This window comes from Pelmatolapia mariae, linkage group LG17 (assembly GCF_036321145.2).
Source record: "Pelmatolapia mariae isolate MD_Pm_ZW linkage group LG17, Pm_UMD_F_2, whole genome shotgun sequence".
Lineage (NCBI taxonomy): Eukaryota > Metazoa > Chordata > Actinopteri > Cichliformes > Cichlidae > Pelmatolapia > Pelmatolapia mariae.
This window is the reverse complement of record NC_086242.1, coordinates 37,508,020-37,652,198: the sequence shown is the minus strand read 5'-3', so window position 1 is coordinate 37,652,198 and position 144,179 is coordinate 37,508,020. Positions and strand designations below refer to the sequence as shown.

General features: G+C 41.8%; 6 protein-coding genes across 7 annotated transcripts; 4 read left to right on the top strand and 2 right to left on the bottom strand.

Annotated features, from left to right (window-relative positions):
* Positions 1–6,388: 6,388 nt before the first annotated feature.
* LOC134647173 (importin-8-like) lies at positions 6,389–13,849 on the top strand. Its single transcript, XM_063501397.1, has 4 exons — positions 6,389–6,902; positions 9,057–9,278; positions 10,037–10,166; positions 13,199–13,849. Coding segments are annotated over exons 1-4 (543 nt in total). The 5' UTR covers positions 6,389–6,712; the 3' UTR covers positions 13,200–13,849.
* Positions 13,850–18,032: 4,183 nt separating this feature from the next.
* On the top strand, positions 18,033–23,123 carry glipr1a (GLI pathogenesis-related 1a). Of its 2 annotated transcripts, XM_063501322.1 has the most exons (7): positions 18,086–18,257; positions 18,379–18,398; positions 18,895–19,149; positions 19,259–19,371; positions 21,462–21,547; positions 22,662–22,688; positions 22,854–23,123. In XM_063501322.1, exons 1-7 carry the CDS (start codon positions 18,191–18,193, stop codon positions 23,003–23,005), a joined length of 720 nt encoding a protein of 239 aa, XP_063357392.1. In that variant the 5' UTR covers positions 18,086–18,190; the 3' UTR covers positions 23,006–23,123. The 2 variants fall into 2 exon arrangements, with proteins under 2 accessions (XP_063357391.1, XP_063357392.1); XM_063501321.1 differs by lacking the exon at positions 18,379–18,398 and having other exon boundaries at positions 18,033–18,257.
* A 1,378-nt stretch (positions 23,124–24,501) lies between these two features.
* krr1 (KRR1 small subunit processome component homolog) lies at positions 24,502–30,375 on the bottom strand. The gene is made up of 10 exons (XM_063500900.1): positions 30,268–30,375; positions 29,556–29,731; positions 27,986–28,120; positions 27,709–27,834; positions 27,338–27,421; positions 26,955–27,011; positions 25,489–25,659; positions 25,283–25,360; positions 25,069–25,165; positions 24,502–24,932 (listed from the first exon to the last, which is right to left on the bottom strand). The coding sequence occupies exons 1-10, from the start codon at positions 30,341–30,343 to the stop codon at positions 24,778–24,780; spliced, it is 1,155 nt and encodes a 384-aa protein (XP_063356970.1). The 5' UTR covers positions 30,344–30,375; the 3' UTR covers positions 24,502–24,777.
* A 4,208-nt stretch (positions 30,376–34,583) lies between these two features.
* LOC134615778 (uncharacterized) lies at positions 34,584–36,924 on the top strand. The gene is made up of 5 exons (XM_063460438.1): positions 34,584–34,683; positions 34,784–34,902; positions 34,986–35,046; positions 35,157–35,251; positions 35,687–36,924. Exons 2-5 carry the CDS (start codon positions 34,793–34,795, stop codon positions 36,774–36,776), a joined length of 1,356 nt encoding a protein of 451 aa, XP_063316508.1. The 5' UTR covers positions 34,584–34,683; positions 34,784–34,792; the 3' UTR covers positions 36,777–36,924.
* Positions 36,925–43,233: 6,309 nt separating this feature from the next.
* Positions 43,234–50,774, bottom strand: LOC134646723 (uncharacterized). Its single transcript, XM_063500577.1, has 13 exons — positions 50,519–50,774; positions 50,020–50,310; positions 49,562–49,813; positions 48,832–49,146; positions 48,630–48,751; positions 47,805–48,018; positions 47,555–47,707; positions 47,194–47,384; positions 46,442–46,593; positions 45,091–45,348; positions 44,570–44,723; positions 43,642–43,771; positions 43,234–43,358 (listed from the first exon to the last, which is right to left on the bottom strand). The coding sequence occupies exons 1-13, from the start codon at positions 50,772–50,774 to the stop codon at positions 43,234–43,236; spliced, it is 2,613 nt and encodes an 870-aa protein (XP_063356647.1).
* Positions 50,775–54,207: 3,433 nt separating this feature from the next.
* LOC134646650 (cAMP-regulated D2 protein) lies at positions 54,208–84,983 on the top strand. The gene is made up of 8 exons (XM_063500510.1): positions 54,208–54,799; positions 56,360–56,561; positions 56,973–57,106; positions 58,730–58,857; positions 59,070–59,188; positions 59,680–59,820; positions 60,102–60,274; positions 80,011–84,983. Exons 1-8 carry the CDS (start codon positions 54,332–54,334, stop codon positions 80,461–80,463), a joined length of 1,818 nt encoding a protein of 605 aa, XP_063356580.1. The 5' UTR covers positions 54,208–54,331; the 3' UTR covers positions 80,464–84,983.
* Positions 84,984–144,179: the final 59,196 nt, after the last annotated feature.

The window sequence follows — 144,179 nt, the reverse complement described above, 5'->3', positions numbered from 1 at the left end:
GAGGATGGCTGGTCGGGTGGACCTCTGCGCATAATCACGTGTGGGCAAACATTTCCATGTTTGGATTTCTTGGAATTTGGTTTCGTTAGAGGAGATTTTCTCTGGATATGTGCAGATGTATGTGCATACATGTGAGCATGCCTGGAGTCCTGAGGATGGCTGGTCGGGTGGACCTCTGCGCATGATCACATGTGTGGGCAAACATTTCCACGTTTGGATTTCTTGAAATCTGTTTTCTTTGGTGCAGTTTTTCTCTGGATGTGTGCACATGTCTGTGCATTCATGTGAGCATGCGTGGAGTCCTGAGGATGGCTGGTCGGGTGGACCTCTGCGCATAATCACATGTGTGGGCAACCATTTCCACGTTTGGATTTTTTGGAATTTGGTTTCGTTAGAGGAGATTTTCTCTGGATATGTGCAGATGTATGTGTATTCATGTGAGCATGCGTGGAGTCCTGAGGATGGCTGGTTGGGTGGACCTCTGCGCATAAACACATGTTTGTGCAAACATTTCCACGTTTGGATTTTTTGGAATTTGGTTTGATTAGAGGAGATTTTCTCTGGGTGTGTGCAGATGTATGTGCATACATGTGAGCATGCCTGGAGTCCTGAGGATGGCTGGTCGGGTGGACCTCTGCGCATAATCACATGTGTGGGCAACCATTTCCACGTTTGGATTTTTTGGAATTTGGTTTCGTTAGAGGAGATTTTCTCTGGATATGTGCAGATGTATGTGTATTCATGTGAGCATGCGTGGAGTCCTGAGGATGGCTGGTTGGGTGGACCTCTGCGCATAAACACATGTTTGTGCAAACATTTCCACGTTTGGATTTTTTGGAATTTGGTTTGATTAGAGGAGATTTTCTCTGGGTGTGTGCAGATGTATGTGCATTCATTTGAGCATGCGTGGAGTCCTGAGGATGGCTGGTTGGGTGGACCTCTGCGCATAATCACATGTGTGGGCAACCATTTCCATGTTTGGATTTCTTGGAATTTGGTTTCGTTAGAGGAGATTTTCTCTGGATATGTGCAGATGTATGTGCATTCATGTGAGCATGCGTGGAGTCCTGAGGATTGGTGGTCGGGTGGACCTCTGCGCATAATCACATGTGTGTGCAAACATTTCCACGTTTGGATTTTTTGGAATTTGGTTTCATTAGAGGAGATTTTCTCTGGGTGTGTGCAGATGTATGTGCATTCATTTGAGCATGCGTGGAGTCCTGAGGATGGCTGGTCGGGTGGACCTCTGCGCATAGTCACATGTGTGGTGAACCTTTCCATGTTTGGATTTCTTGGAATTTGGTTTCGTTAGAGGAGATTTTCTCTGGATATGTGCAGATGTATGTGCATTCATGTGAGCATGCGTGGAGTCCTGAGGATGGCTGGTCGGGTGGACCTCTGTGCATAATCACAAGTGTGTGCAAACATTTTCATGCTTGGATTTCTTGAAATCTGGTTTCTTTGGTGGAGTTTTTCTCTGGATGTGTGCAGACGTATGTGCATTAATGTGAGCATGCGTGGAGTCCTGAGGATGGCTGGTTGGGTGGACCTCTGCGCATAATCACATGTGTGGGGAACCATTTCCATGTTTGGATTTCTTGGAATTTGGTTTCGTTAGAGGAGATTTTCTCTGGATATGTGCAGATGTATGTGCATTCATGTGAGCATGCGTGGAGACATGAGGATGGCTGGTTGGGTGGACCTTTGCGCATAATCACGTGTGTGCACACATTTCCACTTTTGGATTTTTTGGAATTTGGTTTCATTAGAGGAGATTTTCTCTGGCTGTGTGCAGATGTCTGTGCATTCCTGTGAGCATGCGTGGAGTCCTGAGGATGGCTGGTCGGGTGGACCTCTGCGCATAATCACATGTGTGGGAAAGCATTTCCATGTTTGGATTTCTTGGAATTTGGTTTCATTAGAGGAGATTTTCTCTGGGTGTGTGCAGATGTATGTGCATTCATTTGAGCATGCGTGGAGTCCTGAGGATGGCTGGTTGGGTGGACCTCTGCGCATGATCACAAGTGTGTGCAAACATTTCCATGTTTGGATTTCTTGGAATTTGGTTTCATTAGAGGAGATTTTCTCTGGATATGTGCAGATGTATGTGCATTCATGTGAGCATGCGTGGAGTCCTGAGGATGGCTGGTTGGGTGGACCTCTGCGCATGATCACAAGTGTGTGCAAAGATTTCCATGTTTGGATTTCTTGGAATTTGGTTTCTTTGGTGGAGATTTTCTCTGGATGTGTGGAGATGTATGTGCATTCATGTGAGCATGCGTGGAGTCCTGAGGATGGCTGGTTGGGTGGACCTCTGCGCATAATCACATGTGTGTGCAAACATTTCCACGTTTGGATTTTTTGGAATTTGGTTTCATTAGAGGAGATTTTCTCTGGATATGTGCAGATGTATGTGCATTCATTTGAGCATGCGTGGAGTCCTGAGGATGGCTGGTCGGGTGGACCTCTGCGCATGATCACAAGTGTGTGCAAACATTTTCATGTTTGGATATCTTGAAATCTGGTTTCGTTAGAGGAGTTTTTCTCTGGATGTGTGCAGATGTATGTGCATTAATGTGAGCATGCGTGGAGTCCTGAGGATGGCTGGTTGGGTGGACCTCTGCGCATAATCACATGTGTGTGCAAACATTTCCACGTTTGGAATCTTTGGAATTTGGTTTCATTAGAGGAGATTTTCTCTGGATATGTGCAGATGTATGTGCATTCATTTGAGCATGCGTGGAGTCCTGAGGATGGCTGGTCGGGTGGACCTCTGCGCATGATCACATGTGTGTGCAACCATTTCCATGTTTGGATTTCTTGATATCTGGTTTCTTTGGTGCAGTTTTTCTCTGGATGTGTGCAGATGTCTGTGCATTCATGTGTGCATGCATGGAGTCCTGAGGATGGCTGGCCGGGTGGACCTCTGCGCATAATCACATGTGTGGGCAACCATTTCCATGTTTGGATTTCTTGGAATTTGGTTTCGTTAGAGGAGATTTTCTCTGGATATGTGCAGATTACATGTGAGCATGCGTGGAGTCCTGAGGATGGCTGGTCGGGTGGACCTCTGCGCATAATCACATGTGTGGGCAACCATTTCCATGTTTGGATTTCTTGGAATTTGGTTTCGTTAGAGGAGGTTTTCTCTGGATATGTGCAGATGTATGTGCATTCATGTGAGCATGCGTGGAGTCCTGAGGATTGGTGGTCGGGTGGACCTCTGCGCATAATCACAAGTGTGTGAAAACATTTTCATATTTGGATATCTTGAAATCTGGTTCCTTTGGTGGAGTTTTTCTCTGGATGTGTGCAGACGTATGTGCATTAATGTGAGTATGCGTGGAGTCCTGAGGATGGCTGGTTGGGTGGACCTCTGCGCATAATCACATGTGTGGGCAAACATTTCCACGTTTGGATTTTTTGGAATTTGGTTTCATTAGAGGAGATTTTCTCTGGGTGTGTGCAGATGTATGTGCATTCATTTGAGCATACGTGGAGTCCTGAGGATGGCTGGTCTGGTGGACCTCTGCGCATAATCACATGTGTGGGCAACCATTTCCATGTTTGGATTTCTTGGAATTTGGTTTCGTTAGAGGAGATTTTCTCTGGATATGTGCAGATGTATGTGCATTCATGTGAGCATGCGTGGAGTCCTGAGGATTGGTGGTCGGGTGGACCTCTGCACAGAATCACATGTGTGTGCAAACATTTCCATGTTTGGATTTCTTGGAATTTGGTTTCGTTAGAGGAGTTGTTCTCTGGATGTGTGCAGATGTATGTGCATTCATTTGAGCATACGTGGAGTCCTGAGGATGGCTGGTCGGGTGGACCTCTGCGCATAATCACATGTGTGGGCAACCATTTCCATGTTTGGATTTCTTGGTATTTGGTTTCGTTAGAGGAGATTTTCTCTGGATATGTGCAGATGTCTGTGCATTCATGTGAGCATGCGTGGAGTCCCGAGGATGGCTGGTCGGGTGGACCTCTGTGCATAATCACATGTGTGGGCAAATATTTCCATGTTTGGATTTCTTGGAATTTGGTTTCGTTAGAGGAGATTTTCTCTGGGTGTGTGCAGATGTCTGTGCATTCATGTGAGCATGCGTGGAGTCCTGAGGATTGGTGGTCGGGTGGACCTCTGCGCATAATCAACTGTGTGAGAAAGCATTTCCATGTTTGGAGTTCTTGAAATCTGGTTTCTTTGGTGGAGTTTTTCTCTGGATGTGTGGAGATGTCTGTGCATTCATGTGAGCATGCGTGGAGTCCTGAGGATGGCTGGTTGGGTGGACCTCTGCGCATAATCACGTGTGTGCAAACATTTCCATGTTTGGATTTTTTGGACTTTGGTTTCATTAGAGGAGATTTTCTCTGGGTGTGTGCAGATGTATGTGCATTCATTTGAGCATGCGTGGAGTCCTGAGGATGGCTGGTTGGGTGGACCTCTGCGCATAATCACATGTGTGGTGAAGCTTTTCCATGTTTGGATTTCTTGGAATTTGGTTTCGTTAGAGGAGATTTTCTCTGGATATGTGCAGATGTATGTGCATTCATGTGAGCATGCGTGGAGTCCTGAGGATGGCTGGTTGGGTGGACCTCTGCGCATAATCACATGTGTGGGTAACCATTTCCATGCTTGGATTTTTTGGAATTTGGTTTCATTAGAGGAGATTTTCTCTGGATATGTGCAGATGTATGTGCATTCATTTGAGCATGCGTGGAGTCCTGAGGATGGCTGGTCGGGTGGACCTCTGCGCATAATCACATGTGTGTGCAAACATTTCCACGTTTGGATTTTTTGGAATTTGGTTTCATTAGAGGAGATTTTCTCTGGGTGTGTGCAGATGTATGTGCATTCATGTGAGCATGTGTGGAGTCCTGAGGATGGCTGGTCATGTGGACCTCTGCACATAATCACATGTGTGGGCAACCATTTCCATGTTTGGATTTCTTGGAATTTGGTTTCGTTAGAGGAGATTTTCTCTGGATATGTGCAGATGTATGTGCATACATGTGAGCATGCGTGGAGTCCTGAGGATGGCTGGTCGGGTGGACCTCTGCGCATAATCACATGTGTGTGCAAATGTTTCCACGTTTGGATTTCTTGAAATCCGTTTTCTTTGGTGCAGTTTTTCTCTGGATGTGTGCAGATGTCTGTGCATTCATGTGAGCATGCGTGGAGTCCTGAGGATGGCTGGTCGGGTGGACCTCTGCGCATTATCACATGTGTGGGCAACCATTTCCACTTTTGGATTTCTTGGAATTTGGTTTCATTAGAGGAGTTTTTCTCTGGATGTGTGCAGATGTATGTGCATTCATGTGAGCATGCGTGGAGTCCTGAGGATGGCTGGTCGGGTGGACCTCTGCGCATAATCACAACTGTGTGTAACCATTTCCATGTTTGGATTTCTTGGAATTTGGTTTCATTAGAGGAGTTTTTCTCTGGATGTGTGCAGATGTATGTGCATTCATGTGAGCATGCGTGGAGTCCTGAGGATGGCTGGTTGGGTGGACCTCTGCGCATAATCACAACTGTGTGCAACCATTTCCATGTTTGGATTTCTTGGAATTTGGTTTCATTAGAGGAGATTTTCTCTGGATATGTGCAGATGTATGTGCATTCATTTGAGCATGCGTGGAGTCCTGAGGATGGGTGGTCGGGTGGACCTCTGCGCATGATCACAAGTGTGTGCAAACATTTTCATGTTCTGATTTCTTGGAATTTGGTTTCATTAGAGGAGATTTTCTCTGGGTGTGTGCAGATGTCTGTGCATTCATGTGAGCATGCGTGGAGTCCTGAGGATGGCTGGTCGGGTGGACCTCTGCACATAATCACATGTGTGTGCAACCATTTCCATGTTTGGATTTTTTGGAATCTGGTTTCTTTGGTGCAGTTTTTCTCTGGATGTGTGCAGATGTATGTGCATTCATGTGAGCATGCGTGGAGTCCTGAGGATGGCTGGTCGGGTGGACCTCTGCGCATAATCACATGTGTGTGCAAACATTTCCATGTTTGGATTTCTTGAAATCTGGTTTCCTTGGTGCAGTTTTTCTCTGGATGTGTGCAGATGTATGTGCATTCATGTGAGCATGCATGGAGTCTTGAGGATGGCTGGTCGGGTGGACCTAACTACAGAGTAAGGGCAGAGAAATTCTGGATAAATGTTCTCCTACGATTTAAAAAATTTCATGTTGTGAAGTTTTTGAGTGAAACTGTGATTGCTATGAAGGGGGGGCAGTTTAATTCAGTTTTATTGCTTCAAAGCGCTTTATATTGTTAGATAAAGATCCTGCAGTAATAACAAGAAAATCCAGAAGGCTTGACCAGTTGGACAAAGAAGTAGTTTTTTTTACACAAAAATGAAGAAATTTCACAGCTAATCAGTGAGAAATGTTCATCACTGAACCATAGAGACACTATGTCCACGTGAACATTTCCTTAGATTTAGAAATGTTTGTATCTGTTTTTCTGAACTTTGAGCAAATCCAGACTATTTTTCCCCGACTTCCAGTCTAGCATCACTGTAACTCCAGCTCTGTAATGGGCACCCACATACCAACAGGTGTTCATTCATGAATTCTTTTAATTAACAGATGACAGTTTAATTTGTGTGAACACTTATTCATTTATTTATTTATTTTTAAAACAAAAGCCTTCTTTCTCAGAAACTGTCCTTCTTCTGATTCACTCTACAGACTCCATGATCGTAAGATGTGCATCATCGGACTGAGTGTGCTAATCGATCTTCCTAGCCGGCCAGCAGTGCTGGATGCAGTTGCTGCCCAGATTGTCCCCTCCATTCTCCTCCTTTTCCTGGGCCTCAAACACATTAATGCCTCCCGCCTAATCAACAAACCAGAGCTGCTTGCCCGTGCAGGGGCTCAAGATGAAGACCAGAATGGTGAGAATAGAGAGCAGAAAGCGGGATGTTGGCACCAACAACAGAAGAAACTTAAACTGAATAAATGCAGACAGAAAGAAAGCAAAGAGTCAGTCGAATTAGCCACTGAACTCACCAGCGCTGAGTTTAAATTAGCTGCACTATGTTTCTCACTCTCTGCTCTACTTTGATTAAAAATAAAGGAACTGGGTCCTTAAACCTTCTCTACCTCTGGTGGGTCACACTCACAAATGTATTTGCTGTTATTGTTGTGATTGAGGCATCATTCTTTTACTCTGAAATGTAAATATTTTGATTTGAGTGTATTAGTTTTCTCTTAACAGGGCTGTCAAAAACAATTGATACTAAAAATTAATATTGAATTCAGATACTCATTTGCAACGATATCGATATCAACTATGCCGTCTTTGCCCCTCCAGCTGACACACAGCTTCACACAGCACCACAGCAGTCAGACAAACAGCTCCTCCCCTCACTAACAGCTGAAGTAGTTTTTCAAGAGGTCAGTAAAGCTCACAGTTCAACAACAACGAAGGAAACGGTTATCATAAATGTTAACTTGACTGGTGCACATTTTAACATTTAATGTATTTAAAATGTGTTTCTTATTTTGTTGTAGCCAGCTGTGTGGTCAGTTTTAAAATGCAGGCAGTGACTGGTTGAATAGTTCAGTGAGCATTCTGAATAACCTGGGGTATTAGTTATGCTCTTCTGCAATATTTCAATCATTTAAATGTTAGGTATTATGCTGTTCTGTCCTTTGTTTTTATTAGTAAGTTCTAAAATATTGAAATCATTTGTCAAATGAAAACCAGCACAGCTGTTAACTGAATCAGTTTTTCATGAGGAAATCTGGTCAGTGACCGCTGCCGTCTTATCTTTCCTTTGTTTTTTATCACCATCTTTATTAGCTGGACAGAGAAAGGTGGACATAAAATGTCACAAATATTCTGCACTACATTATTCTACCCAGTAGTCATGTTACAACATTCAACAGTTTTTAAAATTCTAAACATTGGTGATGCTAACCACACTTTCTTGGTTTTTTTTTTTTGTTTTTTATTTTTGAGTGCTTTTTTGTTTTTTAGCTACAGAGCCCCACAAGGGACATTAGAGGCAAAAAAAAAAAGGAGAAGATTAACTTTTGCGAGATCTCGTAAAATAGGCTGCATCCTTCGGAGGGCGCCAGCTCGAAGCTGACCGGGAGGTCGAGGCACAGTGTGCCGGGAGTGTGGTGTTCGCCCTGGCTCTAGTGGGCCTCGACCTCCCGGTCAGCTTCGAGCTGCTGGGTAACAGACGTCTCCGAAAACGTCAGAGCATTTTTGCAAATATGTGATGTCTTGATAAACCGAGCAGATATTTGAAGTTTACACAGCTACATTCACGGCTGAAAATATCTTAGAAGTTTATTTTGTGACCCAGAAAGAGTAATATTAAAACTAAGTAGCTGCTGCCACTTTTGGAAACTGGAATTGGCTGGGCCACGCTATGAATTCTGGGATAGGTTGGGGCATGAAGGATAGCAACTTGGCCTTCAAATGTGACCTGCAAAGGATGTGGCCTATTTTACGAGATCTCGCAAGAGTAACTCGAGATGCTCTTCGTGTGTGTGTGTGTGTTTTTTTTTTGTTTGTTTTTTTCCCCCTCCAGTGTCCCTTGCGGGGCTCCATATTTAACCACTTTAAAGCTAAAGATCCAACGTTACAAAAAAAAAAAAAAGAATCCTCATTGTGCAGAAATACACAAAAGACTAAGCTGACTATAATTGTCAGCTTCTTTAGAGATTCCAGCAACAACTAGTACAATGTCTCATTAGACTGCTCTGTGTTATCAGGTTTCCTACCTGCCTAGATTGTAATTTTATAATAGCTAAAGACTAAAGGTTACATTACACCCTTACAAAAAGATGTTGTGGTATTCTTTCACATAGGAAAACTCTTGGGAAGATCCTGTTCACAAAGTTGCTTTGGTGTCAGAACCATAAGCAGTTGGTCTGTTGACCACGACCCACCTATAGTGACTCCGTTCCCCTCTTCTGGGCCAGCACTAGTTTGTGAGCCACTCCCCAAATCAAACTGTACGCTGAAAATAATTTATTTTTAAATCCTGGTACCTCATTCTAAATGGCTGTGTTTTTTTTTTTGTTTACGGCAGAGGAGATTCCTAGTGATGAAGATGAGGTGAATGAGAACTGTAACACCATGCAGCAGCAGTCCAGCATGCCAGCAGGCCAAGGAGGCGATGATGACGACGACGATGAAGATGACTATTGGGATGACGATGGTTTTGAGGGAACGCCTCTGGAGGAGTACAGCACGCCTCTGGACTACGACAATGGAGAGGACGAGTATCAGTTCTTCACTTCTGCCCTGCTCAGTAGGTCATCATTCGCATGTTAGTCAGACATTAAGATAACCTTTACTGTTTGTTTCCGGGACATTGGGAGCAGATTTTTGGGTCCTTTAGGAAGCAGCGTGGTGCTTCATGGACCAGGCTCATTCAGGTGCAACCTCACGTTAAGATCTAGGAAGTTTCGAAAAAGGGTCAACAGCGTGGCCCCTTCTTCAAACCATCTGTGTGTAGTTTTTGTGGTGCTGTTAAAGAATATTGTTGACTTGGAGGTGATGCTTCTTAGTTGTCTCACTTTCACTCCCCTACTCATCCACGCCCTACTTGGAGTGACTGTGGTGCACTACAGTTTGAGACCCACTGCCTCTCCTTTTATACCATTTTATTCTTTACTTAAATATTTATTTGTTCACTCACTGTGACAAATACAAGACATTATTGTAACCTTCAGAAACCATTTTAAACCAGCCTATTGCAACTGCATGTTTACATTCTTGCTCTGATTGGATTCGTTGAAGTTGAAACTTTTTAATATCACATACAAAAACATTCCAGTGGGATCAGTTCATTGGTCTGCTGTTTGTATGCAGTTATTTTTCCACGTAGTTTGGTAACGAAACAGGATAAACACAGATGATACTAATAGGGACCGTCCTTGACAAAAATGTGATACTCAGTAACTTTTTTGTAACACAGTATAACCTATATATAGCAGTATATAACGCCTGCATGAAACCACCGTGACACTAGAGCTTTGCTGTGTGTGTTTCTGTCTGTGTCTGTAGGGGTCCAGAGTACTGATCCAGCGTGGTACCATTGTTTGACAGCTGCGCTCAGCGATGACCAGAAAAAACAGCTTCAGGAGATCTACAGCATCTCACAGCAGAGGAGGAGCACTGCAACTAAGGGCCAATGGTGAGAGACAACATGAGGAGGAGAGAAGTTAGAAAGACAGGAAGAAACATGCTGAAAAAATTGTAATTGACTCGGTGCATGCGTTACCGCATCCAGGGGTCCGGGAGTCCGGGCTGTTCAGCTGTTCTGGCCGTTTGCTTAAGCCCACGGTCCTGGACTGGTAAGAGACCCTACTGGGTGTTTGCAGAGGGGCGGACCACTAGGGGGCTCCATTCACACCCAGTGAGAAGGGAAGGGGAGAGGGGTAATGTGTTGGCTGTAGGCGTTTGCCGCCTTGTGAGTTCAGTTGTGTGAAGCCGAGATTAAAGTTGGAGAAAAACGTAGTAGCTCTCGTTTCGTTCTTGCGTACCTCCACACGAATTTTTCTGTTTCAGTTTAGAAGCATAAATCTTTGCACAGGTGGTGTTTATATGTTGATTAATCATTTTTCTGGATTAAAATGTGAACTAAAGCATATTTTTAAAGGGGTTATATGCTAAAGAAATAAATAAATTAGGCAAGAATCTACATACTAAGGCTGGAACACAGAAACTTTGACACCGTAATATATGCTGCAATATTTACACCTCTTATGAAATCTCACAAGTTAGCTTAGCTTTATTTTGATACAAAGATTTAGATTTAAGAAATATGCACAATATCTATGAATCGCTCAATAATAAATATCACAGATTGACAGAGGTGATTATAAATAAATATCCAGAATGTTGACAGGAATATTACAGAGTAGAAAAGAGCGTGTGCAGCTATTACAGTGTTTACAGTGTATTAGATGGAGGAGTTGTACAGGGAGATGTCCACAGGCAGGAATGACTTCTTGTGTCATTCAGTGATGCGTTTTGGTAATCTCAGTCTCCCACTGAGCGTGCTCCTGTGGCTAGCCAGCACCTCATGGAGTGGGTGGGAAGTATTATCCAACATTGTCTTAATCTTGGACAACATTCCCCAGTCCAGCTCCATCCCCGCAACACTACTGGCCTTACGGATCAGTTTACTGAGTCTGTTGGCGTCTGCGGCCCTCAACCTGCTGCCCCAGCATGCAACAGCATAGAGGATAGCAGTGACCACAACAGACTCATAGAAAATCCTGAGCATTGTCCGACAGTTGTTGAACTGTCCAGAGACGATTCTGGTCCTTCCTGTAAAGTGCAGTAGTGTTTTTAACCCAGTCCAGTTTATTGTTTGTAGTCCTCCATGATGTCCACGTTGACCCCCTGGATTGAAACAGGGGTCAAGTGTTTCCTGGTCTTCCACAGTCAATTCCTTGGTCTTTGTCACGTGGTGTGAGCAGAATCATCTGCAGCTCAACGTGACAAAGGAGTCGACCACAGCCCGGTACTCTCTCATCACCCCTGCTGATGCTTCCAACCACCACAGAGTCATCAGGGAACTTCTGAAGATGGCAGGACTCTGTGCGGTGGCTGAAGTCTGTGGTGTAGAGGGTGAAGAGGAAGGGGGAGAGGACAGTCCCTTGTGGTGCCCCTGTGTTGCTGATCACCTTGTCAGACACACAATGTGGAAGACGCGTCTTCCTGTCAGGTAATCAGCAATCCAGGACACCAGAGAAGCATCCACCTCCGTACCTGCGCTGTCAGCTCCTCGATTTTATTTGATAACAACCGATCATTTCCCATTATTGTAGACGGCAGACACAGTTTGTACCTCCTCCTCACATCAAGCCTCCTTCTCCTTTTCTGTCCTCCACCTCTGCATCTTTGATGTGTTTTCCTCCAGATTTCAGCTGGTACGTCTGTGGGTCTGACCGATGAGCCGGCCGGCATCAGGGCGATCAGCTGATCTCTAGAGTAAACAGCCTGTGTGTAGCATGTAGGAGTTGAGCCACGTTCCTCGATAAAAGTAAAACAGTTCTGCGGCCACCAGCAGAACAAAAACTCTCTTAATCCACATGATTGAAGGAAAGTTATTAAAACAGACGAAAGTATAAGTAAGAAAATAAAGAATAGGAAAGAAAAAGGCTAAACTAAAGAGAAAAAGCAGGAGCAACTGTAACAGGCAGCATGCTGGTTGGCGCATGCGCACTGAACACTTTCCCGTCTCATCCTGCATTTCTCATCGAACACAAAACTTATCATTTTGATTGATTTTTGATTAAGAATAAAGCTGATTTACTGCTATCGAATAGGGAAAACCTCTGTTTTAGCACTGTGATCATTTCTAACACATAAAGCTGGATGTTAAGACCTTTTACCCCCTCAGATGTGAGGACAGGGGAAAGCTGGGGGAGTTTCCCAGAGGTGGGGCAGAGACAGAGGTGCCAGCACAAAAATTTTCTGCACCCAAATTTTTCAACCACATCACTTACCACCACAGTTTTACATGTTCACTTTTTTCCCCTTTTTTTTTTCCTCTTTACTTTTTTTTTTTTTTTTTTTTTTTTTAATTGCTGTCCATACAGACAATATTGATTTGTTAATGATGAACTAACAATCTTGTCAACACAAAGTTCTTTATTTGGAGCTCAGTTCAAAAAGAAAGATAAGTTACTGAAAAAGTGTTTGTGCTTAAAGTGCTTCACTGAGCTGAAATTTAAACCCCTCAGATGGTCAACTCCTGTAATTTGACCTTTTTTTTTTTTTTTTTTTTTCTTTCTTTCTTCAATGTGTCTGCGGTGACACCTGTAAACTGGGCACACACGACATCATTACTGTACGTGGGGTTGTATTAGCACCAGTCACAAATGCAGTATTGCCGGCTGTGGTCTTTCGACACTCGCCACAGCTGGGGATTGAAACTAGGTCGCTCTAGAGCCCTGAGCTTTTCCACACACAGCATCAGGACACGGCACTCACAATGCCGTGTCCTGATGCTGTGTGTGGACACGGCACTGACAATGAGCTATTTTAGCAATCTCTTATCAAAAGCCTCCAACGAATTTAACAAGCAAAAACAGTAGAAAATAAGTCATTCAGTTTACAAATCTTGTGGGTTTTGTAGTAGCAGAGGGAGAAGGATGCAGTTTTAAACACGTTGTGTCGCTCAATCCTGAGCCGAGTTTCATCTTGTGTTTTCAGAGCACTGAAGAAACAGATGGGCTGCAGAATCAGGGGAGGGATCAAAGAAGAGAAACGCTGGTCTGAGCTGAAGTGTACTTCAGTTCAATCTGAACGATGTCAGTCTACATCAAACCATATCTGAACAGATCCCACCAGAACCAGTTCCCAGAGTTTCAGTAGACCTGGATGGAGTAGCAGGGGCTGGTTTCAAATCACAATAACTGCTGATTTGCTGCACTGCTTCAGACCCCCACTGGAATAATACTGTCACTGGGACAGGTCCACCGGCCTGTGAGTGTGTGTGTGTGGTTGTGTGACTGTGTCTCTGTGTATACTTGAGGAAAAGGTCTGCATTATAAATATAAATGTTCTTGACCAGCACAATTCATAAAATATTTTGTACAGTGCAGTGCTTTAATTTGTAACTAAGTCAGTTGTGTTTTGTGTTTGTCTCCGCGAAACTGTAAAAAACAAAATAAAACTGCGTCAGAGTGTTTTTGTATGTACTCTTAAGAGCGTCTTTTTTCTCTGGGCAAGAAGAGTCCCTTTTCTGTCTGCCTGCGTCTGTGTATGGAAACGAGATCAGAGGTCTTGTAGATCGACTGTAATGTTACATATGTAATGTAAAGTGGGAGAGGAATTTCACGAGCAGTTTTTAGTCATGTTGGATTTGTTTTTTGAGGTTTTTGAAACTGATTTAAGAAAACCATGGATGTTCACGCAATAGCATCGGAGTTTTTTCTTTACTATCGTTACTCTTTACCGTCACGAAACCAACATTTCTGGTGTGTTGTTAAATAACCTGCTGAAATAGTGCAGTTAGTCCAGCTATAAAGAATTTAGTCTTTGGAATTGCTCAATTTTTATTTATTTATTTATCTTTTTTGTGTGGATTACTCAAAAAAAACAAAACAAAAAAAAAAACGTAGTTAAACAACTAAACTAAACACAAAAACACTTGACTTTTGACATCAGTAACAACCACAACTGAATTCATGTTTTGTGTAGCTGCATAAGAGTCGTCAGTGATAAGCAGGGTTTAGGGAACATCAACAAAACAAAACGATACTTTTGGGATGTTTTGATTCATTTTTCATTCTGTTTTTGCTTCAGTGTTTTTGTTCTACAAATTCTCATAAGTTGTAGAAGTCCTGCTGTCCTTTGGGGGGACTCTTTCAGGACTACACATTGTGCTTCTGTTGTGAGCTTTACAGAATACTTGCTCACAATGAGAGTCGTCCTGAATTTACTCAATTTGTGTTTTTGCAAATGGATCAACACAATAGTCTTTTGCATTGATTGTAAAATTGTTTTATTTATAAAGTGCCTATTGACCACAGCAGTTTGCTCTAGGTGCTTTATATTAGAAAATAAAGACTGTACAATATTACCCCTCTACCAATGCCAAGCAAGCATTTGACAATGCTGGGAAGAAACTCCTCTCTTTAAAGAGACTTCATCCAAGTGATGAAACGTTTCTTCCACTACAAAAGCTACGTCCAGATGAACAGAGTCGACTTTTGGGGAATAGTAGGACTTCTTTGCGCATTTTTGAGGGAATAAGGTTTTAAGAGATACACAGAGGAAGGTGGTTTGGAGGAAATACTGAAGTTAACAATTGAATGCACCACTCCGGTGCATCCCAGCTGGTACTGTAAGGGATTGCTCACTGTTTTCAATAAAGATCTGAAAAGTTTCAATGTTTGCATTAGTTTAGTCAGATCGAGTTTGTTTATACTTTGTGAAGATGGACCACATTTTTAGTTATAAATTCAGAAATTCCAAATTGTTCACATCTCTTTCTTCCAACGTGTGTATGCGCTGAAGAAGTTCTTCTGAGGAGAGCTCTGAGACAATGCTATATGTGCAACATTTTTAGGAGATGGCGCCATTGTATCACTGTACTGAAGAAGTTTCAATGACACAGAGCCACAGTGAAGCCTAAGTGAAAATTATGTTTTATCTTCAGTTTAGCAGTTGTACAGAAGTCCAAAGAACTGAAACTTAATTGTGATAATGTCCTAAACAAGTAAAAGTAAAAAAAGCAGGCTCTGAAATGTACTCAAAGTAAGAAAGTAAGTTTGCTCTTTGCTCCTTGAAGGACGGTTTTACTACCAGCTGTTTTTATGCAAGGGTAACTCAGCCTTGTGCTATATTAATATTATAATAAAATAATATTAGTACATAAGAATGCAAATGTTATGCAAATTGAAATTCTAATTCTAATGAATGTACTCAGCTTGAATCTATTATGTAGGACACAAGCAGTAAAACAGAATTTGAAAAAAATAACCATTTTCTGTTGCCTCCATCGTAGACGGTGACTTTAAATTAAATTAAGATCCGGCACACGGGGGAACCCTAAGACCCAAGTAGCTCAACATAGGGAAAAGAATCATGACTCATAATCATTTCTATTGTGAGCTCCAGTAAGTTTTCTGTATACAGCTGGTATAAAGGTGCAATTCAGTTAATTTAGCATCATCAGCTTAAATGCAAATTAATCTTGATGTAATCTGACACTTACCATGAGCACCAAACCAACACAGGGCTTCACTCTGAAATCACCACAGTACTACAAACTAACCTTTTTATCCAGAACAAAAGTACCAGTATTGTCATGCAACATTTCAACATCACAAAGTTAAGTTTCAAGAGGTGAGATTAAAAGAAAATTTCCCCCCGACTTAAGATGTAACAGGTCTTAAAAGCCACCCTTTTATGATTAAAGTGAGTGCTATGGAGGGTTTCTGTGTGTGAGTTTGCTAATACTTAAGCTGCTTAAATTTAATCAAAATATAATCAAACATTGGTCTAATAAAAATATAATTAAAAAAGTCGAATGAGAATTTAATCATTGGAATGAAATGTGTTTAATACCCGTGTTCTGACATTTTACTGATATTGTGTGTGTATGTACTTCTTTGCTGGGACTGTTTGTGTCGATGGAGAATGTAAGTAAGTAAAATTGTATTTATACAGCACCTTTCTAGATAAAAAGATCACAAAGTGCTTCACACAGGGATGACAAAGTATAAAACAAAGAAGTTAACAAAATGCAATTCTAAAAAGATGTGTTTTTAGCTGTCCACAGATCTTAAGTTCAGTGGGAGAGAGTTCCACAGTCTGGGAGCCACAGTGGCAAAAGCTGTGTCTCCCTTAGTTCTCAGCCTTGTAGGCTGAATAACCAGTAGGCCCTGATCACATGACCTCAGAGACCTGCTGGGGACATAGGGCTGTAACAGTTCAATGATGTAGGCTGGCGCTTGTCCATGAAGAGCTCTAAAGGTCAGAACCAGAATCTTAAAATGGACTCTGAATTTGATGGGGAGCCAAAGCAGCTGTGTTAGCAACGGTGTCACATGAGAGTACTTGGATGTTTTGGTGTGAAGCCTTGCTGCAGCGTTTTGGACAATCTGCAGACGCTCCAGGGAGCCCTTGTTAGACATGTAAACAGGGAATTACAGTAGCCCAATCGTGATGAAATGAATGCATGGACAACAATCTCCAGTTCAGTACGAGATACAATAGGACTTAATTTAGAAACGTTTCTTAAATGATAAAAGCAGGACTGAACCAGAAATTTAACGTGAACATCCAGAGTGAGATCCGGGTCAAAGGTTACCTCTAGGTTCCTGATAGACGATTTCACAAATGTTGAAAGAGGACCAAGAGCATTCATTATGTTAGGTACATGTCTGTCAGGAGCACATACAAGGACTTCAGTCTTTCCTTCATGAAGTTGGAGGAAGTTGTCGGCCATCCAACCTTTAATGGATTCTAAGCACTTATTCAGAATCTGCAGCTTAGAAACATCTTGGTGTTTAAAAGAAATGTATAACTGGATATCATCTGCGTAGTAGTGGTAACAAATGTCCTCAAAATGGCTCAAAATATGCTGGAGAGGAAGTGGATATATTAAAAACAATAAAGGCCCCGGTACAGAACCTTGTGGCACACCATAGGTGAGAGAAGTGGAAGATGATCTGTACTGAGAAACTGCCACAGAAAAATATCGTTCAGACAGATACGAGGAGAACCACTCTAAGGTAGATCCAGATACACGACCCAGTATTTCAGCCTTTCAAGTTGAATGTGATGGTTAAAGGTGTCAAAGGCCGACGTGAGGTCCAACATCAGGAGAACAGAACATTTTCCTGCATCGTTAGACTGAAGACTCTAAGAAGGGCTGTTTCAGTAGAATGAGCTCTACAAAAGCCAGACTGAAATTTGTCAAGGATATTGGGTTTGACGGTATTTTTGAGATTGGCCTGTAAGCATTTGGCAGCATTTTTAAAATAAGCAGGGACTTTAACAGACACCAGTGAAGTGTTAATTATGGTGAGCACACAGGGACCGATAGACTGGAAGACATTTTTGAATAACGATGCGGGTAAAATGTCAAGTGAACAGGACGATGCTTTCATTGAATTAACTACTTTTACCAGCTCTGGTAGTGAGATGGGTAAGAAACGTCCTAAGATAACAGACCGAGGTAGAGAAGGAACTGACTATGCAGATGCTGATGGGGAAATTTTTTTTCTTACATCACTATTTTTTTCTAGAAAGAAAGAAAGAAAATGTAAACATGGCACACAGGCCAGATCTTGTCTGAACATGTCAGAATAACTAAGCAAATATTCAGAGAAAGTAACAAATTCAGACTTCAAAAAGGCGAGAAGAAGCATAAATGAGCCACATCTCTGTTTTATCTCAGTTTAGCAGATTCTTTATGTATGTATACATGAACCATTCTGAACATGTTTTGGTTTCTTAGGTGTTGTAAGCACATCCTGTTCCTCTTCAAAGTGTAATTTCCTGCAGCAGCTTGACAGATGTCAAATTGTGATTCACAACAAACCACAACATCACCGCTTTAGCTTGTTTCACTTTACTGATCTGGAGCATGGGGAGTGCAGTGGAGAGGTTGCTGTGGGCCTGCATTATCCTGGATTCTGGTGTGCGCTCGATTTCACTGCCAGAAATCAGTGATTTGAAGTTCATTGAGGAATGTGTGAAGGAGCACAACTTGGCGCGGTCATCTGTCGATCCCCCTGCTGCCGACATGCTGTACATGGTAGGTGAAGAAATGGCGTTTGTTTCCTCTCTCTAGTTCTGGAAAGCAGTAATAAAATCACATTGAGTAAGGAGTGATAGAAAAAAATGACTTGTTCATGTCTTCTGTGATCTGTCTGCAGACTTTGTTGGGAATGAGGAGGTGAGGGAAAGAAAGTTATTAAAGCATGAAGTTTTGTACAGTTGTACAAAGCTTCATGCAACACATTCACAAAGCAGACTTGATGTTATTAAGCAGAAGTCAGAGGAAGTAATATAAAAGACAGACAAAACCACCAATAGTCACAGATAGAAAAAATCTTAGGTAAGTAAAAAAATAAAGAACAGTTCGGTGACAACAAAACTGTGCAATAAATTGCACTCAAACTGCCTTTCTGGCATGGCTAGAGTGCACTGCAAATGTTGTGGCAAAAACCTCGCCACAAGTTTTGGAAGTCGATTCAGCCATTTGACTTTTTCAGGAATATTTTATTTCTGCTTGTGTATCACAAATGTAATGTACTGACTTAGAAAAACAGGTACCACAATGAGGAAGTCAGAAATGTGTATGCACGAAAATGAAACTAGCATGTTAGAAAAAACTGAATTAACAAAAGATGAGGTCTAATGTTTCAAATCTTCTGCCTCTGCTTATCCAGACGTGGGATGAGGCCTTAGCCATTACTGCAAAAGCGTGGGCAAAACGCTGTATATTTGATCACAACATTTACCTCAAAAATGCTTCCCGCGTGCACCCTACCTTTCCCTCTGTGGGAGAAAACATATGGACAGCCTATCCACCATCACAATTTAATACAGCAAAAGCCATAAAGAGTTGGGTGGATGAAGTAAAAGACTACAACTACCAAGAGAACAGCTGCAGGTTTGCTAAGGTTTGTGGCCACTACACACAGGTATGTGACCTTTTTACTGCACGCATATTGTGAAAAAAAAGAGAAAAAAATGAACCATGATTTTTATATTTTTCTGGATGTAACACTTTAACCTCTTTGGTCTTTGCAGGTTGTGTGGGCCAGCACCTACAAAGTTGGATGTGCAGTACAGCTGTGCCCAGATGGCATCAAGCACTTCATTAATAAAAAAGGTGTCCTCTTTGTATGCAACTATGCCACAGCGTAAGTTGAAAACATGTATAAATAACACAGTGAAATTAGGAAATGAATACTTAGCTAGCAGGTTATTCTGGGCTGCCCTGAGTGTCATGTGAAAAAAGGAAGTTGTTTATACGTATGTGTTATGCCGCAGTCGACTCATCCAAAATGCTGCTGTGAGAGTACCCACAGGGACTAGAGTGGGCAACTCCAGGCCTCAAGGGCCGGTGTCCTGCAGGTTTTAGATCTCACCCTGGGTCAACATACCTGAATCAAATGATTAGTTCATTACCAGGCCTCTGGAGAACTGCAAGACATGTTGAGGTCATTTAGCTGTTTACATCAGCTGTGTTGGATCAAGGACACATCTAAAACCTGCAGGACACCGGGCCTCGAGGCCTGGAGTAGAAAGACTTCAGCATATCTCTCCCATACTGGCTTCTTGTCATTGGCTCCCTGGCCCCATCTTATCTCAAAAACCTTATAGTACATTATGACCCCAATACAGCACTTCGCTCTCGCACAGCAGGCTTACTTGTTGTTAGGGTATTTAAAAGTAGAATGGAAGGCAGAGACTTCAGTTTTCAGCTCCCTCTTCGGTGGAACCAGCTCCCAGTTTAGATTTGGGAGTTGGATCAGATGACCCTACTTTAGTTACACAGCAATAGGTCCTAGAAAGTGTTTCTTCTTCATTCAACTTTTTCACTCACTGGATGTATTCTTATCTCCTACTCCTAACCTTTCTTCCTTGTACACCCTGGAATTGAAACAACCTTATACTAGTCTCTCCCTAACAATGTGATGCTGGATGTCTGCTGTTCTGAAACTCCTGTTTGCAGAAGACAGACTGCAAAATCTTACCTGGGACAATGTGTTCTAACCACGTTGTTTTATGGAAGTCATACAAACAAAAATAGTCTGTAAAAAATATCATTCAGTATGATTCAAAGGCGAAATTTTAAAGACTAAGGAAAATTTAGGGCCAGTCTGCAGCAGCACAAAGTCTTCTTTTGACATTAAAAAGCTGCTGGATTTACTAAAGAGGCACAGTGTTAGTTGTGGAGAGGAGTATTTTTGCCACTGGTCTTATGTTATATGTAAGAGTTTCACTTTCAACTAAATATTGTTTTAATAGCTGGGCCCACATCCTCATTTAGGTTTGACAGCGTTTCTAGTAGTTAATGGCCGATGCTTTGAGCCTGAATTGAGGCTCCAGTTTGGGGAAAGCCTCAGAGGGGACTGGTGGCTCCTGGGCCAGGCAGATCCTCATGTACTAATGAGAAGTGAATGAACTGAAAAAGGGAGCAAGGGTGCAGTTACAATGATTTGAGACACTTTTTTAAAAATCACGTCTGTTGTTTTTATGAATGGTCCCAATTAATTATGGGACAGTGTTTTCTCCTCCCCTTTCACAAAGGTCCAGTGTATCCTATGCTAAAGGAAGCATGTTTGTAGCAAGGATGTTTGTAGCTCCAGAATTGGAACAGCTCTTAGTATGGATGCCACACAGATACTCACAGGTCGTCTTGATGCATTCTCAATCATCCAGGAAAGTAAATCTCCAAAAAATGATTCTGTTCATCTGGACGTAGCGTTTTTGTGTGAGAAACGTTTCTTGGATGGAAACGTTGGATGAGTGACGAAACGTTTCTCCCACAAAAACGCTACGTCCAGATGAAAAGAATCAACTTTTGGAGATACTCACAGGTCACTTCTCTCACTTAGGACCCTCCCTAAGCAGCATGGACTGTTGGAACGAACCCACTGTGTGTTTAGTTATTATTAATCTTTGGCTCTTTTCCATAGTTTCACTTTTATCCCGTCCTTCTCCCCTAACCTTTTTTGTGGTATAAAGAGGTTACTATAAGCAGAAAGTACTGAGAAACAAATTAATATCACTGATTTATACGTTTTTCTGGGATTTTTTGACAATAACAATGAAAGAAAGAAACGTCATCTTTAAAATGACTCTATGTTGAAGCAAGCAGATGTGTGTGTGTGTGTGTGTGATAATGTGGAAGGTGGAGGTAAAATGATGAGGGGAAGCAAAGATAATTCCAGAAATCTTCCACCTAGAGTGTGGTGACTGAGTCTCTGTTTCTTTTCTTTTACAGGGGTAATATAATCGGACGGCGCCCATATGCATCTCAGGGAGGAGCCTGCTCTAGATGCAGTGGCACTTGTGAGAATAAGCTCTGTCGTAAGTATCAAGTGTCTCTGGTTCAGCGTGAAAAGTTGCTGCTTATCTTCAAACAAACCACAAGTTATTTCAAATTTCAGCCCAGCTCATTTTAAAGATGTGAAAATGCTGATTAGAAATCAGCATGGATATTAACTCTTTAACACAGTGGGCCTCATTAATTAACATTTGCACAGTAATGTTCTTGCTGTTATTTTTCACAAACCTACAGGATTCATGAATTGTGTGTCCTGTGTTAGCGAATGTGAATCATTGTAAATAAACAAGTTCATGCTTGCCGTCTGCGGGTTGTAATCTGGAACCTGGAATGTTCAACGTGCATGCTGCCCAGGCCCTCTCTGTTATAGGAAAACACATTTACTGTGGTGTGAAGGAGCTCCAAGAGAAAAACTCACATCCCTTAATCAAAAAAGCAGAATTCTGACTAAAGGAGGCCAAAAAAGTCAGAGTGTTTTCTTGGAAGTTACACTGGTTTTAAACATTTTTTAAAAGTATTTAATAATAATATAAAACCCCACTTGGACTGCATGTATCCCCTGAAACTAAAAAGAGAAAAGGTATGACATAAAAGCTGGTGTAGAACAAATTTATAAAAGACCAAACAAAAAGAAGGAAGCAGGTGGAGGACAGGGAGCACCTAATCTCCCACCATGACTAACCCCCTTATCTTTTTACCATGAACCATGAGGTCCGTTTTACATCCTCTCTTTAAATGACCGTAACTTGGTTACTATTACAAAATTCAAATGGTTTCAGAAAAAAGAGACGACGAGCTTCATGGTGATGTTCACTTTAGCACAAGGCATTCACACGGTCTGAACAGAGACAGGGAAATCCGCTCCGCCCAGGTTTTGCTTCACATTTCTGTAACTCCTCAACCATTTTGGGCTCGAGAGAAAATTACATTTTTTTCCTATTATTTTATAACCAAAGTCACTAAATAAGTCCAAGCGGCCTGTATGCTACTTGGATGATTAAGGATTAATGAATGCGGTAAAATACAATTATTACTCATAGTCATTGAGCTGTGCATTTACATTTTCCACCCCATGCAAAACAAAAGCACATCTTAAAAAATGTCAACTTGTTCTCATGTGTCTTCATGTTGTTGCAGGTAGTCCTGAACGTGATGCACAGAAAAGTAAGTCTGATGGTGATTAAGCCAAAAATAATAGCAATGAAGGCTAAGGAGTAGTTCACATGGCTTTGAAAGTCCATAGCTGAAGTTTGTCAGTGTGTGTAGTAATGAAGCAACACATTCCATTGGACTCAAAATTTGTCATAAAAACCATTTTTGCATTTCCAGGCTACAACTGGAGCCCAGACTGGGACACCTCGGCTACCAGCAGCTCTAGCTCTGTCAGTATTCTGATCACTCGGCCGGTTGCCCTCAGCTTCACTTTCATTACAGCGTATGTAGTCCACTACTTCTACCCTGATGTATTCTGCTATGAATAAAGCAGCTTGGCCTGAGCAACACTGATTTCCTTTAGACATTAAGCAAATTATTCTCTGTCCATGTGAGGCTTAGGCCCAAAAATGTAACATGTATGAAAATTAATAAAATTACTTTTATCTCTGCTTAATTATTATCAACTATCAACTCCACTATCAGTCTCACATTATAGCACCAACAGCAAAGTCAGTGCTCAAAAGTAATCTTTCATTTGACAGCACATTTAAGGTGGTCAGGCCAGAGATGAATGGCCAGATTTCTACGAGCCGATAAGATGACAACAGCGACTCAGATAGCCACGCGTTCAAACCGGGGTACGCATAAGAGCATTTTTAAATGCACAACACAAACCTTTGTAGCAGTTGGGCTCCAGTTAGAGCAGAATGGGGGATTTGCACCATTCATGTACAGACAAGCAACTGTGTGATGCTGTCATGTCAATATGGACCAAGATCTGTGGTCACTAGGTGGTCCAGCACGTGGTTAATGTACACAATACTCCCAAAAGTATTCGCTCATCTGCTTTCACACACATATGAACTTGAGACTTGAGTGACATCCAGCTGCAGAGTGGGGGACACAGTTAGGCTCAGTGGGTGAACAGGTGACCATATGGCTTATAGCCAGAGAGCAGTAGGCCTGGGTTCAAATCCTGCGTGCTGCCCCGCCCTGCTTTCTTATCTAGCTACATTGTCAAAAAATAATCTTAAAAAAACAACTCTTCTAGGAAGGCTTTCCACAAGGTTAAGGAGTTTTTTTAAATGAGAATTTGTAGCCATTCTTCCAGAAGCCCATTTGTGAGGTCAGACACTGATGTTGGATGGGAAGGCCTGGCTCGCTGTCGCTAATTCATCCCAAAGGTTTTCTGTTGGACTGAGGTCAAGGCACTGTGCAAGCCAGTCAAGTTTACTCACACCTCACTTGCTTGTCCATGTCTTTCTGGACCTTGCTTTGTGCACTGATGCACAGTCATGTTGGAACAGTCCCTAAATTGCTCCCACAAAGTTGAGGGCATGAAAATGTCTGTAGTGATCAACTCTAAAGAAAGATGGCGACCTCTGCATACTCTGCGCCTTGACGTTCGCTCACCCCGAGCTGTGATTTTATGTTCCCAATCACTTCCACTTTGATGTAATACCAATCAACAGTTTACTGTGAAATATTTAGGAGAGGAAATTCCATAACATTCCTGAGAGCAACCCATTCTTTCACAAACACTGGTAGAAGCAATCTGCATGCCCAGATACTTGATTTAATACACCTGTAGCCATGGAAGTGATTGGAATGCCTTATTCCCATGATTTGAAAGAACAGGTGACTGAATACTTTTGGCAATATAGTGCAAGTCAAAGAAAGCACTTCAGAAGGCAAAAAGGGTCCAACCCAGGCCTTGAAAGGTGTGCCTAATAATGGGTGTACGGGGTGTATTTCTTTAAGTTTTTGGAGACTGGACATCTATGGTAACACAGCAAAAATGGAAATTAAGGGAAATGTAAGAAAACAAGAGTTTCTAGTTTATTTAAAAAAGAAAAAACAACTCCTTTAATTTTACAACAATTTTTTTCCTCTTCTTTTTTCTGGAAATAATTAACAGCAAGCGAGTCAAACAGAAGGAAAAAACCCAAAACATTCCCGTCACTGTGTAACACTGTAAAAAGGAAAGTCAAGACAGACGTGATGAAGCATCATCTTGATTCACTGAAATTCTTCTTGCTGTGAGCTCAGAGTCTTTTCTCTGTCCAACAAGTACCACAGCACAGGGAACGGTGCACAGTTAGACTTTGCTTTTCGCTTTGTTGCTCTTCTTCTTTTCAGTGGTGCTGCTGGTGGGAGGTGCAGGGTTTAATGGTGGAGCACCCAGTTTCTTTGTTTTGGCTTTTTTTACTTTGTCCTTTATAGCTTCGATGTCCAGCTTGCCTTCTGTAGGAGCTGTGGATACATTGTTAGATGAGACAAGAATTGACAAATTAAGGGCAAAGCTATACCAAGTGCTCAAGAATCCAGCTTTTTCCTTTAATTTGTCACTACTAGGTTCTGAGATCAGTGTTTGTTTTAATATTTCTACCTTTAGCAGTCTTCTTCATCAGAGGCTTCTCTTTAGGAGGAATGAAGGCTTTGTTCCGCTCTTCTTGCTTCTTGGTCAGTGCGGTGGCCTGTTTCACCTAAAAAGAGGAAGTAAGTTTACAAAGGCGACGTTACACAATGCTTGGTTGCTGCCACTGAAACTCGAAAGCAGCCTGAAGAAAACCGAAAGAGACAAAGCCACCATAAATTCTCACCTTGATTTCTTCCATCTTCTTCCTTTTCTTCACACTCTCCCGCAGGAAGAATTCTCCTGTGGCCAGCTCCTGGTCAACCTGCATAGGAAGTCCACATATTTGAAACGTACTTTAAATTGCCTCAACATGCAATTTAGTCTCAGCGGCTGTGTGTGTTTGTTATACATTAAAAAACACTGAAATTCTTCAAACATGCTTCCCCTGACCTTGCTCTCTGGCTGTGGAGGAGGGAACGGGGTGTACTCCTTCTTCACGCTCTTCTTCTTGGGTTCCTTGCGCTTGGCAAGATTCTTGTGTCGGAACTTGGGCAGAAAGCGCTCCCAGTTTTGCATCCGCAGTTCGGGGTCTTTGGACAGCTCCCGTTTGATCATCAGAGTCTGATGGTTGCAGCCGTGGGTGGTGGTGATGGAGGGGCAGAACAACAGTTATAAAGATGCAATACTTTGGCCATGTTGTATATTTACACCTTATGTAGTGACTGCAGTAAAATGCTGTTTTATTAAAGACTGTACTGTGCAAAAGTCACTTATTTCGTTTTTTGCTAGAAAACTGGGAAATAAGTGCAGGTATTTACTGAAATGTGCAAACATAAATGGAAATACAGTACATAAAGTGAAACCAAAGAACATTTCCAACAAGCATGAAAGTCAATGTCTCAGAGGAAATTCCAAGTCCTTTTCTTTTGTTCTGTTCACAAGATGATCCCACACAGTTTGAATAACACTGATCTCTGAGGACGCTGACCAAAAGTGTTGCATTGTGTTTTTCTATCAGATATGCTTTTACTGCATTGGCAGTGAGTTTGACATCACTGTCATGTCTTCCAGATGGTATTGCATGATAGCTCAGAATCTGATGGTATTTTTCTGCAATCATAATTCCACCAATTTTGACGAGACCTCCACCACTGAAACCATGACAGAACCTCCAGTGTGTTTTACAGACGCTGGAAACTCACTGTTGTATCTCTGTCCTAACCTCGAATACGAACAGGAACTTTCACATTTAGAGTTGTCAATCCATCAGACCTGTTGACACTGATTTTTAGTTCAGGGCTTGTGTAATTTAAGCCTTTTTTCCCAGTTAATTTCCCTTAAGAATAGCTTCTTCAAAGCCTGGAATACTTCAGTTAGAAGGTTTTCAAGGAGGCATTATGTTGATGCCTGAACCAGCTCAACAGGCTCCCTTTGATGTTCTGTTAAGGAGGAATATTTTTCTGTTGTAAAATATTGGAAAAACATTCCTATGAAAATGATCAGGTACCTCGACTGTAACTGAGTGAGGGAAGAAAAGACCCAATGAAAAAAAAATGGAGAGCTACTATTCAAGACCACTTTTACAAGAAAGTCTGGCTCCATGGAAGTAAAATATATTAAAATGATGGCTGGCTAAAGACTTTTGCACAGTGCTGTAAGCTGTAACCACTGGTTAGGCAATTTAAAAAACATTCTGTGACTCATACAAAAGAGGAAGTCCTATTTTACATAGTCAGCTCTGTGAAGCATGCTCTTTCATGCCCTCAGCTCTGGGCTGAGCCAACCTTGGCGTGCAAACCCAGAGAGATGGACTTCAGTCAGGAAATCAAGAACAAGGATGGAAAACATCATCACTGGGCATAAATGCAGCGAACAGTTTCACTCTGACTATTGTTTCTGCAGCAGTTTGAACATACCTTGATGTTGTAAATGGGATGAATGTTCTTCATGGTGTCCAACACCACTTTACGAACCTGAAAAGCAGAGGCAGAAGAACAAGTTTTGAAAAGGAAAATCATAAATGCTTCAACATTCTTTGCCTCATTAGAGTAACAGTTCACCTCTCCATCAGGTTTAGCTAAACCCAAACTGAAGGGCGTTTGTATTACACCAACGACTTCTCTCTTTTACTCTCACGCATGAACCCACACAGTGGGCTCAGATGTTTAGCTGTCAGGAGGTTCTGTATACCCTGATGTCACATAGGATAAACAAACACACTAAAGTAGTCAGCGTAGGCACCTTTTCATAAATACAACTGATCTTATTATGTTTAGTCACCCATTATTGACAGTCTTACCTCCTTTAATCCGCTGTAGGGTCCCAGTGCAGACACCGTGTTCCCCTGCACCATCACATAGCAGTTGGTCAGTAATTCCAGTGCCTGCAGAGAAGAAACAGGCAACATGAAGCACACAGACAGAACTTCAAAAGAAATCATCTGTTAACAAGAGTTGCAAAGACACATGGGCTGATAAATGCTGCCACCTACTGACATTAATTCAAAAGTACACAACACTGAGACTTGTTTACATTGCAGATTGGTGAAAATCAGTGACACAGATGCACAATTCATGATTTAGAAACAAATTGGATTCTCTTACTTTTTCCTAACATGATTAACCTCAGACAGAAAGACCTCAGAAAGCTGGACTCTGGTGTGAGACTCACCTTTAGGGTGGAGCCTTTGGGGCCAATGAGCCGCTGCCTTCGCTTCACAAACCGCTCTTTACTCCTCACCATAGTGCCAATTTTGATGATGTCACAGGCAATGTCATCCTGTAATATTCTTACAGCCTGGAGGCAACAACACATCACTGAGGTAAAAGGTATCAAAAAGTCTGCATAACTCTCAGTGCTTAGTGACAGCAATCACACACATACTCGAAAACATTAAAGGATGAAATCTACATGTTGTGCATGCCGCAAACTGGCACAGTAGTGTTACCTGTTCAAATGGCACACTCCTCGCCAGCAGCTTAATAAGATCTCTGGCTCTCACAATGGCATAAGGGTCAAAGGTCTTCTTAGTGGTGCAGACTGTCATGCTGCCTTCTATTAGGTCCAAAGAAGGTTTAATGTGCTGAGAACAACAACAACAACAAATGATTCAGTAAGTGAACAGCTCAGGTCTGCAATTCAGCCTCGTAAAGCTGCCAATGTAAGAGCCACCTTGACACTTAACTGGAAAAAAATGTTATAGAGGAGAGAAATAAAACCAAAACAATGTGTGATAATAACTGGGGATGTGGCAATGTTCAACATGAATTAAAAAAAAAAATAGTTCAGCTGTAGGACTTTCTGACACTGTGGACCAAGGCTTTTGCTGAAAGATACAAAGAGCTTACAAAGCATCAAAGAAATCTCACTGTTTAAAGGTGTCGTGGGCACCTTTAAACAGTGACACATCTCCACAATTTCCAAGGCATTAAACATTCCCTGGAACACAATGAAGACAGCCACCAAAGAGGGAAGAAACCATGGGAAAACAGTGACATTACCAAAACACTAATGGGAAAAAAGCATGAAAAAACCGATCCAGGAGGCTTCCAAGATCACTGCAGAAATACTAAAAGGAGCTCCATATACTTCACCAGTATTGATTGTTTACTATGTGTCATGACTATCTCTGTATTCTTCATATGCCTGGGCTATGTGGTAAGGTGTGTTACACCGCTGAGAATGGGGAAGGAAGCACAACAGACAAATTAAAAGGGAATCGCTGCCCCAGTCTGTCCAAACCAGAGTCTAAGCAGTAATCTATGAACAGCCCCAAAATAACAGTCTGCTTTTGCACAAAACCCTCATGCACCTGGCAGAAGGCAGGTGGGGAGGAATTTCACATTTCAGTACACTCATCCAAAACATATCTCCAAATAAAAAATAATAATAATCACCTCCAATAGAAAGATATTGTTTGGGAAATGCCCAGAGCCCAGATATGATTTTAACTGAATAACTATGGGGACGACTAGAGAGATGACAATATAATGAAGGTATATCAACAACGGCAGGCTTTCTTTGAAATTAGATGGTTAAAATGTAGAACCAAAAATTTGTACTGCACTTAAAATATGGCGTAAATAACAGATTCACAGAAAACATGGTGCCTGCTCCTGAGAGGTTGCATATGTTATTGTAGCGATTTGGCCGGGTAAAAGAAGAGGTACTTTTGTAACACAAAACTAGTGCTGAATTTCTCATTTTTATTCCTCCGCTTACAAGATTTCAATGTTTTTTCATTTGAACTTACAGGTGATAGGTCACAATAAAATTTTAAAATCCTGAAATAATTTATCCTGGAACCTTTTTTACATTGTAAATCTGTTAACAGGGGAGTACAGACTTTATATCCACTATATGTATACATTAATACAAGATAGCATACAACCTGATGAGACTAAAGAAAGTGGTAAAAAAAGGTTGACTTCCTTCATAGAGCTACATTATAATTGAGATACAGCTGACAGACAAGTATTATCATCTGTGTACAGTGCAAGCAGCTTATTCTGACTCACCACCTCTCCTAAAGCCTTCTCCACCAGAGGCCAGCACTCTTTCAAGTAGGCCTCCCTGTACTTGGGGAAGAGGGTGGCAAAGCTACTCTCCTCCAGCAAACCGCGGGGGTTATCCTCTTTGGTGAACGGTGGCTCCTTCCATCCATCGGGAACTGTCAGGAGTTCGGATTCATCCACTGCAGGACGCACGTGAAGTCACGTTACTACAGCTCATTACAACGAAGGCATAGACTACCAACACGAGGTATACTTAAGCAAAGGGAATAGAGTATGAGTTAGAGACAGAATATTGAAAAGATATACTGAAGGAACGCGGAGAACGGTCCACTGACCAAAATAATACAAGTTTGAAATTCTCATCATTGATGTGTTCCCCTGGCCGAGGCGACTCAGTCTGCAGACTTTGAAACGTGTTTGAATCCAGGCAGGTAATAGCTAGCTGCCCGGCGTCAGGAAACAGTTGTCAGTTTAAGTATGTGAAAAGTAATTGTTCGGGTTATTTTTCTTAATGCGACCCTATAACACAGCGAGTAAGGGTAACTACACTCACCAAACCAATCTGTTTACAATGCGAGAGCCGCCATGCTAGCAGAACGGTAACTCCAGCATGCCTCGCAGCCGTCGTCTAAAGCGGGGAAACAATACTGTTCTTCACGCGGGACGGCTCGCTGGTGTCACTTAACCTCATCTGACGCGAAAGAATCAAACTCACCTTGGCTTTTAATCTTTTTCGATTTTTTCCCCGTTTGCTCCTCACTCACGCCGTCACTGGCTGTGGAGGACGCCATTGCTAAGAAGAGACGGAAGTGACGTACAATACTCTTCCTGGTGCAACCTGAAGCGTCTACTAAAATAAAAATAAAAGCTTTCTAACATCTCACCTGTTTGTTTTTATTCTGGCAAACATGAATACAATTTTTATTGATAGAGCTTGTGCTTCGGTCATGTAGTGATTGTGCTTAACTGTATGAAGCTTTCTGTGTGAATGCTGTAGGCATTCTGTGTGTGTGTGTGTTCCTGTCTAGCTATCTTTGTGAGGACCGAAATCTGCATTCTGCTGTACTTGTGAGAACCAACAGTCACTTGTGAGGACACACTCGCTGGTCCTCACAAGTTTGAAGGCCTTCTAGAGGCTCAAAATGTGGTTTTAGTGTCAGGGTTACAATTAGATTATGGTTAGGTTTAGGTTTAGGGGCTAGGGAAAGCATTATGTCAATGAAGGTCCTCACTAAGATAGCTGAACGGGGTTGTGTGTGTGTGTGTGTGTGTGTGTGTGTGTGTGTGTGTGTGTGTGTGTGTGTGTGTGTGAGTGTGAGTGTGAGAGAGAGAGAGAGAGAGAGACCCTTTTTTGGGCAGCATCCCATTGGAACATTCAAATTGAATATTATATACTGTGCGTGTCTCTCTATGCATTTGTGTTTCCATATGTGCATATATTTCTAATTGTGTGTATCTGCTGTCTGTTCTTTCTTGCTTTTTTAAAAAATTTCTGCCAATTTTTCACAGTTGAACAACAAGTAGTTTTGAGGGAACTTCACCTGTTCAGCTTTTTTTCAGCTGGTCATTTTGCTTTTCCAATATTTCTGCTTAAGTTATTACGATTCCGCTAAATCATAGTATTTATACTATTACTTAGTATTTGTGGTAAATCATAATATTTGTTCTAAAACATAGTAATTCTGCTAAATCATAGTATTTGTGCTAAATTTAGTATTTCTACTAAATATAGTATTTCTACCAAATCATAGTATTTCTGCCAAATAATAGTATTTCTGCCAAATAATAGTATTTCTGCCAAGTTATTATGTTTCTCTTAAGTCACAAAATTTTTGCTAAAATGTTATGTTAATGCTGCATGTCAGAAATACATTGCAGAAAGCCTGTGTCTCTGTCTGTGTGAGCAAGGGGTGCAGCTGTATTGACAGCAAAAACTACACAGTCTGATGAAGCAGACAGAAGCAGCATCTCTGATTGGTGGATTCAAATTTGAGTAGATCCAGGCTGTTTAATATGAAAATATGAAGCTGAAAAAAGCTGAAGAAGATGAAGTCAGTATTTGAAAAAGTTTTTGAACTTTTAATAACTTTGCAGAAGCACAGTTTGTGTGTGTGTGTGTGTCCATATTTGTAATTGTGTGTATCTGCTGGCTGTTCTTTCTTGCTTTTTTACAATTTCTGCCTATTTTTCACAGTTTAACAAGATCCACTATTCAGTCGTTTCAGCTGGTCATTTTGCTTGTCCAATATTTCTGCTTATTACTTTTCTGCTAAATTATAGTGTTTCTACAATGTTTTAGTATTTGTGCCAAATTTAGTATTTCTGACAAGTTATTATGTTTCTGTTAAGTCACAATATTTTTGTTAAGATGTTATTTTAATGCTCCATGTCAGAAATACATCGCAGAAAGCCTCTGTCTGTGTTTCTGTGTGCAAGGGGTGCAGCTGTATTGACAGGAAAAAGTGCACAGCCTGAGGAACCAGGCAGAAGCAGCCTCTCTGATTGGTGGATTGAAATTTAGCAGTTCCAGGCTGTTTAACTGGCATAGATACACACAGGCCACACTCTTAATAGCCCTTGTTCACTCTATGCTCTGTGTGTGTGTGTGTGTGTCCTAAATTAAAGGTAAAAACATACACACACACACTCTGACACACGGATGCAAATATAAACGGACAGATAAATTCCTTGCATGCATCTTCAGCATTACTGGGTTTCTGCAGCTCCTGTTTTTCGTGTTTAATACATCCGGCACACAAGCGATTAAACACTATGAATCTGTTCCACAATATTTGCAGTCACTTTATAATGGGTAAGTTGTAAAAAGGCAGTCACGGATCACCACTATAACATTTTGACAATAAATTGTATTTGAATAAAACTGTTTCCTGTAGCCTAAATACGTCTGTGCACCTGAATAGAACTAAAGATTTTTCTCATAGGGTTAATAACATGTCTACCAACTATTTCATGTCCAAATGACTGCTGAGAGTTATTCCAAAAGCTTCCTTTAGTGGCTCTTCATCAGAATATTTATTTACTTGTTGACATGAAAATCAATCACTGTGTATTTTTAACACCTAAAATTCAATCTGATGCCATTATCCTGCCAAACAACATAAAAGTCTCCAAAAAGTTTAAGTATGGAACATGTTATAAATGGAAAATCTTATATTGCACTCTAAGCACAACAAATGTGAAATGGCAGGAAAGATCAGTGCTCTGTTGCTGTATGCAGAGTACATGTGTACATTTTTCAGAGTACCAAAAAACACATTGCCTTTGCAGACTGATGATCAAACACAGAGATAGAAAAATTACAAATACCTGAACGTTGCTGTCTTATGTCATTCAGTCACCTAAAGGTAGTAAGTTTGACCTTGGGAGGATCATCATGACTAGGTCTGCATGCCTACTGTAAATGCACCGATTTCCAGTCATGTGAATGGCTGATTAGATATTTGTCTTAATGAGCAGTTGAACAGTTGTACCTAAGTTACCTGATTTTAGTCATTAGGCCTTTTAAAAAGTATTACTGCCATTTGTGTCTTAATATTTCTAGTAACACTAATTTAACTGCAGTGAGCACGTGAGACATCCCTTTTTATGGAAAAGGAAGGAAAAGTCATATTTATTATTATTCACATATTACACAGACTGTTTGTGCTGACTGAACAGGCTCAGGCTGAAGCAGTGCAGTTCCTGGCCTATTTTCAAGTATCACTAAAGTTATCATGTGTATAAATCTCACCATTAAATGTCAGTAGATTGCAGACTGCAGTAAATTCAGTCACTTTTCTTATCCCTCCTGACTCAAGTGCATAAACCGATCTACGTTAGCTCTGGTAATTCTGACGATTGTTCAGTAAATTTTTGTTTAATCTCTTTATTTGCTTTTTGGAGAAGTGAAGTTACAAAAAGCTCTTCAAACAAATTTGCTTTGGTGGAGAGAAAATAACCGTTGTAGACTGTTTGGGGTTACCTTTTATGAATGTGGGACTAGCATTGAATTTTCAAAAGTGAAGTCAGTTCTTCTGACCAGGTTCAGACCAGGATGAACATAAGTATAATACTGAACCCACTAGGGAACCGCTCCCAGCTGTGGGTTCACCTCCTCCTGCTGAACTCATAGAGCAGCAAACAACCAGTCCAGGGACAGACTCTAATGTAGCATCACTTTCATCGGTCACTCCTGAACTCCTGTGAAGCATGACGAATGTGGCCTCTCTAAATATGAGTAACTAAGAAAACATGTCAGTAGGCATCCTAGTAGTTAATGACTTAATTATTTGGGGTATTATTGCTATAAAAATAATATTAATAGTATTATTATTATTGTGCTTCGGGCTTTAGGCTCTACTGATAACGCAGAGGTCTCTTCCTCTGGGCTGTTTAAAGGGCCAGTTTATCCAAAGCTGTGTATATACCAGCTGCTGTCAGGCTTCAGATGTTTGCATTAGTCCCCTCCACAGTCCACTGTTTTGTAAGCCATTGCTTTACTGCATAAGTTCCCATCTACTGTAAAGAAATGGAGATAAGCAGGCACATAATATGAAAAGGCATGCTGTAGGTTGACTTTGTCTTTTCTGATTCATCGGTTTGTGTGGCTCTTTTCACAGGAGTGACCTAACCCACACTTTATTCACTTATATGATAAATAAGTTTAGTGTAATGTAGTGCAAAATACACTTCTTTTAATTTAATAACATGAAGCTGCATCAAGTTTCCATGGTGACTGCTCAAGAAATTCTGCATTCATAAATAAACATCAGACTGTCAAAAGAGCTCATCTGTGCGAGACCACCGAGCTGAGAGCATTTTCAGGTCGAGATCCCCCCGTACACCATTGTTGGAGAGCAGTTAAAAGCTTTTCTTCCCGACTGTGATTTGAAAACGTCTAAATGGAATCAAGTCAAGGAATCTATAAACCTATCAGGGTATGTGACAGTTTTTGCTTTTACTGCATTTCAATAATTTGAAGAATTTGTTGTAGTTTTAAAAGCTGACAAACTGAGAATCATTTTAAGTAACAATGACTAAATTGCTATTTCTTTGACAGGTGTTGTTCAACACACCGATTTATGAATCTGCTGTAAAGATCTGCTGGCATCTTCCGGGCTACAGGACTCAGGTTAGACCCAGATTCATGCAAACCAAAACTGACAGAAAATATCAGTTAATTTCTGAGGACCTGAGAGTGGTGGTGATTAAATGTCTCCTTTTACTTTTAGATTGAGATTATGACAGAGTTTCTCAGACTTCAGCAGGAAGATCTAATTCCACCTAACCTCACTGCTGAAGATCTGAGAGATCTTTTGGTGGAGAAGAGCAGGGAGACACTCAGAGAGCAGTGAGTTACTGTCACACCTCAAAGTCTGTTTGTGATGACGTGTAAATGCTGAGAGAAAACCTCTGCTTTGCTTTCTTTTGAAGGCTGTGGGAGTTTGAATTAGAGGATTTTGAAGAAGAGGAAGCCAAACCTCTTCTAAGGCTGGTAAGACTAGAAAACCCACAAGACTTGTAGTAATTTGGAAATTTCTTTTTTTCATTTTGTTCACATAACCTTTAAACATAAGTGCACTGTAAATGTGTTTTCTGTCTCAGGTATGGGCGGTGAACGTCATCAATAAAATGAGGGATGTTGAATTTCAAGCCAGAATGCTTCTTCAGTTCCCAGAGGCTGTACCTCCTAAATTTCAGTCAGTCACATGTAATATACAGTTATTAACCCTGTAAGACCCAACCCATCAAAAAATAGCCAGAAAATTCTGATTTTTTGGAACTGAGATGTTTATTAACCCTTTAAACAAAATCTACAAATTAGTTTTTTTCTGTGTCATGTTGTGTATGATTTACTTTTATTATGTATTTATTTTTTGCATCACATTTGATACACTGGGTGTTTTTGGCAACTTTTTGTTAACGACAATGTTAATTTTTTTTTTTTTAAAAAGAGTTTTGTCCATAACAATTTGAAATTATGGCAAGTATTGATCATGTTGATGAGATAGAGGTCTCAGAAACCCATGTATGATATAAAGGGCATTATAGGGTTAACAGTCCAGCTCCAGTGTTTCAATACTCAAGTGATGCTTTGAATATGTTTAAAAGAGAACTCTTATGTTTTTCTACAGAGCACCTAAACTCCTCAGCGTGGTGAAGGATTACGTTGAAATCCTGAAAAAGAAGCAGCAGGAACAGCATAACAGCAAACTGCTCACAGCGCAGGAGGTAGTGATCGAGGTAGTTCCCCGCGTTCTCCAGGGCTTCTGGGAGCTTCCTCCTCGTCCCCTTCTAAACATGGCCTCCCAGAGTCTAAGCATCCTCTCCACGAGTGTCACCAAGGCCACTTTAGATCGTGTCTCCAAGAGTCTCACGGCGATGGAAACACAGGCCATCTTCACCCGCTCCATCCGAGACAATATGGTCGACAGCATCCTGACGGAGATTAGGCAGAAATTTCCTCAAGAAATTCTGTCTATCAAAATTGCAAACTTTGCACCAGTGTTGCTGAAGACCATAGCTGATGTAGCAATGATCCGGATATGTGAAATCTTTGAGCCCCCTTCAAGTCTTCCTGATGTGAAGAACACAAATGAAGAACGCTCCTCTGACGGTCTTTCAATGGCAAATGTTCCACCAGCCGAAGGATCTTTTTCAGAAAGTGTTCCAGAGCCTGACGTTCTCTGTGAGGAACTTCTTGCTGAAAGGGCATCCAGTCTGAGTTCTCAAGACCTTACGATCGAAGGAGCTCTTTCCGGAAGTGTGCAAGAGCCTGACATTCCCTGTGAGGAACTTCTTGCTGAAAGGGCATCCAGTCTGAGTTCTCAAGACCTTACGATCGAAGGAGCTCTTTCCGGAAGTGTGCAAGAGCCTGACATTCCCTGTGAGGAACTTCTTTCTGAAAGTTCATCTAGTCTGAAGGCTGAAGACCTTACAATTGAAGGAGGTCTTTCAGAAAGTGTGGCAGTGGCTGACGTTCCCTGTGAGGAACCCTATGCTGAGTCCAAATCCAGTGTTAAAGGCAAAGATCATAAGATCAAAGGATCTCGTTTGGAAATTGGGCCAGTTCCTGATGTTCCCTGTGAGGAACCTTTTCCTGAACCCGAATCAAGTATGAAGTGCAAAGACTTTCAGATCAACAAGAAGAAGAAGAAAAAGGGCTTCTTCAAAAGACTTAAAAGGCTGTTCTGCTGTTGTTGCAGACCAAAAGACACTGACTGACATTGAAACTGCGACCCAGTATTGGTGTTCCAGTAACTGTACATATGTTCCTTGATGATTGTTGTTCATGTTTTGGGGGTTTCTTTAGTTTTCAGTGGGCTGGGTGTTTTTTTCCCCTTCGTTTTCTTTACTTAATTCTTGTTCATAGTTCCTGATTTGTTTTCCTAGTTCTTGTTTCTTAGTTTTTAGTTTCTTGAGTCCAGTTGAGTTGCTATATGAGTTTTGAGTTTTCTTTTTTTGTGACGTTTATCCCTAATGAAAATGTTTTTCCAGCAATAAAAGCTGCCGATTTAAGTTTCATTCCACGTAAGAGTCCTGTGTTTGGGTCCTACTACCTGCCTGTCACAACACACCATGACAGAAATCCAATTTTATAAACTCATTCATATTCAACCCATTCTGTTAACATATGAACAACAGTAACTGAAACTGGTATATAAAATGCATTTCCTGTCAAAAATGCAGTGTGAATGCTAATAGCTGAATAGTGTCCCGAATTCGAAATGTTGAGCAATGGAACAAACCAGCAGAGGCCCAGAAGAGTGCAGTCAAACAATGAGTTTATTGAACACACACGCGCGGGAAGATGTACACTGCATCACATCAGCGTAAGTCTTCTTCCAAAAATACACTTCAGAATGCTTTTATAATATCAGGGTTCCGCCCCTTCATGCGTCAAATGAACATCAAATGCATCAATTACAGTAAATGGTCAATTTTTAAATATCTATAAACAGACAAAGAAGTTCCTCTTTCTATCACACTTTCCATACATGGCAATTAGTTTCAGGCCCAGATGGTCCCTGTGGGCTTGTCCTCTTCTTGACTCACCTTCTGTCATCTGTTGCTAAGCAAACTCAAATGCAGTCAGAAGCTAAATGGATTCCAGGCCTTTGGCCTGGCCTGTGTTTAAATCATGTGTTTGTAAGCGTGTACGCGGTTTATCCTTCTGTGCTCCAAGTCACTTACACAATAGATTGTCTGGACATCGCGCCAAACAAAGCTTACGACCTTCTATTGACCGAGCGTCAACTCTTTTAATGAGCACAATATGCAATGTGTGCATACAATGATTATGGTTGCACCTGTAATAAAAAGGTTAATATGATGCCAGTAGCTTTAATAAACATCTTAATGCAATATCGATGCTGTAGGTTATATTATTAATGCAATGTTAATGATGAAAGTTATATTGTAGCAGTAAAATAATTTCTGTATCTCCACAATAGTTCAATTCAATTCAATTCAATTTTATTTATATAGCGCCAAATCACAACAAAAGTCGCCTCAAGGCGCTTTATATTGTACAGTAGATAGCACAATAATAAATACAGAGAAAAACCCAACAATCATATGACCCCCTATGAGCAAGCACTTTGGCGACAGTGGGAAGGAAAAACTCCCTTTTAACAGGAAGAAACCTCCGGCAGAACCAGGCTCAGGGAGGGGCGGGGCCATCTGCTGCGACCGGTTGGGGTGAGAGAAGGAAAACAGGATGAAAGACATGCTGTGGAAGAGAAACAGAGATTAATAACAGATATGATTCGATGCAGAGAGGTCTATTAACACATACTGAGTGAGAAAGGTGACTGGAAAGGAAAAACTCAATGCATCATGGGAATCCCCCGGCAGCCTACGTCTATTGCAGCATAACTAAGGGAGGATCCAGGGTCACTTGGTCCAGCCCTAACTATATGCTTTAGCAAAAAGGAAAGTTTTAAGCCTAATCTTGAAAGTAGAGATAGTGTCTGTCTCCCGAATCCAAACTGGAAGCTGGTTCCACAGAAGAGGGACCTGAAAACTGAAGGCTCTCCCTCCCATTCTACTTTTAAATACTCTAGGGACAACAAGTAGGCCTGCAGAGCGAGAGCGAAGTGCTCTAATAGGGTGATATGGTACTACAAGGTCATTAAGATAAGATGGGGCCTGATTATTTAAGACCTTGTATGTGAGGAGCAGGATTTTGAATTCAATTCTGGATTTAACAGGAAGCCAATGAAGGGAAGCCAAAACAGGAGAAATCTGCTCTCTCTTTCTAGTCCCTGTCAGGACTCTTGCTGCAGCATTTTGGATTAGCTGAAGACTTTTCAGCGAGTTTTTAGGACATCCTGATAATAAAGAATTACAGTAGTCCAGCCTGGAAGTAATAAATGCATGAACTAGTTTTTCAGCGTCACTCTGAGACAGGATATTTCTAATTTTAGAGATGTTGCACAAATGGAAGAAAGCAGTCTTACATATTTGTTTAATATGTGCCTTGAAGGACATGTCCTGGTCAAAAATGACTCCAAGGTTCCTCACAGTGTTACTGGAGGCCAAGGTAATGCCATCCAGAGTAAGAATCTGGTTAGATACCATATTTCTAAGATTTTCAGGGCAGAGTACAATAACCTCAGTTTTATCTGAATTAAGAAGCAGAAAGTTAGCGGCCATCCAGGTCTTTATGTCTTTAAGACATTCCTGCAGTTTAACTAATTGGTGTGTGTTACCTGGCTTCATGGATAGATAGAGCTGCGTGTCATCTGCATAGCAGTGAAAATTTATGCTATGTCTTCTAATGATGCTGCCTAGGGGAAGCATGTATAATGTAAATAGAATTGGTCCTAGCACTGAACCCTGAGGAACACCATAATAGACCTTAGTGTGTGAAGAGGACTCTTCATTTACTTGAACAAATTGGAGTCTATTAGATAGATATGATACAAACCACTGCAGCGCAGTACCTGTAATACCTACAGCATGTTCTAATCGCTCTAATAGGATATTATGATCAACAGTATCAAACGCTGCACTGAGGTCTAGCAGGACAAGCACAGAGATGAGTCCACTGTCAGAGGCCATAAGAAGATCATTTGTAACCTTCACTAAAGCTGTTTCTGTGCTGTGATGAGCTCTGAAACCTGACTGAAACTCTTCAAATAAGCCATTCCTCTGCAGATGATCTGTTAGCTGTTTGACTCTTTCAAGGATGTTTGATATGAAAGGAAGGTTGGAGATTGGCCTATAATTAGCTAAGACAGCTGGGTCTAGAGATGCTTTTTAAGTAAAGGTTTAACTACAGCCAGCTTGAAGGCCTGTGGTACATAGACGATTATTAGAGATAAGTTGATCATATTTAAGATTGAAGAATTAATTAATGGCAGGACTTCTTTGAGCAGTTTTGTAGGAATGGGGTCTAAAAGACACGTTGATGGTTTGGAGGAATTAATTATTGAAGTTAACTCAGAAAGATCAATTGGAGAAAAAGAGTCTAACTTAACATCAATGGTACTCAAAGTAGCTGTAGATAATATTACATCTGTGGGATGATTATTGTTAATTTTTTCTCTAATGATAAAAATTTTATTTGTGAAGAAGTTCATGAAGTCATTACTAGTTAACGTTAAAGGGATGGTTGGCTCAGTAGAGCTCTGACTTTTTGTCAGCCTGGCTACAGTGCTGAAGAGAAACCTGGGGTTGTTCTTATTTTCTTCAATCAGTGACGAATAGTAAGATGTTCTGGCTTTGCGGAGGGCTTTCTTATAAAGCAGCAAACTATTTCTCCAGGCTAAATGATGATCCTCTAAATTTGTGACACGCCATTTCCTCTCCAGCTTACGAGTTATCTGCTTTAGGCTACGTGTTTGAGAATTATACCACGGAGTCAGGGACTTCGGATTTGAGGCCTTAGTTTTCACTGGAGCTACAGTATCCAGAGTCGTACGTAGTGAGGAGGTAAAATTATTAACAAGATAATCGACCTCTGTTGGAGTAGCGTTCAGATAGCTGCCCTGCTCTATGTTGGTACAGGGCATTGAAGATGATAACAGTGGGTGGATTATATTCTTAAACTTAGTTACAGCACTTTCAGAAAGACATCTACTTTGATAAAGTCTACTCTCCGTTGCTGTGTAATCAATCATTGTAAATGTAAATGTTATCAGGAAATGATCAGACAGCAGAGGGTTTTCAGGAAACACTGTTAAATGTTCAGTTTCTATGCCATATGTTAAAATAAGATCTAGAGTGTGATTAAAGTGGTGGGTGGGTTCTTTTACATTTTGAGAGAAGCCAATTGAGTCTAATAACAGATTAAATGCAATGTTGAGGCTGTCATTTTTAGCATCTACATGGATGTTAAAATCACCCACAATAATTATTTTATCAGAGCTGAGCACTAAATCAGATAAAAAGTCTGAGAAATCAGAGAGAAACTCTGTGTAAGGCCCAGGTGGACGATAGATGATAACAAGTAAGACTGGTTTCTGAGTTTTACAGCTGGGTTGGACAAGGCTAAGCATCAGGCTTTCAAATGAATTAAAAGTCTGTCTTGGTCTTTCGTTAATTAATAGACTGGTGTGAAAAATTGCTGCCACACCGCCCCCTCGGCCTGTGCTTCGAGGTTTCTGGTAGTTAGAATGACTCGGGGGTGTTGATTCATTTAAACTAACATAATCATCCTGCTGCAACCAGGTTTCTGTAAGGCAGAGTAAATCGATTTGTTGGTCAATTATTAAGTCATGAACTAACAGAGACTTGGAGGAGAGAGACCTAATATTTAATAATCCACATTTCACTGTTTTACTCTTTGGTTCAGATGTGGATTCTGTATTGTTCTTTCTTTGTGATTTTTTATGTTTAAGTTTTTTATTGCTGGTTTTTGGTTTGTTTTTTGTCTTTTTGGGAGCTGACACAGTCTCTATGGAGATGGGTTTTTGGGGGGGGGGTAGCAGGAGGAGAGAAGCTGCAGAGAGGCGTGTAAGACTGCAACTCTGCTTCCTGGTCCCAACTCTGGATAGTCATATTTTGGGGGGTTTAATAAATTGGTCCATATTTCTAGAAATGAGAGCTGCTCCATCCAAAGTGGGATGGATGCCGTCTCTCCTAACAAGACCAGGTTTCCTCCAGAAGGTTTGCCAATTATCTATGAAGCCCACATCGTTTCTGGGACACCACTCAGACAGCCAGCAATTTAAGGAGAACATGCGGCTAAACATGTCACTCCTGGTCTGATTGGGGAGGGGACCAGAGAAAACTACAGAGTCCGACATTGTTTTGGCAAAGTTACACACCGATTCAATATTGATTTTAGTGACCTCCGATTGGCGTAACCGGGTGTCATTACTGCCGATGTGAATTATGATCTTACTGTATTTACGTTTACCCTTAGCCAGCAGTTTTAAATTTCCTTCAATGTCGCCTGCTCTGGCCCCTGGAAGACAATTGACTATGGTTGCCGGTGTCTCTAGCTTCACATGTCTGAGAACAGAATCACCAATTACCAGAGTTTGACCCCCGGCCGGTGTGTCGCCGAGTGGGGAAAAACGGTTAAACACATGAACAGGTTGGTGGTGTACCTGGGGCTTCTGTTTAAGACTATGCTTCCTCCTCACCGTCACCCAGCCGCCCTCTTTCCCCAGCTGCTTGGGGTCTGCCGGGGAACAGCTAGCGGGGCCTACGCTATCTTCGGCTGCACCAGCTGCAGGGGCCTGGCTAGCTACGGGTGAATGAAGGGTGCGAAGCCGAGTCTCCAATTCAGTAATCCTGGCCTCCACAGCTGCAAATATGCTACATTTGTTACAGGTATCATTACTGCTAAAGGAGGCCGAGGAGTAACTAAACATCTGACACAATGAGCAGGAAAGTGCAGGAGGGACAGGTGAAGTAGCCATGGTGCTAACGAGTCGGCTACGAGCTAAGCTAAGCTAGCGAAACAGTACAGAGACAGTGAGTGAATACTTTGGCTATAAATTAGGTAGTGAGCACACAGAAAGGGTGCTTCAGATGAAGCACGTTAAGATTATACTATGAAAAAGGGATGTATCAGAAGATTTAAATTAAATTGCTAAGCAGAAAAGCTACTCAGAAACACCACTGTGTTTGAGCAGGAACAGGAAGTGATACTCTACCACAAAGCGAGCGAACACCAAGTGACAGCGCCCCCGACGTGACCAAGAAGAAACCTTGTTACAAAATGTGTTGGTTTGAATTGAATTTTTATAATTGCTAAAATCTTTGGTGAAAAACATGTTTCATGGGCTGAAATACACCAAAACATTCATCTGACAAATTTTTCCTAGTTAGACATTATGAAACATGACATGTAAAAGTGAATTTTGCCAAAGTTCTTAAGATACTTTTGTTTTTTAAGAAAAAGAAAAAAAAAAAAAAAAAAAAAAACAACAAACAAAACTACTACATCATGTATAATTTTCTCATGTCATGTGTAATTTCCATTGCAAATATTAATCACAGTTAAAGTAAGAGGGGAAGGCAGTAAAAACTCTGGAACGGAGACGTCATCAAGTACACCGTCGTTCTAATTGTAAAATGATCGCGCTGCGTTCCTGGGAAGTCCACACTCGTGTGCGAACTTAGTAGCGAGAACGTGAGTACAAACTTGGGTACTTGAGAATTGAGAAATGGTCTGAGAGTTTACAGCAGAAAACAACAAGTTACACATACTGTTTCAGACACTTTATTGGGGCCGTAGCTGTTCATAGTAAGTCATGATTGCTTTAGTAGCACTCACTGAGAGCACCGTTACTCCCAGAAAGCCTATTGATCCAGCCACAATGGCTATTACAGTCATGTACTCTGCCCCTGGAAAGAGATGGATATAGGTTCATTTCGTCACCCCTGTATTCACAATACACACAGCTAAACACATGTGCAGTAAGTCAAGACATAGTAGAAGATCAGTGACAGTCTATATCAGGACTGCTTTTTTATATGAACCAAGAAGAATTTAAGTTAAAACAAAACAAAACACTAACAACAGAAATGCATTGATGCACTGTAATCTAAGAATAGTTATGAAAGCAGATGCAGATTCTTTTGAGAGTTCAGTCTTAAATTTGAACTAACTGAATGATCCCAAGCTTACAGTAAGACTGTGTAGCTGACTTCACTCTTGTGTTGACAATCAAAGGTCCAGCAGACACGACAGCAGCTTGTTTCCCCTCACTCTCCATTTGACTCACAGACCTCTTTGTGCGCTGCTTGTCAGTGCATTTCTGCAAAAGAATGAGAGTCAACTTCAGATTCATGCAGAAAGACAAAAAAAATAAATAAATAAATAATAATAATAATAAAAAAAATTCTGAAATCTGGATAGAATAAGGTAAATGGATTTAACACAAATCTGACTGAACCACAGAGCAGCATGTTAAATGAGCAATAATGGTCACCTAAGGGAACTTCATGTACCTGTAGGTTTTTGTAACCAAAAAGCTTTGAGCTCTTGTCTTCAGAGTGTACCGACACTTTGATATCAGCTGTTGGAATCTTTAAACCCAAGTGCAAAGCTGACCACCTCAAAATGGGATTTGGCTGAATCTCATTGTGGCCTTATTTGGCAAAATTACCCAAACTAAATGTTCCACAATAAATGTTTTGGAAACTTACAAAAAAAAATTATTTTTTTCCTCTATTCATAGAAACCTAACTAAAATAAGAGTCCTACTCTAAATAAAAACTGAAGTGGCAAAGTGCATAAAAAAAACAACCTGTCAAAACTTACAGCCATGACTATATGAATGTTGTTTCAGTATAATGACAGCCAAGCAGGAAACAAAATGCACTGCGACTGACATGCAGTGACATACAAGTGCAGTAGTTGTTGCATGCCAAGACACAATCAGAGTGGCGGCAGAAACAAGACAATGTTCCCACCTGAGAATTCCAGGTGGGAAATGGAAAGGCCTGTTCGTCCCTGTTGTCTGAGTAACCTGTAGCCAGATACTTACATCAAATGGATTAACTACATTATTTTACCAAGTGCATCTCAAGCTTGAAACAATTGGCCATTTTACCAGTCGACAGTCTTCATCATGTCCACATATGCTGGCCAGGCAGTGGAAGTAAAGAGGTAACTTCTTAGGCATGTTGAACATCTGAATGGAAAACCTGCTTCTATGTGCCAGACCGTTCACAGACAGCCAGTGGAAAGTGGGGTCAACAGGACAGCTGAAAGGAATATGCAACAAGGAAGAAACATAAGCGTGTGGTTCCATTTAGCAATCCTAACCTTTCAAAATGTATCTTCTGAAAGTCATCAAGTTTGTGGGCACAGAGGAACCAGACTTAACAGAGCAACTTGGAGAAAGCTTGAGACTTCATTATATATATATCTAACCATACACTTTTAAAAAGTTTTATTCAAATAATAAAAAAAAAAAAAAAAAAAAAAAAAAAAAAAAAAAAAAAAAAGAGGAGGAATAGGTATTTGGTATGTCCAAAGTCTAGCCCATTCATTGCCAGCTGCATGCTCAGCAATGGATCCTAGTTGTCAAACATCAAACGTGAATTCTCTAGAGAGAGATTTCATGAATACCCATCTTGCAAAAGAACGCCCTGGGTAGGGTCGTGAGGGTCGATGCTCTCAGTCGTCCAGCACGACTTCACCTGCAGGAGCAGGTCTACAGCAAAAGAGCCGTTTGTCTCCAGAGCCACCTGGAAGAACAGTGTGTCCTCGAGTTCCAGGGTTATGGCATCCCTGTAACTGTTTGTGTAAGACTCATCCCTGTACAAGGTCATTTTCAGGCCCAGGTGCACTGACGAGTTAAACTCCACCAAGGTCATGGAAGTGAGCCTACAAGCAGAGAGCAGAATCAGAGAGACTTTATTTATCCCCAAGGGGCAATTAAGAAGTCATTATCTTTCATGTTGCCCTGATTTACAGTACATTATGATAAAAAGAAAGCACACCTGCCTCACTTCACTGAAGTTTGCATGGATTTGTTCATGCACAGCCCCGTGAAAGCACTACCACAGCATTTCAAACAGGTTTAGCCTTTTAATTTAAACGTATTCCAGTATTCCTCATCCTGCATTAAAGATTACTACTACCCCCCCTCCACCTTCATTGCAATGAGTTTCTCATCTAAGGCCGACAAAACACATATTTTGGATGCCTCAGGGGAACAAATATTCAGAAACATCATGATTTTAACTGGAATAACAGACATTTTTTGGTAAAACTTTTGGCTTCATATTTGTCTTTACAATAATTTGGTAAGGAATGTATGGTCAACTCAGTGACTGCAAGGTGCTCGGGTCCTGTGGTCCATTATGGCAAAACACCCACACTTTGGTTTCATCGGACTAAAGTCTTGCAGTTGGTTCTAAGAGTTTTGTAAACATAAGCCATGCTTCCATATTTATTTATTGCTTCCATATTTAAAAAAAGGCTGAACAAGTCATATCTGTTCAGCCTTTTCCTCCTAATTGTACTGTTCTGAACTTTGAGGCCTGTAGAGTCTGAAATGCAGCTCTTGGGTGTTTTGCAGTTTGAGCACTGCAGTCTGACCTTGGGGCAAATTTGTTACAAATTCTACTCCTGAGAAGATATGCAAACATCTTGAATGCTTTCCATTTGTGAATAATCTGTTGCTTTATATTGATGACTTCAAATTGCTCCCACTGATCAAAAGGGAGCAATGCTCAAGGATCTTGGAGATTATATTGATCTTTGAGAAACAAACTTTGCTGCTGTTGTCTTACTTTTTTAATTCCTATGGAAACATTAACAGTGTTTTCACACATTGCTTCTGCATGTTGGCTTAATTTTTATATATAATGTAGTGTAATATGTTTTGTAGTTTCTGTGAGGTTGCATTTACTTAAACCCCAAACTGGTAAATGTATGAATATTCCTACAAACACTGGGATTTGATGAATCTCACCATTCCATATCCACACTGACTTGAACATTGCGGACATAATGTCGTGGGTAAACACACTTCCACACCACTTTTAGGTCCCGCCTGCTGATCATCTGCCCTTTGGTCAAAGTGACACTCAGAGTATTCTGGAAGTTGATGTGAGTTTTGTTAACCTAGACAAAACCGACAAACAGAAATAAAACCACAAGGATGAGGGGAAGGGGTAAAAAAGAAAGAAAAAAAAAAAAAACTGCACATACAAGTACTAGCAGGTAGATTTTCCATTATTGTAAAACTCAGCTGTGTGCAGTCAAATTAGCTAAACAGATACATTCAAGTTGGGAAAAAAAAACCCTAATTTGAGTATACATCATATCACTTGGTGAGCAACAATTTTCAGACTATTGTTGAAATAAGATTATAGGACTCAGGATGCTTTATGCAGACTATGATTCATTATTTATCCAGCAAATATCCAGTCATGTAGTAGGCAGTGGCACCCACCACAGGTTTTTGCCTTCCAAAACGAAGATCACTAGGACTGTACAAAAATACAAAATCTTTCCATCCCTCACCTATGGCATGACATGCATATCACATAATACTGTGTAATCAGTCCTGTCAAGGGTAAATATTCAGAGGTCACCGATGTATGCTAGGGTGACAACTTAGGATACTGAGTGAAAACTAACAGAGTGTGTTTTTTAATATTGGTAAGAAATCTGTCTGGCAAACAAACCTTTCAGAGCTTCTTGCTGAGCTTAGTTACTCACCTGCTTCTCAGTTCCACATTCAGAGACTTTTCGTGAGGTGCGGAAGTAGTACAGTGTCTCACTCTCATTCACAATGCAGCGACCATCATTCAGCTTCACTGCAACTGCTCCTCCCATGCGAGAATGTAGGTAGGGCTTTGCTATTCCACCAGCCATCAATTTATCCAGACACCGGCTGAAGAGACCTTTTTCTGTTTGAAATCGAGGGTCAAAAAAAAAAAAAAAAAAACAAAAAAAACCCAGCAGCTGTACTACTACACAGGCATTTTTATTTTATTTTTTTTTATTTTTTTTTTTTTTAAAAGGATCAGCTTTTAAAATAAAATACATAGGTTTAGAGATTGATGAGAGGTCTCTGTACCTTGGCAGACTGGATATGAAGCTGGAGCACGCTCAGTCACAGAGCTGACGTCATAATAACCATGCTGGCATACACAAGAATATGAGCCCAGAGTGTTGATGCACAGAGAATTGTGAGAACATAAAGGCTGTTTGGAAGCACACAGGTCTGGACCTAATAAACAAGCAGGCATGCAAAGAAAATAAAATTCCACTAAAAAGATGAAGGTTTTAACTGACAAGGGCTGAGCCAGCTTTTTATCAACACTTACCATCCCAGTAAATGACTCCACTTTTAACAGTGATGTTGGTGGCATTTAAAGAGCCAGTGTAATACAGAAGATCTTCAATAGGTACGGGCACATTTTCTTTAGTTTGGGAGGCATCAAAAGCCGTGAAGAAAATCTCAGTTTTGCCTGGCTCATCTGCAGGTTCAAAAGAGTCCAACTTTATCCGAACTGGCTTATCTTTCAATAGCTCCTGCAGCTGGAGGACAATAAAAATTTTCAACTTGGCAAGTCATCATAAATTAAAAAACAAAACAAAAAAAACCCCTTAAATTCAGTAATCTTCATAAGAAACTAAAAACCTTAATTATAAGTTTTAAAGTTTAAATGGAATAGTAAATTGGAAAGATGTGTTTCGTGTGTGACATGGAGAGAGTGAGGTTACTCATGTATGGCAACTTGCAGTCTGCCAGCTTTTAAATATGAACATCTCAAACCTGAAAGCTAAAAACTGATATCAAAACATACCAGCAAAAATTTCTGGCACAACTTCACCTACTTCCAAATATGAGAACGATGGGAGTCTAGTGAGCTAAACAAGGTATTGCTGACCTTTTTTCACTACTCTGAGATCACTGCACTGTGTGGAAACAGAGCTACTATTAGCAGGTAAATTAGCACACTCAGATCCATCATCTTAAGATTTTTCCCTCTCACTAAGCACCCTGGCTAACATTAGATGTAGAAGAGTGGGAGATATTTTTAGCCAGGTTTTCACTTTTTTATACAGAATTGTATAAAATTAAGATGAGCCGATTACAGATTTTTTAGTCCATAGCTGCTGATTTAAATGTTTTATGTTTTGCTCACCTTGTTGTTGAAGATCTCCTCTATTTTATCTTTAGCTTCTGATGCGCCGTTGTCTAGATCCTCAGGCAGTTTCCAAGGTACAACCACTGTGAGCCCCATGTTGTCATAATCTAACTCTAGTTCTAAAGACACCAGGAAATGGGAACAGTGGGTAAAGGTTTACATCAAAGACTTTATTGAAATAAAGGTATGTCAAACCAACCCATGTCATGAGCAGGTCCACCAGCCCTCATACGGAGCTCTGAAGATGAATTGGCTGCCATGAAAAACAAATGCGAATGTTCAGACTCCAGCTGGTTGTTACATTCTTCCCACACATTGAGAACATAAGTTTTCCCTTCTTCCAGCCCTAGGAGGCGTAGCTTTGTGACTGACACACGGCTGCTGTCGATGGTGGTGCCGTTCTTCAGGGACAGCTCATATATGAAGCCCACAGCTTGCTGCTGTGGGCTACCAGGGGTCCACACAGCAGTAGAGTCATTAGAGTGGTACGTCAGCTCAGACACACCGTGAGGTCCTGGATTCACATGCAGAATCAATACAGAGGACACAAAGACAAGTAAATAACATACTTGCATATGAAGCCCAACAAGTTACAAATAGCAGCAGTAGTAAGATAAGTTGACAGTGAAAATAGAGAGAAGCTAATAAAGCAAACATGTCTTTAGCTGACTTACTGAACCATCCTGAGACAGCTGTTGTGAAATGACACCAAATTTAAATAAAAAAATAGATTAAAATCCTAATATAAAGCATTCAGTAATGTATGGCAACTACCAATTTACAATATAATTATATTTATAATTCAATATTTCATTTCATATATATGTTAGCCATTAATCCCATTAACACTAAAAGTAGTTACATTATTAAATGCTAAACACCACCAGTTATGCAACTTGGATGGCCAACGCACACAGGTCATGTTTTACCTGTTTGTGCTGTGACCGTCTTAGCACTCATGAGCACACCATCTCCACAAAGTGCCTCCACCCTGGCCTGGTACTGTTGGCATGGCAGCAGCCTCCTCACAGTGTAGCTGTTCATGAGAGTAGTGCCCTGCAGCACACCTTCATGAAACACTCTGAACATGGAGATGGAAGAGGTGTTCCTCACCTCCCAGCTCAGGGTGTAGTTGGTGGGGCCAAACAATGTCTGACGCAAGTCCTCAATGTTGGAATGGACTAAGGGAGAAGCAGAGGGGCTTTCACTGAAGGATAACCAATAGCTTCTCTGCATGAAGTTTTAAATTTAAAAATGCTATTCTATAGGGAGATAAGTGAGTGCCAGTATGGTCAAAAATGTGAGTGGTTCACAAATTAAAGCAGGTAAACTCTGTCAAACTGCTAAATAGGTTCAAATCCAAACAGTGTGTTTGTGCGTCACATACAAGAGTTTCCGTCATTCAGGACCATCTTGCCGTAGCGGGACTCGATTCCTGCCTGGCAAACAGTCTGTAGGCCAAACTTCACTCTGCTGCAGGGCTGCAGGTCAGACAAGCTGACCTCAAAGTTATCTTTGTGCCAAAACGAGACCTCCTCTCTGATGTGGTTTGTACCATTGAGGTAGAAGGCAGTGAGAAGGAAGACCGAGTACTTGCGGTTCACAGGACAGTCCCAGGATAAAGATATGCTGCTGCTATTCCATGATGTAACCTCAAAGTTCTCTGGAACATCTGGATCTGACGAGAAACAGAACAAGAGCTACAGCAGCAGTTTTAGCATGTGTTGAAAACAACTGATAGCAGTGTCATTTAAAACAAAACAAAACCCCCCCAAAAAGCTTTGAGGTTAAAAATCATAGTTGGCGCCATCTAGAGGTTGTTATGTGAATTTAAGGCCTTTAACCTTTGCAAATTTGTTAACTAAACATCACTCATTAGCCCATACCAGTAATAGTAGAGAGGCATGCTAAGGAGAGAGTGTCTGCAATCTCTACACAGGCCATGTAGAGGGTGCAGGAGTCCAGAGCAGAGAAGCGGTAGTGGTTGTGAGTGGTAACATCCAAAGTATGCGTGTTATAGGAGCCTAATTCAACATGGTACAAAGTCACACTGTGACTATAGATGACATCTGGTTGATTCCTCTCCCAGGACACCAGCAACATGGAGGGACTGTGGGACACCAGTTTGAAAGCGAGGCGCATTGTGTGACCTGAGGAGAAAAAAATAGTTTCAAAGATGCAGAAAACTGCAGCAGTAATGCACACGTTTATCTTAATCATCATAATAGTTTGAATGGTAAACATTTTTACAGCACAACTAGGTGGCTGTAGCTCAGGAGGTAGAGCAGGTCATCTACTATTTGGAAGGTTGGTGGTTTGATCACTGGCTGCTCCAGTCTGTATGCCTAAGTATCCTTGGGTACTGAACCCCAGGTTACCCTCCAATGCATTCGCTGGAGTGTAAATGTTAGATAGAACAGGTGAAAAACACATGTTGTATGAAGAGCTTTGAGTGCTCGAGTAGAGGTGAAAAGCATTTACTTCAATCATATCCACGCTAGGGTAGCCTAGCTACAGGTCACGTGGTCTCCAAACAACTTAAATATCAACTCTAAAAGTTAGATACCGGTTGGATTAAGTTAGCGGCAAACATCAATGCAAGGCAGAAGAGACTAGAACCTTTCCTGAATATTCAACATCAGTAATGGTCACTTACCTTCTTGCTAATAGTTAAATGACAAAATTGGCATCTTTTACCAGTTTATTATAAATACAGTGTATAAAAATTAGGAAACAACTAGCCATATATAAATAACACCCTGTGGTTTTATGCAATTCTGTTGCTAAGGAATATTTCATAGCTGGTTCAGGTGACTTCCCAGTTTTGCTGTCTAAAGTGCAACTATAGGAACGACACTCACCCAAAGCAAGGAAGAAATTTTCCTCCTGTTGGAAGTATACTGTTGCATTTTCACATGCAAACACTTCAGTGGGACTCAACAACTTGAGGAAATCCTGAGGAACGATCAGATCCCAACAGCAATCAAACTCTGCAGTGAGGTGGACTGTGCATGAAATCTAACATAACTACTCATCTGTGTAAAAGTTGTTGTCAAAAGTACCTTAGTGGCATTTGTTGGATGTCGTAGTGGCTGCTTTCGGCCTCTGATTTTAGTAAACTTCATACCTTGGGGTGAGGTAAACACATTTAAAGGAACATTAAACAAGAGGTTGGGGTGTCAAATTAAACTGGGATTAAGAAGGTATGTTGCTTACGTGGGCTTTGTGGAACTGTTAGAGTCCATGCCTGGACAGAGCCACCATATTGGAGGGTTAGCTGGTTTTCTACACCCGGGGACAAAGTCACAGAAGTCACTTTGCCCACCTTTCTGATGGATTTTAATGATGTGCCGTTGAGCCATATGTCTCCATTTTTCCTTAAAGAATGGGAAACAGTACACCTCATTTTCTATTACATGATCATTCCATATGACTGATTAATAGCTGCCCGTTTATCGTCACCCTTATTCAGACATGGGCAGCATAACATGATCTGGTCACATTTAAAGTTTTAACAAGCTGTTCTCTTTATTATCTAATACAGTAAGTCATCTTGGCTAAGCTCATTAGACCTCTTTGATCAAAACTAAACATAGTATATTTACTCAGTTACTTCAACTGAGTAGTTTTAATGTAATAGTGGGAAGTTTTGTCGTTGGTGTATGAATTCTTGAGGTTATAGTGACCTTAAAAACATTTGTTACATTAAACTTTAATAAACAGACATTAAGAATTATTTGATCATAATGTATGCAGTTCTGCAAATACAGGTACTTTTAATTAAGGTACCTAACGCATATTTTTCATGTTAAAACCTCTGTACTACTAACTTATTTAAGAAACTAAATACTTATTTCACCCCTTTTACATTTGTCCTGAGGTCTCTGAGCAGCACAGGGGAAGATTATGCAAATCTATGAATCACGTTTACCTGTCCAGATCATTCCCTTTGCTCATCCAACACAACGAGAAGGAAATATCGTTGCAGCGTCCTGGAAGAAAGTCGATGAGAATACCTCCAGATGTCACGTTTTATTTTCACCATTTTACCTCAGCAACCAAACTCACCGAGCGATATGACATGAGGCACCAGGATGAAGAAGACGAACGAGTACTGTAAGGAGTTCCTGAAAATATTAGAAGCATATAAATCCGCTGAATTTGAGTGAGATAAGTTTGTATGAACCGGTAGTGATAAGTTATTTCCTTACATGTTCTTTGGAAATCCAGCAAAGGAAAGTAGGTCGCGTTTATTAAAAGAAGGCCGGGGCTTGAATCAGCAGGCTGCTAATAAGTGACAGGTGTGCACTTTCAGCTCACCTGCTCAGATCCTCGGTGACGGATTACCTGCGTAAAAAAGCAGCAAAGTCTTTTTTATTTGTTGGAAACAGAACCCCCCCGCCTAGTATTGCACCAATAGCGATACGTTGTATTATTCTTTATCTGCTAATGCAGAGGGGAAGACCACGAAGGATTGCACAGCTTGATTGCAAATGTGCAAATGTTTTCATCTCCTGTTCAGCAACATGCCATCGGTACGTGCACGCTGCTCGATGCTAGGCTATGGTTAGGGATTTTTTTTTTTTTTTTTTTATAAATGTCTCAACAGGTGAAGCCAAGTGGGTCATACTTACCGATTCATTAATGTGTAGTGCATCACTTCATATGTTACAGCTGGAGATTATTTTAATTGCTTATATTCTGCTTTCCAGCTTTATTGTAATAATACGCATTCGTTTATTTATAATAACATATTACTACAATCAATTATCGTTCGAATGTTAAGTAATTAACACTTTGAAATAAAAAAAGGGTTAATCTGAAAAAAACATACCATCTATATGTTTGATGGTGAAATTACACGAGAAACTGCTTCCATCATATTTTAAGTGATTCTACAGTCTGAACTCTGGGTGCAACTCAAAAAGAAATATCACACTGTAATCATTATTACTGAAAACAAGAAAATTATCTAATCCGATAGTTTTTAAAAAAAAGCAGGTTTTACAAATTTTCTGGATTTAAATTCGACTTTTAATTCTTTTCGAGAACAGCCGACATGCTAAAGATTGAGATCTTCCTAAAGGGGGAAAGGTGTGTTAATAAAATAAAATAAAATGCTAAAAATAAAAACATCAAAGCATATGGTTACTTTTCTATGACATAACCCTAATTACAGAATAACTGTGGCATGTTGTTGTACATAAGGCCTGTAGATGGCACTGTGTACCTCATGTTTGCTGTCCTCTGCCTGTAAAGAAAAGCGTATTAATAAATGTATTGGTTTTAATTATACATCAGTGACTGATAAGTCTGGATGGTAAAGGAGAAACAGATTTTTATATAAGCACAGAAACCGGCGTTCATGGAGCCCACTGCTTGGCTCATCCCTGTTTACCATTTGTGCGTGACTGCGATTACATTAAGCAAAGGACAGACGACTCGTCCTCTATTAGTGGTCCTGCACCGCAGTGTCTACATCCAGCTGTTCAGAGTCTACTGGACAGCACTCAACAGTAAGACAGAGCAGCTTTTGTCTGTTTAATCTTAATAAGGAACCAGGCAAATTGGAGTCACAAGCATGCAGAGTGTGCAGAGTGTTTCAGGCTGCAAGCGTATGAGGGCCGCAGCCATAAGTCAAGTCAAATCATGATCTAGGCAGCTGGTCTGGGGAAGTATTAAGAGTATTCTATCACAATATGGAGAACTGGCACTGTTTGCTGCTGCTGTGCACACTGAGTTTAGAGCTTTCCTCTGGAGGAGTTACAAAAAATGATGATGACATCGACCTTGTCAGCTTTTTGAGAAATATCTACCCCGAGCCGTTCATCATCAACCGAGACTTTGAGATAAACTCCGTCGAGGAGCTGGGACGCCTGGGGGACCCTGCAGTCATACAGCAAACCAAGGACAAACCTGTCACTCAGGATACAGATGGGGCTGCTGGACCAGTGGTGATAACCAAAGATGGCGAGATCAAGGGGATTACTGTGGATAAGGCCTATGTATTCTATGGTGTTCCGTACGCAAGTCCTCCTGTTGGGGCTTACCGCTGGAAGCACCCCAGACCTGTGAATCCTTGGCGCGGGGTTTATGATGCCTCCTTTCCCAGGGCCGCATGTATGCAATTCTGCAGTAAAGCTATCACTGAGGAGTGCCCTAAGAGTGTAGGTGTATTACAACCTTGTATTTCTTTATATCCTGCTATGATGTTTTATATCACTTTAATGTTACAGCTTGAGGTTATTTTAATTGCTTCTGTTCTGCTGCTTTGTGATAATACATAGCTGTTGTGATTAATGTGCTGACATGCTAATTATCATAAAATGACACTAACAGTATAACACTGAAATTTTAATTTGCATAGGCTTAGTGCACACAAACTTTCACATGTCAAAGATATTTCATATTCAGTTCAATTAGACTGATTAGATGGAGTAGGTGGATCAAAAGAGCTGCCATTATTTTTGAGAGTGTGATGAAGCCATGGATGCTAAATTCTGCACTTAGAGATGAAACCAATTTCATTAGAGTAAAAGTGAACAATCCAGCCCAGTAAAAGTCGTTAGAGTCCACGTTGTAAGGCTCATGTCACATGGAGTGGCCTCCCTTTATGAGGCCATTGTTAATAAATTATATTTAGCAAAAAGATCCTCAAAGTGACAAATATATATAAATAAAAAGCTATATAAAATAAATATACCATTTTGATAGCATTATAATCTGTTTAATGACTCAAAAGGATGCAGCATACTATTTACAGGATACAATTTCAAAAATAGTACAGTTATTTACAATGAGGGAGAACAGTTATGCTAGCTACTTTGCTGTATGCTAGATTTTTAAGGACAGCATACAGCTTGTGTGAGTAGAAAAGTAGTCAAAATCCAACTGTAATTTAGTTAGTGATATTAAGAGTTTTTAACAACATGCTCCAGTTATCCATCTATTTTTTAAACCAGCAAACCTACCAAGACTATTAACAATATCTGTGTATATAAATAAGAACTGTGTCTTTACACTAATACAATAAGCTTTCTGAATCAACTTTCTGTTTAAATATGATTTAAAAACATAACAAAAAAAAAATAATGCTAGCCACTTAAAATAACTGCTGAATGTATGTCGGTAATATGACAACAGATAACTGAGGCAATGAACTGAGGCAAGTACGAATGTGTGTGTGGGTAAATAAAGTATGGTATATAAAATGCTTTGAGTGCTCCAGTAAAGTACAAAAGCATCATATAAGAACCAGAACATTTAACAAAAAGCGGGGAATCCAAGCACTCATATATGGAGCACTGGGACTATCTGACCTCTGAGAAATTAAACTTTATTAAAAACAACTAACAAACAATATCAATAAAATTCATTCAGAAAATGTGAGTAAGCAAACCCAGTACACTAACCAAGAGACGGTGCTCAAAGGGGACAAATGTCCTTATTTAGTCCTAAATAAGGTGTAAGGAGTATAAGAAACCTGCTGTGTGAGCCTACTAATTAGTTTGTACCATAAACACTAAATAAATAATTTATATTCTATCTGCAGTTTTTACCTTTCACCTGGCTGGCAATTGCCTCCTAACTTGTATCTGTGTATCCGTGTATCCGTGTCACACACGGCCAGAACTATTAAATTCAAAAGAAAAAAACCAAAACCAGATAAAAGTGACAACAAAAAGTGAAAAATTGAATGACCTGCATCCTCTAATGTCTCCAAAAAGGTCAGTGAGGATTGTCTCTACCTCAACATCTTTGTACCGCTGGATGTGGACTTGAGCTCTCCTCTGCAGAGCCACCTGCCTGTCATGGTTTGGATCCATGGTGGAGATTTCATTGCTGGTTCTGCCTCCAAGCCTCTGTATGATGGACGTTTCATTAGTAACTTCACCCACAGTGTTGTTGTAAGCCTGGAGTACCGACTGGGTAAGAAGGATTACGTTTAAATGGACCTATTAATGTGTAATAGCCTGTGTATTTGAATCTCAATGCCTGTGTCCCACTTCAGATTTCACTGTGCACGCAGGGATAAAATTCAGATGAACTTTAGCAATGGACTTCTCAAAGGCAACAACAAGAAACTCGTGGAATCACTTAGTGAAAATAAGAATTTACTTATTATAGAGAGCATGTGTGCATCTGTGTGTGTGAGACAGTACGAGCCTGAATAATGTTTGTGTGCCACAGGCCGAGCTTGTTGGTAATTACTCTGCTTTCCTGCAAGACTGAAAACAGGAGCTCTGATATGTGAACAGTAATTTGGAGCTCGGAGGAAATGAATGTCTTGCCTGAGTCAATTACGTCTTGTTGATCATGTGAAATCCTGCATCATTAAAGGTGCATTTGGGTTCCTTGTGTCGGGAAAAGATCTTCACACATCAGCTGCAGGGAATTATGGGATCCTGGACCAACAGGCAGCTCTTCTTTGGGTCCAACAGAACATTGCCGTGTTTGGAGGGGATCCCGCCAAGGCAAGCAACCACACAGACACACACCCACACCTAAGATAATTATTTCGAAATAAGGCATTTATTAATAAGGTACAATATTGTGTGGGAATAAACATTGTAAGAAAACATAGGACAAAAGAAGATAAAGGGCAAAATACTGAGAAAATGACCACAGTGGAAGAGGTGGGGATAATAGTGAAGCAGTTGCTTCCAACAATTAAAGATACTTATTGTAAACTTTATGCTCAGAAGCTCCGACATATTTTCTCAAATTCATAAAGTATAAACATTTAAAGAAGGTTATCTCAGAGGGAAAAAAAGGAAACACATTTCCAAATTTGATAACTCACTTGGTTTGGTTTAGACCAAAAGTATTATGCTATTTCCAACACCATATTTAATTCTTGGACTTTGCTAGAGTAACTTTTACAGTTTAAAGTCATTTTTGTTTATCTTCTGTCAAATGCAGCATCTTAATTAACCTTCTACTTAAAGCATGCTATTTGAACCCCCTCCACTTTTCTTTTAATCCAACTTTGTTGTGATTTGTTGCCCTTCACAAACAAAAGATTGGAACAGCATTCAGGTGCCCTTAGATGGCCATTTTAAGGAGATCTGCTTTCAGTGACATCATCTGACATCACGATTCTTACCTTTTTTTGTCATTCTCTTGTATATCTGCTGGTGTGGTTGGGATAATTGTTCCTCTTGTAAGACCAAGGCCAAGCTTTAGCTGTCAGACTCACTTTTGTCTCTAGAATACTTTGGTAAACAGAAAAGTTAACTCAATAACTGCAGAGTTTTGTTTTGTTTGGCAAAAACAAACAAACAAACAAACAAACAAACAAACATGTCAATGTCCATTATAGCCAAATATCTGCACTTTGGTCTCATCTGTCCAAAGGACATTGTTTCAGAATTCTTGTGTTTCTTTTTCAGATGCAACCTTATAATACTTAGCCATTCAACCATGTTCTTTTTAGTGAAAAGAGACTTTCTCCTGGCAACTCTTAATATTCCTTAATCATTATCATATTTAACATGCTAACTGAGGCCTGTAGGGCAATGTTTGCAGCCCACTATTGTTGATGCTGTTTATCCTCATATATACCTGAATTATCCAGACCAGCAAAGCGCCAAAACTTCTGCTCTTATAGCAGAAGTTTTTTGCTGATGAAGAGTTTGTGCATTTGACTATCAGCACCTGTCTGCTTTATAATTTCACTTTCTATGGGAGCAATATGGGCATGCTCAGTTTTTCACAAACTTCTTCTACATTTTGGCTTAATTTAATTTTTGTTAAATAAATAATGACGTGGTATAATATGTCCTCTTTTGTTGCCCATCTGAGCTTATTTTACCTAATTGTATTACCTGGTAAGGAACAGGTTATTTCTGTCACACCCTGATAAGTTCAGCCTTTCTCAGGTCAAGTCAACTCCAAATTACAAAGTTTCCTTGAAGAAGGAAACTTGCTTTTCTTTCCAAGCTCCTTAGACTACGATCACCTGGATGTACATGTCGTACATTTACTAAGCCTAACTTTCATTGTTTGTATTTCGTTTGATATGAAATTTATATTTTTTGCAATATTAACAGAAATTAAGTTAAAGAATTTTAAGTAGCAACATTTTTTTAAATCAGGTCACAGTATTTGGGGAGAGTGCAGGCGCTCAGTCGGTAAGCCTTCACCTGATGATCCAAAGCAGCAAGCCTCTGTTTAACCAGGCCATCCTGCAGAGCCTGCCCTTCTCCATCCCTCTGAAGACCAGGTGAGGAACTAACAGCTCAGGGCAATACTGGGCATGGATGTGAGATAGATGCATGCTTTGATGGGGTTTCAAAAATTAGTATGGACTTTAAAGGACACCGAGCGATCAAAACGTTAAAGCTGAGCATTAGATTAAGTGAAAGATCGTGATCACATTTCAGGATGACTTCAAGCTGAAATGTAATTTTGTTTTTTTCTGCACATCTTTCCCAGACATGATGCCCTGAAACTGGGAAAAGACTTTGCTAAACAGACAAACTGCTCTGTGAGCGACTTTGTCTGCCTGCTGTCTCTCACTCCGCAGGCCATCCTGGCCGCCCAGATGAAAACAAGTAGGACGCCACAAACCCCAGATTTAGAGCAACACTCATTGCTGCCCACATATTACATAAGGAAGCAGGATATAGTATATTTGTCTGCAAATGACTGTGAAAAACATGTTCATAGTGAGATACTTGTAAACAAAATCATTATGACTGAACAATGAGCCTCTAAAGGGGCAATTAGAGTAATTTTACTGTCTAACAGCAAGGAATGAATCTGATATATCTGCAGGCCCGACATTGTTATTGATCTGTATCACTGTGATTACATCATTGACAGCAGTTTTCAGGATGGGTGAACTCACGGTTATAGCTTATAATTGAGGCAGGAAAATGCACTCTGGAGAAGAAGTTTAGTATAAGACTGAAAAGCTCCCTTCCTTAGACAAACAAATCACATTAATAGGATTTTGAGCTTTTATAACACTGCATACGATGCATTGCTTAATATACTTTTTTCCCCTCTGTGTTTTAACTTGCCAATCTGTTTTTGATCCCAGGTTCCAAGATTTTGAACCCATTCAGGTTTCTGGAGGTTTTTGAGACGTGGGGTCCGTATATCGATGGGGAGTTAATCAAAGAGCAGGCTGTCACTGCCTTTCAAAAGGGGCACTGGCAGAAAGAAAAGCCAATACTGCTGGGTAAGAGCAATAAAAGAAACCACATTGTATTATTACTGTTATTATTCACAATTTATATTTTATTCTCTCAGCTTTCTGCTTAACTCCCACTGGTTCTTCTTATACAACTATTTGATATGAAAATTCCGACATCATGACAAAGCTGAAGGCAATGTTTAAGAGTGATTTTTAAGTACCGAAACAATCAGAAAAGCCATTGGGCAGAAGAATCACAGCAAGTCCACAGGCAACACAGACATGTACTTGTTTTTTTTAGAGTAATGTTGTTTTCTGTCCTGCAGGTACAACGTCCGAGGAGGGGGTTCTGTTTGCGTATGGGGTCTTCAACAAGCCAGTCTCCACAGTGGAGTGCACCGTGTACATCACAGCCATCTTTAAACAACACACCCTACAGATCCTACACAAGTACCTGCCCGCGTACAGGGATGCTGACCACAGAAATATGCTGGCTCAGGTAAGAGGAGTTTAATACCGTCTTTTTAGTGTTGGTATTGCTCTTAAATTGGAAAAGAGTCTTTCACATCGCTGGGGAGGAATTTCGGCCTGCTTTTTTTTTTTTTTGCAGAATTGATTTAAAACTTGAATGACCCGTTTAAAGCCCTGCTAAAGCATTTTGGCATTCAGCACTTTCTGACAGAGAGTCTTGCCTTGTTTTGTAGCAGCCCCGATCATCACACTACCACCACCATGTTTGACTATTTGATATTTTTTTAATGAAATGCCAGAGATAACTGGACACAAAACTTCCCAAAAGTTCAATTTTTGTCCCAGCAACCCAGAAAATATTTTTACAAAGTCTTAGGGATCATCAGTTTTTAGCAAATGTGAGTTGAGCCTTTATTGTTCTTTTTAGTAAGCAGTGATTTTCGTCTTAGAACTCTCCCACAGATGCCATTTCTGTCAAGTCGCTTTCTGATTGTAAATGATGAACACATTGACCTTAACTGAGACAACAGAAAACTGCAGTTGTTTAGATGTTGTTCTCAGTTCTTTTGTGGTCTCCTGGATGAGTTGTGTTTGTGCTTGGAGTCATTTTGGAGAGAACTTCACCACTGTTCAAAGTTTTCCTCCCAACGACCTTGTAAACTTTTCCAGAATGTTTTTCTCATCTATTCTCAAGTTTCCTCAAAATATGGCATGATGTGGTGTTTCTTTGAGATTTTTTACTTTCTCACGTATGACCTTGGATAGCTTCTTTCCCTCATTAAGCGAAATCATCATTTAAAAAGTACATTTTGTATTTACTTGCGCTATCTTTGTCTAATATTTACATATGCAAAAAAAGAAAAGAAAAAAAAAGAAAAAGACATAATCTAAATGATCAAAATTTACACCTTTTACCACTTTAAATATATAAAGTGCACCATACTGGCACATATTTAAAAGTGCCAGTATGGTGCATATTATTAGGATGCAATGTTTGACTTTAAGCCTCAGTTTTATATAGGTAGGGCTGGTGTGCAGTTTAACACTGAAAACAGGTCAAATGTAGTCCACATGTAAAAGAAGTTCAATTTCTGGTTTGAACATGCTGGTTGGCGCGTAGGTCCTCTCTGTGCTAGCTTGTTAGTTTTTTCAACAGCTGTCATGGTTTTGATCTCTATCTCACACACTCATACTTAACAGGTGGAGAAAATCCATGTCACTTATATCGTCTTGATGCATTCTCAATCATCCAGGTAAGTTCATCTGGACGTAACGTTTTCAGTTGGAGAAATGTTTCGTCACTCATCCAGGTGACTTCTTCAGTCTCAGCTGACTGCAGGTTTCAATCTTATAAACAGTACATTTGCATAATGACTGAAACCAGCCCACTGAAGGAACAATGGGCTGGGAGGTCAGTTCCTTCATAATTATGCAAAATGTCATGACCATTGATCAACAACCACTGATCAATGGCCATGAGTACCATTCACAGAGAGCTGGGGAATAGAGATTGAAAATGTGACGTCATTGAGGGGTAAAACCGCAAAGGATTGTGGGAACCCAAGGCAAGAGGTACTAGCGCACGCAGGCTTTCAATTGAAATAAGTTACACAGCGATAAAAAGAAACAAAAAATGGCAAGAAGCTGTTGCATTGTTAATTGCAATAGCCGGTCGCATGACAGTCTCGGGAAGCCGACGGGTAAAGAGATCGGTTGTTATCGGATTACGTCGTTAAGGAGAAATTGTTCAAGCCATGTTTCCGAAGTAAAAAGAGGCGACGGATGGCCTGGATTGCAGCCATTCAAAGACCAAATATAACGTCCAGAACACTCCAGCTCACAGGTTAGTCTGCTCCAAGCATTCCCACAAAGGTCAGTGTTTTGTAGGAGTTAATACGTCATTTTTCATATTTAATTAGTGACGTAGGTTACAAGCAAGTCTGGTGCTAAACAGAAATTGTCGCGCTATGCTCCTTTGTTTATTGTGCATAAATAGTGAATTGTCCTGACACAATATTGCGTTTATTACCACGGTACATTGACAAAAACATATACTTTTATTCACAGGGTAAAACAGTTGTTTTGTATCACTAATTGTCCAGTGCGATTACAGCATACAATATTATTGTCACTGCTACATTTCTGTGATGCGTACCTGAAGTCATTTCCACTACTAATTAATTACTGTTGAGCTCAAAGGTTATATTAATAAACGGTGAATGAGTGCGTATTTATGAGGACGATTTGTGAGACTGGTAAACTTATGATACGTATGATGGTCTTTCGTTCTACACGGTGCATTTCAAGGTCCTGTACCCATCTGTCAGTAAACTGTACCTGGGCTTGTTGCAGTGACCTGAAGTTACTAAACTTCATGAGTGTATGCACTCACTCCAAGAACCATATAATTATAAATATGATCGTGGTGAAAGTGGGCAGCACACTAACGTCTTTTGTCTACTCTGTGTGCTCGTAAGGGTCTAACCCTTTCACTCCTTTGATTTTTTTCCTCGTATCTTTTCTTTGCCTTTTCGTCGAGTCTGTCTTTGTACGGTCCGCCGTTGTTCTCCTTCGTTTTGTACAATCCTTTTTTGTGTGGCAAAGAAAAACCAAGAAGGTATTGGAACCGGAGAATGAACGTTTTGCGGTGCTTCAAATGCTTGCATTTGATGCGGTACTTGGATTGTTTTGCCTTGGGTTACCGGCATGCAATGCGCGAAAGTCACGTGGTCTGTCAATCTCTATATCTGCAATCACAGCATTGTAAGATGGTGACAGATGTACCCTTAGGCCCCCTCCTCGATTCAGAGATGGTCTTTCCGTTTTCACATAAATGGCCCCATGAAAAGTGGCAGGTTAGCCTCCTTAGACTGTGAAATTTCCATCAGTAATGGGGGACATCTAAAAGCTGATGTGTACCGTAAACCTACGCACACTGATCAGTATTTAAGGTTTGACTCTCATCATCCACTGGAGCACAAACTGGGTGTCATCAGGACTTTACAACACATAGCAAACACCATCCCCACAGACACAGCAGCCAGGGAAGCAGAAGAACATCAAGAAGGCCCTGAGTTAATGTGGTTATCCCAGCTGGACTTTTGTTAAAGGTGGGAAGGCGCCAAAAGAAAGCTCCAGCCGATCCAGGAGAGAAGGACAACCGCTGACTAAGAGAAAACCTGTAGTGATCCCATATGTGTCAGGAGTATTGGAGCAGTTGAGACACATATTTTCTAAACACCGGGTCTCTGTGGCTTTTAAACCCCAAAACACACTGCACCAAAAATTGGTCCACCCCAAGGATCGGGTCCCCCGACACAAACAGAGGAACATAGTGTACGCTGTTAAGTGCAGGAGGATTGCCAGGATTTATACATCGAGGAAACCAAACAACCTCTGGCTAAGAGGACGGCACAACACAGAAGAGCTACCTCGTCAGGCCAGGACAGAATCAACCTTTGGAGACATGTCACTTACAGCTGTTTGTAGTAGTCTTTCCCCATTTTTTTCATACCAGCAGCATGAAGTAGCAGATTTAGATCAATAATTATTCATGACTTTTCCTCCAGTGTCACATCTGCTTAAATTTCCAGCGGACACTAATTTTATGATAAATTGCTTCAGATATTTGTAATGGTTAACATGACGGTTGGTAAGCAAACCAACATTGTCTGATGTTGGCATGTGCTAGCATAAACTTCTATGTGTGCTGTGTTTATCATTAATTTTCATGAGGGAAAAATGAGAAAACCCCCGAGCAGTATTCTGGCTGCGATTTTGATGAATAGTGTAAGGTGTCAGCCTCTGGGAGCTACAGGGGGTCAGGAGGTGACACCTATTTAGTATTCAGTCACAGCTGACTGTGCAGTGAGGCTGTCCTGCATTTCTTCGTGAAGGGCGCTTCTTCACAGGACCGGGGGTCAGTGCAAATATCTGAGCATGGCTGAAAATTCTAAGTGTTGCTGGGAAATGTATTTTAAAGAAGCTGTTTTGAATTTTTTCCTGCCATGCTACTGTGATTAATTATTGCTGTTCCTTTATAAAGAGGAAATGTTTTCCCTCACTCATTAAAAGTGTAACTCCTAGCCTCCATTGCCAACCTTGAAATGATGACAATAATTATGTGTGCCTGCCAGAGACAAAGTTTTGAAGAGACCAAAGGCTAATTATCTAGAGTCCCTTGCTTGCATTTCCTTTGCTACAGGGTGCACTGATTAACACTTGAAGAAGAGTTCACAGAAATAGAGAAATATTCAGTTCACAGAAGGGGAAGTTTCTGAAGCATGCTGCTTTTGATCCGACAAATTGCATATAATTAATATTCCTCCGTTTGCTGTGGCTTCGTTTCTATCGTTGTTCTATCTGGTGGCTGTCAGGAAAGTGTCAGGGAGCTTTACATTCAGCCAATGATTTGCAAGAACCTGCAGAGCAGAACATCTCTACAAACCTAATGCGCTGTCTGTGTTCAAGAAGTCAAACAGCTTATGTAAAAAAAAAAAAAGGATGCATTTACATAATGAGCTGCATCTGAAGAGGTTTTGTTCTGTTCCATTTCTCCTCTTGCTCACAGACTGAACAGTAAATCCTCACACACACTCTGCCACATGCATCAATAACTACTCATTTGGTGGCTGTGTGAGGCAGGACATCACGTATGGATCGATAACCCTCCTGGCCAGTGCTTGGTGTGTAATGAGGACCCAGCTGTGTTGTACTGTCTGCCGCCTGTCTGTGTGTAATGAGTGATGGGAAACTGAAAACAATTGAACTCTTGCTGCTGAAGTTGGTTTGAAAAAAATGTTGCATTTCCTTATGACCAGACTGAAAAGACAGGAAAATTTCACCATGCATCAAACTTTGGCATTATAAGTAACCTTCCAGATTTCAGTGGAAATCAAACAACATGCTTTAACACTGCCTACAGAGGGAGCTACAGCTCCACTGTCTCTCATTCAGTATTTTTTTTTCTCACCTCCATCATTTGTATGGGTGAATCATTTGGACCACCTGGAGTCAGGGAGGTTGTCTGCTTGAGATTCAGCTTGACTGCTCCACTAAGAAGCAACTCGTCTCTCCTGAACATCTACAATGACAGGGGGGACGAGCTGAGGAATCACAGATGAAGTAGAGGACAGGCTTCCAGAGGAGGAAGCAATGACTGGAGGAAGACACCCCGTTTGTATTAATGAGAGTAGAGTGAATAACAAAAACATCTCTTAGAATGACGTACTCTAATTGGCCTTCAAAATGATTATAGCATTGTAAACTCCTTAAAGGTAAAATCTCTTGCAGCTTGTGTTATACTGCATCAGCTCAAACTAAGTATATAAAAACAACTGTCACCTGAATGTAATCCTAAATAATGTCATAATTACTGATGTTAAAAACTGTAATACTTTTGCTACATGTAATATGAGCAGTGTTAGTCATTGTGACTGACCCACAGAGAATTAGCTGTTGACTTTGCAGTTCCCCACTGAGTGTTTTAGCATCACTTACATCATTGTTTTGGTTTCTGCGTCCAACAGCTATTTCTATGGTTTAGTCTCACTGATGTCATCAACCTCATTTTCAAGTAGCTGCTTTCAGAGAGGGAGCTTTAATAAATCCAGAGTAAATAGCCTGAGGTATACTCAGCACTATCTGTCGGCATTGAACAGCAAATAAAGTCAGGAACTAGCTGGCAAACATGCTGGAGATTTTTCCAGTTAAAAAGCCAGCTATTTCCAGAAAGACTAAACAAAGCAAAAAATCAAATATCCAAAGTCTGAATGTATCTGTCCAAAAATCCAGATAAACTGCAATAAATACAAGTGCCAGATTGAGATTAAACATGCAGCTAGCCAGCTTTTTATCTTGCAATATGTAGTAGTACCATTACTGGTAGTATAGCATGTTTTCCAAAATTGTGGCTTTGAAGCAAAACGATACTGAGCCATGGGGGTAAGTTTGACTTACTGAAAAGTAAAATATAAATGTTCTACCTTATAAATAACCATCATCATATTTGCAATAATTCAGAATTAACTATTAGAGGTATAATTGCCACAAAATTAAAGAAGCATACTGATGACATGGCATCAATCTTGTTTTGCCATTTTGAGCTGCATTTTTCACACGTGTGACACTAATGTTTAGCGTTTGCTGTGTTTTTACTAACTGGAAAGTTTCTTTTTCTGTCCAAATGTACGTTTGGAAGACTTGGTTTCACACTTCAATCTCAGTATGGTGGTACAGAGGTTAGCACTGTTGCCAGCTAGAAGGTTTTGGATTTCTGATCTTCTAGCAGTGTTTGCTGAGTTTTCATGTTCTTCATGTTTCACTGTGGCCGTCTCAGGTGATGTTATAAACGGGCTGTAGGTGTAGATGTGAGTGTTTGTGGTTCTGTGCTGCCTTTTCCCACCCAAGGAAAAGCATGTAAAACATTTTTACCTTTAAGAAAGATGCATTTATTGCTTGAATTTAAATCATAAACACCAATAAAACCAGCAAACCTCATATATTCCTTAGCTGTACACATGTGAAAAATGAAGTACAACCTTACTGCTTCTATAGGAATCAAGAGGCTGATAATCAAAGGCACTTCATTAGTTGATCATTAGCAGCTGTGCCCACTTCTGCACTGAAGCAAAAAAATTGCTGGTCTGAAGCAGTCAGGTGTGTTTTAACTCAATATCAGAAATGATCGTTCCAGCAAATTCACCCCAAAGTCAGATTGTGAAATGCTCTGTGAAACATGCACCTCAGACTTTACAGGTCTGAGTTAGCATTTCAAATATTAAAGTTCATGACAGTGCAGGACTCTTCTTTTGATATTTTCAGTCATTTAAATTTTTGTTGATAGTTTATGCCATCGTTTATACTCTGGAGCCTCAAAATCTGTATGTGAACTGGTGGATGATGACACAGAAAGGGGTGGGGGGGACTTTCAGCAGGTTTCTGTCACATTTTTCAATTCAGAATGCAAGGTATCTTCCCCCAGGGAACTCCAGGGGGGTCAGGAGGTGACACTGCTGGATATATTTAATATTCAGTCGCAGTTCACTCTGCAGCTGGGAGTTGGTAAAATTACAACAGGAGCTTACTCTTCCACGTACACACACTGTGTCTTTATAAATGCCACTTTTCCTGAGGCCCGCAGGGGTCAGCGCAAAGACCAACCAGCCACAGTGGAAGCAGATGTGAAGAGCTCAGCTTTAGTCCTACAATTTTTATATTTATGGAGTATATACATTTTCTCTGCATTAGACAAACACAGTATTTCTGAATGCATTTTGAACAATATGACTAACATAATCAACTTCCTTCCCATTGAAAACCCCACTAACCAAGTCTATGAGCTCTGTGACAAGTCTCTCTATGGCAGAATTATAAACACCTCTGCTGTCCTAAGGAAAAATGAGACTTGATTTTGTAAGCGAGGGAATTTCAGCTGAATCACTGACAAGCTCATCGACTCTGTGTGAAGTGCTGCCATCACTATGAGCAGTTTCAGTAAAGCGGCAGCTTCTGTCAGACTACTAGAAATGACGTGGTACAGATTTTTATGTCTGTGAAGGTTCTCGGTCATCCAGGTCATTGTAGTCCAAGGAGCTTGGAAAGAAAAGCGTCTGGAGGTTGGCAAGCAGCCTCCCAAAGAGAGAGTGAAGACCAGAGAGATTGCAGGATCTAGCTTTTATACTCCGGTCACTCCCACCGCTCATGTGCTGTTAGATCATTAACGATCTAAACCAGTGCTGCGGGGAGGGAAACACAAAGGGGCCAAAACAGTGCTACCAGGCCATCACACGCCCACCCATAAAAATAGCCATGAAGTTAGTTAACATTTTGCCAACACTTGAAGTTGTATTACTAGGACACAGCCCTTGATAATGCATCAGCCAAAACATTGTCTGCCCCCTTTATGTGTCAAACTTCCAGATTATATGGCTGAAGAAAAAGGCACCATCTCAAACGCTGATTGGGATTCTGGGGATTCTGAAGAAAATGAAGGAAGGTGAGGCGATTGTGATCTGTGTAAACTAAAACAGGATTCCCCCCTGCTCCTACATACACTTCAAAATGTTGTAGAGCCCATATTAAAGCCGATGCACCCTTCTCCACTATCGAGTAGTTCATTTGGTATAATTTGAACTTCTGGGAGAAAAAACTGACAGGAAGGTCCACTCCATCCTCCCCCTCCTGCAACAGAACAGCTTCGGCTCCCACCATACTAGTATCTACCTGTAGTTTGAGTGGCTTATCCATGCAGGGAGCCGCTAGAGCAGGTACAGAGGAAATCAAAATTTTCACTTCCTGAAAGGCTTCCTGACAAGGTGGCGTCCAAAAAAACGTAACCTTGTAGCCGAGAAGGTTAGAAAGAGGGGCAGCTACAGTGGAAAATTCTTACAGAATTATCTGTAGTAGCCAACAATCCCAACAAAGCATCCGAGTTACTGAGTGACTCAGATGTCCCTGTAAAATGGAAATTGAGGGGAAATTGAGCATTCCCCCTCAATTGGTGTAACATCCTCTGCACCACATGCACAGACACGATAAGGCTTTAACAGGTATGCATGAAAAAGTGATTTCCTTCTGTGGTTGGGAGTAGCAACCAGATAATTTTGATCTGACACCTGCCGCAGTGTCTTCCAATCATCCTGTAAAACTGCTAGTGGACCCTGAACAGTGGGACCACAAACCAATTAATTTGGGCTGAACCCAGTCCCAGCCTGAGTAACTTCTCGTACCACTAGCATGAGCCAGTCCCTCATTGTTTTGGTTTCTACGTCCAACAGTTATTGGTAGGCAGTCCCTCCTTCCAGTCACAATCCACTTCCGTACAATAAGCACGCAACAGGACTTCAAGGTTTGGTGAAACCTTTCAATAGCTCCCTGACTTTGTGGATGGTAAGGATTGGACTGGGCATGTTTTACCTGAAGGAGCTTCAATATTTCTGTGAACATACTTGATGTGAAATTTGTCCCTCGGTCATTCTGAACAATCTTTGTGATACCAAAAACCGAGATAACCTGTGACAGGGCTTTAACCACTGCTCTCTGGTAATGTTGGGTATTGGGTAACCAGCTGCGTAGCGAGTAGTTAAACACATCACTGTTAATAAGTACATATTTCCTGCCTTTGACCTGGGTAACGGCCCCACACAACCAATCAGCAAATGCTCAAAAGGCTGGTCAATTGCTGGAACGGGACATAAAGGTGCAGGCTCAATTGCTTGGTTGGGCTTTCCAATCACTTGACAAATGTGACCTGTTTTAATGTACAAGGAAATGAACTTTTTCAGTTTTGGCCCAAAAAAATGGCACAGGACTCTGTCATAGGTTTTCTGAACACCTAAATGTCCAGCAGTGGAATCATGAGCCGTCTTCAAGACATCCTCTCTAAGTTTATGTGAGATGACAGAAAGCATGTCCCATTAAAGCTGCGCATACACTGTGCGATTTTTGGCCCATTTTGAGCCGATTTTTCAGTCGTGCGACCGTTTTGGTGATCGGCCCGAGTTGATATACTGCTTAACGATGGTGGCCACCATCGTGTGTCGTGCATCGTGTAGTATACGTGGGCTAACGAGAAGCGATTAACACCTCACGACCAGCTCCCGATCATCAATCGCTTGGTCGTGAGGATTTCAAACCTTTTTGAAATCCTCGTGACCGTCGTGAGGGTGTCACCGCAGCTTCTCACACTGCGCACGCGCAAACACATAAATGTCGGTGAAAAAGACGGAGCAGCACGGCAGTGCAGCGTGTGATCTGGACACAAGCGATGGAGGCACAACTTGTAGAACTTTGGCTCATCCGAGCCTTTTCGATGTGGCCTCACAAAATTATCAGGACCACAACAACCGTGAAAATAGTTGGATTTACATTGCTGCTCAATCACAGCTGCCTGATCAATGTTTTTCATTAGCAATTTAGCAAAGTTGATGGTGGTGGTGTGCGTGTCTGTGTGAGTGAAAGAGAGAGAGGGAGAGCGAGCGACAGAAGTTCTGTTATAACCTTCATGTTATGGACGCACAGTGTGAGCACTCAGGTCGCATCAGAGCATCAGGCCGTATAGTGTGAGACCCTGCATCGTGACCTACCAACTTATAACCCCTGCGAGTCAATCGTAAAGTTTGAGCAGGAGCTGAATAACGGGACTGAAAAAATCGCACAGTGTATGCCCAGCTTAACTTATCATGATGAGTCCATTTTCGAACCAAAAGCCATCATCCAAAAAATACCTGGCTGTCTCCATCTCATCTGTAGGGTGGACCAACTGTAATGGTTCTTGTAAACATGCGTCATCTCTCACTACACATGACTGACAAAGCATATTCTGACAGAGGAAATGACACATTTAAAACATTGGTTCTGTTTTTTTTTGTGTGTTTTTATTCCTAGAAGCTGTTGAAAAAGAATCTTCGGGAGAGTCTTTACTCCTGGCCTGAGTGATCACACAGTACTTTGTGTCTGGCTTACCTCATCTCTGTGTCTTAGTGGCACATTTTGAGATGGTGGACCCCTTTTCCACACTTTAGTCCCAACGAAATCATTTCCCCAAATCACCTGGATTCCCTCAGTGGGTAGCCTGGGGCACACTCCAAGAGCAACTTCACCCTGTACTAGCTCTAATGACAAAAACAGATGATGTAACGGTATAGTCATTACATTTCAACTCATACCCTGGACTTTAGAACAGCAACCAGTATCAATTTCTGAGGGCAACACTGGGATAAAAAAATGATAAATCCAAAGCACCTCTGTCTCTAAGAATGTTTACAGCTATCTTCTGGTCATGACCCACCAATGATACTTATGGTCTATACCCTGGGTCAGTGAACTGGAAATCCAGTGAATTTTTTTGAATGATCCCAGGAGTAATCGCAGACCTAGTGTGAAACTGCACAGCAGTTATTACCTTATGCCTTTCAATGGGGGCAGCCAAAACTGCAAAGGCAATAGGTTTTACTGAACGAGTTCCTTGTGCAGATTTAGCCTCAGCCTGCAACAAAGGGCACTCATTTTCCCACTGACCTTTACCTAAACAGTAATTGCATGTCCTACTTTAGTTTCAGTTTGCGCTGGTAGAGTCTTGTTTAGGGCCAACAGAATGCAATTACTTTCTCCCAACTAACAAGACAATCTCCCTGCTTCCAACCACAACCTCCTTTGATTGTCAAAGTAAACTCATCTGCCAACACTGCAGCATCAGAAGCATTTTTCATCTTCTCCTCATTCAAGTATGTAGCTACTCGTTTAGGAAGAGTGGACCATAACTGCCCAGCAAAACAAGCTCCCCCAACTGTTCAAATGTACTTACTCCAGAGGCAACCTGCCAACGGTTAAACAAAATTCTTAGCCCACGAACAAATTCCACATAAGTTTGGCTTTGCTGTTTCTGGGAAGTTCTAAACTTTTGTCTATAAGCCTCGGGAACTAGTTGGTAAGTTTGTAAAACAGCCTGTTTAACTGTTTCATAGTTTTCACTGTCAGCCTTTGATAAAGCTGAAAAGGCTTCCTGAGCTTTACCAGTCAAAACATAATGCATTAACAATGTTTGTTCGGCATCAGACCACTGTCGTATCTTAGCCAACCTCTCAAAATGCAATAAATAAATAAATATTGTCATAAGTTAGTAGAGACATCAAAAAGTTTTCTGAAGTCTGGTGAGCTAGTCTGACAAGAATCAGTAAGCTGACCCTTAACCAGGTTTAGTCTATAATGCTCTAAAGTTAGTGAGAGGCACACAGCAAGCTAGAGTTCAGCCTTGGTCTTGATCTTGTTTTTGTCCTACAGCACAGTGTGAACAGTACTTTTTGGAGTGCACCATGATGAAAGAGCAAACCTGACATGCCTAAGCTGAAAAAGCTTTGCCTAGTGAAGCCCAAAGCTTGGACTGTCCTGCAGTAGACAGTTGATGTGCTTTATACAGAGTGATGCAACTTGGGTAGTGTTGTTTCTGTGTGGTTTCTACTGATGACTGGAAAAATCTCATACTTGGGCCCTGACGTAGATGCCGCACCTCTCCTCTCTGGTGCACCTTGAGATGTTTTATCACACAACCTGTATGAAAAAGAGCCATAACCTATTTTTTACTCCCAAGCTTGGCATTTAAGCAGATTGCTGTTTGCTATCTGTCTTTTGTCATCATCTCTTACTAAAAAAAATTTCCCAAAAGGAACCTTATCAGGATGTAAAAAAATCCAAACATTATCTCCAGGGAGATGCAAATGGTGCCATGACACAGAACAATATATTGAACACAATTAACTTTACTGAAAAGAGGCAAGGGCAAGTTATTCCAGGGGTAGAAGATGAGGATCGGTCTGGGTGGAACACTCTAGGGCTGTGTCCGAATTCAGGGGAAGGATGCTCATAAGGACACTACCTACCTACGTCACAAGGTAGTGTCCTTAGACAGACGGGTAGTCAGGAAGTGAGCGGCTGTGGACAGCCCCCTTTTTTTCAAAATAGAAACTTTATTGAACAAACAATGAGTATTCAAACATAACAGATGGGCTGTGGACAGGCTCCTAGCCTTCAACTCCGCCCTTACTTGCATGTTTTTCCGGTCGCTAGCGCCACAGCGCGAAAACTTTAAAATGGACCCAGAAATGTCGCTCCGTTGTTTGGGCAATTTTAATTCTCGAGGAGCTAGAAAAATCTTATCGTCGTCGCCCGCACGTTTTGTACATTGGGCTCATCAGAGACAATCATATCCAGGTAAAATAATTTCCTTTAATCTACACGCATTTAGGAATTACTGAGATATTTACACGGATAATTGAAATATTGCCGGCGTTGTGCCAAAAAAGTGTTCGCCTGGCAAAACTGATTTCCAATGTTTCTGTGTGTAATATCTTTATGTATGTTGGTAAATAGACTTCGGTGAACATGGTTTACAAAGAGGTTTTATATATACAATAATTACCTGTTGTTCAAGTATCTTTATAACTCTGGTTATAGGTACAATTGATATATTTGTTGCGCTGTCTGCTGTCCTCTTGGCCAGATTACTCTTAAAAAATAAATTTCTAATGTCAACAAGATTGTTTGTGAACTAGATAAATAGAGGATATATAAAAGTCACTGCCAAAAACTGATTGCAGCTTCTACCTTGTTACAGGAATGTTGCTTGTGGCCCAAAGTGACTTGATATCATTGATGAGGGAAACATTTGACATATGTTTCACATATTATAGACCAACAAGTTATTCATAGCAGGTTAAATACGAGCAATCAGTTTAGGGCAAAAACCGGAAATCAGTTTTTGGCAGACGATCATTTTTTGGCACAACATCGGTCATTCTTACACATGTACTGTATCATATAAAATATATAAACTAAATATCTTTGAAACATATAGAATCTAATCTTTTGTTGTCTGCTACAGAGTTACAAGTATTATACTAATAATATAGCATCCACCATCTCCTGCTTGCATATTTCTGAAAACATCTTAGTGGTGTGGCAGCCGTTGATTGAGCCAGCCCTGCAAACCCTGTGGATGGACGATGCAGTGGACAGTGGGAGGAAGCATCCTAAAGCTCTTTGCAGACCACCCTGTGTGATTCTCCACTCCCCGACCAGAAAAGACAAACCTCAGTTGCAGCACCCCATCCACGTCTGATCTTGCTCGGGCAGATTCAGCAACACTGCCAGAGACTTCCTGTAATCTATTACAGTTGTTCAAGAAACGGTCCAGGAACAGGTCACTCAGGTTAATCCTGTGTGAACAACTGAAAATACTGTTTTTTCATCTTTACATACTGTGTATTTGAAATATTCTTGTTTAATTGTTATTGTTATTTACTTTATTGCTATCAAATAAATATCCAAGTAAAATTGTTCAAAGTTAGCGTTATGTTCATACATGTTACAAATGCCTGTAAATCAAATTGAGTTCAGTGACAATCACTGTTTGTTCAAATCAATTTATTAATAACATAAAACCTTTAAACTAATGCAACACATATAACAATGTAACAAATATATTCAAATAAATAAATTTCTCAATACATAACTCATTTTGGAACTAATCTTTCTAGAAGTGAAAACAGTCTGTCCATCCTCTCCCTGCTCTCCTCTCCTCAGCCTCTCTTTGCTGCCTCATGTCCTCTCTGATGAGGTCTGGCAGCTCATCATCTCTTTTCCTCTTTCTCCCTGTCGTAGGTGGCTGAGCCGCTTCGTCATCACTGTCGTTTTGGTCACCCACTGTTGTGCTTGGCCCTGGAGTGTCCTCAGGGAGAGAGGACATTTGGACAAGAGGCTTAATGGAAGGCCTCTGTCCTATCACCTCATCCATGAGGGCAAACCAGGGCCAAGTAGCAGCAGTGGGCTTCCCACTGACCCCCTCTCCTGAGCCTGGATACTTGCAATCCTAAAGGCAGAGGAAATCAAAAATGACAGCAGGCAAATAAAAACACCACAACAACTCTTAGTAATTGCACATTTATTAACTTGTGTTCTTAAGAATTATCTTCTTGATAACACACATACGTACTTTGTATTCTTTAAAGTTATCTCATGTCTTCTGGCCTGCAGGGGGTGACTTTCCCCTGCAGGCCCATCTTCTCCAGAATTGTCCTGATCACACACAACAAATAAGAGAAGAAAGGAAACCATGGCAACTATGTTAATCCCTAAACCCAAAATTTTTCACAGCAGAACACCAGAGGAACACCGTGTGGACATCACAGGTTCTGTACAGCAGCGGTCCGTGAGTCGTTTGGTACCGGGCCACGAGAGTTGAGGCTCCCCTGTGAAATTTATGGTTTTCAGGGGTTTTATCATTAACTCTGTTTCCCTGGGTCTTTCCCTTGTTGTAGTTTCGTGTCTTATTTTGAAAGAAATATTTACACATTACCATAGCGACCAGAGAGCATTAAGCGGCAGAGAGGAGGATGTTACTCTCAATATTGGCGCATTTTCAGGAGGACGCTGCTAATAAAGTTACACAATTACACATCACATTCACGTTTATTATTATATTTACAAAATACCACAGTTTTTGTCTTGGTCGGATCATTTTATGTGGTCGTATGTATCCGCGATACCTTAAAGGTTGGGGACCGCTGCTGTAGCATGAGGGTTAATAGGACCGCACTCATATGAATATGATGTGTAAACTGATTTATTCTTGTACCTCCACGCCGTAGCAGCTCAATTCTTCACCCCAGTGAAGAGGTGATCGTTTTCTCCTAGTTTTAATAAATTAAGTCGTTTGGTCTTTGTTCCCCACAACATATCACCAATTCGAAAAAATCTAAATTAGCTGTATGTAAGCAGCAATACATGACAAATCGCGGGACCCCCCATACAAACTGGTTTACGGTTATTTTAAAGAAAAGAAACATGTCTATGCAGATGCCCAAAGCTTAACAAAACGACCACTATAACAATTTAACTTTTGTACAACCAGATTTTCATATACTTACATTTGAAAGTGTTTTCCTCTCCCGCTTCGACCACCATCCTTATCAGAAACAAATCTCCTCTATGACCCGCAATGAATCCTGGGATATAGTAGGACATGAAGGATACATCGGACCATCCTTAGAATTCAGGGCAAAGTAGGACACATTTGTCGCCACATTTTGAGTGCTCTTTGAATTCGGACAGTCCTCGTCGCGTCGCTGTGACGTCATTGCCTCCAAATATGGCATTTTAAGCATCCTTCCCCTGAATTCGGACACAGCCTAGGTCTCAGAAGTGGTATTTACCAGATGTCATCATGTGGTCACATGTAGGAAATAAAACCACAAAGGTGGAACTAATAGTAAAACAGAAGGTGGGATATTAGGAAGCAGCAGCAGACAGGAAAACAATCTAGTATCAGCAAATGGTCCAGCATTACATAACTGCTTACAATGGAAGTGGCCCAGCTCAACCATTCTGGAATCTCCAGATAACATTAGGCTTAAGGGTTCACAAGAGAAGAACTCATTTAGGAAAGTGGTGGAAAGAGCTTTCTAATGGCTCTGGCCTAGAAGAGGTGACAAGGCCTAGAAACTGTATGGAGATAAGTAGTGTTCATTGCTGAACAGCCAACTCATGACCTCAATGGCCACATTTACTGAAAATGGTTGTGATATGCCTTCTCTTATGTAAATAAAAATGTCAGTAATTGAAATTGAAATGTCCTTTGGTAACATGGTAATTTTGCATTGTTCCCTCTTTTGCTGCCACTGCTCCTTCCTTGGGCGACTTTTGATAGATACTAACCACCGTATCCCACAAAAGCCGGAGCTTTGGAGATGTTCTGCCCCGTCTTCTATCATAGCTTGGCTCCTGTCAAACCAGGTTAAATCTTTACACCAGCCCATTTTTCCTGCTTCTAACACATCAACTTTGAGGATAAAATGTTCACTTGCTCCCTGATATATCCCACGCACTAACAGGTGCCACAGTGAAAAGATAATCAGTGTTATTCACTTCACCTGTCAGTGCTCAGAATGTTATGCCTGATCGGTGTACATCCATAGATGAATACGTTCAAATGCACAACAGTTACTGAATGGAATTTTCAAAGTATTTCTTCTTTCTGAACATGACAGTAATCTGACACTGGAGAAAAGAAGCGTGCCCAAAAACAAAAACAGATTTTAGCAAAGAGAGAACAAGTTGGACGGGGGAGAGAGAAGAATAGAATAGAATAGAATAGAATAATCCTTTAATTGTCCCACAAGGGGAAATTTGGGTGTAACAGCAGCGATAAAGACACATATACAAACAAACAGTACACAAGACACAGAACAGAAACATACACAATTTTTACATATTTACATCAAGGACAATGGTTACCAAAAACAGAGTACTGTACCGTTATTAAATTAAATAAAATTAAATACAGATAAGAGGCAAACCCAGGTTGTAGAGTGAATCGGTTGATAAAATAGTGCCAAGTTGTGAGGAGAAATTAATTTCAAAAGATATAGTAAACATGACATCAATTCTGCCTGTGCTCGTATTGCCTTGAATGCGTGAGACATGATCATAAACCTGTGTGGCAAAAAATAAATAAATAAAAAGAATTGAGTGAGAGAGACAGAGACAGAGAGAGTCCCGTCAAAGTCAGCATGTTGTTTTCAGCTTTCAGATGTTCAGCTGTGTGGGTGCAGGTTGTGTGCTGCTGAAAAAGACACATTGGTTTCTAGGTAACAGGCAGGAGAAAACAGTCTACCTTCATTTTCTTTGCTTCCTTTTAGCCGAGAGGGAACAACATTTTTGCTGCTCTGCCCTTAGCCCATCTCTTTATAGATGCAAGGCTAATTAGTTATTCTTTTTCTTTTCTACACACGGCAAACTCCACAAGAATCGCGGTAATGTACCGACTTGGATGTTTCTTTAATTTTAAATCAGATTGGTTGTTTTCATTTTGTTTCCAGGTTTAATACTATTTAATACTTGTATCTGACTAGTTAATTAATATAGAGCTACTTAACCAGCATATGGAACATACAGCCATGAAATTTGTCCATACTTAACCTTAACCCACAGGTTATTATGGCTTCAAGCAAAGGGTAGGCAGTAGGCATCCATCCATCCACACACCCACCCACCCACTTCTATTTCCCCAGTTCAAGGTCATGGGGTGAATTGAACCTATCTCAGCTGTAATATGGAGAGAGACAGACATAGTAATATATGCCTGAATATGGTAATTACTAGGGTAATCTTTGTGTGTGTTAACATTTGTTTGATTATCTAAAATGAGTTGATGATCTGTAAGTGTGGCAAATTTGCAAAAAAAAAAAAAAAGATAAAAAAAGAAATTCAGAAGGGAGCAAATATTTTACACTGCACTGATGGGTAAAGTGCAGAAATAAAGTACTATTTGAAAAGCTTGAGTGGTCATAAGTAAATGACAGTTTTCGCAAAGGTGGGCTTACCTACCTTGACATGACCCTTGCCAATGTCAAACTTTAGGTGAGCATCATAGATGTGAATGGTGGATCTGACTGAAAATTTAAAGGACTTTGTGGTAGCAACTTGTCACTCAGAAAGCAGCACCCAATAGACACAGTGCTTTTCTCTAAGCCGTAAATGGTAAGGTGAACATCAAGCTTTACTGAGATTTGAAATTCACAATTGAGACTACAGCAGAGGACCAGAGACATGAGTGCGAGTTTAAGGCAATTCATTATTAACTTCACTTTGAAGAGTGAGATGATGATATACCCACCATTTATTGTTCCAGAAAAAACTGTTTGATGAAGATTTGATCCATTACTGTATGAGGAATATTGAGTGAACTGCATGTCAAGCAAAAGGCTTGTTTTACAATTTTGAATAGCGTCTTTCATACACATATAAACCTCTTAAGCATCATCAGTTTTCTTCTAGCTTTCAGATGGCCACAAAATTACAGACATGTTTTTACTGATGTGTTTTGGTAATTTGAGTCATATGGTGGCGGTACTGTTAAATTCTGTTGAGAATGAAAAGTTCAAACTTTTTCCAAGAATACAAAAGTGTACATATATATATATATATATATATATATATATATATATATATGTATGTACACACACACACACACACATATACATATATATATACATATATATATACATATATATATGTATATATATACATATATATATGTATATATATACATATATATATATGTATATATGATGAGGTATACTATACAATGCATTGAGTACTCAAGTAGGTTAGCAAAGCACTATATAAGAGCCAGTCTATTTACCAAGCAACGATCGAGATGGGATTCATAAGAATTTAGTGATTCCAACTCCGTTATCGATATTGCTTGTTGATTAGTTTACTTATTGATTCTCTTATCGACTTTCATTAGGTTCTCACTGGCTGCACTTTGAGAGTGGCCATCATCGTTAAGCAGCATATCAAAGACGTGACATTCATGTATTCATTCTTTTTGTGCATGCTGTGTGGTCAAATGTTTCTGCATGTTCAAGGTATTTCAGCTCTTTGTTATGATCAGTGTTGGCGTTATAGCTCAAAAAAGTAATGTAGTACACATATTACTGCATCACTTAATTAATACTAGGTATGTTACGTTACAAAACAACCTGAAACGCATTGTCTCATAATTGTCAGTTAACAATATAAAGCTATAGACTACAGTTCCACACACACTCCCCTGGTACATTTCCTACAATCAGCAGACTATTGCACAAGTTCAGATAGAACCGATAGGCGAGCAGAACAACAATTTCAAGGAACTAAAGTACTAGGAGCTGGTTCTTTACAAGAACCGGTTCTCTATTCCCATGCCTCATAAAGCTGATAAAAAGTCCAGGTCTGTGAAAGTCATTACAAATCATCCTGAGAGTGTAGATTTGCCAAATTTCATTATAGTTCAGGCACTAAGACAGTTTTGTGCCAACCCACCCATGGGATGTCTGATTGGACTTTGGTGGTACTATTAGTAAGGTTATGTTTTCTGGAGTTATATAATTTATGGAGTTATATAATGTGTTATAAAAGGCTTATTCATGGCAGGCCATGAGAAGTTATTGTCCTGAGAACATGGGTATATTCTCCAAGTTTTACTCCAGTCTTAATCTGCGAAAACCACAAAGATCAGGTGGTGTTACTACAGGAAAAACAGTGCTGATCATCAGAGTTAGTGGGTTTTATCTTCATCCAACATGCTTGTTTGTAAAACATTTAATAACAAGACAATTGAGAGATATAAAGTTATTTAAGTCTGAGCCACTATAGTGCTGAGAAATTGAAATCAGTTTAAAATAATGTGACCTCACCATCTCCCTCTTATTTTCCTTTCCTCAGATTGTTACCGATTTTGTCTTCTTATGTCCATCGAGGAGGTCAGCACGTGCTGGCACAGCAGCGGGGAGCAAGGTCTGGATGTATGTTTTTGACCATGTGATCTCGGACCGCAGTGTCTGGTCAGGTCTCACTTTCTGCTATGAGCATTCCTGCCATGGTGCAGAGCTGCCCTTTCTTTTTCATTCAGCCTCTGTGGCCAACTTCACCCTGTCACCGTCGGAGAAGCTGCTGTCCAATCGAATGCTGTGCTACTGGGGTGCCTTCGCTCACACTGGCGACCCTTCCTCCAGGAGCCAACAGACAACTTTCTGCCGGGAGCAGCGTCTGCCTATTTGGCCGCGCTATTCTGACACCAGTGGCTTTCTAGTCATGAACCTCACTGTGCGTTCCCATGCACAAGCCGGAACCAGAAACCATATATGTGATTTCTGGGACCAGCTGGGCATCTACTAGAGAGGGAACAGGCTGGGCATGCTGTTCTTTTGTTGAAGCTAGAGTCAAAAGAATGGTTCTTTTTCCCTGCATTGTTTTGTTTCTAAAAGTAGGATATGTAGATGTCTGCTCTAGCTTTGCTCTAGAGACTGTCAAGTTAGTTGATGAAGTTTTGCTAGTTACTACAGTACTCCTGCCCTTTTGTCTTTTGTTTGTTGCAAGTAAACCATGTATTTGTTTGTATAATTGAATGCAAGTCTGCATGACTTGAATTGTTATCTAGGAGCAAAGCAGCCAGACTGTAATTTTTAGCTATATCAGTCACCAGACTGGATTATTACAACAATTCACAAATTAATGACCATAATGTTTGGTACAAAAATTCATTGCTTAGGGGGAATCCTGCTAATTCTGTTCTGTTGTTTATTAGGGATTTGCATATTTGGACTGGAGTGAAATATCTTGTCAACTATGTGGTGTGGTCCAAAATATTTTTCTGCCCTGAAAACACCTCCATGAGTTATTTCTGCTCACAACTTATTAGGACCTGCAGCCATATGTTATTCTAAGATAAGTGCCTCCCCTTTACAAAATTTTATGAGTCATAAGACGCTGGCATCAAACACTTTGCCAGAAGAAAGCTGGTTCTATCTGGCAAAAGGGGAAAACGAATGCATTAGGTAAAAGTGGTAAACATCAGTAGGACGATTGGTTGATGGAAGGCTAGTTTGGTTTTTGGGATCACGTCTGCTATGCAGGCTAATGTCAAAGAAATGCAGAATATCTCAAACAACAGGAAATTAGATTTATGTTGACTCGTAGCAAATTAATGGTGAGCTGGTGAACCATATCTTGCTGCCTATCTGTAACCAAATCCTACCTGGAAATACTATTTACCTTATATAACCTTTAAGGCAAAGTGATTGAAGATTAGTTGAACTAATAATGCTGGTAGAGAAAACCACTGACCGGCATATGACAGTATGGTAAATACTCTACTTTAAATGTGGGTCATTGGAACTAACTGCCAGTTACAAAGCAATGGTAAAGAGGGAACTGTTGCATATGAGCCCTAGAAGGCAGCATGGTACTACTCAAATTTGGGCTGCCAGTGATTTTTTGCTTTTCGCACCCCCCTGCAAACCCCAGTAGTCTTGCAGTGGCACCATTTCTCACAAGTCATTGTTATGCTCTCCTGGCTATTGTTTCTATCTTAGATTATTAAGTAATTAAGAATTAAACCCATGTCAGTCTCCACTTTATATTGTACCTTATGAGCCAGGTAATAACACTAAAGGCCATCAGCAACACATCTGCGTGTTGTGAAACGTAAATGGCTTGATGCTCTCAGCTAAGTCACTGACATTTTATTTGACATGTTATGTCAAAACAATTCAGTTATGATTCTCATCATATAAGTCTTGCCAGTAAGTGATATGGGTGATTGTCCACAATGAATGCTAATCTAAATTTACATAAATAAGGGTACAGCTTGTCATATCATCCAAGAACAAAGGAGGCAGTAATTTGTGTGAAATAATTGTAGTTTATGAGTTTACGTTCCAACAGAAGTGGTTTGAAATCTTTCAAATCCTTCACTTAATCTGGGAGCTTAACTGGCAAATGTCCAGTCATAAGCCTGCTTCCTTAGCCTTCGGGCGTTCACCACTCCTGTCTCTTTCTAGAGCAACTGAAGTGGCCTCTCTCCCTACTGGCACAAAGGCCACAGTGAATTGTCCTGTTTCCTTTGGGGCCAGTTTAATATATGCCACAGACACACACACACACGACCATTTTTATTGGCTGTTTACACACGACTGGTAGAGCGCTGACACACTAGGGTGTGTTGAGGCCACCTCATTATCTCAGCAGACATTTACTTTGCTGTCATCCAGTATCAAAGCACGGCCTGCGCTGCGACTTAGCTGTCTGAGATGGCCGCACAGCTAATCAATTGCTGTTCATCCCAGCACTGCGCCAAAGGCTGTGCTCACAGGCTGTCCCCCTCCCCCTAAAAAACCCTGCTGCTCATTATTGTGACAGCTGATAAGAGGGAGATGGAGTGAGAGCGAGAGGGGAAAAACAGACACAATCCTTTCTGTTGCCTGTATAATTTAGAAAAGGTTATGGAATCAGTGTCTGGCTGTCACTCTCCAGCTCCAGATCAAGGTTGTTGGCTTTGCACAGACACATTCCAATAAGATCTGATTATGGCCACTGCATTTGCAATTAAAAATTAGATGACAGCCTTCGCTGCCCAGTGTGCTGCTTGAGACAGTTAGAATACAGCAGCACACTGTTCACTGGCATCCTTCTCAAAACGAATTGGGCTCGTTCAACTTTTAACCTCCTAGGACCTGGCGTCCAAATATGTGGACATCACATTTTGGGTTGTCTAGACCAAAATACTAATTTCTCCTCTACAAGGGCCTGATATCCACTTACGAGGATGTTATACTGCCACTGTTCTTTCAAAATTTAAAATGAATGTCCTCTTATGTTGATCTCATTTTTCTCAGAAACAAAAATCAGTTATAAAAAAAAAAATCTGATAATTCTTTGTTTTTACATTCATCAGGTCCCAATCAGCCCAAATAGCAGAGAGAAATTAAAAATGCACGCCATGACAAAGTTTGGGTCTTAGGAGGTTAAAACAGTTTGACATAATAAGTGTATTGGGGAAATATGTGCTCTTGCTTTCAGTCAGTGAACTGATATAAAATGTATGCCACTCTCACATCTGTGTATACCTATAAAGTTAAATGTGAAACTGAAATAAGGAAAATACATAGCACTAAGCAAATCCAGAAACAGCACTTCTGAGGGATTCACTTTCTGAAAAACAAAACAAAACAAAACTCTCTAGACTTCTGGGCTACGTTCACACTGCAGGTGAAAGCGCATCAAATCCGACTTTTCTGACCCTGTGCGACCCATATCCGATCATGGTATGACAGTGTTAACAGCACAAATCCGACCTGGGTCACTTTCGTATGTGGTACTGAATCCGAGACATATCTGATGTTTTAGAAAGCGACTGCTGTTTGAATGGTCATGTCGCATTAAATCCGTCTTTTACGTCACTGACACAAGACAGACGCCAATTATCAGCGCTGGAGAAGACATCGTGAAGTCACTGGTGGTCACTGCCCAAGAAGGTCATACCTTTCCAAAAACGGTAAGGATAATTCTGAGAATACCAAATTGAAAGGTGTAGCTGATATCCCTGTGTTGCTGTTGTTCCTGCATCATAATGATAATGTGATGCAGGAACCAGTTACACTGTTGTGATGTGATAGCATTGCAATGTGAAGAGAAAAACTGTTTCTATAAAAGTCTGTACAGGAACAAGCATGTCAGCTGTTTACTTTATTGTTTGATATCATTTACTCATGTTGGTTTGCTCATGATCATTTTTAAAATCATTGGCTCACTTCTTGGCTAATGCTAACTGCTCAGACAGCATCACTGGTCAGTTGATGATCCTGGACCAAAATTATTATGAGGATGTAGGAACAACACTAACACAGGGATGTGAGATTGTGAACTTGGATACCCTTCAGTCTTTGGATTCACCTGGAAATCCTGCTTATTAAAGTAATGAACGGAGCTGATGACAAAGACCATCCCTGGAAAAATACATCTCCCCATGGGCACAAGTCTGACTCTTTATCAGCAGTGCAAACTAAATTATTTCTACAGGAACTGAAAAAGCTGTAACAACAGGCCATAGAACTTCTCCAAATCAACAAAGCGCACTGGGTGATTTCTCATGGACCCCAAAGTATCATTATTAACAGGCCAAAGAGCTGGTCCAGTGTTGCAAACCTTATTTTGGGATAAAGTTACCTGCAGAGTTTTAACGGGTTTAATATTATTTGCCCTGTGGTTCTATATAATAATGTCCAGATGACTCCAGAAATGAACATTGTGACTCTCTGCTGATTCATTTGGATAAGGGCTTGGTCTTGTAGCCTGGAATAATTTATTTCTAGAAGGACTTTGACTGAGCTCAGACCCAGTTAGCATAGCTTAGTAAGAAAACGAAAACCAACCTGACTCTGTTAGAAGTTAATAAAACCTACCTCTACACTGTGAAGCTTATAGTTTGAACTATATGATCAAATAAGTTTCAAAATCCTTATTAATAATCTGGAGAAGTGCTACCAGGGGAAGTTTGTTACATTTTGACAGAATTGGGCTACAACTTTCTTCCATTGTTCTACTTCTAAGTGAAGCTAACCCAGCAAGAAGGTAAACAAGTGTTCTTCTCGAAATGTTAAACTTTTCTCTTAAATTCTGAAAAGGGCCACAAAAACTGTTTAAAATGAAAGCATGACTTTCTAACACTTGTGATATTCTGTTTGAACTTAGCTAAAAGAAAAAAATGTGACAAGTTTGTTTGTAGATCTTGGCTTTGGAAAAAAAAACCCCCACAAATGACATTGCATACAGATAAAACTGTTCATTTCTGTTTGTGGCTGCCTCTTCTCTTTCCTGGCTTTGCTCTTGGCTACATGAATAAAAGCAACACAAGCACATATGCTCCGATCTGTCTCAACACAGTGAAGGCTCAAGGGCAGATACGAGAGGTGAGATGAAATTAGGACTGCTGCTGTTTATTTCCAAGATTAAAAACAGAGCACAAAGGCCTTTGGCTGAAATATCACATTGTATATGATAGTTACAGTTTTGCTTTGAATGTGGAAGTGATATTCTCTCTTATATTACATTTTAGTGCTGTGGGCAGATATCACCGTTGACAAACTCCTGCTTGAAGATATGCCATTTATCTGTCTTGTGCTCTAAACAAAGCAGCCTGTGAAGGATAATCTTTTATTCTGCTGCAGACTCAGCAAACATTTCACAGAAGGCAACAAGACCAAGTTTCCTCAAACAAGTGCAAACTTTTCAGCCTGTTTAAACTGAGCAAATGCCATGAAGTTATGGCCTTCTCATGGACTTGGGACATATTTTAGTTTACCACGAGCGTGTAGGCAAGCATAAACAGCTATCAATACTTTAGTGTAAAGTATTACACGTGGTATATTCCTACTGAATTTTGAAAGTATTCAGAACCTTGAGTTTCAATTTCAGTTTCACATTTCAGTCAATTAGCAGCCTTTGGATACCTTTGTATATCTTTGAATGTACCTTTTAATATTTAAACTTGGTGTCTCTGCAGATTTTGGGTATATACTACTATCAAAAAAAATATTACAGTAAGTATTTTCAGCTCAGCTCAGTTTATTCATTTATTTATTTTTTCGTTCTAAAGATTTTCGTAGCACTTTCTATTACAGCTCATTAATAAAGTGGTAATAGTAGCAAGGCAGAAATGAAAAAACACTTTGTATCTGACCTTTCCATGTGCATGAAAGTACTGCGAGGACCTAAAACAAAAGAAATATAAGATATTAAAAATGTCCTTTTAGATATAGTGGTCACTGAACTAATATTGTTTAAATTATTACACCTGTCTGAGATTTGCTGGATTTTAAGGAAAGACTGATTTTGTTCTTTCTTGGAATGACAGAAATCTCAGAAATCACCAAAAGAAATTCCACAATAATATAATTTCTTAAAAACACATTTTTTTCAATTTGTCATAATACGTTATTGACTCACATGACCAAACATGGTATGTCATTTGTATATGATGTCAGTTGGATATATTGTTGGATATATACAGTATATTGTGTTAGCAGCTGAACAATCCCTCCCTACAGTAATTAGTAACATACTGACAACCACCAATAATTCCACTGCTTTTACATTTCTAGTGCTAGACTTGACATTTTATGAGCTACGTTTCTGTACTATCAGGGATTAACACAGGATGGATGGCTGTCAACCAGGATGCATGAGACTAGATTAAGGTGCAGACATACATTACTTTTCACAGCTTTGTTTAGCTGTTTACAGTCAGTCATCACTTCACCATAAAAAATAAACACAAACACTTTAAATGAAGGACTGTTAGTCATTTATGCAAATAATAAATAAATAAATCTGGTGAAGTATTGGTTTCAGCCAACCTCTTGGTTCAGTGCAGTGATGCTTAACATTGCTTGATGACAGAGAATGAGTAAGCATATGGATTACAGCACAGATGCATCATGGGACTGAGAGATACAGATATTGAAAATCACTAGCACAGTCAGAACCAAGCAGAAACATTAGAAGTAATTTGGATTCGAACCATGAATTTCAAGTTTCGAGGAGGTAGACTGTGGAATAATTTTCTTCACTTTAACTTTTATGTAACAATTACTTTACTTTATTTTCCCATTATCTTCTTACTCAACAGGGAAACACATATTCTTCTATAATTCCTTATTAACAAAGTCATCCCCTCCATGTGCTTTGAAAAACACTTGCACATGTTTAGTAGGACCTTTAGGCATAAGGCCCAGTTAAGTGCCAATTAAAAGCGAAAACAATAATTTAATCAGCTTTTTTATTACAGTATTATACAGAAACCATGTGCATACAAATGACCTCATTCAGAAGATGGAGCTTTCTGCTGACCTGCGAGCCTGTGTCTCATTCTCTGGAGATTTACTGTGTTATGGCAATGCCGCTGCCAGAGTTGTTTTTTTTTTTTAACTTCCCCAACCTCAACTGAATCAGTCCCAAGAGCTTACAGTGTACATATAGAAGGTAGACTACAGTGCAGTTTGCTCATAAATCCAAAAAGGGCTGTAATTCTGAGCTGAGACTTATGTATTAAGAAAGTGTAGGCGGGTGAGAAGAGATAGCAGAGCATTCAAACTCCAGTTTGCTACAGCTTACTGTAACAATAACACTCGAGAGGGCACCTTTTACTGTATTGAACCAAACATTTACAGCATCAACACAACACTGATCAGAGTTTCTGAAAGCTCCTTTGTGTTTAAAGCTTTAAAGCAGCTTTGACCCAGTATGAGTGGAACAACTGTGTTTGAACTATCCATAGTGAGAAATTCAAAATGAAAATCCTCTGTTGCTTTGGTTCTGCGTGCAAACTCACGATCTGGTTAATCCTGTGTATTGTAAAAACTGAAAGACAGCTGTGAGTACTAGTAGCTCAGTGCTGCCTGTGGTATTGGACTCAGCCGTAACAGTATCCGCCTGGTTTTGTGGTTCATTGTTCAGCGTTGAATTGCACACTGGTCTCAGAGCTTCAAAAAAATGTTTTCTCGCCTCACAGTGAGCCATGAGACTGTGAGGCTATTCAGAATACATTCGTCAGTCATAATTACCAGCTTTCTGAGCAAATACCGGGATGTTTCTGCAGCTTAGTCACTCATGGGCAAAGCACTAGTTTTTGAACTTCACAGTTAATCATTTTTCCCATACCAGCTTTTGATTTTCAGTTTTCTTTAATACATGATGCAGTTACTACAGTAACCATCAAGTACAGACGTTTTGCTCGCCTCTTTCAGTAACTTTGGTTAAATCTCCATTAACTGACCTTTTTTAAGTCACTTGTGGGAAATGCAATAAGCTGTAAGCATCACTAGCACACTTTCTAGATGTTGCACACTTACTGGAAAGTAGATGTGCAACAGTGTGGGTGGTTCTTCTGTAAATCTGATTTTGCAGACTTATTTTCATTCTTCTAGATAGTACTGGAGCCCCAAGAGCAAAGAGAGAGAACTGTTGACCAAAGAAATGTCTTCTTAAATATTTTTCATCTCTTTCAAAAAGTAAAACAAACACACACTGTCACATGTTTTCCCCACAATTTTTGGTTCTTTGAACCAATAAAGCAAAAACAATAATGGAACTTGAATTTTTCTTGCAAATTATTATTTTTTTCTGCTAATAAATCAAATACACAGGAGCAACAACAGTTTAGATGACACGCAGAAAATGTCTCACCAGAATTTTCTCCACACTTGCCTCTCAAAACGCTTCTGCACTTTTCCTCTCTCCCCAGTTTAAAGTTACTGACTCACTCTCAAGCTGTCAGATGCACTTAGTATGCTCACAAATAGTTGCTCACTGTGACTATCCAGATATGAGTTCCCACATTGGGGATATTGAGTATTAATTAATTAAGTAAAATGAAGAAGCATAATAAATGAAAATCTGAATAGAATGCAATGTAAAAAACGCTCAATACAATCTCTATAAAGTAAAATAGTTCAACAATATAGCTCTATAAACGGAATAATACCAGCTTACTAGATGTAGTCCTAAAAAGGAACACAGGAAATGTGAACTGGCATTAAAGTTACTCAGAGTGTGAAGTGTAGTGGACACTGCAGTGCAATAAAGTGGCTCAATATACACAGAGTGTTATGTTTAAAGTAAGAGCTGAAATAAAATTATTCAGTTGAATTCAATTCAGTTTTATTTATATAGCACGAAATCACAATAACAGCTGCCTGCCTTATGTTGTAAGGTAAAGACCCCACAATAATACAGAGAAAACTCTCCAATTATCATATGATCCCTTATGAGCATGCACTTTGGCGACAGTGGGAAGGAAAAACTCCCTTTTAGTAGGAAGGAATCTCTCGCAGAACCAGGCTCAGGGAGGGGCGGCATCTACAATGACTGGTAGGGGGGTGAGTGGAGGAAGACAAGACAAAGAGCCAGAGATGAATAACAAGTAATGATTAAATTGAGATTGGTGTATAAATACATAGTGAGTCTCTTTTCCACAGTACAAGTGTTGTTGTTTGAAGTATGAAAGATATCATGTACCTGACCTTGTGGCAGCTGAGCTGGATCAGTCTGTCTGCCTGTCCAGCAAGTGGTGCAGAGGGTGGTCAGGCTTATCAGGTGACCTCTTCTCCACCACAGCTTCAAAAGAGTCCATTTTGTAGAAAATCACAGAGCCAGTCTTCCCAATCAGTTTATCCAGTCTGTCGCTGTCACCTTGTGCTCTCCCAGCACACCACAGGAAAATGCACTGTTACAAAAATCTCCAACATTTTGCTGTACACATTGAAGAATCTGATTTTCCTTAGGATATAGAGCCTTGTACACAGCCTCAATACTGGTCTTTGATTTCAGTCTTTATGAGTGTGGAATGTCCTGGTACATTTTAAAAGGTTAAAGCTGCTGGCTTATAACAATTAGCTGTCGTTATTTTTTTTAGGGGAGTTTAATGAAAAATACAAAATGGGCGGCTGGAGCTCAGGAGTTCGCCTACTTATTGGAAGGTTGGTTGTTTGATCCCTGGTTTCTACAGTGTTTTTATATTTCTTAAAAGCATAGAATAAAGTGCTGTATGAATGTAGCTTGTAATAAAAAGGGCTTTAAGCGCTTATATAGTGTTTTTTTTATATCTAAGTCAGTCCATTTAGCAAAGTAGCACCTATGATAGACATTTTGCAGTAGTTATTCCAAGGGAACACTTCTTGGCCTCATTTCCCCCAGTAAAACAAGTGCATGCATGTTAGTAATATTACTTACTGGTATTATTAATATTGCTTTTAACATGATTGTTGCTGCTACTGTTATAGCTACTGTTACTACCATTATTATAATTTAATTTCTACGGTGACCCGAGAGGTCAAACGAATTGCAACTTCAAAAAACACCAGTAATTAAAAAAACACTTCATAAGCAGGCAAAACACAGCATTAATAGAATTATAACATCAGTCAAAGTATCAAAAAACTGAACAGAATTGTGGAAGTCACAATTCAGTTCGTTCAATTCAGTTTTATTTATCACAAAAGTTACCTCAGTACAGTTTATATTGTAGATAAGGATCCTACAACAGTTGCACAATCAGATGAACCCCTATGAGTGAGCACTTGGCAACAGTGGAAAGGAAAAACTCTCTTTTAACAGGAAGAAACCTGCGCCCCCCCCCCACCCCCAGTTTCCTCTTTGATTGTGTTTCCATTTTATTTCATGTGCTCTTGCTGCACTTTTTCTGTTTGTGATTTTTATTATGTTGCAGTGCATTTGACCTCTCACAGTCACTGTAAATTTCCCAGGAATGAGACAAATATTCCTATTTTTTCTGTTATCCTGTAATCCTCTATCAGGATTACTAAAGCAGAAAATAAACGAACAAACAACCAAACCAACTATGAAATCCCATTGAACATGCTGAAAAAAGACAACATTTGAGATTATTCTATCTCAAAGCATGAAATTAGCTTTCAAATTAATTTTTGGAGGCTTCCTTCTGCTTTGTAGCAGGTACTAATTTTGTTGCAGCATGTCAAAACAAGAATGGCATTTTAACACAATTATGCATTCATTTCAATGATGATGACACCACAGACCTTCCAAATAACACAGAGCTTTATGACTCATTTATTCCTGTTACTATTTAAAAGTCCAGAACAAAATGGCAAAACAGAGTAAATGTACTACCAAAAAACAATCCAGTGAAGAATGTTCAGTTACGTGTTCATAGTTTAGATCTGTCCTGGATATTGATGCAACTGTCATTAGCAGTTTATAACAGAACAGAAGACAGGTGATGGACAAGGGAGTCGGCAAAGCCAAAAGGTTTGGCAGTGTTGAGTAAATTTATCGTCCCGTCCAGGAGCCTGGAGCTGCGCTGCTGACGGGCGAGACAGTTCAAGGTGCACCTGGCTGCTCCTTAAGTTAACTGCACTGCTCATCAGTGACAGTCCCAGAGGCCGGTGGGTTTTATGGACCCTGAAATAAAGTTAGTTTATGAGGCCATTTCCTCTTTATGTGGAATAATCGTGTCAGTAAGCACTCAGAGCAGCACAGAATTTTAATACCGAGTCCAAACAGCTGTGGCCCTCTCCTTGAGGTTGAATGAAAATGACCTGCAAATGCTCCAATCTGTCAACAAGTATTAGCTCCTCATCTTGCCTCATCCTGCTGGCCACTCAGATCTTTCTTCTCTTGAGCACTCAGTCAAATGAATTGCAGTCAGAGCAAAACTGCTCCATTTGTATTCACCATTTCTCTCCAAGTGTTTTAATATAGGGTTAAGTGTCTGTCAAATTATTGGAGGTTGGGCCCAAACAACTGCATTTGCAACCTCCTTCTGGTTACATACTACTGCCTCTGCACACTGTTGTAAATTAATGCAAGTGTTTTAGGAGTAAACAATGTTGCTGACACCATGATTTGGACTTTTTATTAATTATTGTTAGGTTCTTTTTGCAGTGATTCATGCTTTTTATCTAGTCCTCTTGAGACATGAACCAGTGCAGCAAATTTTGACTGGAGCACCATTTTTGTGTATTAGCCCAAATGCAACAGCTGTATTTCATCTGTAAACTTGCAAATATACTTATATTTTCTCATTTTTGTCTATTGAGAAATTAGAGGATTGGAAGCTGAGCTGGAGATAGCATTGCTCAATATGTTAAGATTAACATTAAGATTGGAAATTAGAACATCAGAGGGAAAGCTCAGGTTGAGCGCTTTGGGACAAAGTTAGAGAGTCAAGATTGAAATGGTTTGAATATGTGCAGAGGAAGGATATGATGTTGAAGACGGAACAGTGAGGCAGGAGGACAAGAGGAACATCACAGAGAAGATTCATGAATGTAGTAATAGCAAATGGCCTGGGTCTTACATACCGCTTTTCTACTCTACATGAGCATTCAACATACTTTAGATTACAAGCATTAGCCACCCACAAACACTTATTTCTATGCCTAAGTGTTTTCTAGTATTCACAATCTGAAGAATGCATCAGAGAACAACTCCGCGTTCAGTATTCCAAAGATATGTTGGCATGCAGACTGGGGCAGCCAGGGATCAAACCAACCACCAACATTGTGACTACTAAAAGACCTGCTCTAGCTTCTGAGCTATAGCCCCCTCTAAGTGAAGAAAGACACGCAGAAGGTTGGTATACTAGGATATAATAGTTAGTTCAGCTGCAATTAGAATATTATCCAGTTTTCCCAACAAAAACTCTTATAATCACTGGCAGATACAGAGAGATAGTGACAGCTCAGTATAGATTTGAAAGAAAATAAATAGTGCTTTCATTATACTTGTTGGAATTGTCTCTCCTAAATTCATCCAGAGTCTCTCTAAGGCACAATAAGTGAAGCGCAGATTGTGAGGTAGCCCATCTTAATAGTAAGGCAATATACAGAAACAAGCCGAAAACAGTAGAAATCAGACTTCATTTGAATATTAACTGCAGTTTTTGCCCCCTGGCAACAAAAATTATTGAGTGGAAAACCATAAATTGTTTAGAAATGAACAGCTGCATATTTTAATAAAGAGTTTGTTTTGTAGCTTGAAATGACTGACAGTTTCCACATCCCACCCACTCAGTGCAGTTCCAGCTCATTATGAAGTGACTGATGTGCGCATAAAAGCAGACAGACGTTGTCAGTCACACAAAGAAGAGGAGGAGAAAGAAGAACTAAAAGAAGCTAGAAGAAGACGCTAGTTTAGAGAACAATGAAGACTGACTGGAAACTAGTACAGCTCCCACAGAACCCAGTCTGTTCCTAGAAACCCTTATACTGTTGTGGTTTGCCTGGTGTGGCAACACTCTCACTATCATCCTGCATGTAACCACCCTGACCTTCAAAGATGACCTTCCATCTAATTACTGCCATCACAGCAGGAGGGACACTGCTCGGAGCTGGAAGCTCTAACCCTTCATCCTATAAACCAGTCTAGCACAAGTGCTGAATGGAAACCTCAAGCTGAAGTAATCTACAGTTCTGTGGAGCTGGCTGGTTGCAGGGACAGTCGTGGCTCAACTGATAGACATTTCCTCTGCACCATAATGATGTCATTAACCACTGTACTCTCTACTTCTGTTTGAAATTTTTTTCCAAGATTTCTCACCATTTGTTCAATAAACTCAACCCTTGTGCAGTGGCGTCTTATATGTCATACCATCTATATTAGGTAAATTGGCACGAGGTAGATGTGCCCAATGTTTTCTATGCTAAGTTTGTTTGTGTTTATTTCACAGATCAGTGAATCAGACTGAACACCAGTGATGTGTTTAGTGAGGTAGTGTTTGAATTGAATTGGCATCCACAGCCTACATTTTATGTTGGTATGTACTGTCTTTTAAAAATTAATTTTAGTGTTCTCATACATGCAACACCATCGTCTTTTTTCTTGTGTTTTTCTCTGTCTACATTATTTCATTCAGCAATACATCTGTGATGTAATAACTAAATGACAACAAATTAATCTGAATCTGAAGAGTTTGTGCATACCTATACATCAAATCTCAAAATATTGCGTATTTATCTGGTGCACCTGGTGGTTTATTATTTTCGAAGTATTGATGTATTACCAAAGGCGTTACCAAAATGTAAACTATGAACAACTGGGCAAGCTAGATGTAAGTCATTGTCTCTTTAGGACTTCATTTATTACAGCAAAATGTCAACTTGATATAACCATAACTATAAGCATTAAAATGCAATTTTTAGTTCAAACTGAAAATAAATATATATATTTTAAAATTGTATTTATCCACTGTATTTATGCAGTCACTTAACACTTAAGGGTCAGCTGTAAAATGGTACTGTATTCATAAGATATTTAATGGATGAAAATGAAACACATTTTATGTACAGCGGTCCCTCGTTTATTGCGGGAGTTACGTTCTAAAAATAACCCGCGATAAGAGAAATCCGCAAAGTAGCCAACTTTATATTTTACAATTATTATAGATGTTTTAAGGCTGTAAAACCCCTCACTACACACTTTATACACTTTTGTCAGACAGGCATGAACATTTTCACACTTTTCTCTCTTGTTTAAACTCTCAAAGTTCAAACCTTGTAGAAAAATAAGTCCAGTGTTATAGAATGAAACCAAAGGAACGACGTTTCGTCGACACTGTTGTTTGTTGGGGAGAAAACTTACAAACATACAGTACAGCACTTCAGAGTCACACTGCTAGAATCGAAGATTTATGTAAATTAGACAAGCTGAACGCATTCTGTACTGTACAGGAGACACGGCACGAGACTGATTGACAATGGTCTACAGCCAATCAGGACGCAGAACAAAATGCGCTGTAAAAAAAAAAAAAAAAGCATGCAAAATTGCACACACACACACAAAAAAAATCCGCGAAACAGCGAGACTGCGAAAGGTAAACCGCGATATAATGAGGGACCACTGTACTGTGAAAGGATATAAATTTGTTTTTCTTTTCAAAGCATTGGACTTTGAAGGTAGGCAGCAGAAACCATTCATTATCACACTCTTAATTATTATTATTAATCCTGTCACCCTACTGCATATGCAGTATATTACGGGTCAGTATATAACTTAGTTATGGTTTCATTTAGTTCTCTGCTCCCTGAAAACGGGCAGCTGGGGCACATGTAAGCTCACTCACTTGACAGAAACTAGCCAACTACGTGAGTGTGGCTGCAGTGTTTTTCACACACTGCTCGCCCTTCCTTCCTGTTTAGCCCTGAGCTTCTATCAAAACACATTACATTTGCCTGTGTCAATGCTTGCTCTGGAGTCTGATGCTGTTTGTTGCAGTGCCCTTACCATGGAAATCACGAGTGTCACTGTATGTGTGTGTGTGTGTGTGTGAGTGTGTACTTGCATCACTTGTGTTGTGGGGACATATATGTATTTACTCAATCATACTGTCATGATCCTGGGTCATGTTGACCCAGCATTCTTAGTTTTCGTATGTTTTTGTATTTTGTTCTTTATTTATGCCATGGTTTCTAGGTTGTTCTGTTAAGATGTTGCTTATTTGAATTGCCCTCATGTCTTTACCCCATGTCCCCCTCCACGTATCTGAGCTCCCATGCCTCGTTTCTCCTCCTTGTGTTTTATTCCACATTTTCACCAGCCCGTTATGTCTGTGCTCTCCCCGTGTTCTCTCCTCCCTTCCTGTCTGCGCCTCTGTGTACTTCCTGTTTTACTTTGACAGTCTCCCAGTATGTGTCATGTTGTGTTTGCTCCTGCCCTGTCTCGTTATGATTATCTGTGTCAGCTGTGTTCCCCGTGTGTTCCCATGTCCCTCGTTATCCCTCTGTGCATTTATGTCCGCATCTCCCTCAGTTCTGTGTTGTGTCGTCAATGTCTCTTCCCTGAACCTGTACGCCTTCCTCTGTGTTCCCTCGGTCCTCAGTTTAGCTTTCCCAGTTTAGTTCTGTTTCTTTGTGAAGCCTGCAATAAAGCAGAGATTTTGAGTTCAGCTTTTGTCTCCGTGAGTTTTGCATTTGGGTCCTCATCTGCCTGCACACAGCTAGTTCATGACACATACCATGGGGACGCAACTGTAACTGGGAACAAAAGTGCCACCAAAAAGTTATTTATTCAGTTTTAGGTTAAAGATTTAAAAAATAAATTGTGTCAAGTTAGGTTAAGGCAAAGTTTAGGTAATGATTGAGGGTTAGGACTAGAAACAGAAAAATTATGAAAATCAGTGTAATGTTCTTTGATCCGTTAGAAATATGACTATCTTGTCTGGTTGGGTCAATCGGTTGGTTCGTTACCAGGCCTCTGGAGAACTTCAAGACATGTTCAGGAGGTCATTTAGCAATCTGAATCAGCTGTGTTGGATAAAGGACATATCTAAAACCTGCAGGATACCGGCCCTTGATGCCTGGAGTTCCCCCACCCCTGAACTAAATAAACATGGCAAAGCTGACAGAACATAGCTATTGGCTAACAAATAATGCTATTATACATTTTTAATAAAGGAATTCATTAAAAGTCAATCAAATTAAAATTGGTGGAGACCTTGTAACATGCTCTGTGAAGTTTTAAATAAAAAAAAACAACTTTCCACCTCAGGACAGCAAATCTTTCATGTTCTAATGAAAAAGCAGTTGCACGTTGCTGCAATTTTTTAGCATCAAAGTATTTTTTAAGTAATTAATAAAACCATGAAAAGATGATATGATGATGATGTTAGGAATGACCACATGTATTAATGTCTCTTAATTATAATCAATTATCAAGTTTTTATGGAAGCTTCAGTGGGCAAATAAAAATGTGATGTGTGCTACTTGATGAAGACACATGCACAATATGCTATAAAAATACCTGAGCCGTGCTGTCACAGCTAAGGAGATGAGGCGTATGGAGGAATTAAATGAGGATCCAAGCACAGGCACTCGCTGAGATGCGAAGGTGGTTTATTGTAAAATAAAGCACAAGGTGAAAAAAGGCAAAACGGAACTAAAGATGATCAAAACTGGGGAAAACTAAACTACTAAACAGCAAACATGAAGGAGGGTGAGCAGAGGCACATGATGGTTGACAGCAGGGTGAACACACAGTAGATTCACAGACAGACCAGCAACCAGTACATGAGTAGACGTGACTTAAATACACACAGAAGAACACAGGGAGATTACACACAGGTGGGGAACACAGCTGGAAGTAATTGAAAAGACGAGATAGGGGAAGCAAAACTGAATACACTCACATGAGACACAGACCTTCACAATAAAACAAGAAACAGTTCAAAAGGACGCAGACTTGACACTGAACTAAACCTACTGTAACGCACTAGGTTGCAAGTTAGTTGACTGTTGTGTTATCAGTGTTTTGTGTTCAGAATTGCCACTCACTTATGGCATAGTTGGACCACACCGGCAGCATGGTGATTTACTGAGTGTCCTTGAATGTGTAGTAGTCTAGAGGCTGGTTGGCCTGTTAATCAGATCAGCTACCAATGACAGAGAGTCTGGAGGAGAGCATATGTGTGGTTAGCTGAGAGTGTTTGGGGGTGTTCGGGTGTTAGAGAATGTTGTTGTGGTTGTGTGCGAAAAAAAGGAGGGAGAGTCGGGGGGTTTGTTTTTGATTCTGGAGAGCGCGTTTTTCCCTGTTGTTTTGGCGTTGGCTACGGCCCACAGTAGCCTGTGTTACTATTCTTAAGAAACACCGGTAATGGAACACCGATCGTCTCTGTCTTCTGTCGGAGGGACGCTACACTGGTGTCAGAAGTGAAAGTGAAGCCTTTGCCTCCTGAGTTATCCGCGCTCGTGCCGCCCTGACTCACGGCATCGGCTGTGGATGCTGGAGATTTTTGCGGGACTTTACGGAATGCTTCTAATGGATTACTCCAAGATCAAGCGAGGACCTTCAGATTATGACTGCTCCGCCGGGGACCGGAGGTTCGCGGAGCACAGAGAGTGGGTGAGACAAACAACCGCGGATATGGCGAGAGAAGCCGGCTTTGCATCCTCTCACCGTTCGGGTGGCCGACAGAGCTCTTTGGGGACTCCTACAGCGGCTGGGGGTGTGGAGAGAGACATGCCAACGTATAGAGGCACTTTCCACGCTTCCATGAAGACCCCCAGGTATGATGGCAAGGCTGACTGGGAAGCTTTCATGCACAATTTGAACTGTTGGCCAGGGCTGGTGGGTGGTCTGCTGAAGAGAAATCCCTGCAGCTAGCTATGTGCCTTACTGGCGATGCCCTGTCTAGCTTGCTGCTTTTGAGCCCAGAGGGCAGGGGGGATTATGATGTTTTGGTTGGGGCTCTGAAGAGGCGGTTTGGTTCTTGCTCTCCTCCGAGCCTGCTGCGCTCCAAACTGTGCAGCCGCCGCCGCCAACCGGGGGAGTCCATTAGGGACCTAGCTAATGACATTGAGGGGCTGGTCCACCGCACCTATGCCCACATGCCCCCCACCATCCAGGGCAAATTAGCTTTTGACCACTTCCTCCAGGCCCTGCTTCCAGATGAGCTGCGGATCCAGACACTGTTAGCTTATCCTAAATCCCTTTAGGAGGCCCTGGAGCTGGCTACAGAGAGACAGTTACTGTGTGCTGGGGCTGCTAAACCCCTGACTGAGCTGACCGGGCCACTGCAGCCGACTCCTCCCCCGATTTGACTGGTAGTCTGGCCGCCCCCAAGGACCCACTTACACTGACCTCAACTGCACCCCATGCTGCTTCATGCCCTCCCTTTTTCCCTAAGGAACCGCCGGACAAGGGCGGGAGAGTTTCAGCTGTGAGGGGTGTGTGGGAGGAGAACTGCAATGGACTGACTGCTAGCGAGCAGGGCTTGCTCTGGCAACTGCTGCTGGACTTGAAGGACTGCTTCTCCTTCTCAGAGGATGATATGGGCCACACTGACCTCATTCAACATGTCATCGATACTGGAGATGCACAGCCCATTCGGATGAGGCCTAGACGCCTCCCCCTGGCCAGACAGGCTGTAGCGGACAGGGCTCTGCAAGAGATGCAGCGTGCTGGACTCATTGAACCATCCACCAGCCCCTGGGCCTCCCCGGTTGTTATGGTTCCAAAGAAAGTGAAGGATGACTGGCGGTTCTGCATAGATTTCCGGCCTTTGAATTAGGTGACAAAGAAGGACCCATATCCTCTACCGCGTATAGATGAGACCCTTGACACTGTGGCGGGATCCTCATGGTTCTCCTCCCTAGACCTACACAGCAGGTACTGGCAGGTACCCCTCGCACCAGATGGAAGACCAAAGACTGCATTTATTACCAGCGGAGGCTTATGGCAATTTAAAGTTCTTCCTTTCGGCCTCTGCAATGCCCCTGCCACGTTTGAGAGACTCAGGGATAAGGTGCTCACTGGAATTCTCCGTGGAGAATGCGTGGTGTACCTGGACGACATCTTGGTCCATGGTGCTTCTTTCCATGCTGCCCTTGGGGCCCTCAGACTGGTCCTGGAGAGTGTATTGGCAGCAGGGCTAAAACTCAACCCAAAGAAATGCTGCTTAATGCGATGTGAGGTCACGTTCCTGGGCCACCGACTGGGGGCCAGGGGGGTCGGCACCATGGATGATAAGATCCAAGCTGTGAAGGACTGGCCCACCCCAAAATCTGTGCATGAGTTAAAGAGCTTCCTGGGCTTGGCATCGTACTACAGACAGTTTGTAAGGGGTTTCTCCTGCATAGCCGCGCCACTGTTCCACCTGCTCCAAAAGGGTGTGAGCTTCCAGTGGACAGCAGGCTGCCAGGGAGCTTTCACCTCATTGCAGGAAGCCCTAGTGGGGGCCCCAGTGCTCTCTCCGCCTGACCCCACTCTGCCCTTTGTCCTTGACACAGACGCCAGCAGTGTAGGATCTGGTGCAGTGCTAGCCTAGGTGACACCCGGCGGGGAGAAAGTGGTGGCATACCATAATCGGGCCTTCAACAAAGCTGAACGCCGCTATTGTGTCACAAGGCAGGAGCTGCTCGCAGTGGTATGTGCCATACGCCACTTTAAGTACTACCTCGGGGGCCTCCACTTTATGGTCAGAACTGACCATGCTGCCTTGCAGTGGCTCATGTCTTTTAAGGAGCCAGAGGGGCAGCTAGCACGCTGGATTGAGGAGCTGAGGAGCTGCAGGCTTATGATTTTGAGGTTGTACACAGACCTGGGGCCCAGCACAGAAATGCAGATGCTCTTTCCCGCAGACCCTGTGCCCAAGACGGATGCCACTACTGTGAGAGGAAGAAAGCTCAGGAGGAGGACCGATGTAAAGTGTGCTGTGACGGGGGTAGAGGAACGGCCATCCAGTCAGAGGCTGGTTGCTGTGGATGCAACAGAGTAGAGACATCAACAGGAGGATGCTGACATCAAACCAGTGCTTGGGTGGATTGAGGAACAGCGACAACCCCAAAGGGAGGAAATCGCCATGTTGTCACGGGCCACAAAGGCACTCTGGTCCATGTTTAATGCCTTGCGGCGGTACGATGGAGTGCTGCAAAGGGGCTGGAAGGAACCAGCTACAGGCGAGATGAGGTGGCAGTTGGTGGTCCCGCGGGCCCTGCAGGAGATGGTGCTTCGCGCAGTGCATGGGGCCCCAGGGTCTGGCCACTTTGGTGTCACCAAAACACTCCGCCGCCTCCGGCTGGGGTTCTATTGGGCCCGACATAGACGGGATGTAGAGGACTTTTGCAGCCGCTGCGACAGCTGTACAGCATGGAAGGGGCCCACAGCCAAATCCTATGCCCAACTGCAACAGTTTCCGGCAGGGTACCCTATGGAGAGGGTGGAGATGGACATCCTGGGTACTTTTCCCCGCACAGAAAGGGGAAACCGCTATATCCTCACAGCTATGGACTATTTCACAAAGTGGCCAGAGGCATACAGTTTACCTGACCAAGAGGCCGAGACGATTGTGGTTGCTTTGGTGGAGGGGATGTTCAGCAGATTTGGGGTGCCTGAAGTAATCCACACGGACCAGGGCAGGAACTTTGAGTCCCGTGTGTTTGCGGCCATGTGCGAGAAACTAGGCTCCCATAAGACCCGTACAACACCCCTCCACCCACAGAGTGATGGACTCGTTGAGAGATTGTACACTGGCAGAGCAACTGGCGCTAGTGACGGCTAAATATCAATGTGACTGGGACACTCATGTTCCCCTGGTCCTCATGGCATATTGTTCGGCAGTCCAAGACTCCACTTCGTGCTCCCCTGCCCTCTTGATGTTGGCCAGGGAGATCCAGACTCCAGCGGAGATGATGATGCCCCCCTCCCCAAGGGGACGTAGGGTCGCCCTGCACCGGGACAGACTGGCCCCCTATCGGGGAGCGGCCACTTCATCGGGACAAAGGGGTGGGCCACAGACAGACCTGGACTCCACCCCTACAGACTCTTCCACCACCATTGTGACCCCCCTACTGTGAGCCCTATGAGCCCTGGGCCCGCAGCTACTTCGGACGTGGCCCCTTCCCCACCTCCATCCGGGCACATTCGCCAAAGGAGGCACCATAGACCACGAGGCCATCTGAGAGACTTTATCTGCCCACGTGGGCGAGGGACTTTGAGGGGTCGGGGTAGTGTAACGCACTGGGTTACAAGTTAGTTGACTGTTGTGTTATCAGCAGTGTTGGGCAAGTTACTTTGAAAAAGTAATTAATTATAGTTACTAGTTACTTCTTCAAAAAAGTAACTGAGTTAGTAACTGAGTTACCAGATTCTAAAAGTAATTAATTACTTGAAAAGTAACTATTGTGTTACTTTAAAAAAAAATGTTTAAGCCTCTGGGGTCCAGGGTATAATTGGCCATTTTAACCACTTTTGATTTTACCTCGACATTTCACCTTTAAAAACTATTTACTTTGCCTTGTTTGGTATCATTCTTTTCAGCACAACCTCACGTGTCTGAATTTACAGTTATGTTTTCATTTTGATATACTGTATTAACACAATTGATCTAAAATCAGACAAAAAACAACAAATCCGAGTAGAAAAAGTGATATTTTCACTGTAACAACCACAAGCACGTTCATTGAATCATTTCATTCAATGAATTTCATCATTTCATAACCTTAAATGCAAATATAAATTGTGAATTTTAAAATCATATGCACAAGTTTGGCAAACAAGTTATTTGCAGCCATTTACCTTTTACTCTTTTTTTTTATAACCATTTCAAACTATTTACACAACAATCAGCTGTTCTGCATTCAATAAGATGCCACACAAATTATTTGTGCCACTCCAAAAAAATAATTTCTGTCCACTATAAAGGAGAACATCACAGCCTGATACCTGCAGGTTTGAGGGCAGCAGGTGTATCACTGCTCCTGTTCTCTACCTGGAGACAGCAGTCACCTCATTGTTCTGACACACAACACAGAACTATCCACAACACTACACGCTAACTACACAAGACAACACCTGAACTACACACTCCAAACACGCTAAACGTCACAAATTTCTCAACATATCAAAACTCGCTCTCTCCCTTTTTCTGCTCTTTCTCTCTCTCTCTCTCTCTCGCCGTCACTCCTAAAACTTCCCCCTCTTCCTAAACAACCAAATGTCATGTTGCCATATCATTTTTTGATTGGTCGACATGGTGCATTTTTCCACCAACACGAACGGGCGTTTTTTTGTTTTTTACTTTTTGGTCATAAGCAGAGAGTGCTTGCTAGCGCTGTCCTTAGACAGCAAACATGATGAAAATATTGAGGAAAAAACACCCGTATATATTGTTTATCATGACTCTGGTTTTACGTGGCCTATCAACACAATTTAAAAACTGATATATATGACCTTGTTGCTTCGTCATCTTGAAGTGGTCATGTGATTGGCTTACCACGACTACGATATTCTTCCTCAGTCAAACAGCAGTGTCGCTACCCGATCCGGAAACCCGATCGGTACCCCGCATGCGCAAATCTTACGTCACTTCCTCTCTTTGCCAACATTGCGACATTCAATATATTTGAATGATACGGTTAGCGCCCAGTTAGCTCCTAGCATTTCTCAACAGCTCTGCCTCCTTTTCGACTACCGGGACATTTAAACAATGGATACCTCCGTATACAAACAAATTCATGCTTTTCTCCTCAACAGAGAGCGTTCCCCGATTGAACAACAGCGCCGTAAAATAAGAAGAATGGCGCCGAATTACAGAGTTAATAATACAGACTTTGTAATATGTCACGTGAAGATTCATCAGCCAGATGAAGTGTTTACTGACAATTGACAGTGATAGCGGACATCATCATCACTATTCCAATCAATCCTCTCCACACAGACAAGCATAAACACACTCGACTATCACTAAATCAAATTTAACACACGTTTGTAATGGCGCTAATTCAGTTTACAATAGGGTTCATTCGCTCGGTCAGCAGGTGGCAGTATTCCCGTACACTGGGGAGTAAACTGCCATTAAACGAACAGAAGAAGAAGAAAACCCCTGCACATGCGCGGTATGGATCGGGTAGACCCGATTTGTACGGTCCGACTTTGCACATGCGCAGTAAGGATCGGGGAGTCCTGATCGGTAACTATCTTTTTATTTTTCGTTTTTGTCTACATTATATTGAAATGTTTCATTATTGGAAACATTTTAAGAGATACTTATTATTCTTAACATCTTAACAGATACTCTGACCCGCAACTATCGTAAAACGCTTCGACCGGAAGTAAACACTTTTCGCGCATGCGGGGTACTGATCGGGTTTCCGGTACGGATCGGGTAGTGACAAGCAGCACTCATGCGATTGTTTTCCCCCTAGCTCAAGGGGGTTGTGCCAAAAGGTGATTTGTCTACCAGAAAGTGATTGCCGCCTGCGGGAGCGTGCGCAGCTGCTTAAAGCTGCAGCGCCCAGATTACTTACAGCTACTTCCGTGCAACTGATATAAGCTGCGGTAACCTGAACACAGCTTCAACCGTCTGTTTGTTGAAAAATAGTAACGCGACCGCACCGCATTTTCTTCCTGGTAACGGTAACGGCGTTGTAACGATAGGAATACTAATTAGTTAGATTGCTCGTTACTGAAAAAAGTAACGCCGTTACTTGTAACGCCGTTATTCGCATCACTGGTTATCAGTGTTTTGTGTTCAGAATTGCCACTCACTTATGGCATAGTTGGACCACACCGGCAGCATGGTGATTTACTGAGTGTCCTTGAATGTGTAGTAGTCTAGAGGCTGGTTGGCCTGTCAATCAGATCAGCTACCAATGACAGAGAGTCTGGAGGAGAGCATATGTGTGGTTGGCTGAGAGTGTTTGGGGGTGTTCGGGTGTTAGAGAATGTTGTTGTGGGTGTGTGCGAAAAAAAGGAGGGAGAGTTGGGGGGTTTGTTTTTGATTCTGGAGAGCGCGTTTTTCCTTGTTGTTTTGGCGTTGGCTATGGCCCACAGTAGCCTGTGTTACTGTGATGGCTGCACTTACAGCCACACAGTGGTAATATCCACCATGTTAGTGTAGAGGCTTATAAGTAACATTGCATTCACATTTGTTTTTCTTTAAATATAGGAATTAATTTACAGGACAATAAATAACTGGTTTTGGTTTAGAGTTAATTCACATATCCACATAACACTGCATTCTAAAATAAGTGCGCACATTTTAGTTTACACTGTTATGTATGATTAATCTTTTGTTTTCTGAGTTACCTTAGTTGCAGCTGCTCCAGTCCCTTGATTAAGGAGCCAAGAGGTGGAAAAGGGGCGGAGCGAGCTTTAAAGGAAGACTGCAAATTGGTTCATGCCATAACTCGGGACCATGGGGGGGAATTGGAGTTCATTATGTTTGGTTTCAGTTAGGTTTTGTGTGTTTTACCCCTTTGTATTTTTGTGGGCTGATCAGCCACTATTTAAGTTTCCCCTTTGTCTCGTTAAGTCAGGTCAGTTTGTTTGAGTTATCAGTAGTGTTGTCAATTTTGAGTAGAGTTCTGTTATTTTGACCTCTTTTATGAGCCCAAGATTTTGATTCTTTTTGCATGATTTAACCAATTGTGTTTTTTGGGTTAAATAAAAAATCATTTTTTTGGACTTTAACCTGTGCCTAAGTTTCCTTCACTGCTCGGTCCATCACAAGTGGTGTCAGAAGTGGGATCAGCAGTTGAAGGCACAGGATTTTTTTTCCTCTTTTTTTTTTCCCCCTCTTCACTTATCAAGCCATGCACAGAATGGGAAGGAGTGGCAGAGGAGCAAAAGGAGATTGTCAAAACCAGCCAGTTGGAGTGGTAGAGCAAGAAGAAGGAGGAGAGGAAAATGGAGCCTCTGGAGGGGTGGATAGCACTGACAGCCAAGGTAAGGAGCCGACAATGTCAGAACTGATTGCCATCCTTCGTTCTCATATGGGTCAGCAGGAGGCCCAGGAAGCAAGAAGAAGGGAGGAGTTCACCCGCCAGGAACAGCGCTTTAGAGCACTGCAACATCAATTTCAGCTGTTGCAGGTAGAAGTGCAAGCTCGTACCACCCCAGTCCCTGAGCCTCAAATGGAGGTTTCTGAGCCTCAAATGGAGGAACCTGAACAACCAGAGGTAGAGTCCTTTGAAGAGGAGGATCCTCCCTGTGCTGGCTCCAGTAATGAGCAAATACATCCTCAATCAGGTCAGTCTCGCTTTTATGAACCCAGGCTGGAAAAATTGACAGAAGAGGATGATATTGAACATTTTTTAACAACATTTGAACGCATGGCTATAGTTTGCCGGTGGCAAAAAATGGACTGGGTTTTTCATCTGATTCCTTTACTCACTGGCAAAGCAAGAGGTGCGTATGTTCATATGGATATGGATGACTCTCTAGATTATGACAAAGTTAAAGCGGCTATCCTTCAAAAATATGACATCAATCCTGAGACATATAGACTGAGATTCCGTTCACTGGAGGTAAAACCTGATGAGAATCCAAAAGAACTATATGCAAGATTGAAAGAGTTATATGAGAAGTGGATAAAGCCAAAAGGAAAAACGGTGCATGAGGTTGGTGAAACATTAATTTTAGAACAATACTTGAGAATGCTGTCTCCTGAGTTACAGATATGGATTAAAGAACGCAATCCAAACTCTGCTGCAGCGGCTGCAGGACTGGCTGATGTGTTTGTGGCGGCACGGAGAAAAGGACAGCCATGGAGCCACACAGCATGGAAAATGAGAGATGTTTCAAAATCTGTCCCTCACTACCAGAAAACAGCTGAGATCGTTTTTAGGTATGGCAGGATTCTATCATCGGTTTATCCCTCATTTCTCCACCAGGGCAGCTCTTCTGACGGATCTGACTGGTGCCCGAAGTCCCAATAAGATCACCTGGACAGAGGAGGCTAAGATGGCTTTTCAGGACCTACGACAATCTCTGAGTAAGAGCCCAGTCTTGCACAGCCCTGATTTTGAGAGAAATTTCATTCTTCAGACTGATGCCTCAGAGAGAGGATTGGGAGCTGTTCTGTTACAGGGACCGCCTGGAGAGCGTCATCCAGTGGCCTTCATCAGCCGCAAGCTGTTTCCGAGGGAAGTGCGTTACTCAACCATCGAGAAGGAGGGTCTTGCCATCAAGTGGGCCCTGGACTCCTTTAGGTATTATCTTCTCGGACGGGAGTTCATATTGCAAACAGACCACAAGGCTCTTCAATGGATAGAGAGAATGAAGGACACAAATGGAAGGATCACGCGATGGTACCTTGCAATCCAGCCATTCCGCTTCACCATCAACCACATCCCCGGCAAAGATAACTGCACTGCAGACTGTCTCTCTCGCTGTCCCAGGGAGAGATCTGAAGAGGGGGAGTGTGTGATGGCTGCACTTACAGCCACACAGTGGTAATATCCACCATGTTAGTGTAGAGGCTTATAAGTAACATTGCATTCACATTTGTTTTTCTTTAAATATAGGAATTAATTTACAGGACAATAAATAACTGGTTTTGGTTTAGAGTTAATTCACATATCCACATAACACTGCATTCTAAAATAAGTGCGCACATTTTAGTTTACACTGTTATGTATGATTAATCTTTTGTTTTCTGAGTTACCTTAGTTGCAGCTGCTCCAGTCCCTTGATTAAGGAGCCAAGAGGTGGAAAAGGGGCGGAGCGAGCTTTAAAGGAAGACTGCAAATTGGTTCATGCCATAACTCGGGACCATGGGGGGGAATTGGAGTTCATTATGTTTGGTTTCAGTTAGGTTTTGTGTGTTTTACCCCTTTGTATTTTTGTGGGCTGATCAGCCACTATTTAAGTTTCCCCTTTGTCTCGTTAAGTCAGGTCAGTTTGTTTGAGTTATCAGTAGTGTTGTCAATTTTGAGTAGAGTTCTGTTATTTTGACCTCTTTTATGAGCCCAAGATTTTGATTCTTTTTGCATGATTTAACCAATTGTGTTTTTTGGGTTAAATAAAAAATCATTTTTTTGGACTTTAACCTGTGCCTAAGTTTCCTTCACTGCTCGGTCCATCACAGTTACTATTCTTAAGAAACACCGGTAATGGAACACCGATCGTCTCTGTCTTCTGTCGGACGGACGCTACACTACAGTAAACACAAGAACACAAAACCTGAGAACAAAACCCTAAACCAGAATAAACTGAAACATAGAATATAATATTCAAAACAGGATAACTAAAGAATCAGAACATAAATCATAATACAAAAGAATACCAAAACATAAGAAACTCAAAATGCTGGGTCAAAATGACCCAGAACTGTGACATGTGCAGATGTATGTGTGTTTTTAGAGATCTTTTTAAAGACAATCTTGGCAAGCTTAACTAATCTAAATAATTAAAAACCAAACAAGAAGCATCAAATCCTAACAACAGTCGCCTCAAGGTGCTTTAAGTAAGTATTATAAGGAATGATAATGTCACCACCACCGCACAATTTGAAGTCTAGATCCATATTATTGTTGTCGAAATAACGCAATATGTCCAAACAATTACATATTCAATATTGTAGTAATTATATATATTTCTCCGCTTCACATCCAAGCTTCCAGTGTTATTACTGGAATATTACTATCATAGTAAACAATGTTGATACAGAAGGAAATACAGCTTTTTATTTCCTCCTGCCTGTCAGCATTGACATATTACACATGTTCTGTAATACCAGAAATAACATTAATAATAATGAATAGATAAATAAAAGTAAGAGACAAACAAGAGGAGCCTATAGAGAATTTATAAAGCTCATCGTGGAAAATCAAATGTATTTGGCACAACATAACATTCAGATCACAATTCTGACTGCAAAAGATGCCAGACAGAAGAAAAAAAGAGAGAAAAAAGAACGGCTTGAACAAAAGAGCCTGTTAGGTTATAATAAGTAGACCTTTCATATGCTCCAAATTGTTTTGACCAGCCACTTATCCCACATGGGAATATGAGCCTTTAAAGTTGACCTAAAATCCATGTTTCTCTAATGAATAACTGTTTATCTTGTATGTAGTTTTGTAAATATAAATGTACATATAAATGTTCTGTATAAAACATTCAGTCATCACATGCTCATTTTCTTATCCTGTAAACATTAAATCTCATTACATTAATGCTCCAAGTTGTTTATTGAAAAACTGTACTAAACAAAAACAAGATTTCGACTCTTGGTGTAATGGTATTTGTTATTTTTAAGTTATATGGCTTAAAATCCTGCTAAATGAGCTAAAAATAATGCAAATGAAATGTTTTTTGATGAACTATACTTCTGAAAGTATTCATAGGACAGAGGCCTAATTGTGCATGCCCTCATTAAATATACCGAAGATATTTTATTTTCTAAATCAGCTGACTATAACTGTTAGAAATTGTTACAGATTTAGGTTTGATCCTATATATAACAACGTATGTGTGAGATTATGTCACATTTAGGGAAGATTTTTTTCCACAATACCATGAAATGTCATCTATCACTTTCAACCACAAAAATCTAACCTGATTATTCCAAAGTGTAAGTGAACATTTGACCTAAATGTAATGACATTCCCTTGAAACATTCCTGAGATACCACATACGACAAACAGATGGATAGGCTGTGATAGTTCCACCTTCAGATACAACAAAGAGGGATCGAATGAAAATTTGTGGAGACCTTCATGGGAGCAATTTGTAATAAAGCAGCAGTTCAGTTCACACTTCATGACAAATGACCCAATGTTATTTCATCAGCTCAACAGAATTTTAGAATCAGTGCTAAATTAATATTGTTTGCATATGAACATGCTAGGTGAACGTGGTTAACAACATACACAATATTGTCGTGTTACAGTTTGTTTCTGTGCTTGTTATCTCTTTACTGAAGAGCTACTGATGAGATGCTGAGGATCCTTGAGCAGTTGTTTAACACAGGAGGTTCATATGCCCACAGTAAACATTGGCAATTGAAGTGTTGATGTAAATGAGTCAAGTTCATTCAAAGTCAAGAAACGGCAGCAGACATTATTATGTTTCCTTCTGCAACCAAGTGGCTTTCCTGTGAACAACAGCCTTTCTTTGTCTCCTCCCTCACACAAGGTTCCCTGGGGGGGACAGAAAGCTGACAGCTGCACACCACAGTCTTTTACAGCCTGCTACCTGATCACCCCTTATTTTAAAGTTCTTCAGCAGCCATCCTTTACTGGTTATTCATTCCCTTCTCTTCTTTAACACAAATACCCAAATGGGATACTATAATGATGACCTTCATTCATGTTTTTGCTGCAGTTTAACACAATTTTCTTGATTCTATAAGATGTGCCTGAGAGGCATTTTTAAATTACAATGATTTCAAAGAATTAGCATTTATTCATTTTTTTCCCTCTAAATAGCTAAAAGCCATTTGGTGGAGTGATTCTCACAGCTGGGAGCGGCTGCCCTGATTGCTCTGATGATGGTAGAAGTCACCTATGCTTCTGTATCCACCACACAATCCATTACCTTGTTACTTAATACCTCCACCCCCACACATGTAGCTGGGCACTGAAATTTTATACTGGTGGGAAACCATTAAGAGGAGGGAGGAAACTGCACAACAATAAAACCCTTTGGTGTTTTTAGTGACTGTTGAAAAATCTCTGTGCCACAGTTACGGCAGATGAGGCGGGCAGCACAGCTCTATCTATAAAGGCTCAGCAGCTGCAAAGTGATTTGTCAGGTTTCCATTTGCAGAGTGCAAGCAAGGAAACATACAAATCAAAGAGACAGACAAGATAGTGACATACTTGGCAGAGATGAAGTGTCAGAAACAGAGAGGAAGTAAGACGGCGTGCTGAAGAGGATAAAATCAACAAAAAGCATTGTGTATAATATTAATGTCACTCTGTCGCAGTTTTCCGAATGGATAGTAACAAGTTACTTCCACTTCCCACCTCCTCCTTATCCCCTTAACTCTGTCACACTGGTTTATTTCCACTTTGCCAACAGAGAGGAAGAACGAGAGGGAAGCGTTGATGTGACGGGCGGCTTTGGCAGCTGCTCCAGTCTGCTCTGCTTCCAAGTGTGTTCACACTTCAGATTGTGCGAAAATGAGAGAAAGAAAAAAGACAGAAAAAGCGCCCACTCCTCCCACCCTTCTGCCCCGCCTCCATCCTCTCTGCCTGAAGATATTGAATTCAGTACAGAAAGTTTTCTTCTGATTCTCTCCTGCTGGGATTGTGTGTGTGTATGTCAGAAGGGCAGCCTCCAACACTCATGCCTATCAAACAGTTTCCATAGCAACATCTAAGAAAAGTTTAGGCACAAGGACACCTAAAGCTCAGAGGAGTCATCACCCCTTGACCCCAGAGTAAACTATCCAAAGCTGGGTGACTTTAATGAGACAGGTGGAGGTTTAATGGAGGACTGTCATGGTGTGTTAGCAGAATGGCTCTCAGGGAAAGCAATTGACACACTGCAATGTTAGATGAGTGGCAGACAGGAAGGACTGATAAAAAAGGTTCTCATATATTTTAAATAATGTTTAAGCCTGGGATAATTTCAGAAACATTTGGAGTAGAGAGCACGTGCACAGGTTACAACTGAAATTTTATGTTTGATTTTATAAAACAGTTATTACATAAATGAAAACATGTATTTCATGTCGAGGGGCCCAGTTTTAGTGTGACATATATAAAAGATAGACATAGACACTGTGACATCACTCCCTATTTTTTGAACTACAGTTTGCCAGCAACAAAATAATACAAAAATGTATTTACTGAAGGCCTTAATAAATAACTACATATAGTATCTTTCATTTCAACCAAATAAAGTGAGCAGGACAAAACATTCACTAGCTGGGCCCACGTCCTCATTTTAGGTTTGACAGCGTTTTAGTAGGTAAAGGTGAATGCTTGGACATGAATTGAGCTGCGGTTTGGGGAAGGCCTCAAAAGGGACTGGCGACGGCTCCCAGACCTGGCATATCCCATTGTACTAAATAGAAGTGAAGAAGTTAAAGAATTGAAAAGGGTGACTGAGGGTGGGGTACGTAAACGAGAATGAACAGCTTGCAGAACTGGGGGAACCTAAACAGATGAGAACTGGAAAGAGCATGTTTGGAGACGTGGTCCCGCTCCTGAAATTCCGATACATTATCTCCAATTCACTAGCTGGGCCCACGTCCTTATTTTAGGTTTGACAGTGTTTTAGTAGGTAAAGGTGAATGCTTGGACATGAACTGGGCTGCAGTTTGGGGAAGGCCTTGAAGGGGACTGGCGACGGCTCCCGGGCCTGGCAGATCCCCAAAGAAGACATCCCCTAGAAGCAGTAATAACTGTGATTTACGAAGGTCCAAGACCTCAACGGTAACAATTCAATTATCATTTAAACTTATTTATACAGCACCAAATCACAGTGACAGACACCTCAAGACCCTGCAATAATGTCTAGAGGAAAAACCCAACAATTGTATAACCCCCTGTGAGCAATCACTTTGGCGACAGTGGGAAGGAAAAACTCCCTTTTAACAGGAAGAAACCTCCAGCAGAACCAGGCTCAGGGAGGGGCGGCCATCTGCTGTGATTGGTTGAGGTGAGAGAAGGAGATCAGGACAAAGACAAGCGCAGAGAGAGCAAACGCCAGGTGACATCACCACCCAAAGGAGAGGAAAATAACTGGTGGCAGACTAGCGAAGATGAACAGCCCTCAATAAGGTGGTCGAGGATTCCATAGTGTGGAGTGGATGAGCTCGGATAATTAGGAAGGAATGGCAGGAGAAGAGATCAAAATTGTGAACAACGGAAATCTTAATAGATGAATGAGGGGAACCCTTGATCAGGTAGCGACGTGGCTTGACTTTGAACTGAAGCTCTGACAGAGAAGTATGCTGGATTTTGAGATTTGAGGTAATGGCTTGACGGCTCGTAAAGCTTGCATGAGCTTGTCTTTGAGTAGAAAATGGAGAGGGGGTGCTTAGCTGGTTAATTACTTCGGGTAAGGTAGCGGTATCTACTGTGCTGATTTCTGAAATGAACAGAAGTGACGGTAGCAGCTTGGGAAGGGATGATGAATTGAAAGACTGATTAGAGGAAAATTGCCTTCTATAATGATAACCCCCAAAATCATCAGAGAGCAGAATATGAGTCCACCGAACTTCATGGGAGATGATAAGCCATTTGGATGTAGTCAGAACCGCGAGTCGGCTTAGAGAGTGGTCTCAAATGACTGTGTCAAGGGTGGATTCTAGATGATGATAGTGAAAGCACATGAGAAGTGGCACAGTTTGGGTGTCTTAAAAGGAGTGATAGAGGACAGAACATGGCAAGAAGGTTCGCTGGTGCTTTGTGAAGGCAGGAAAGATGACAGAGAAACTGGCATTTCGGTGACGGAACTGTTTGCTGCTACATCTTGTGGAAGACAAAACAGAGAAACTGGCATTCTGGTGAGAGGAATGGGTTTTTTTTGTATTTTTTTGTTTTTTGCAAGTGATTGATGGCGGAAGCTGCCAATCCAGTACCAGAAGGGTGAGCTGCTTAGGGAACGGAACCTGGCATCTTGGTGCAAAGAGTTTTTCTGCATTTGCAAATGAGAAATAGAGACAGAACCTGGCATTTTGGTGCCGAAAGGAACATCTGCTGCTTAGCATATGAGGGCTAGATGCGGAGAAACTGGCATCTCAGTGTTAGAAGGATTCATCGCTGCTTTTGCTGTGATAAATGCAGAGAAACTGGCAACTCTATATTAGAAGGCTTGCTGCTGCGTTTGTGAATGAGGGATAAAGAAAGAACCAGGCATCTCGGTGCCAAACTTGCTACTGCATTTGCAGTGTTGGGGAGTAACGGAATACATGTGCCAGCGTTATGTATTTAAAATACAAAATATGAGTAACTGTATTCCATTACATTTACCGTTTGAAAAGGTGGTATTCAGAATACAGTTACTTTGTTGAAATAAATTGATTACAGGGCGGTCTTTTCCTGTTTCATATATTAAGCTATGCTCTCTCTATTTATGGTAATTCCACGTCGGTGGAAACCCAAACAAAACACGCATTAAGAGGCTCTAATGCCTTTGTCTCAGTCTCGCGGCCCATGTCACCCCTACGTGCAGCCCGCATAATGACGTGAAGAAATATTTGTAAAAATTATTATTCAAAAAATGATTTAATATGAAGGCAATAGGCAGAGTGTTACAGGCATAGCCCTAAAGAATGTAGCCTCATGGGCAGTGTAGTCCGTGCTGCAGGGAGAATGGACTGCCATACCCGTTATGTGTCTGAGAGCGAGGGAGGGAGAAAAAAAGTCGAAAAGTACGAGTTGTCACCGAGCAGAAATGGGAGCTGGAAGCATGTAAATATAATAATAACCACTGCAGCCAAGAAGAGTGCCTGACGACCCCAGTTGTAAGTAAGCTATTAAGACTCGACTGTACACTGTGTTCGTGTTTTCCTCCGAAACAATAAGTTCCGTTGGAGCAGCCTTTCAACGCCTCTCTCTGTCTCTCGCTAGCAAAGTTGGCCCAGAAAACAAAATAAAGCTAGTGTCACGAGCACAGGAGGGACTCAGACGCAGACTAGAATCACAGAAATCAGTTAGTTTATTTTCTTCACACCGAGTGCCACTATGTACAGGTGAAGGAAAGGCATTTAGGGTCTCCAGGGGTCACAAGGGCAGTGAGGGGAAAACACGCACGGGTAAGTCACACACAGGACTTCTCCTCCCGGGGATTCCTCTTCGCGCTCACACCGCACCAACACACCACACTCACAACAGATCAGCAGCAGGTCCTCAGGCAGGGCATGCAGAGTCTGGCATGAAAAGAAGAGATGGGTATTAGAGTAGCGCTTCAAAGAGAAACTTGAAGAAAGCTGATGACTACAGGAAACACTGACGAGGGTTACACAATAATCCAGCGACGAGGCATTCCCAGCATCTGCCTTAAGTAGTGAGCCCGTGAGAGTGTTGATCTGATAATTGTTTGCAGGGGCGGGAGTCACAATGAACTCCGTCCCGGTAGAGCGCAGGGCACGAGAGGGGAGCGAGAAGGGACAAAATAAACAAAAACACTTGTAGCCATTCTGAGTCAACCGAACAGGCACAGGGACCATGACAGTACCCCCCCCCCCCAACGGGAGCCTCACGGCGATCCACCTGGCTTACCTGGATGCTGACGGTGTAAGTCACGGACCAGGCCTGCAGCCAGAACAGCTGACCAGGGCACCCAGGAACGTTCCTCTGGCCCGTAGCCCTCCCAGTCCACCAGGCTGAGAGTCCATAATGCGAGTGATGTTAAACACTTCCTGCCCATCCACGAGCCGGGCGGGCGGAGGGGGCCTGGAAGGAGGGCACAATGGGCTGGAGAGCACGGGTTTGACCGGTGAGACATGGAAAACATTATGAATGCGCATGTTGCAGGGCAGCTTTAAACGGACAGACATTGGATTGACCAAGGCTTCAATTTCAAATGGACCAATGAAGGTAGGGGTAAGCTTCTTAGATTCAGCACGAATGGGCACGAAGCAAGTGGAGAGCCATACCTTTTGTCCGGCAGTGAACTCTGGGGCTGGGACCCGGCGGGGGTCAGCAACACACTTATTACGTTCTGTAGTCCGCAGCAGGGCGGCTCGAGTTGCATGCCAAGCCCGGCGGCACCTGCGGAAATGATGTTGTATGAAGGGACAGTGTGCTCACCTTCCACGGCGGGGAACAGAAGTGGTTGATAGCCCACAGAGGCTTCGAATGGGGACAGTCCAGTGGCGGATGAGGTCAGGCAATTATGGGTGTATTCAGTCCAGGGGAGCTGCTCACTCCAGGTGGTCTGGTTGTGGGAGACGATGAACCGGAGAGCAGCTTCAAGCTCCTGGTTGGTCCACTCTGTCTGTCCGTTACTCTGAGGGTGAAAGCCAGAGGAAAGACTAACCTTGGCGCCAATCTGCGTGCAGAACTCCTTCCAAACTCGGGAGGTGAATTGGGGTCCTCTATTGGAGACGATATCTGCTGGAATGCCGTGGAGTTTGAAGACGTGGGTGGTAAGTAACTGGTCAGTTTCTAAGGCCGTAGGGAGCTTCGGGAGGGCGACAAAATGGGCTGCCTTAGAGAAACGATCAACAATGGTTAGAATTGTGGTGTTACCTGAAGAAGGCGGAAGCCCCGTAACGAAGTCCAGAGCTATGTGGGACCATGGCCGACCAGGCGTGGGAAGAGGTTGAAGGAGTCCGGATGGCGGTCGGTTGGAAAGTTTGTTCCGGGTGCACGTGGCGCAGGCAGTGACATATTCCCTGGCATCCTTCTCCAAGGAGAGCCACCAAAAGTAACGCCGGAGAAAGGTGATGGTGCGGCGAACCCCGGGATGGCAGGTGAACCGAGCAGTGTGGCCTCATTGAAGAACCTGAGCGCGGACGGATGCAGGGATGAACAGCTGACCGGGGGGGCCCGTGCAAGGATCGGGGTCAGTGCCCTGGGCTTCCCGAACGAGGGTTTCGATTTCCCATGTGACAGCTCCAACTACACAGGTGGCCGGAAGAACTGGTTCAGGATCGGAGCGTCCCTCAGTGCTAGTAAACTGGTGGGAGAGCGCGTCGGGCTTCACATTGCGGGATCCTGGTCTGTAGGTAATAGAGAAATTAAATCTCGTGAAGAAAAGAGCCCACCTGGCTTTCCGGGAGTTTAGGCGTTTGGCGGACCGGATGTATTCCAAGTTCTTATGGTCGGTCCACACAATGAAAGGATGTTCTGCACATTCTAGCCAGTGCCTCCATTCCTCCAGGGCCAGTTTGTCCGATAGCAACTCCCTGTCTCCAATGCCATAATTTTGTTCTGCGGAAGAGAGGCGACGAGAAAAAAAGGCACACGGGTGAAGTTTACCTTCAAATTGCTGGGATAGTACCGCTCCCGCCCCCGTGTCCGATGTGTCCACTTCCACCACGAACTGCTGCTTGAGGTTAGGCTGACGGAGGATGGGAGCTGTGGCAAACTTCTCCTTCAACAGGGAAAAGGCCTCCTGCGCAGGCGAGTCCCACTGAAAAGGAACCTTTGGAGAGGTCAGTTTGGTAAGTGGTGAAGCGGTCTTACTGTAGTCTTTGATGAAACGCCAATAGAAGTTGGCAAATCCTAGAAAATGCTGGAGTTGTAGATGGTTAGGAGGTTGAGGCCAGTCCACCACGGCTCGGACTTTCTCCGGGTCAGGTTTCAGATCCCCTCGAGTGATGATGTAACCTAAAAAAGCCACAGTGTCAACATGAAACTCGCATTTCTCACCCTTCACGAACAGTCTGTTCTCCAGGAGGTGTTGAAGGATCTGCCTCACATGATTCTCGTGCTCAGCCTGGTACTTAGAAAAAATGAGAATGTCATCAAGGTACACGAATCCACATCGGTTAATGAAATCTCTCAACACATCATTCACTAGAGCTTGAAAGACAGCGGGAGCGTTGGTTAATCCAAAGGGCATGACAATCTATTTGAAATGTCCAAGGTGTGTGTTGAATGCGGTCTTCCACTCATCCCCCTCTTGAATTCTCACTAGATGGTAAGCGTTACGAAGATCTAGTTTGCTGAACACAGTGGCTCCCTGGAGCAGTTCGAAAGTGGAATTCAGGAGGGGAAGAGGGTACTTGTTTTTAACAGTGATCTTGTGGAGGCCACGGTAATCAATACATGGATGAAGAGTCTTGTCCTTTTTGTCAACAAAAAAGAAACATGCCCCCACCGGAGATGATGACGGACAGATAATGCCGGCCGCCAAGGAGTCGATGGAGGATTCTCCATGGTCTCCCACTCAGGCTGGGTGAGGCTGTAGAGACGACCAGAGGGCAGCGGCGCACCAGGGAGGAGGTTGATGGCGCAGTCGTAGGGCCTGTGCGGTGGAGGTGAGCATGCCTCATCCTTACTGAACACTGCTGCAAGGTCATGATAGACTTCCAAGATGGCACCGCGGATGGCAGCCTCGGTACTGCGCTCTCTCGCACTTTTCTTGTTTCTGTTTATTTTCTGCGCTTTTGGTCACTCAGACCACATCACTTTCTCCAGAGATGAACTGCTAAACATCAGGCAGTCGTCTCACTATACTTCTTATCCACTTTTCACAAACCCGGAAAGTTTTTTGGAGATTTTAGTTGGAGGCGCAGCAGCTCTCTGTGGCTCCTGGAGGAGACGTAGAAGGGGGACTCGCGCTGGTGCGCTGGTGAAACTACGTTGGCGAGGATTCCGCACGGCACTCCCCTCCATTCACCTCGCGAATCTCCGCTCTCTTCCAAAGTTGACGAATTACTGCTCTTAAACCGGACCAACAAGGACTTTGCACGCTCTGCTGCCCTCTGCTTCACTGAAACCTGGCTCAGTGAGCGAGTCCCAGACATTGTCTTAAATCTGCCGGGCTTCCAACTTCACTGGGCGGACCGCGAAACGGAGCTCTCAGGGAAAACAAAGGGTGGTGGAGTCTGCTTCTACATTAATGAAGGTTGGTGTACTGATGTCACAGTGTTACAGAAACACTGCAGCCCACACTTGGAAAGTTTTTTCATCAATTGTAAACCGTTTTATTCACCGCAGGAGTTTTCTTCCTTCATGCTGGTCGGAGTTTACATCCCTCCTCAGGCCAACGCGAACAACGCACTGTGCGAGCTGGCTGACCAGATCACCACCCTGGAAAGGAAATTCCTGGATTCCTTTACAATTATCCTTGGGGATTTCAACAGAGCAAACCTCAACCACGAACTCCCTAAATACAGACAGCATATAGACTGCCCCACCAGGGACAACATCATACTGGATCACTGTTACACCACTCTAAAAGACGCCTATCGCTCTGTGCCCCGGGCAGCTTTGGGATATTCTGATCACTGCATGGTCCATCTTATTCCAGTTTATAGGCAAAAACTCAAACGTGCCAAGCCTGTAGTCAAAACTGTGAAGAAGTGGACTAACGCAGCAAAGCAGGAACTGCAGGACTGTTTTGACTGCACTGATTGGACTGTTTTTGAAGCTGCATCTGATAACCTGGATGAGCTCACGGACACTGTGACATCATACATCAGTTTTTGTGAAGACGTGTGTGTGCCAACAAAGACCTTTTGCACATACAACAACAACAAATCATGGTTCACTCCTAAACTCCAACATCTTCGTAAGGCCAAGGAGGACGCCTACAGAAGTGGTGACAGGGCCCTGTACAAGCAAGCCAGGAACACACTGACCAAGGAGATCAAAGCAGCTAAAAGGATCTACTCCCAGAAGCTGAAAGAACGGCTCTCAGCCAACGACCCTGCGTCAGTGTGGAGGGGCCTGCAGGAAATCACCAGCTACAGACGCCCCCCACCCACTGTTGAAGCAAACAAAGACCTGGCCAACGAGTTAAACACTTTCTACTGCAGGTTTGAGACGGACAGACTCCCACGCCTCACCCTCCCCTCCCCAGAGACACTGCTTCAGACACTGACCCCCAACACACCTTCCACCTCTCCCCCCTTCACCCTCACCCTCCCCAATCCAGTCTCAACGACCACCCCCACCCTCCCCAATCCAGACCCAACGACCACCACCACCCTCCCCAATCCAGACTCAACGACCACCACCACCCTCCCCATCTCAGACTCAACGACCACCATCACCCTCTCCAATCCAGACTCAACGACCTCCATCACACCTCTCACCCCCCTTTCCTCCTCCCTGAAACTCAGAATACACACTGAGGACGTGAGCCGACTATTTCAGAAACAGAAGCCCAGGAAAGCCCCCGGACCAGACGGTGTCTCACCCTCCTGCCTCAAGACCTGTGCTGAACAGCTGGCTTCCCATCTTTACTCGCATCTTCAACAGATCCCTGGAGCTGTGTGAAGTTCCATCCTGCTTCAAACGCTCCACCATCATCCCTGTTCCCAAGAAACCCACCATCACAGGACTGAATGACTACAGACCTGTCGCCTTGACATCTGTGGTCATGAAATCCTTCGAACGACTGGTGTTAGCCCACCTGAAGGACATTACAGGCCACCAGCTGGACCCTCTGCAGTTTGCCTACCGGGCAAACAGGTCGTAAACATGGGGCTGCACTACATCCTGCAACACCTCGACTGCCCGGGAACTTATGCCAGGATCCTGTTTGTGGACTTTAGTTCGGCTTTTAACATCATCGTGCCTGAACTTCTCTCTTCCAAACTCTCCCAGCTCAGCGTGTCTCCAGCTACCTGTCAGTGGATCACCAGCTTCCTGACAGACAGAAAGCAACAAGTGAGGCTGGGGGAGATCACCTCTGAAACTCGGTCCCTCAGTATTGGTGCCCCTCAAGGATGTGTCCTCTCACCACTACTGTTCTCCCTCTACACTAATGACTGCACCTCCAAGAACTCGGCTGTTAAACTTCTAAAGTTTGCAGATGACACCACTGTCATTGGCCTCATTCAGGATGGTGATGAGTCTGCATACCGGCAGGAAGTTGAGCGGCTGGTACTCTGGTGCAGTCAGCACAATCTGGAGCTGAACATGCTTAAGACTGTAGAGATGACAGTGGACTTCAGGAGACATCCCTCAACACTGCTCCCCCTTACCATATCAGACAGCCCTGTGTCGACTGTGAAGATCTTCAAGTTCCTGGGTATCACCATCTCCCAGGACCTGAAGTGGGAGACCAACATCAACTCCATCCTCAAAAAGACCCAGCAGAGGATGTACTTCCTGAGACAACTGGGGAAGTACAGTCTTCCACAGGAGCTGCTGATCCAGTTCTACACTGCGGTCATTGAGTCTGTCCTGTGCTCCTCCATCACAGTCTGGTATGGTGCAGCCACTAAACAGGACAGGAGCAGACTGCAGCGGACTGTACGGGCAGCAGAAAGGATCATCGGCGCCCCCCTGCCCTCCATCCAGGATCTGTACCTCTCAAGAACCAGGAAACGGGCAGGGAAAATCATCACAGACCCCTCACACCCTGGACACAGACTTTTTGATCTGCTGCCCTCTGGCAGACGGTACAGAAGCCTGCAGACCAGGACCACCCGACACAGGAACAGTTTCTTTCCCCTCGCCACCTCCCTTCTAAATAGTTGACCTGTCACACTGCTCCCACTGCCAGACTGCAGCTGCACCTTATGTACATTCTGTATTTTTCATTCCACCTCTTTTCATTTCTGTATTTTATGTATATAAGTTTAGATTAGTTATTTATAGTTAGTTTACACAGCTTTGTGTATGTATGTGTATGCATGTGTAATGTATATATAGACACGTGTGTGTGTGTGTGTGTGTGTGTGTGTGTGTGTGTGTGTGTGTGTGTGTGTGTGTGTGTGTGTGTGTGTGTGTGTGTGTGTGTGTGTTTTACATTGCTGTGCTTGAGAGCCACCATCTACCGGAACCAAATTCCTTGTATTTGTCTGCACATATACTTGGCAGCCCGAAGGCAGTTCATATGACAGTCCATGCTCCATCCCAACAAAAGACGGGGGAGAGGATTTTTGCCAGACAGGTCGCCCACCAGTGGCGGGAGTCATAATGAACTCCGCCCCGGTAGAGCGCAGGGCGCGAGAGGGGAGCGAGAAGGGACAAAATAAACAAAAACACTTGTAGCCATACTGAGTCAGCCGAACAGGCACAGGGACCATGACAGCTAGTTTTCAGCCAGAGGTCCCTATATGGTTTTACGCCTTTACGGTTTGGAGCCCCGGACCTGTTTAATACAAGCGCGGAATAGTTTTCTATACGAGATCGCTGCAAAAAGTGCAGCCTTACCTAATGTCCACCCTACAGTTGCTCATTTTATATTAAGATTTAAAAATCTAGTTGGTATTGCTATAGCGAGTATCCTTCAGTAATATTAATAAATCACACAGCAATAGTACATACTACGTAAACTTACGTAAAAAGCATCATAATATATCGAATAATCCAAAGTATTCAGAATACGTTACTCTCATTGAGTAACATAACAGAATACGTTACAAAATACATTTTGGGGCATGTATTCTGTAATCTGTAGTGCAGGGGTCGGCAACCCTGGGCACGCGTGCCACAGCTGTGGCAAGGGTTAACTGATGGCACGACCATAGCTGGACTGGCCATTGGGCATACCGGTGATGGTGATTTTTCGTTTTCATGGGCCGATGCTTTTTTGTTGTTGCAGTTGTTGTTGTTGTTTTTGTAACGGTATAAACAATGAAAGGTGGTGGATTGGCCAAATGCTGGCTCATGTGTAAAAATAACTCAGTTGTTTGGTGGTGGCTATGGTGGAGCTTTCATAGAGGCCAGCAGGTGGATGAGGGAAATGGGAGGCAGGAGGAGGAGAGACCCGAGGCGGCCGCCGGTCCGAGTGTCAGGTGAACTGAACTTCAGGTAAGAAGTTTTGACCTGCAGTCTATCTGGGTCAGATATAAACCAAGTTTAGGTGGAGTTTATTTTCATTGTGCTGACTTTTTACAGTCAGTTACAATAACTCGTACTGCGTACTAGCTAGCATGACGGAGTTTCTATACAGCCAACGGCTGGGTGGGTGCTATGATGTTACTGATAGTGAACTTTATTTCATTCATAAGGTTAGTTATTAGAGTTGCCAACCGTGCGGTAAAAAATGGAATCGTCTTGTATTCAGAGAAAATATTACGCGTTTTGTATTGAGGTGAAAAGGAACACAGTTTGTACCGTACTTCAGCTAGAATGGAAAAAGACACAAAGCTGGAGTTATTCTGTGTGTTTACGCTGCACAGCTGCCTCTTCTTCTCTCATTCTCTCCCCTCCCTCTCCTGTTGCTACTTCAATCATGAAACTGATCAATGATCAGCTGATCAGCTTTTCTGACGCAAGTCCCGTCTCTCTTGTTTGTTTATTGCCCACTTTGTGCCAGAAAGAGGAAACCAGCGGAGGTCGCGTTAAACAACAGCAGCACGTTTAAGCTTGAGCAGCTGTTGTTAGAATTTATTTAATATTACTTTCTAGTATCAGCTGATGTTTGCTGGAGCCACAGCTGTAAGCTGTGGCCATGATATAGGTTTGGATATGTGGTGAGAGGGAAACTGAGATGTCGTTACTGAATTATCAGAGCTGAACAGGTGATGGGGAAACAGGTTTACCTTTTAGGTGACATGAATGAGTTGAAGGGAAGTTATGAACTGTTTCTGAGAGACAAATAACACCAGGATCCTTTTTTATGTAGCTGACTTCTGGTAACTGTGCAGGGGCGGGTCTAGCAAAGTTTTGCCAGGGGGCCAGGTAGGGCATTAACAGGGAAAGGGGGGCACAAAGAAATACTTTTCTTTCTTATCCTCATTTAAAATGTTTTGCTTTTAATAAATAATTATCTTAATCTTACAACCAAATTTTATATCTGTTGTAAAATGTATAGAAATCATACATATACCAACAAGACTGTACATCACTGTCAAAACAGTGTTTGTTTTTATTCAAAGGCTTTATGGCTTTAATACCTGGTGGGCCGGTCTCTAGTCAAAATGCCCCGGCTGATTTTTTGTCCCAGTCCAGGCCTGGGCACGACACGCAGTGAGTTAATCTGAGAAGGTGCATTAAAAAATAAATGGCCGGGCCAGCGGTGCACATCGCAAATTAGCTCGCATACACACATTAGTTGTGCCGCGTCTTAATGACGGTATCTTAGCTAACAACCCCAACTACCAGATTCAACTTGTAATTGGCTAAAAATAACTTAGCCTACCAGTGAGAGGGATGTTGCTAGCTGGCAGTTTTTTCAAGCGATGTTGAAATTTCCACATTCCGACACTTCAAATGCTTCAGGAGCTGTCTGCTCAGCGCAGCATCAGCACCACGGAAATACACGGATACATCCGTAGACAGAATTCACTATGCGTTTTCAGGACTTTCAGGTGTATGGACCAATGTTTTCTTTTTCTGATCAAACCAGAAAGCTTTAATGAGCAGCTGGATTTGTCTCACATTAACTAGCTGGACACAGAGGACATCGAAATGCAGCTGATTGAACTGAAAAGTTCGACTTTGTGGGGGTCAAAGTTTGCAGAACTATGAACGCAGCTGGAATCCACAGCTGTGCGTGTTCATGGAGATTGCATTTTCACCTGCTGGACGTCACTACCTGACAAGTTTAACTGTCTTCACAACATTGCAGAGGCCTTATTGACAGTATTTGGCTCTACATATGTGTGTGAGCAGATTTTCTCTCACACGAAGAGTGTCCTCAGGTAGCCTCTGAATGCTGGACACCCGTAGACCTGTGTCTCTGAGTGGGAGACCAGAGAGATCACATTAACATGTGTATCACTGTATTAACAAACATGCCATATTGGCCCAGATTAATTTTCATATCATTGTTGTGAGGACACCATAAATAGCATTTGAATTTTCTGTTGTACAGTTCATTTGCTGTTATGGAGTTTTTGTTTCAAAATAGCTGATAACTATTCGTTGATAGCTGCCAACATCTGCAAACAAATATGATTCTATAAAGTTGTTCTATATAGTGTGTAACTGTTAATATAGAGCATTATTAAATTTATTGCTAATGCAATCACATGGCACATTGACTTCTGAGGAAATTTTAGATGGCACTCATCATCAGAAAGGTTGCCGACCCCTGCTGTAGTGGAATACATTTTAAAAGTAACCTTCCCAACACTTGGCGTTTGCAAAGGAGGGAAAGAGGAAGAGAAGCTGGCATCCCGGTGCCAAAGCATGCTACCGCGTTTTGCCAATGGGGGATATGGGAAAGGAAAACTCATTCATAGAAAAGCTTGCTGCTGCGATTGTGTCCTTGAGGGAAGGACCTAGCATCCTGGCGCCAAGAAAGCATGCTGCTGCAGGAGAAACTGAGGGAAGGGAAACTGGCATTACGTTGGAGGCTTGCTGCTGCATGAAGAACCTGGTATCCAGGGCTAGAAGGATTTGTAGCTGCTTTTTGCCATGATAAATACAGAGAAACTGGCGACTCGATGGTAGAGAGTAGGGATGTAAGAAAATATCGATACAACGAAATATCGCGATATTTCGTGCAATGATACTGAATCGATATTCAAAATCAGTGTTATCGATTTTTTTTTAATGAAAAATTACATGCATTTACTGTTTATTTCTTTTGTATGTTGCAATTCAAACTCCGGCCACTGGTTTGCAGTTTTTACCGCCTTTACTATGACGTAAAAACAAGGTCTCGCGATAACTGTAGAAGCGTCTAGTTTGCCAAAACCAACGAAGTAGAACAGTGGATGTGTGGCCAATTGTGCTAGCTAACTGATGACTGAAGAGGAGAGGATACAGCCGGCCCCCGCAGCTTTCAAAGCTGATGTGTGGACTTATTTTGGATTTAGGTCAAAAGAAGGCGGTAAAGACTATGACAAGAGCTATGCAGTCTGTAAAATCTTCACCACCAGAGTCAAATATTTCGGTAACACAACAAATTTACGAACACACGTGTCTAGACACCATAGCGACGTAGCGTCAAATAGAATAGAATAGAATAGAATATTCTTTATTGTCATTGTCATAAGTACAATGAAATTGAGAGATGTCTCTGGTCAATGCAACATTCACGAAAATAAATACTTAAAAACTATGTTGTAAATATTAAAAACTATGTTGTAAATACTGTAGAAAATAAAATAAAATAAAGTACAATCTTCTCATACAGTAAATGCACCCAAGTAATCCAGGCCTAATGCCACATACAGTCATTCAACATACGTCCTAGTTGATATATCACTCAACAATCAAACACTCAGTCAATTATGTTAGCGTATCCAACAAGACATGTCTAAAACATTCCAACAGCAGGGCATAAATAACAGCAGGGGCAGTGAACGTCATCTACTTTTAGTAGCATTGAGACAGGATATTGCAGTTGGGTAGAAACTGTGTTTGAGTCTGTTAGTCCTTGTGTATATTGTTCTATACCGTTTACCTGAAGGCAACAGTTCGAACATGGAGTGTCCAGGGTGTGAGATGTCTTTTATAATGTTATGGGCTCTTTTGAGGCAGCGAGAACTGTGTAGGTCTTCCAGTTTGAGGAGAGGGCAGCCGATTGTCCTTTGAGCAGCGTTGATTACTCCCTGTAGTGCTTTCTTCTGAGCCACTGTGCAGCTAGCGTACCAGATGCTTATGCAGTACGTTAGTATGCTTTCGATGGAGGCTCTGTAAAAAGACACCAGCAGTCTCTGTGTGATGTTGTTCTTTCTGAGTACTCTCAAAAAGTACAGTCTCTGTTGTGTCTTTTTCAGTAGCTCAGAGGTGTTCACACTCCATGATAAGTTTCCCTCTATGCTGACTCCCAAGAAGCGGAAGTCTGCCACCCTCTCCACACAGTCGTCGTTGATGATTAGTGGTTGAATTTCTGTCTTATGTCTTCTGTAGTCGATTATGAGTTCTTTAGTCTTTTTCGTGTTTAAGAGAAGGTTATTATCCTTACACCATGAAGACAGCCGCTCCACCTTATCTCTGTAGGCAGACTCATCTCCTCCAGATATAAGCCCCACCACAGTAGTGTCGTCTGCGAACTTTACGATGGTGTTGTTCTGGTGGGCGGGGATGCAGTCATGTGTGTAAAGCGAGTAAAGCAGTGGACTAAGCACGCAGCCCTGTGGCGACCCAGTGCTTAAATTTAGGGCTGGAGATGTGTGACATCCCACTCTCACTCTCTGTCTGCGGTCGGTGAGGAAGCTATTAATCCACTTATAGGTGCTGTGGGGGAGCCCCAAGTCTTTTAGCTTAGCATCCAGTTTGTATGGGAGAATGGTGTTAAATGCAGAGCTATAATCCACAAAGAGCATACGCACATAGTTTCCTTGCTTCTCCAGATGTGTTAATGCTGCATTGAGTGCTGTTGCTATGGCGTCCTCTGTCGATCGGTTTGCTCTGTAGGCAAACTGGTGTGTGTCAAGGTTGCAAGGTAGGGCTGCTATGATGTGATAGCGCATGCTAATTTTAAAACGAAACGAGGTAACCCCGCTCAACGGACAATTGAAGAAGTTAACTTTTCGAAACTACCAGCAACTTCAACTCGTGCAACAAAAATAACGCAGTCAGTACTTGTTTTTATTTGCAAAGACATGCGCCCTCTGAGTGTTGTGGAGAATAAAGGATTTCGTAATATAATTAAAACGCTGGAGCCCCGTTACACCGTTCCTTCCCGACAACACATCACGGACATCGCTCTGCCAAAGTTGTACCAAGAAGTCAAAGCGACAGTGCTGGACTCCCTCAGCTCGGCAGAGACAGTTGCTTTGACATGTGACGCTTGGACTTCAGGGGCACTGAATTGTACGTAACTGTTACAGCACATCACATAATGGACCAGTGGAACCTTCAGTCTCATGTACTACAAACCCGAGCCATGCATGACAGTCACACAGGTGAGCACATTGCAGCGTTACTAACTGACGCTGTGGGTGAATGGGGATTGAACGCAAAGGACCTTGTTGTTGTTACCGATAATGCATGAAACATGGCTCTTGCAGCTAGACTTGCAGGCATGACGCACATACAATGTTTTGCACACAGTCTGAATCTCGCCTCACAGAAAGCACTGAAAATACAATCCGTGGTGCGACTTCTCGGGAGGATCCGACGTGTAACAGCCTTTTTCAGGCGCAGCACCACAGCCAGCAATCAGTTGAAGCAGAAACAGTGCCTCCTTCAGCTACCAGCTCACAGATTGATCACGGACATAATTACAAGATGGAACAGCTCCTATGATATGATTGAACGATTTTTAGAACAGCAACCAGCCATCTGTGCAGCTCTGCTTTCTGCAGAAGTTAGGAAGAGTGAAAAAGAAATTTTCACATTAAGTGAGTCTGACATCACATGTGCAGAAGAAGTTGTCAGGGCACTCAAGCCTATGAAGGACGCCACCCTGGTGATGTCAGAGGAGAGCATGCCAACCCTGTCCATCATTGCTCCTCTTCATGCCAAGCTTGTGATGGGTGCACAAGAAAGTGTTGATGATACACCTACAGTAAGGGACATTAAGACTGTGCTTTGTTTTGATGCTCCATAGAGCAGTTTTTGGATAAGTATTTTACAATCATAGTACTTAGAAAGACCTCAGTGTTACATGTTTACTTTTTTCACATTAAAAAAATACTTGATATTTCAGTAAAGTAGTTTTTGTTTGTGTATTTGACATGACTTCTAATAAGGCAGGTGTTAATTTCTCCATTCATTTTGAACTTAGAGTGTTTTTGTTTCAGATATTTCATGTCAAGCATTTAACAGTTTGGACTGTTTACTGTGAGTTTTCCTAATTAAATTCAGTCCTACTAAACACAAATATCGTCTGGCTTTTAGTATCGCAATGTTTCGTATCGTCTACCCTGTATTATAATACATATTGTATCGCCAGATTCTTGCCAATACACACCCCTAGTAGAGAGCATGCTGCTGTGTTTGCAAATGAGGGATAACGAAAGAACTGCGAATCTCAAAGTCATAAGCATGCTGCTGCATTTAGCAAAAGAAGAACGGGGAATGAGAACCTAGCATCCCGGTGCCGAAAGCTTGCTGCTGCAATTGCAAATGACGGAAATAGGGAGCCTAGCGTCCCAGTGCTAAAAATCACTGCTGCTTTTGTGATGCAAATGTAGAGAAACTGGCAACTTGTTGATAGAAGCTTGCTGCTGCATTTGCGAATCAGGGATAAAGAGATAACCTGGCATCTTGGTGCCAGAATGGTTTACTACTGCTTTTTGTTTTTGGGTTGTTTTTTTTTACACTGACGGCCAAAGAACCTGGCATCCCACTGCTAGTGGGATTTGTTGCTGCTTTTGCAGTGATGAATGGAGAGAAACTGGCAACTTGATTGAAGAAGCTTGCTGCTGCATGGTGTACTTGTGACCCAGTCGGGTCCGGATGGTGATAAAGGGCAGCTCCCCTCCATCTCATGTCCCATTACCAAAGTCTTCCTCCAGCTCCAACAGGAAGTCCTTCTTATTGGCTACAGAGAAGCTTGGTGCTGCGTTGCACATGGGGAATGAAGGAAAACCTGGCAACCCAGTGCCTTTTATCATATAGGTCAGTGGTTCTTAACCTTGTTGGAGACACCGAACCCCACCAGTTTCATATGCGCATTCACCGAACCCCTCTTTAGTGAAATTTTTTTTTTTCAAATTCAAGACATAGATATGTTTTTTTACTGGTGCACAAAATGATCCGTGCATGAACATCACCTTGTTCAAAGAACAAAACCAACACAATGCATGAACTTACAAGAAATTACATACCTGCAAATCAGTGTGACTTCTGCTGTTGCCTTTGAGAGACCAGTTCAGATATGCGTGGCTTCACCTTGGCAAGTGCCAGTCTCATGTCATTTTCACAGAAAAGTCTGTTCCTTTTCTTCGTTTTTATGTCCAGCATCGTCGAAAAGGATTGCTCGCAAAGATATGTTGTAACAAATGGTATAAAAAAATCCAGGGCTTTCTTAGCTGAAATGCGCTGAAAATGCGGTGCCTCAGAGCACTATTTCGCACATAGTTCACACATTCCACCACAGTTTTTAATACTTCTGCCATTGTTGGAGGAAAGTTTTTTGTTGCCAATGCATGCCTGTGCAAAATACAATGAGTCACAATGATGTGTGGTGCATCGGCTTTTACTAGCGCACCAAAGCCAGAGTTTCTTCCTAGCATGACTGGAGCTCCGTCCGTACAAACTGCAGAAACCATGTCCCATGAAAGATTGTTGTCTCTGAAGAAGTCATCCACAAGCTTCTTCACATCGGCTGCCCTAGTTGTTGTTGTAAGAGGCTTACAAAATAAAAAATCTTCTTTTATCATGTCATCTTTCACATAGTCCACAAAAACAGTAAGCTGGCTTAGATTAGCAACGTCTGTGCTCTCATCGAGCTGAAGGCTGAATTTTGCCAGGCTTGAAATCAGATCAGCGACTACTTGAGCCAAGATGTCTTTACTCATGTCTTCTATTCTGTCGCTGACGGTGTCATTTGAAAGAGGAATTTGGGATAATTTACCTTCGGCCGCTGTTCCGAGAATCAGATTTGCCATCTTTAACGCAGCTGGTTTCACCAATGGTGTGTGGCTTGCCCTGCTTTGCGATCAGGTAAGCAACTTCGTACGATGCTGTGAGGATCGGTTTGTTAACGGCTACAAATCCAAGAGCAGGCAGAGTGGGCCTTTCACCGAATCTGGCTCTCTTCACCTTGAACTCAGCAAGTGTTGTGTTCTTGTATTCCCCGTCTCCATGCAGCTTCAAGAAGTGTTCCTTTAGTTTTGCCGGTGCGAGACTACAGTTGCTCAACTTGGCGTTGCAAATCATGCAGATAGGACGCTCACTCCCATCACGTTCCGTGATACATGTGAATCCATACTGTACATATTCGTCCGACCACTTTCTTCTTTTGCCCGACATAGTATGGATTAAAATGTTAAAATAAATCACACGAAGTACTACCACTACATTCACCTGTTGACTACTGCGCGCGCTACATTCCCCGCAGCCCTGATTGGCCAAGCAGTGTAGCATGACAGTCTGCAGCCAGTGATGGCCAGAAGGGGGCGTGTCATCACAAATTTACACAATAATTCGGGTGTGTCTGGACCTCTGTGACCTCTGCGGTGGAGGCTCTGCCGAACCCCTGAGACCGGCTCACCGAACCCCTAGGGTTCGATCGAACCCAGGTTAAGAACCACTGATATAGAGGGAAGCTGGCCACTCTGTGCCAAAGCATGGTGCATTTTGGTACAGAGGGATGGAGAACTGGCAACTCTGTGCCTTTTTTTTTTTCTCTTTCTCTTCTCTCTTCTCCCCCAGTCTATGCTGACAAACTGGCAACCCGATGGTAGAAAAGCTTGCTGCTGCTTTTGCAAATGACGGTTAAAGGAAAACCTGGCAACCCAGTGCCATTTATATTTAAATTTTTTTTCCCCTTGCAGAGAAACTGGCCGTTCGGTGGTAGGAAGCTTGTTGCTGCGTTGGCGAATGACGGATAGGGAAGAACCTGGCATCCCAGTGCCAATGTTCAGTGAGTTTATTGGATTGCCGGAGGAAAAGCGATGAATGCAGGGCCTGAGTAGTTGTTTGTCTGATGCGCTGACAGACGAGAGGGCGATTGTAAGTGAATGGAAATACTCCTGAGCGATAAGCTGTGTTAAAGGTATTTGCTGAGAACGGACCCTGTTTGTGCGGCAGATAATAATATGAACAGCTTATCGCCTGCCCAGCAGCCTTCGGCTCAGTTAGCTGCCCAGCCACAAGCTCGTTTAGCTGCCCAGCAGTCACCAGTGGCCCCGCTACCTGTAGCTCTGTCTCTACTAGCACGGTCTCCAGGGTCTCCTGTAGTTCAGCTTCCAGAGTCTCCAGCCTTGCTACCCGTAGCTCAGTCTCCAGAGTCTCCAGCCTCGCTACCCGTAGCTCAGTCTCCAGCTTCGCTACCCGTAGCTCAGTCTCCAGCCTCGCTACCCGTAGCTCAGTCTCCAGCCTCGCCGCTACCCGTAGCTCAGTCTCCAGCCTCGCCGCTACCCGTAGCTCAGTCTCCAGCCTCGCCGCTACCCGTAGCTTAGTCTCCAGCGTCACCGCTACCCGTAGCTCAGGCCCCAGCGTCACCGCTACCCGTAGCTCAGGCCCCAGTGTCACCAGCCTCACACAGTCATTCAATGTAGGGAGAGAATCACATGATAACCTTTGGTGTATCTCATGAACTGGCTACTATAGAAACTGTAACTTCCTTCTGACCCTCCCCAGAGGCAGGGTATCAGCCCTTAGCTGACTCTGGACCCCTGAAGGTTAAGCAGCCCCCAGAGAACTACACCGGGTCAGCGCTGCCTGGGCAGGGCCAGTGCTCAGCACAGCACCCATTGCCTTCATATCTGCCAGAGGACTCCGTGCCTGCTGGCTTTGTGATAGCCTCTGCTGGAGGGTCCGAGGGACCGCTCCGGCCTTCGTCTCCTGTCGTCGCTGGAGGGTCCGAGGGATCCGTCCAGCCTGCAGCGCCACCGTCTTCGGCTTCCACGCCGTCGCCTGCAGCGCCATTCTCGCCTGGTCCAGCCTCAGAGTCTTCATCCTCGCCTGGTCCAGCCTCAGAGTCTTCGCCTCCAGCGTCGCCTGGTCCAGCCTCAGAGTCTTCAGCCTCGCCTGGTCCAGCCGTCGTAGGCGGCCTCCAGACCCCCTTCGCCTGAGTCGCTGCCGTTGCCTTCCGCGCGGCCGGCCTCCGGACCAGCTCAGTCGTCTCCTTCGCCTGCGTCGCCGCCGCTGCCTTTCGCGCCTCCGGACCAGCTCAGTCGTCTCCTTCGCCACCGCCGCTGCCTTCCGCGTGGCCGGCCTCCGGACCTCCTTCGCCTGCGGCACCGCCGCCGCTGCCTTCCGCACGGCCGGCCCCCTGAACTGTTCTTTTTTGGACTCTGGACTTTGGTGGTTTGTTTTGGGACCTTCTAGTGCTCCTGTTTTGTTTTGCTTTGTTTCCCGTCCCGATTGCTCGTCCTCGTTGCTGGTTCGTCTGTGTTGTTCCCCTCCATCTTCCTGTGCATTCTCCCCGCGTTGTTCTCCCTGCATCTCTGTTTCATGTCTCATGGTTTCAAGGTTTCAGGTTTGTGTTTGCTTAGCTTTTCCCAGTTTAGGTTACTCTTAGGTTTTGGTTTTCGTCCACCTTGTTCCTGTTTGTTTCACCTTTATGTTAATAAAGCTCGCTCACTTTCGTGGCAGTCTGCATCTTGGGTCCTTAATAACTCACACACGGCAACCCGTGACAAGATATGAGTGAAGCGTAAGTGCTAACATTTGCATTTTACATCCAGGCACATGAATCTACAGCTCTTTGCATACCACTTCATTATGTGGAAAAATCCAAGGTTTGACAGGTCTGCCTTGCGTAGCATTAACATTTTTCATAGAAGGGATTTAACTAATTAGAGCTGGAAAAAACTTGCAGTTCCTGATAAATCAGAGGATGGTGTCAGCACAACATAATTAGACAAAACAGGTGCTATGGCAAAGCTTCATGTTCAAAAACAGAGTAATTATTGGACAAAAAACACTGCAAATTGGGGACAATTTTGGCATGCACAAACACAAGCAATTGATTGACTATAGAGTTAATTCATGGGGTTAAGCTCATGCAGTAATCCCAGCTAATGGTTCAGCCTGTACCTTCTGCCAATCTTTTTGACAAATGCCATGTGGGGGATGCTACTGAAGCTACTGGAAGCGCTGTATTCACTTTGCAAGCTCATCTTCAATCCAAATGTTCATGTTATTCATAAGTTAAACCAGAGGTTCCCAAAGTGTGGGGCCTGCCCCATAGGCGCAGATCCATTGCAGGGGGTGCGCGGTATGAAAAGAAGAAAAAAAAGGAACGCTTGGACACTGCTAGCATATTGGACAGGTTTTTGACAGGGCTCTCACACAAACGCAAAGCAGGAGATGAAGCATAGCTAAATATGTTTCCAAACCAACTTCATTCTAAGCCAAAGACTAGAAAATATGGTGAAGCATATCTTCCCGTTGGCTTCACCTGCACAAGTGCCAAGGTAGGTCTCCCCTGCAGAATTGGTTTTCCCTGCGTCGGGAGCAGCGCTGGGCTCTCCAAATCACGGACAAACAGTATTCCACATTCTTGATTTTTAGTTCACGAACACTTGTTGTAACTACTGCTGACATTTTGGAGATGTTAGCTCTTTATACAGTAAAGTTACAGTGGGCTACAAATAATATCAGGCTGATCCTGCCACGATTTGTTCCCCCGGTTCAAATCACAGACAGTGTCCCACAGTTGTTTTTGAACCCATTTTGCAGAGGAATTGAAAAATGTATTGTTAGCAATGTTGAATATTATTACACAGGAAAAAAACAACTACATGTAATATAATTACACCGTGACGCCTCTGCCTTTCTAAATGGAGGGACAGTAACTGCGTGTGTATATGTAAGCGTGTAAAACCTGCAGATAGTCAGATTAACAGTATTTTGTCTCTATCTGTGATTCTGCAATTCATTGAACTCTGTATTCCTCGTCCACATGTAAACGCAAAAAAGGAGTTTTAAAAAATCTCAGTTTTCGGTGATTCGAAACGCCGTTTACGTGTGGACGAAACAGCTGCGTTTTCAAAAATACCCATGTAGGTGTGGACGTAGCGTAAAAGAGTGTATTTTATTACTATCTGTAATTTATTGCTGTTTACTTGCATTTGCTTAATTGTTTACTAAATGTTTGAGGTGTGAAATAAACCGCAATGGAGTTTGAAAACAAAATATGGGTGTGTGTGGTTGGAGGATGTGTTTGTGCGGGGGGCGGAGATTTTTCTTGTAAAACAAAGGGGGGCCTAGCAAAAAAAGTTTGGGAACCACTGAGTTAAACGATGGAATATCCAATATTATGGATGCCTACTCTGTTCTGTGATGGTGATATGGTGTGTTTGTGTGAAATTAAATGTCTTTAATATCTATATATACCATATATAAATGGTAAATGGATTGATGTGGACTCTTATATAGCGCTTTTCTACCCAGAAAACACAAAGCACAGTATTCTGTATTCCACAGACTGGCTGTGTGGAACACGGATTTCAGTCAATCAGTCAGTAAATCACACACAATCCTGATCTTAACTCCTTATGTGTATAAAACACACCTGCCCATAGAATCAGTTTCTTCTATTCTAATCTTGCCACCACCATGGGCAGGACCAAAGAGCTGTCCATGGAGAACAGAGACGAGACTGTAGACCTGCACAAGGCTGGAATGGGCTACAAGACCATCAGGAAGAAGCTTGGTGAGAAGGTGACGACTGCTTGTGCGATTATTTGGAAATATAAAATAACTATCAGTCTGGAGATGCAGGATCTTACAATTCAGCCAGAGTTTAAGGGTGTTCTATGATTCAGAAAGTTGGTGGTTCAATTCCTGACTCCTCCATTTTGCTTGTTGAAGGGTTCTTGAGCAAGATGCTGAATCACAAATTGCCTTCAATGCAGCTATTGGAGTGTGCAATATTTAGAAAGTACTGAAAGGTATAAAATCAAATTCAAGTAGAGTAAAAAAGCACTGTATAAGTAGTAAACTTCATTTGTCAAGTGTCTGACACACAAAATAATGTTTGGACCATCTACATTAGATAGTCCAAACGTTAAATGGCCAGCTTCTCTCTGGATCTACTATCTGTACTGATGTTCACATAGTAGATCCAGATAGTAGCTCAGATAGTATATGTGTTGAAGCCTCTACATTCAGCTCTGCAGCTGTGTTGCTGTCTTCAACAGTAGCTTCACTCGCCTCAGGGCTCTTGTCCTCTGTGTTGGACTCAGATCTGTTCCTGTGAGCCTGATCCAGCTGTTCTTGGAGCTCGAGAATGGCTTTTTCTACATTTTCTCTGCAGCACTTTAACTACAGATGAAGCTAATCATTCTGGGTTTTGTATCTGGCAACTTTGTGATTTGCAGCTACCATTTTGTAGTGACTTGTTTGCTGCATGTGCTGATAGTCCTCCAGTTGGAATCTCAGTACAACAATCTCATCTCTCGTGTTAGATGGAGGTATTCCATCATTTGATATAAAGTGGGGATTGGGTTGATGTTGGCAAGGCCCTGCATATTCTGTATATTTTTACCCTTTGGTTTGGTAGCGCCCAGTGAAGTCCCCTCATTTGGTGCCCGGTTTTTCCCTCTAGGGTTTGGGTTTTGCTGCATCCCTCTTTTCTTAGGCTGGACAGCGGTAATACTGAGAGCACACTATGCTCCTGTTTATACCCTCTGACCCTCTGAGGATGATGTCGTCTCTCAGTTCCCTTTGATCCTTAAACTGCAAATGTAATGTTAAATAATAAACTGCATGTAGGATGTGATGTATGTCATCCATTTAGCAGAGAATCTTGTTTTCTTTCATAATAGAATTCTAACAAACCTAAAAAAAAAAAAAAGGTTTTATTTTGTAGAACATGTGGAAGTCCAACTCCACCAGAGAACTTCAAATTAAAATTCTTAAAAATGTATTTTAAAACATATAAAAAATTGTTAGACAGCTGTCTCAACTACAGGCAAATTGTCTTACATGAAGTTAACATTGTTTTCCTCTATGGTAGACAATGGGAATCCATGTAAATGTATTACACTTCTTCAATCTTTCTTATTTGAGTGAGCTCAATAAAACATTTCTGGGCACTTGAATAACAGCCCTTTGTTTACATCTCATGGTTTTGTGCCTGTCCTGATTTTGAAAAGGCAGTTTTGTGATTGGTGACTGATGTTGTACCTAAATCATTTGATCCAAGTTATCACTCGCTAACACTGACAAACAAGGAAGGGCTGATGGTTATCTTTGCCTAATATTCACATTTGTTTAATGATCTGAAACATTTAAGTATGAAAAACATACAAAAATAGGAAATCAGGAAAAGAGCAAACACCTTTTCACACCACTGAATGTACAGTAGCAGCCAGTCAGCCATAGCACCCTATCGCTATGGCTGACCTCTGCCACCCTACAGAGAAAACGTATTTATTTCAGCTGCTTCATTCTTCCAGACTTTACCGAAAGCTCATAACCTTAGACAATGGTTGAACTAGAGGTTGGTTTGATTAATCAAAACAATCTTCATTTGGATCAGCATTACAACAGTCCAGTACTGATACCATACGAGTCAGCTAGTCCATCACACCCTCCCTGGTGAATGATATCTCAAGAGAATTGAGAGTCACTACAAAAAATACTTTTTTCACATCAGTGTTTCCTGCTAACATCACTAACACAGAAATACAATCTGGAGCTACCGTACAAAAAGGTGTATTGATTCACACATAACCACACATAGTGCTCATTATGCATTTCCACATTTTGCTGACATTTACCATACTCAGGGTGGCAATCTGTGGCAGAGAGACAGCCTATCAGAGGCTGAGTCTGCGTGGTGCATACATCACAGGAAAAAAACCCCACCCAAATCACTGACAGGTCCAGTAATTGCATTCAGTGGATCATAAAATTGCAGGAATTGCATCATTCTTCCCTGATGATGGTGGGGGAGGCGAGGGGGTGAGGTTAGGCCAGGGTTTTAATGCACAGCGCGTTCCAGTGCAGTTTCAGTTAATTAAAAACCAAGAGGCGCTTTGTGCATAGCAATGGATCACCTCCACACTGGCCTTCTCTGAAGCCCAAAGGGGTATTTACTTTTTTGCATGATATTTTCACCTCTAACCCATGGATACCAGCTCCATTAATTGCCTGTGCTTTCATCTGTATAAATACAGTGGTCACATATGGGTGTTTGCAGTGGCCAATCATTTAGTGTGTCCTTGCAGACATAGCAGCTGTGTATGTTTAGCATGCAAAGGGCAAGTTACCCTGACCCAGAAGCCAATCACAAAACCTCTCATTAAGAGCAAAAACCCCACCAAAAAATCACAGCTTAGAATCTTTGTTTGCTTATTTATTATATAAAAGTGCATTGAATTGATACTGAACCCTGATGCAATCATGAGAACATTGATGTTAGATAAAAGTAATTGTATACAGAAGACAGTGCTTGGATGAATGAGGCATGTTGTATAGAGCGCTTTAAGTGCTCAGGTAGAAAAGCGCTGTATAAGAACCAGTCTGTTTACCATTTATCCTCTTCTGCTTATGTCTAAACTACAAAAAGCACAAATCCTTTTATCGGTCATAAAGCATCAGGTCTCTTTAAACACAGATGCAAGTCTGAGATGATAAAGGCCAAGACTATATTCTGTATTTGCTTCCTCATAACCAACAAGCTCTGTGTGCTGTATACTAAAACTGTTATCCCATCAGATGCCATTATTGTTTCCTTTTTCACAAACAATTAGCTGAAGGTTAATGACAATTTGAGAAGAACGCTGCCGCCCACCTTCATTGATATTCCTTATAATGAGCCTCCACAGGCTCTCGCATTGTTGAGGTCAGGGGATGATGGTGGCCGCACCATGAATTTTTCACCTTTCATTCCCATAGCAACCCAGCAGAATCTTGCATGGAAATCATTTCAGGGCCAATTTTAGCCAGCTGTAATAGCCTGTGCTTGTACAGAAAATAGGTGAGAAAACTGAGGGGTAGGTGTAATTGCAGATGAGAGGTCTGGACAGTGAAGTTGTAGTTTGAATGTCACTGGTTTCAATTTGTCCAATAAATCCAGAAATATGCATAAGATTAAATCAAAAAATAATTAGAAGCCTGATTTGTCCCATTTCTTATAGAAGTTGGAACAGGTTACTCATTTGAGTGTGATTTTTAATGTGCAGCAGGAGTGTGTGCTCAGTGTGAGCTGTCAGGTTTCATTAGTTCTGCCTATTTTAGAGCTGCTTATATTTCGTGATACAGCAAGAGGAGGGCATGAATAGTGAAGAAGGTTCAAAGTGGTAAAGAGACTGCCACCTTAAACAGAAGCTACAGATGATATTCAGAAGTTTTTAAACTTTTGATTTGATGGGCAACATGCATGTTTGGGTAGGCAGAGCTCACACCTGCTCATAGGTTTGTGTGGCCTGTAGATTTAATGTGCTGAGCAGGCACATAATAGCATTTACATATAAATGTACTATGGATGCTGTGTACTATGAATTAAAACATGCAGGATGCTCATAGCCTAAAACAATACCTTCAGGCTTGAAAATGGCATGCTCTATCAATGCATGATTCACATCTCAGAACAAAATCCACATTAGATTAAGATTAAGATTCTTTATTTGTCCTTGTAGAAACAGACCACAAAATTGTGTTTGGTGACTCTCTCGGGGGAGGCCCCGGGGCAGATCCAGGACACATTGGAAAGATTATATCTCTCGGGTGGCCTGGGAACACCTTGGAGTTCCCCTGGATAAGCTGGAGGAGGTGGCTGGGGAGAGGAAGGTCTGGGCTTCTCTGCTTAGGCTGCTGCCCCCGCGACCCGGCACCGGATAAGTGGAAGAAGATGGATGGATGGATGGATGCACTTTCTTTCAACCAATGGCAAGTGATAGAAATAGATTTAAAATAAAGACAAAAGCACAGGAGCAATAAAAGGAACTTTAAAAATAACAGTTTAAAAAAGCTATAAAAAAAAACATTTCCTTCATTGTTATGACAGCAAGTAAAATGCAGACGTTATTGTCTGTTTTGGTTGAACAGTATTGCAAAGATTGCAATACTGTTCACTGCTCACCCTCCAATGGCTCCTTTTCTCTCGTGAACACAGACCAGTGATGACCGACCATGCTCAGTGACTGGATAGCACGGAGTTCACGAGTAAGCATCCTACCTCTGTTCACCGATCACTTATGGAAAAATTCTTTGTGAAAACTTCTGGAAAACTCTGGCCGGACTAACTTTTCTCTCTCCCTCCTCAGAGCATGTCCTCCTTAGGACCTGTACTGTCCCCAGATGTCCCCTATCCCCTCGCTGCCACAATCCTTTATTTGCCACAATACTCAAAGACAGTTTAAGACTGTTCCACTCTCCTGATGCTCTTGCTTGGGTTTAGCACTGGAGTCCACTTGCCTCCGAGCCGGCTGGACATAACAGCCATATCTTTTAAAACTTTCTTTTCATGGTTTCCACGGTGATCCCTCCCAGTTTTCTCCAAATGTGTGCCTCTGACAGGAAATATAGTTGATATTGAACTACATCCTTACAATGATTTGGTGTCAGTGCTAACTGACGCCAGTTAGCACTGACAGTGCTAACTGACACCAAAGATCATAACAATTTTGTCCATCAACATGGAAAAATAGACAGCTTTATTATGACTATATGTAAGAAAAAAATATAAAAAACAATAGATGGAAAAATCCTCAATAAATTACCCCACATTAGGTTTCCCTGACCATTTGAACATGCTTTCTGACCTTTATTTTCTCATTTTATGTACAGCATGCACAGTGTGTGGAACAAAGTAAGAATGATTAATGATTATCTGAAGCGTATTATCCTCTGGGATGTTCTTTAATGTAATTATGTGTAGTTGAGTTTAACAGGCGATAGCTGTTAGGAAAGGTCAGAAAAAAAGCTCCCTCCAACTTTCAGTATTGAGCTGTTCTTCTGTCTGCTTGAGCAATCAGGTGTGTGTCGTGCTTCAGTAAATACAAGGCTGCTGTCACAACACAGACAGTATCAAGTGTGGAAAGCAAGGACTCATCCTTCATGCATTACACATAAAAGTGGGTGACAAATGTGCTTGGCAACATTTAGAGATATCTGTTTGGAATATGAGTTTAGTCACATTAATAACCTTTAGCCTCCTTTATGACAGTTAAATTAAATTTCCATGTGCAGTTCTAACTCAGTCAAATTCAGACATCACATCACAGCGCTAGAGTACTAAAAGTACTAAAAGGTTCACATCTTTCTGTTTGCCTTTCTGCAAGTCAAAAGTGGTTCAGTCCTCGGAAGGATAAATCTTTTAATGAATATATTAATAAATTACTATGCCAGCATTTGGCGCACTTTCTTATGGTTGTGTCTCTGCATGGGATTTTTTTTCTAACAGCTTTTCTCTAGAGCAGCTGAAACTTTCAAAAGAGGCATCCACTGTTATATGTACTGGTAAGCTAAAGCTCTGATGGGGGAATGACATTGAGCTTAGTGATGTGATGACTGGAACCAGGATGTTGGGTTTCAGAGAGGGGCTCCATGGATTGGATCTGGTCCTGTTTTTTTGTGTTTCTCAACCTATAAATGAACAGTTTCTTTAGTGTGGCAGCAAACATTGTGGTAGATCCAGTCTGTGGGCTTTTCTTGTTTGTGCTGTTGTTGATCAGGTAACCAGCCAGAGAGAGGACCAAAGGTATATGATACATCTAAGAGCTGATTTAAAGAAACAGTGAAAGTATATGTTTGGTTTTTTATCTTTGAGCATTCTTTCACTGTTCTCCCATTACCGGTGACCCCTGCTATCGACCCCTGCTATATTTTTTATATATTCTATATATACACACACTTGTCAACCAGTCAGCATTCGACAAGCGTTTACATCATGCGTAATACATTTGCGGGATCACAAAACCAGCTCGAGAAAGCTCGTTTCCGTGCTGTTTCCACCTGTTTCCCATCCTCTTGTTTTCCTGTGTATTTAAGCATTCCCTCCTCATGTGTGTGCTCAGTCATGTAACTAGTAAATTTTAAATTCTAAGTTTAGACAGCATGTTCTGTTGTTTTGTGTTTAGTTTTCTGAGCTCCAGCAATAAAGCTTTGTGAGTTTAGAATCTGGCTCTGAGTCTGCAGTTTGGGTCCTCTAACTGCCAACCACACATGGCAGTGGGTCCAAGTATCATGACTTCAGTCTTGCTTTCATTCAAGTTTTAAAAATTTAAGGCCATAAAAGAATGCATTTCTTCCTCAGCACTCTATGAACTCTTCAGATGACCAGCAAATTCAAAGTCAGAACCTTTTTCTGGTGAAGCAGAACTAATCACCCCATCACCATGCTGCCCTAGCACGTGCGATATCACATGCTTTTTGACTGTCCAGCATCTCGTGCAAATAAGCTCATCATGCAACACACAATGATCATATAAAGAAAATCTCATTTCCATGCTTCCCATTTATTGGTTTTCTAGTCACCCATGAAATGCAGTTACTTTATGCAAATGAAAGGCATTCAATGAGAAATCACAAAAAAGCCACTCCCTGTCAAAAAGAAAAGCAGGTCAAGCACAACCACAAATCTCACTGTAATGTTTGTGCAATTGTATAATCAGACTATTGTCACGGTCCTGTGTTTTGTGTTGTTTATTATTAATAGACTTTGCTTTTGTCTTATTTAGAATCTCTAGTCTTTGGTTTCAGAGTTTTTTACAGTGCTTAGTCTTTTGATTTTGTCTCTGTGTTCCATGTTTGTGCTGTCTCCCCTTGTCAAGTCTGTGTCTCTGTGTTAGTTTCCTGTTTTACTTTGACAGTCTGTGTCCTATGTTCCTCATTACCCTCTGTGTGTGTGTGTGTGTGTGTATATTATATATATATACATATATATATATATATATATATATATATATATATATACATATATATATATATATATATATATATATATATATATATATAGTGTGTGTTTCCCTCTGTCCCTCGTGGTCTGTTTGTCATCCCCGGTGTTTCATCTGTGTAACTCTGCTTGTCTTCACGTTTCCTCTGTCGATGTTTCCATGTCTCAGGTTCCTCATTCCCTGTTTCAGGTTTTTGTAATGTTTTCTACGCTCCTCGTGTTCTTTAGTTTAGTTTCTCCTAGTCTAGGTTTTGTTAGTGTTTTCAGTTCCCCTGTCGTTGTTGCTTTGTAGTGTTTTTGTTCTGCCTAATAAATAAACACTCATTTAACCTCCGCCTACACTTCCGTTTGTCTGCACTTGGGTCTATGCTCTCTCATCTCCACATGGTTTGCCTCTCAAACCGTGACAACTATAGGATAAAAGAGGCTCACCCTTTAAGTATTCTTTGCTGGGAAGTAATGTATCAAGACTGGACCGCGATATGCAAAGCTAACTTATGGTCTGTGACTGAGGTTCCATTTATACACCACTTCACATAAACAGTAACTTAAAAAATATCTGTTTATTGTAACATCTACATAAATGCCATGATCAGTGGTGTTATTAATTTCAAATAATGTTATTATTTTTACTGCTGTGCCTGATGAGTATTAAAGCCTCCTTTTGTTAAACATATTGATGTTTTTTTTTATGCTACAAAATGTGTCATCACCATCATCTGAGTATTTCAGAGATGTTTACAAGTCATTTTTTGCGAGTTCAAGTCAAGTCTCGAGTCTAGTTTATCTGACAGTGGCTTGTGCTGTATTGGTGCACCACAGCATTTAAAATGAGCAGAGCATACTCGCTTAAGTTTTTGAGAACTGAAAAGTGCCGTTCCATCTTTTTGATACAGCTGAAGGGATGCTCTGGTTGGCTCCAGACGCCATCTCAAATGCTTCCTTTAGTCCACAAGTAAAATGTAGTAAACTACAGAATTTGCTCACTTTTGCCATGACAGTGTTTAGAACTTTTGTCCCACATTCTCTCTTGCACAACAAGCTGCGGTGTATGTACAAAGTACTGGAGTCGTTGTTGTCAACAGCCACTCTGGATAGATTCCATGTCGTCCTGAAACTCCTCTAAGTCTTTCCAGAGATCACAGTTTTCCAAGTCATTGTCACAGGTAATGTAGTCTATTCTGTACTTATATTGCTACATGCAGACTGGAGGGATTGAACCATTAACCTTCTGATCAGTAGGTGACCTGCTCTACCTCCTGAGCTACAGACACCCAGTGAGTAAACCCTCACTAGGTTTTGGATAAAGTGTACACTCACAAACCTGCAAACCTGCATTTGAAACGTTGGCTACCATAGCAGTATAGTATTGCAACATGGCATTTGAGTGTTCTAACTAAAATAGGAAAATAGGAACATAAATAGTGCCATCATTACCAGACCTGGCCCACATCTGGTTGACATACACTCTGCCATGACACCAGTCAGTCAGAAGTGCCAGCTTGATGCCGGATCCAGGGAAGACCTGTTTTCTATGAGCCTGGGCCACATAAACCAAACCACAATCCAGCCAGATATGGCATACCATCACAAAAGTCCCATCTACGCCAGGCCTGGCCCATATCTGGATGACATACGTCTTATCATAACAGAAGTCAGCCAGCAGTGCCGGCTTGATACCAGATCCAGGCCAGACCTGCTTGCTACGTGGGATGTTTCACCGTGGTCATGGTGTCCTTTTTTTAAGCTGTTGCTTCTATGAACATAAAGTAGATGTAACTTACTTGCCTTTATTTTCTCCATGTGTCCAGAGATTATTCTCCCAGAAGCACGGTGACTTCCAATTGGCATCTCGCTTTTATGGGCTTCTGTTGAGTTTTCTTCTATGAAGCCCACTTTCATTCAGGAAGCAGTGTAGGTACGGGAGCCACAGCTGCACTTTGATCCTGGAGCTCTGCTTGCATGTGTGAAGCCTTTCTTGGTTCATTTTCCACATATCTCATATCTCACACATCTCAAAGAAAAGGTATTCAGAGTAATTTTGACAAATGAGCTCATGCAAAAAGCAACTTCTCTTCCTACAGCACATAGAAATTTCTTCCAGTTCTCTACTGTAAAAACTGATTTATGTGAGAAAATGTATAAAAATGACAAGGTGGCTGTTTCATCCACGTCCAATATATCTTTGCTTTTAGGGAAAGAAGAAAAATAAAATAACAACCGGCTGTTGGTTAATGCGTTTTCTAATCCACTGCTGTGGTGTATGAAAATTATGTTCCCCTGTTTAAATACTTATGATCTGACTGTATTACTTATCTAAAATGTATTGTGCCTCCAGGTTAGTTAACAAATGCAAATAAACATTTGTAACAAAATATAAAACAAAGGATACTGATAATAAAAACAGTTTTGCAAGGTTTTCTCAAATAGAGTTTATATGAGGGTATAACCATATCATTTATATATAAGTTACATATATTACAGCACTCTACTTAGGGGTTAAAGTGGGCCAGCATGAACTGCAATGGAGTTTTTGGTGCAGGTGTCCATAAGTTGTGGTTGCGGTACTGCAACAGCATCTAGCTAGCAAGGTACGTGTAAAAGGAGGTATTCAAAAGGTACAGCTGCTGTAGTTCCCAAGAAGACAAAAAAATGTGAGAAAACTTCATTAACAGATAGTTAAAGATGTGAGTGAGTGAGTGAGTGAGTGAGTGAGTGAGTGGTAAGGTAAAGACTGCTGAATGGGATGGAATGGAAAATAAATCTAACTGTGGCGAAGTAGTATTAGCAGAACAAGACGAAGCAGAAGATGTTGTTTTCCACATTTAAAAGAAAGGAAGACACAATTTTAAGGAATATGGATTCTTCAGTATTTTTTTTTGTTGACTTTTGTTGAAATGCACTCTGCCTATCTGCCTCTAAGCACAAACTTATCATTTTGAAAGAATATAATCTCAAGCATCATTATGTAACTAAACATGGAGAGCATTATGAGAAGAACAAGGGAAATGAGAGGAAAAAGGTAACGAGCAGCTACAAAGACGACTACTAACCCAGTAAGAACTTTTCCACAATGTTGGCAAGGACACTGATGCTGCAGTTGAAGCAAGTTATGTGGTTAGTGAATAAATTGGCAAAGTGGGAAAGGCAGTTTCTGAAGGATTGCATGTTGGCAGTTGCTGATATCCTTTGTCCTGAAAAAAAGAGCTTGTTCAACAACGTTACTCTGTGGCAGTGTAAATTAATGCGTTATCAAGTAACAGCTATGAACAGTTACAGGGCAAAGGTTCACTGCAAACTTTGCGGCACTTGATGGGGTTTCTTTTAGGGGGGATTTGATTACTTGGGCACTAAAAGTGGCCATCCAATGAGACAATGGTGCAACCAGTTGCTCATTGCCCACAGCTCAT

Bases quoted from the DNA above. Each gene is read 5' to 3' on its own strand.
- LOC134647173 (XM_063501397.1), top strand. From the start codon at position 6,713: ATGTGCATCATCGGACTGAGTGTGCTAATCGATCTTCCTAGCCGGCCA. The intron at 6,903-9,056 runs GTGAGAATAGAG...TGTTTACGGCAG, and splicing joins TCAAGATGAAGACCAGAATG to AGGAGATTCCTAGTGATGAA. The intron at 9,279-10,036 runs GTAGGTCATCAT...CTGTGTCTGTAG, and splicing joins CTTCACTTCTGCCCTGCTCA to GGGTCCAGAGTACTGATCCA.
- glipr1a (XM_063501321.1), top strand. From the start codon at position 18,087: ATGGGGAGTGCAGTGGAGAGGTTGCTGTGGGCCTGCATTATCCTGGAT. The intron at 18,258-18,894 runs GTAGGTGAAGAA...CTGCTTATCCAG, and splicing joins CTGCCGACATGCTGTACATG to ACGTGGGATGAGGCCTTAGC. The intron at 21,548-22,661 runs GTAAGTATCAAG...ATGTTGTTGCAG, and splicing joins TTGTGAGAATAAGCTCTGTC to GTAGTCCTGAACGTGATGCA.
- krr1 (XM_063500900.1), bottom strand. From the start codon at position 30,343: ATGGCGTCCTCCACAGCCAGTGACGGCGTGAGTGAGGAGCAAACGGGG. The intron at 25,166-25,282 runs GTGAGAATTTAT...TCCTCTTTTTAG, and splicing joins AGAAGATGGAAGAAATCAAG to GTGAAACAGGCCACCGCACT. The intron at 24,933-25,068 runs GTAGAAATATTA...ATGTATCCACAG, and splicing joins GATGAAGAAGACTGCTAAAG to CTCCTACAGAAGGCAAGCTG.
- LOC134615778 (XM_063460438.1), top strand. From the start codon at position 34,793: ATGACAGAGTTTCTCAGACTTCAGCAGGAAGATCTAATTCCACCTAAC. The intron at 34,903-34,985 runs GTGAGTTACTGT...TTTCTTTTGAAG, and splicing joins AGGGAGACACTCAGAGAGCA to GCTGTGGGAGTTTGAATTAG. The intron at 35,047-35,156 runs GTAAGACTAGAA...TTTCTGTCTCAG, and splicing joins CCAAACCTCTTCTAAGGCTG to GTATGGGCGGTGAACGTCAT.
- LOC134646723 (XM_063500577.1), bottom strand. From the start codon at position 50,774: ATGCGCCTCGCTTTCAAACTGGTGTCCCACAGTCCCTCCATGTTGCTG. The intron at 48,019-48,629 runs GTGAGCAAAACA...ATTGTCCTCCAG, and splicing joins AGGAGATCTTCAACAACAAG to CTGCAGGAGCTATTGAAAGA. The intron at 43,359-43,641 runs GTAAGCTTGGGA...ATCTCTTTCCAG, and splicing joins GTCAGCTACACAGTCTTACT to GGGCAGAGTACATGACTGTA.
- LOC134646650 (XM_063500510.1), top strand. From the start codon at position 54,332: ATGGAGAACTGGCACTGTTTGCTGCTGCTGTGCACACTGAGTTTAGAG. The intron at 57,107-58,729 runs GCAAGCAACCAC...TTTTTAAATCAG, and splicing joins TTGGAGGGGATCCCGCCAAG to GTCACAGTATTTGGGGAGAG. The intron at 60,275-80,010 runs GTAAGAGGAGTT...TCCTTTCCTCAG, and splicing joins ACAGAAATATGCTGGCTCAG to ATTGTTACCGATTTTGTCTT.